Genomic DNA, 144,179 nt, shown 5'->3' on the forward strand with positions numbered 1-144,179 from the left:
TGTGTGAGAGAGAGAGAGAGAGAGAGAGAGAGAGTGAGCATCAATGCCACTACAGATAGAGAATGAGAGGGGGGGCCTGTTGTAACCGTGTGAGAGGGGAGATGCATGTGTCATCGTGGGCTGCTTCTGCATGCCACTTGATGGGGGGGGGGGGAGAGAGAGAGAGAGAGAGAGAGAGAGAGAGAGAGAGAGGAGAGAGAGAGAGAGAGAGAGTTTGGAGTTTTGGCCACCCCTGCAATCCTCTCTTGATGGCCATGTTGTCAATGCAAGAAATCCCACCTGAGAGAGAGAGAGAGAGAGAGAGAGAGAGAAGGTTCGCTTTGTTGGTTTTTGCGCATGTGTTTGTGTGTGTGTGTGTGTGTGAGGAGAGAGAGAGAGAGAGAGAGAGAGAGAGAGAGAGAGAGAGAGAGAGAGAGAGAGAGAGAGAGAGAGAGAGAGAGAGAGAGAAAGACTTTCAGCGTTGGTAACTTGGTATCTGCGCATGAGAATGAGAGAGAGAGAGAGAGAGAGAGAGAGAGAGACAAGAGAGACGACTTCCAATTGTTTTTACAAACATGCAAAATTCCTTTCCTCGATTTTGTGAATTAATATGGTCATGTTCATTGAGAGTGAAATGCCAAGCTTATGTCTCTCTGAAGATTTTACATTCACAATGTTGCTTATGTACTCTCTTTGTTGTAGCATAGTTGATAAGCTCTTTGGGTATTCTTGGTTATTGTTAAACAATTTTCCTCCATATGGCTTCCTCTTAGGCGGTATGCTTGCTCTGTAGCCATTAGCGTACGAGGGTGTGTGTGTGTGTGTGTGTGTGTGTGTGTGTGTGAGTGAGAGTGAGAGAGAGAGAGAGAGAGAGAGAGAGAGAGAGAGAGAGGGTGGGGTGGGGGGGGGGGGCCGCAAGCAGCACCACCAATGCATGGCTGGCTTGCAAGGGGTCGTCGAATCATGTGTTGTGCTCTAAACATACTCTTTTCAATATCTTCACAAAGAGCTTGGGCAGCATGTTGATGGGCGTCAGTCCGCAAGCTACACAGTAGGCGTGCCTGTAGTGGAAGCTAAGCACCCATTCAGTGGTGGTCCGCATCGAATGACACTATCCATCTACCTAGAGTGGTGACACGAGTAGATGGGTGCCTTCTCTTCGTCCACATCTGTTAGCAGCAAGCTAACACGAATACCATTTTTCGAAGCTCCCATGTAAAAACACTTATTATTTTTTATAAATCGGGAATATTGTAACTCCTATTTTTCAGGTAAACCTTGTAATAGCTGAGCTGGGGCTACAAGCTTCCAGATTGTATCAACCTATCATTGCCTATCTTTAGTTAGAGCTCCCAGATTATTAGTTTTGACCACCAAAAACCTTGGCTAAGGTATAAAAGCTCATTTTTGTATTAAGTTTCGGATAATGAAATACACAGTGTGAGCTAACGGTGCTCACTTCTCTCCTTCTCGCGCTTCCTACTCCCTCCTCGGTTGTCACATTGCAGTCGTGTTTATTGCATTGCAACCGCCGCAGGTAAGATCTCTACGCATTGACGTAAACACATCATAGTATTTCGTAGCTTTTGGCGTCGCCGACTCGCGGCCTAATTTCATCATAAGTAGGAATTTACACTTCAAAATCAAAAACTAAGCATAGGCGGGTATTGGGACATCATTGTTAAGCATTTAAGTGCATTCTGGGTCGAAAATGACTAGGTCAAAAATCCACTGCTGTTAATAATCGTGATTTTGGCACTTTACCTAAAGTATGGTTTGAGACCATAAGCATGTGTGCTTAGGTTTTATAAACATGTCTTAGAAGTTTCGTTACATTTGGATGTCATTTGATGTTGTAACGGATGTGATTTGTTTGCTGATGAGCGATTGGCTTTTGGTGATTTCAGTCACTTGAGTGTAGCTTGAGTTAGATGCGAGTTATTAGTTGTTTTCCAAGAGATTGACAACCTCTCGTAGCCTCTATGCGCTAGTTGAGTCAGCTTTGTTCCATGGATTGACAATTTAATCGTGGTTCTTGCTAAATTTGCAATAAGATAGGATAGTGAGGTTAGACACCCGTCCCACATTTGGCGCCGCTGCCGGGGATCGAAGAGACCTAAACTAAATAAAAACACGAGCGTCTTGTGAAGTTATTCTTTAACTTCCTCTAGGATCTCCTAGAGTAAAAACTTTCTTTTTAGAACCGCATAGCTTAAAATTGTTGTCTTTTGTTGTGTAGAGGTAGCTTGGAAGTAATCGTACTTGTCGAGTGCCTTTAGATTGTAGGATTGTAGAGCTAGATTAGGATTTTGAGAATGGTTGATAGATGAGACAAGTCTTAAGATCAATGCTCAGAAAACAATTAAAAACAAGAAAATGAGTGTTTGTGGACACTTTCCTCAACCCCATTGCATGGGAACCTAGGAGTAGGGTAAGTAGGATCCGAGGTGGATTTCAGGACATTGCATTCTCCGAAAGAATCATTGTGAGTTGTTATTTGAAGTGCAGAATTTCAAGTCTACGGTTAGAAATAGCACGAAAAGACTCCAAACCACTCAATCCGACTGGAGGGTATGCTTAAAAGTTGTTTGAACCAGTGGATAAGCTCAAGGACAAATTAAAGTAAAAATTTCAAGAGTTTACAAAAACTCAGATTAATTACTTTTTCTTGACATTTTAGGCCAAATTAGGTTTTGACTTGATTCATAGGCTTAAAACAACTCATGAAAAGATTGTCCATGAAAAAAGTGCAAAAAATTGTTCATTTTGGACATAAAGTAAATAATCACGATTATTTACTTTCAACTCAAATTTGACTAAGGTTGATACCAGTGACTCATTACGTGTGTATAAATGACTTTTGTAAAGGCACAAAAGATTTGGACCACCAAACTGGCAAAAAACTAGGTAAAAACTAAAGTTTGTACTGACTTGCTGAAACTTGAGTGTAAATTGAGGAAAATTTGTCCAAACTCAATGAAATTTTATTTATAGGCTTATATTGATGTGATAGACATGTGTACATGCTCACTTGACCAAAAAGATGCAAAAAATTATCAGTTGTAAATAATCATAATTATTTACATTTGTCCCAATTTTCAACTTTTTTGACCAAGTTAGCATACCACTAGTTTTACCATGTTGTAATAAGCCCACAAACCAAATTTGGTAAGATATGAATCATTGGATTGAAATTTGTGACCAAATTTGCAAAGTCGGTTTGCGGACACAAAACTGATGACCATTTGACCAAAAATAGTCCAAACTTGATGAAACTTGGCTAGAGACCTTAAGTTGAAGTGCTTAACAGATCTGTGTCAAAATTGGGGCAAAAAACTTGCAAAAATTAGCAAGAGTAAATAATCACGATTATTTATATCTGCTTCAAAAATTGACAATCTTGCATATTTGGGCATACCACAAGGTCAAGCATATCAAGTAGACCACACAAATCTATTTTGGTGAAATTTGGATCACAAAAGTGAGACTTAAGCCAGATTCTTGAAAATCGACTCTGTTGACACGAAACAGTTGATAAACTTGAATAAATTTGTCCAAACTTGTTGAAACTTGTCCAGGGACCTTAACAAGTTGTAAACTTGGCAAATCAAGCCAAAAGGGGCAAAAAACTGACAAAAGTAAATAATCATGATTATTTACTACTGCTACACAGAGCCACCCATTTTGACTTTTGAGCTTTTACAATGTTAGACCAACATAATACAAGGCCACCGGGAAAGTTTGGGTTCAATCGGATCCAAATTGGTACATGTTCACTCAATTTTCGAGTTACAGAGTAGTCCTTTGATTTTTGCCAAAGTCGAGTTTGGAAATTGCAATTGTTGACTCAATCAGCTCGATTTGCAGTGATTTACATAGACCAATCATAATAGCTAGCAAAAACTATACTATCTTTATAGAAGAATAGCTAATTTGATCAAATTTGTACAGGAATCAGGTTGAAGATGAGGAATCAGTAGCTCAGACAAAAAGTGCAATCTAGTCAAGTGGAAGACATTGACAATAAGTCAATCCAAAGGTAAGTACTCTATCCAGGGCTTCATAAGTCTTTATGAACCTTAGATCTGGTCGTGTACTAGGAAATCAGAGCATACTTGGAGAAACCTCCAATAGACTATCCACTGAAGAAAGCATGAATCAAGGCAATTCCTTGCACACGATTCTTGGAGAAGTCTCAGAAACTTTTTCAGATTCAACATTTGAAATGTCTTCCTATTCGACTCACTCAAAAACCGGAATGACAATGCGCTATAAGCATATACTCTCATTTTATAAAACTGATCGCCATGGAGCTCAGGTTTACCTAGATCCTAACGAAGAGTATGCTATTCGCATTGATGACCATGGTATTGAGTTCGAAGAGGAGATCAAGGCAAATAAACAAGGAAAAATGTACATGGATCGAAACCGAACTCAATATTTACAAGTCGAAGACCCTGACATGATAGACAAATGGGGGTTAGAAGTAAACACCATAATTCTAGATGTGGCTACAAAAGAAGGACCACCAACTTTAGAATTCGAGGGATACGATCAAGTTAACTTGAAGCCTATTGTTGGGAGGATAGGAATGTCAAAGATCTTCTGTGGACTTCCCATGCCAAATCAGGACAACTAACGCTCATGAAGATCATCTATATCTTCAAGATCAAAGATAAGGGATCAACAGACCTACCAACTTAGCTCTTTAGGGATTGTTATAACAACAACTTTGTTATGATGACTCCTGAGGAGGTAGAACAAACCAACTACCAGGGGTATTCCATAAGGGATTGGATATTGGGACAAGGACCATAAACAATTCCAAGAGATGAACACAGTGAGAGATCATCTGAGAGTAATGATAAGAAACCAAAAACCACCTCATCACGAAGAAAATCGGGTGACACTAAGGCCAGTCCAGGGCTACATGAGTCACTATTTCTAACAGATTAGTTTGAAGGACTTGGAACAGGACCAACTGCCAGGAGACTGGGAGTTGAACCAAATAGACGCGTCAGACTAGCTGATTTTCGAAAATGGGTCAGAAAATACAGTGGATCTGGGGATCCATACAACCACTTACAAGCTTTAAGCAAGCGCTAACTGCGGAACGTATATTTGATTTCCATACTCAATTCGAGGGGTTTGGAATGAGATTAGAAGGAAAAGCATTGACATGGTTCCAAATACTTGAATACATTAGCTCAAGGATTTGTAGCTGCTTATTCCAAAACGAGGATTAAACACAATACGATAGCTCAAATCTACAGCTTTAAATAGAAACATGGTGAGTCTGTTAGGGATTCTATGACTCGAATGAAACAATACATTGCCAGATGCCCAGGGTTTTGGAGATACCTGCAGAAGAACAACTAGTATCATTGTTTCTAGAGGGACTGCTAAACAAAGAACTTCATGCTATACTGTGTAGCAAGAAGCATACAACCTTAGAAGAGTGTGTGTCAAATGCTATTGACTTAGGAGAAAATTGTGATATTTTCAACGAAGAAGATGTCCCTAAGGATAACCAAAGTGAGAAAACAGCATCCACTAAACCAGCTCAAGTGGGAACAGCTGGTGCAGCACCACTTTCAGCCATAGAAGACATGCTCAAAAGGATGAACGACATGATGAATAACATGCAAAAAGCACCTATGAGGGGACCAGGACAAGGGATACCTCAACAAGGACAACCAATTAGACCGCAAAAATGGTGTGCAATCGAGGGTAAATGGACCAACCATTCGACCAATTAGTGCTACTAACGACCAAAGTATGATGGGAATGTTTAGTACGTGTCCATGAGGCCACAAGGACAACCCATGTACAGATACCAGCATAATATGGTACCAACTCAAAGACCACCTATGGGTATGAAAAGACCTCAACCCGTGTTGGGTCAACAACCTCCATATCCAGGACATAATGCAGTGCCTGCAAAGTACATGCGCCCTAAGGGAGTCATAGATGAACAAGCACTAGTGCTTGTTTCACCCTATGTTGAGCCTAGTCCATCTACAGTAATGGTAGAAGGAGATTGGTATAATTCACATCCACCACCAATGAAAGAACCTATGACTTATGCTCCACCAGAGCTTGCACCAATGTATGTAGCTAATCAAGGTGTTAGACCTCCTATGGTAAGACCCATGGTTAAGCCAAGAACGGGAAACTATCATAACTGTGGTGCAGATGATCATTGGAAAAATGAATGCCCAGAGCCTGACAAAAACCTCAAACTAGTTGAAGCTTATTGCATACAATGTTGCAAAAAGGGAGGACACTTCCCGGAAGATTGTCCAAAAAATCCTTTAAACAAGGGTAAAACAGTAGTAAACGTAATCCAAGTGATACCTAGTAGCTCATCTGAGAGTGAACCGATTGTTCCAATCAAGGTAATCACTAGAGCACAGGTTAAGAAAAAGAAACATAACTCCTCTGATGATTCGGAGAATACAAAAATTGCCTCTCAAAAGACCAAAAGAAGCAAAAGCAAAAGATATGAGATGAGAAGGCTGAAATTGAGGAGAAAGCAAAGAAGTTATTCCAAGACAAGGTGAAAGAAATTGGAAGCGAAATCAAAGAAACAACCGTAAAATCTAGAGGATCAATTTTGGTTGATAAAATTTTTGAGCCTATTAATGCACCCTTGGAAGCCTACCAAGCGAGACTTAAAGCAGGCCAAAACATGGAAAACAAATGAAAAAACTATCCTTCTCCAGACATGGAAGCAGCTAAGCTTGAAGCTTATCAAAATTTGGTAAGAATCACGCAAGAAATGCTGGAAAAACAAAAACCCAGCCTTGAAAGTATGGCAAAACCTGAGGAGCTTGTGGTAAGAGACACTAAAGAAAAATCCAAAGTGGTGGTAGAACCCCACCTTGAAACAGAAGAGCCAGAGCTTATAGTGCCGGACAATGAAGATACCATAAACAGAATTCCATTCGTAGAAGAAGAGTGGCTAGGACGCTTATAGGAAAAGTTGGAGAGATCAATGATGGGAGCCTAACTCTAAAGTCAACTCCTATAGAGGAAGTTTGGTTAGACAATCTACCTTCTGAAATGGACATGGATGTACAATCCTTGTATGGGGATTGTGGATCTGAAGCTTCAGGAATGTTGAAACCATTGACTTTGAAAACATTACCCTCTTACTTGGGAGATAACGAAGATGAATCCATTGTGTGTGGAACCACTCAATTAAAAAGAGAAGAACAGACCCTAGAAGTAGACAACATTCATTTAATCATGTCTATAGCCATCCAATGCGCTCTTACTTTGGGAGAACTGTTAAAACTCAGACCATATTTATGAAATGATCTATAGAAACCCCAGAAAAGGTAGGGATAACGGGGCTAATCTCAACAAATTTGGAAAAATTGAAATACGAAATGGACAACAAAGAGATTCGATCTATTCCAATGAACAAAGTCGGAGAATATTACGAAGGAGAAGAAAGAAATACCACCTTCCAGTAAAATATAATGACATTGAAACCATGGCAATACTGGATAGTGGGGCAGGCATAGCCATAGCCACAAAAGCAGTATGGGAATCCTGGGGACAGCCAGCCATTAGACAAACTCGAATGAAATTGCAATTGGCTAATAGACACATTGAAAGACCATTAGGGCTACTTGAAAAAGTGAGAGTCAATTCCTGTGGGACTTTGGAAAAAAACTCAATTACAAAATCATATTGGGAAGACCTTTCATGCGACAGGTACAGCTTATCCAAGGTTGGAAAAACTATTATTTGTACTTGAAGCAAGTGGGATCCATAACAAGGGTTAATCTAAAAGATCACACTTATAGAGATGTCATGAAAACGCCCATACAAGAGTTTGATTTAGTCTCCTCGGCTGAAACTAAGCTTCCATCGTGGTTGAACAAAGATACTCCTATTTGGATGTGCGGAGCTTTAGAAAATGGGAGTTTAAAATGAGAAGAATGTGTTATAGAAAGGGATTTCACAGACGAAGCCTATGTACCTGAATCCTTTCCAAAGCATATATTTTTGAGCCATTTGAGTGGACTCAAATTTTAGCGACAATGGATGTATGTGTGAATACGTCTATGCCTACTCAATTTTTCAATGAGGATGACAAGACATAATTCCCATCCAAATGATCTCAACCCTCTACATTGAAGATGAAATTGAGGAACCCAAGGACTTGATGAAATCTCAACAAATCTTTTCAGACCTCTACTACGATGCAACAGATGAGTTAGAGGAACACTCAGCTACCTCAGAAGATTCGAGGTCGGAAAAAGAACATGTGATAGCCAAGCTACTCATGAAAGGAGGGGAGAAATTTTTTTTTGACTTTCCTAACCAAAAACCAAGAAGTTTTTTAGCGCATTTTGTTATTCTCTTTGATTTTTTCAATAAACAAGTCAAAAATTAATAATAAATAGCAAAGGAGCTCAGATGGAAAAACTGAAGACACGGTGGTGATCAAAAAGTCAAGGCAGATAAACACAAAAAATTTCAATCAAATTGAAAGATGAAAGCGGGAAGCCTAAATTAGGCAGCCATACCTACTTTTATAGAATTTTTGCAGAATGAGCTACAGGAATCCGATTGGGAAAATTATTTAGTCTAACATAGATTTCATGGCCTAGTAGGACTAACGAGGGAATCTGGGGAAAAATGGTTCGAGTAGTCCGGGTATAGATATCCAAGGCAGGCTAAAACCACCTCATTTTCACTTGTTGCCTTTGGAGAGAGAGAGCTTTTCGACCTCTTTCCTGCGTCTTTTCTAGAGCCCACAGTCGTCTGTTATCAGTGTCATCTCACACGAGACCTGAGGGCTAAGTTCTTTACTCATCAATGATCCATTTCGTACGGCCGGTAGCTAGTCTAAACCCCTAGGAAAAACCCTAGAATCCGAGCAGTGCACGAAGACCTACAACCAAAAATCGACCATAGCGTCCTGTCAACACAACCAAACCGGATGAGATTTGAAGTGTAGCATGCCCCAACATAATAGAGCACTTCTATACCAACAATTGACCATTCGGCAAGGGTCGGGGGGGGGTCCCAAGTAGAAAAGCTAGGTTTTTGGAAGATGCCAGAATTGCATTCTGACTCCACAGACAGCTTGCAAACGAGGTCTATACACAATGTATATGATTGGTTTCATAAAATCCTCAAGCAAAGCTTTCAAAAAGCAAAAAACAGCACGAAGACTTACGACCAAAAATCGACCATAGCGGCCTGTCAGCTCAACCAAACCGGATGAGATTTGAACTGTAGCATGCCCCAACATAATAGAACACTTCTATACCAACAGTTGACCATTCGGAAGGGTCGAGGGGGTCCAAGTAGAAAAGCTAAGTTTTTGGCAGATGGCAGAATTGCATTCTGACTCCACAAACAACTTGCATACAAGGTCTATACACAATGTATATGATTGGTTTCATAAAATCCTCAAGCAAAGCTCTCGAAAAGCAAAACACGGCTCGAAGGCTACAAAGCATCAAATTCGACATACGAGGCCAAATTGACTCCAAATAGGCCAAAATTGGATGAGTTGCTTCACGACTATAATGCGGACAAGTCCATAGCCTCAAAAATGACTAACCAACTCTACAGGCCATGTAGTCACAAAAATCAAAGATTTCAGAGTCAACAAAGCACATAGTGATGCTGGCAAGATCAAACTTCACCAAATTCAATTTAGGACTTGTTTTAGGTGTATAGAATGTGTTTATGTCAAAATTTACAAGTTTTGCAAGAAAATGTTGACTAATGTAAATAATTGCGATTATGTACTTTTGCACTATTTTGGCTTGGAAATTGTATTATCACCTCACCTATCACTTGTACACACCTATTACATGCCAAATTTCAAGTACGAGCCAAAATGATCAACTATAACTTGGAAAATTACCAAAAAACGCAAAGAAGCCCTTGCAAGCCAATTTATGAGTTATGAGCCACATTTTTTGATCCAAATCACCCAATATCACATACACAGGGTCTATACCATGCCTAGAACCAAGTTGTATCAAAAAATGTTTATTTTGGTAGAAAAGTTAATAATTGAGATTATTTGCTTTTTGGCCAAGATGAAGGAAATTTGCAACTTTGCCATCATAGATCCAAAGTACATGATGTCCTAAGCCCACTAGCAAGTTTGAACAAATTTGGAGCTCAAAATCTCAAAATTCCTTTACATCTACTGTTTCAGAGACCTAAAGCCTAAATTTTGGCACCATTTTCACCCTGTGCATCCAAATGAGCCCATATTTCACTCAGAGTATGTATTTGGTATATACTTCAAGCCTATAATACCAAATTTGCAAAAAGTTGAAAAAATTACTCAGTTGTAAATAATCACGATTATTTACTTTTGTTGCAAATTTTTGTTTTGACTTCATAATTTTGATCATTACATGTTTTTATGCATCTATGCATGTTCAAAAATTGATTTGAAGCAAATTGGACCAAATTTGTTGGCATTTCAGACTGAAGAACATTTCAGAGAAACTCTACCAAATTTTCTAACTTTGACACTCTATTTACTCAACAAGAGCCATGCAAGCCGCAGAGAGGGCTAAGAAGAAGCTCTCGCAAAAGGAGAAGCTGCAAGAGCTACCACCATATCAACTAGATCGCGATTCAGTCAAGAATGCCAAAGCGACCTACCTGTCAAAGGAACAACTTGAAGAGCATAACACCACAGTGTTCACAGGAAGATTTAAGAGCGAGGAAGGACATCAGGTAGAGCTGCAACTTCTACCCAAAGAAGTGTATGATGTCGCCGCAAAGCCCGAGACCAAAAGAAGCCAACCGAAGGGTGCGACTCAGAGATTTCTATGAACAAGAGCCGTGTAGAGTGGACTTCTGAAAAGCTTATGAGATTTTCTCCATGATAAAAAAAGATGGAACCGATCGAATCTCTGACAAGCAACAAAGTTGAAGTGGTGATAACCAAAGAGATAGTGGCAGAAGCACTCAAATTGCCAACAGAGGGAATGACAATGAGGGCAAGGGATAGAAAGACGGCAGGAACATTCACCAAGGAAATCATTGCTGCTACAGTTGCCGACCTTATCCAAAAACAGGTGGAAGAGCCCGCAAGGTTGTACCACCAGCACTTCCACTTCCTTGCCAAAAGGCCACCAAGGTATACGACACCTAATCATGCAGTTGCCAAAACCTTTATACAAGTTCTCTAATCAGCAACCAGGCAACCAATTGACTATGCACAGTATGTTTTGTCCACATTGAAAGGGACAAAGAAAGAGGAAAAAATCACATACCTGGGAGCACCAGAGGTTCTAACCAAGATTGCCTAACATGCTATCGGCATGGCCGACAACTTGCCACCTGCCCTATCAGAACACTTGGATAGTGTCAGCACACCCTTCCCCTCGAGCTACAAGATTTGCCAAGAGAACATACAAGTCAGATGAAGAGTCTACTGAGAGCTCGCCAGAACGGCATAGTAGTGAAAGCTTAGATAATTAGGAAAAAGGAGCACAATGAGAAGAAATGAAGAGAAAAGTCGTGGCAGCACACCAGGAGGAACCTGTACAAAAACAAGCCGAATTTGAAAGAGAAAAGCACTCTTAGGAACGCAGCCGCCAAGCACAAGGTAAGGACCCGGCAAAATGGGTACCCATTGAGCGTAAAGGTGCAAGAACAAAACATCATACCAGGAAACAAGCAAAAGATCCCACAGAATTACTGGAAAAGATGTATCAAGAAGCAGAAGCTTTAAAGCTGAAAGAAGCCCAAGAAGCGAAACAGAAAGCTAAAGAGGCGGTGGAGCAACAAAAGCAAGTGGAGGAAGCAACGGAACAAGGAGAATCACAACATGATCAAGGTGATGTGTCTCCTCGAATTTCTTCATTTGTTTCAAAATAGCATGATCACCCCATGACGAGCCCACCACCTTCACTAGCAAGTAAAGCCACAGAACCTGAACACACAAAAGAGATAGAGCCTAGATAAAGAGAATCAGTTGGCTCTACACAACAGGCAGTTGAATCTACACAAGAGCAACAAAAAGAGCAAGACAAAGAGCTAGAAAGGACAACGAGTCCTGAACAAGAGGACACCACAAAGTTTGAGCACACAAGAGAGCATGAGTCTGAGGAAACACCTTTTACCTCAACACAGCAAGAAAAGGCCGAGGCATCCATCAAGCCTCAAGATGACAAAGCGGGAGATGATCATCCATAGCCTCAAGAACAACAACAACCAGCCGCCATGACGCAGCCAAAAGATACAGAAGTGACTGCAGAAACATCTAAGCAGCTAGCTAGAAACAAAGAGTGGCAATCAAACGATGAAGTGATCCTGCAAGTCAACGAGTATGCCAAGCAAATGGAGGACATGACGGAAAGACTCCACTCAGTAGCACAAAGGCCAAAGAACTAGAGATGGTGATTGACACACTCCAAGGGGAGTTAGACGATAGATTAAATTCCATCACCGATCTACAAAGGCAAGTGCAGGAGTTGAAAACAGAAGCTGAACAACTTCAGCTAGCATGGGATAAACAGTGGAAAGAAATGGAGGAGCTCGGTGACTTGTTTACAAAGTTGTCAGATACATGCAAAGCAAAAGATGAACGGCTGACAGAAGTTACAAACAAACTTCTAACTACAACCCTGTCAGTTCAGAAAATGCAAGTACAGTTAGATGTAGCGAACGCCTCCCTACAATACTCAGAGCAAAGAATAAATAATCAGGCAATTTTCTTGTGGCAAATACGAGAAAACCCAGTCGTAGCCTCGATCAAAGGAACAGACGAGGTCTACAAAGCATTAGAGAAAACGAACAAGGACCTCGAGCTCGAGCTTAAACTGGAGCAGTCTTAGCGCAGAGACCTAGCTTTAATGCGGGTGCAAAGAGAAGATGAGCTGCTGAAAGAAATAGTTGAACTTAAAAGATTCAACCAACTGTTGCGAGAGGGACGGGCAGAAACACAAGAAGACGCAAGAACTTCCGAGCAACCACAAATGGAGATCCCCTCATTTACTTTTGATGAGATGGAGACACAGCCAGTAGAAGAGCTAAGTGGCGAGGAGGAATTTCAAGTACACATAACCAAAACGGATATAGTGCCAATGGTCTAGCTCTCAAAGGCTGAGGAAGATGCACTGAAAGAGAAGATTACACAAGAGGTAGATGAGCAGTGGAAGGCAACAATGGATTGGGAGTTGAGAGTTCTTCACTCCGTCAACGTTACACAACTCACTCCCAATCAAATCAATGCGCAATGGCACCAACAATCCCTACCCTACCCTTTGATAAAGGTGGAATTGATCCAAGTAAAAGAGAGGCTGTACAAAGACATGCAGGTAGATAGTGCAGATCAAGACCACCCAAAGTGGAGGCTCAGTTGGTTTAATAAAAATCCAAGGTATTTTATTCTGTTTACAAGAGCACCTGCGGTCTTACAAAAGGATCCTACTTTCTGTCCTGTACCAAGAGTAAGGACCTGGCAAGCACAGGAGGCATTAACAAAGAAGCGGCCAACTTGACTGAACTACCCCCAATTGCCTGCTCCAGAAAAGGGACCATCAACTGAAGAGTACATGGTGAAAACCCTAACGGGTGCCATGTCCTTCTTCAAAAGTCTACCAAATTTATCGTGTGCAATGCTATATAAAATTTGCCGGATGCTGCTCACCTGCATCGAGGTTTTCCATGAGCCATAGTAAGCAGGCGCCCCTTGGATGTCATTCCTCGAGGGTAATAAAGGTTTATGCTACGATCTCAGTGGCCAACCTTTCGAAGAATTCCTCTATGGCTTCTACGCCAGATGTATGTTTTTACCTTCTCACAATATGATGGCGTTTGAGGAAGCGTTCTACACAGGGTTCTTCACTTGGCCAACAAAGATATTTGGGCCAGTGATCAGCAACCTGACATCACTATTTGTCGGCTACTCAGCAATGGAGTTGAAAAACAGAGTAACTATGCAGTTCTTACAAGTGCCAGATAAATAGAGGAAGATCAGATACCAAAAGGCACTAAATACGCTTAAAGACTGCCTCGTCAGCCATCAACCCGAAGACTACTTCAGCCCATGAAGTTGTGTCAAGGGACAACACAGGCAAGGAGGGGGGGAATGTTAGCAGCAAGCTAACACGAATACCATTTTTCGGAGCTCCCATGTAAAAACACTTATTATTTTTTATAAATCGGGAATATTGTAACTCCTATTTTTTGGGTAAACCTTGTAATAGTTGAGCCGGGGCTACAAGCTTCCAGATTGTATCAACTTGTCATCACCTATCTTTAGTTAGAGCTCCCAGATTATTAGTTTTGACCACCAAAAACCTTGGCTAAGGTATAAAAGCCAATTTTTGTAAGTTTTTATTGAGTTTTGAATACTGAAATACACAGCGTGAGCTAACAACACTCAATTCTCTCCTTCTCATGCTTCCTACTCCCTCCCCGGTTGTCACATTGTAGTCGCATTTGTTGCATTGCAACCGCGGGTAAGAGCTCTACGCATTGACATAAACACATCACAGTATGGCGTCGCTGACCCACGACCTACTAATTTCATCATAAGTAGGAATAAAAAACTAAGCATAGGCGGGGTATTAGGGCATCATTGCTAAGCATTTAGGTGCATTCTGGGTCAAAAACGACTAGGTCAAAAATCCACTGCTTTTAATAATCGTGATTTTGGCACTTGGCTTAAAGTGGGGTTTGAGACCATAAGCATATGTGCTTAGAACTTATAAACATACCCTAGAAGTTTCATTACATTTGGATGTCAGTTGATGTTGTAACGGATGTGATTTGTTTGCCAATGAGCGATTGGCTTTTGGTGATTTCAGTCACTTGAGTGTAGCTTGAGTTAGATGCAAGTTGTTAGTTGTTTTCCGAGAGATTGACAACCTCTCGTAGCCTCTATGCACTAGTCGAGTCAGCTTTGTCTCATGGATTGACAATTTAATCGTGGTTCTTGCTAAATCTGCAAATAAGATAGGATAGTGAGGTTAGACACCCGTCCCACAACATCAGTTGGCCAACATAGGCTTTGTTGGATAGGCGACAAACTCGACCAATTGCTGGGAGATGATGCTGGAAAGGCAGACACATGGCCATCGATAGAAAGAGGACTGAAGAGTCATGTGCAGGTGCGAGAAGGGCATGTAGCTGATTTTGCAGGGGACTTGGGGCTACCACCAAGGCTGCTACAAGTTGAACCGTCCAACAATTTGGGCGACGGATCAATGCACCTTCTTCAACGAAAGGCCTGGCCATGGGAGAGAGGTGGCAGGGTCTCCCAAACACCATATCTCATCATCAGTAGCAACAATATGCTCTCCTTGCAATCCATTACCACGAGGCCGGACACGCCTCTCTTCTTGCTCAACAAATTTCTTAAGTAAGCAGAGCTCCTGATGATGTTCTTAGTGCTGACGTTGTAAGGCTTGCTGCTCTACCCTACGTAGAAAACCACATCGTCACTCACACGTACATGATGATTTGCCCTACTCTCATTAGTACGCAAAGGCTTGCATGGAAAATGGTGTGCAATGCTACGAGCTGTCAGAGCGTGGAAACCAAGCTACATGGAAAAGTGGCGGATTGTGGGTCTCGGCCATGCACGTGGATGAGGGGTGCTACACAGAATGGGGTGGCATTGAGGGGTGCTCCCCACACCACACAGACGGTGTGCAGTGATGCGGGTTGTCATGGTGAGGCACACAAGCTATGTGGCAATGTGAGGAGGAAGCGCAAGGGCGAGGCTGCCTGCAAAGTAGGTGATGGTGGGTATACACAAAAGCCAAGGTAGTTAAGGAATGAAGGTAGCAAACCTGCTATAAATGGAGACAATGCAACAGATTATTGGCAGCTATGGTGGCAACATTGAGCTCAAAGAGAGAGAGAGAGAGAGAGAGAGAGAGAGAGAGAGAGAGAGAGAGATTCCTTTTAGTGTGTGCACTTGTGTCTAGCCTTCAAACTTGCTACAAATGGAGACAACGCAGTAGGGCATTGGCGGCTATGGCAACATTGAGCCAACACCTTTGACCAACATCCAACCATCAACATCCAGTGCACCTCAAAGGTGAAATATTGTTGCAAGGGCTAGCACGGTGACATCTGGCTTGGATGAGAGGAGGATGTAGCTTTCCGCCATGATCAGACACCATACCTTTGTCCCCTATACCACCACATATCTACGACACCTACACGATCTAAGCCATTGTACTACTGCTTTGCCAACCACCTTGCATGGTTCTTCTCTCAAATGCTTTGATGTGGGCCAGGATCTTGGAAGACGGGGAGGGGGGTGGGGTGGAGGCAAGTGAGGGAAAGAGGGGCCATGCCGCCGCCAGAGGCGGCACCGTTTTACTAGTCCTTCTAACCCATATACCAACTTCAAAGGTGTCATCCATGTGGATACGTTATAAACGGTCCTATAGGCCCACAATACCGAGTCTGATTTTTTATCCCAATCTTGTCGATTTTCAAGGGGAATCTTGTTTATGTACTTCAAGCAATTTTTACTTATGGATGAATATGTATCTTGTTGTACTATGGGCACCATCCATTTTAATTAACGCGGGAGCATATGTGCAAGGAATTCAATGCATTTCATGCAATGCATGGGATAGAAACCAATGTTCAATGTCGTATACCCATTAGCAAAATGGTGTTTTTGAAAGGAAAACCAGGTCACTTATGATGATGACATGAGGTATGGCCAAAAGCCAAGCTTTGCCACATGCTTTTGTGCTTGAGTCTGAATATGCTAAATAGGTGACCTTGCTAAAGCATTGCAATGTATCACTCCGTATGAGGTTTGGCATGGCAAAAGGCCATCTGTTGGTCAATTGAATATGTTTGGTTGCTTGACTTAAATGCTTTGGTTCCTGAGCAACACCACTAAAAACTGGATCATAAGGTTGTGAAATGTATTGCTCTTGGTTATAGTCTAGAAATCAAAGGTTATAGGTTGTCACATTTACAAACAAAGCATATGGTGATCAAGATGTTGTTTTTGTGGAAGATATTGCTCAGTCTCATCAACATTTATCAAAGAGGATATATATAACTCACAAAATGTTTGCGATGTGTTATTGCCTTTCTTTAATGGTGGCAGCACATGTGGAAGTCCCAATGAGACATTTTGTGCAGCTTATGCAATTTCAAATGATGTTATAGATCATCCATTTTTAGATGCAGAGATACAAGATGCAGTTGTTGAGGGTTGGGTTGAAAATGACCATGTTAGAGGTATGCCAATATGGTTGGTGCATATTTTATGGTGATTGTATGAGGAAGCGTATGTAGCATAGCCTCATGGCCTTGTTTAAAAAGGGCAAGAAAACAAGGTGTGCTGGCTTAAGAAGGCTTTGTATGGTTTAAAGCTATCTTCATATGCTTGGTGTAAAAAGATTCATGCTTACTTAGTTACACATGAATTTTAGAAAATCCCAACATAGAGAAATTTGTATGTCAAGCATGTGAAAGATGTATTTTTAATCTTCATTAGATTTAGCTTGCTTTATGCATAAAATCACCTACATAGGCTACATTTTTAGGAGCATAGCCAAGCATCATTTCCACATATATCATCAACATGAGATGACACAATACTGAGGGCTAGATCTCATAAATCTACCCCCCCCCCCCCCCCCCCCCCAAAGTATTTTCATTACTCATGCTCTTGAAGCTCTTTACAACAAAGAGAAGCTTCAGTATACATAGGATCGTGAAGGCTAAGACCTCCATGACCCGAGCAACTTAGTAGCTTCCTTGATCATCATTTGTCATTCTTGTCCTCTTCAAAGCATCAATGAATTCTTAATATAAGTATATAGGAGAGTAAGGGTGGATAATCCATGCTAGTAGCATTATTGAATGACTAAGAATGCTCATCACATGTTAGATGATCAATATACACAAGAGCACACAAAATCCCCCAAATACAAGGTGGGATACACAAAATCCTCCCCTACAACACAAAGGGGTGAGAAACACATGGCTAAAGTGCTCACCAAAAATAGAGGAAGTAATGAAAATTTAAGTAAGTACTTTGGGTTTTTCTCTAGTCTAGGTTGCCTTGCCCCGCCAATGGCGCCAAAATGTCGATCGACTGCCAAGCCTCACCATATCAATGCTAGTAAAGCAAGAACCACATACATAAAAATTATCAATTTGTGGGACGTAGCTGCCGTGACTAGTACATGGAGGCTACAAGAGATAGATAATCTCTCAAAAAACCTAAGTCTAAGATGTTCCTACCTATCTCAGTCTCAAATGCGTGTCAGACATCAAGAGCCACTTTCCTTACCGCAAGCTACCATAGCTACGAGTCTCCAAAAACAACATAACTTTATGCCTAGCATAAGCAAAGTACCCTTAATGCTCTTATGTACTCAAATGTCATTTTTGACACTCAGACAAAATCGCACCTATGATAAACGGCCTATTTTAAGTCAGTCAGTTTTGGCGGTCGAAGCACTCTATAGCTTCCTCTAGACGTTCTCTACCTATTCCTAAGGTCAAAAACCAATTTTAGCGCGTGTATGATTCATAGGAAGCAAAATCAGCTTCTAGACAGCACAACCAAAATCACACTTTCATCTCGCGAGAAACTTTCGTTAATGGAAGAGCTTTCACATGCAAACGTGTTGGTATGCTCAGAATAGCAATGCAACACCGTACGCGAGAGACACAAAGAATCAAAGAAACAGTCGACTCACATTGAGCTTCTGCAGCAAATGCTTACTTTTGTTATTCAAAAACTTAGGTTGGCTTTTATACCTTAGCCAAGGTTCAAAGAATGGATTCCTAGCTATTTGGGCTCAATACAAAGCTTAAAAATTGCATATGATTACAAACTTGGAGACCCTCAACCCCTTTAGACTCATTGGCAAACAATAATATTACAATGGCTTTGGACTATGCGGGAATTTTCAAGAATACAGAGGGGTTTTATACAATTGATTGGCTTTAAAAAATGAGTGACATCCCTTTTGCTGCTCTTTCTCTGGCTCTTGTATTGATAAAGAGGTAGGAAGTGAAATCAAAGAGGAGTTAAAATTATCTAATATCCTAAACAAGTTTGTAGATGTGTTTACAGATGATATTCCTAGGGACCTCCCAAAAGAGGACAAGGTGTTCATACCATAGAATTTCTACTTGGTAGTTCACCTCCAAATAAGCCTCTTAATTGAACCTCACAGGATCAACCAAGAGGAGATTTTGAGGCAAGTGAATGAGCTTGTGGAAAAAGGGATGGTAAGACCTAGCTCATCTCCATTTTGTTCACCAATTTACTAGTACAAAAGAAAGATAGTACTTCTAGGATGTGTCTGGACCATCGTGTACTTAATAAGATAACCATAAAAATAGACAAGCTACAAGGGTCTACCTACTTTAGTAAAATAGATCTCAAAAGTAATCATCATCGGATAAAGATTGTGCCTAAGGATATCTATAAGACGGCCTTTCAAACAAGATTTGGCCTATATGAATGCCTAGTACTCCCTTTTGGGCTTACTAATGCACCAACCACCTTTCATCAAATGATGAAGAGGCTCTTTAGACCTCATCAAAGCTCCATGGGGGATTTATTTGATGGAATTATCATCTACTCCAAGTCTATTGAGGAACACAAGCAGCATCTTTGGGTAATATTTCAAGTTTCAAGAGATAATAATCTTTATATTAATTTTATTAAAAAAATGTTTTTTTCTTAAAAGAGATTCAAAATTTAGGTTGTATTCTCTCTGAGGCAAGCATCCAAATGGACCTTGAAAAAATGGAAGTAATAAAAGGATGGCAGATACCCGCAAATCTATATGAGCTGAGAAGATTTATAGGAATGTGTGTATACTATAGACTCTTTGTAATGGAAAAGGAATATGAACATTGAGAATAGCGGAATTAAGAGAACTATAGTGAGCATTTTTATGACACTACTTTGAGAACATAGAGGGTGAACTTAATTAGCAGTAGCAACATAGCCATTATACTTAATTAACTTAGCATGAACAATACTTTTGCAAGAGAGAATTAGAGAATTTGACAACATTTGAGGGCCAGATTATGTGGAGTCGGTCCCCCCTCCAAAAGGCTTTTGTATTATAGTTTCTCCCATAAAGAGAGACTTGATACAATACAAGCTTTGTGTTCCTTGAGACCTTGATGGTGCAATGAAGATAGAGAGCTTCATGCAACACAATTATGCTCGTAACTTAGCTAAATGAAAGCATTAACTTGTCCCCGGCCTCAGTCCCAAGACCTCAAACACTTTCAAAGGTGGAGAGAGCTAGCAAGGAATGAGGGTAGGGAAAAGGAAGAAGAAACTTTCTTACAAGAAAAAAATAGTTCTTAACTTATCATCACTCTTGTTGCATAACATAGTAATTATGATGAAGAAGATGGCAAGCTTAAGCATTGAGTCATGGCAAGAGCGTTGGACCCATATCCAAGAGTGTTGGTGTAGGCGCTCAACTTCTCAACAAGCTTGGAGAAGGAGATGGAGTTCTTACACTTTCACCAAGTGAGAATGAGAGCATGTGAGTGTCTGTGTGAGAGAGTATACCCCCCAAGCACACCCCCAACTTGCTTTGGTTGACCCCTCCTTGTAGCTCATCCTTGCATTTGATTGGACCCCTAAAAGCCTAGCCAATCACATGCATATTGCATATCAAGAAACCATAGTAGCATATGGACAAGTGTCCTCCTTTCCCCTTTGAGAGAGGCTTGAAAAATGCTTTAAACAATTGATAAATAAACTAAATTCTCATCGGACCCCTTTAGAGGTAAATCAATAGGGATTGGCACCTTATGAGGGCAACATGGGGAGGAACTTGACATGTGTCCTTGTTGGCTGTTTAGACTTGGCTTGCATTTAGTGAGTGTGTGTGTGGTCTCTCTCATACCCCTACCTGTAGGGCTCGCCCCCTTGTGTAGGAATGTGTTTGACTTTTTGGAACACCTCAAGCCCCTCAAGCACCATAGTCATAAAGCACCTTAATCACCTAGTCATCAAGCACCTAAAGAACCTTAGTCAACAACCACGACAAGCACCTCAAGCACCTTAGTGAGCAGGCACGACAAGCACCTGAAGCTTGGGTCGGGTTCCCACCTCAAGCACAGCCCTAGCTTGCCTAAGGTCCTAGGTCTAAGGACTTTTAACACTACCATTTGGAAGTATTTAATGAACCTAACCCTAAGTTATTTCAAGCTCCATTATCTACTAGCATTGCTCTTTGACAGGAAATCTCTCATTTAGACCCCTTGACTTTGGCCCCGTGTCGAGATAGACCCATAAGCACATATCTATAGTCTAACTCTTGTTCCTGTTTATTCTTCCACATTAAATGATTATTTTAATATGAGAAAATCATTTGGGTTAGTTAGATATTAGATTTTATGACATTACCTCTCTCTTGAAATCATAATCGTCCTCAGCTAGAGGTAGAGGAGACAAAGCCTTAGTCATTAGTCTATGTTTCTCAGCGGATAGAGGATCCCTTTTTACCCTATGACATTATTCCAAGATGGATGACTAATCCATTTGGGTCTTGGGAGGCTTAGTTGTGGCAAGCATGTCTGCTCTTGATTCCATTTCATTCTTCCAAATTAAAGTGACAAATTCTACTTGGTGTTTGAGAGACGTCGACATCACAAACATGATTCTAAGCATGCATACTACTTGAATTTGTGCACAATAAAAAGAGAATTAGTTTTATAAGACAAAAACATTGATCATTTAAAAGGAACTTGTACATTTGCTTACTATAATGTAGCATTGTAAGCATTGACGAGGTTCATACTATCTTAAGTTGTATTCCTTGCATCCATCTAGCATCTTCAAAAGGATAATTTTTGAACTTAATAAGATATTGTCAGATAATCTTACCATGTTGTAGTACCTTGTCCTCATGCCAAAGGATAGCTTCGGGTTGTCGTATCTCTTCTTGATCTTTGATCTCTAGTGGGTCTTCAATAATTGGTTCTCGTGGTGGCTCTCCTTTGTAGGGCTTAAGTAGGCTCACATAACAAGCATTGTGTATGAGCCAATGGTTGGGAAACTTGAGTTGATAAGCCATGTTATTGATTGGCTTCAAGATTTGAAAAGGACCATAGTATCTTTTTTCTAGTTTAGCATAATACTTTTAATGGCGCGTAGGATTTTTGTCCGTTGTTTGCCTCAATTGAGCCTTGGGAAACTTGAGTAAGACCCAATCATTTTCTTTGAATGTTAAGACCCTTTTGTGCTTATCAGCAGTAGCTTTTTGTCTTTGTTGAGAGATGGATATATCCGCCTTAATCTTTTGGAAAGATTCTTGTAGGTCATGGCTATACTCATCCACAGCAAAGATCTTCCCATGTACTTTAAGTAGCAAGGGACTTTTGGGTCTTCCCTCTAGCATCTCAAAAGGTGCCGTTCTCGTCGTAGTATGTGTTAGGTAAAGACAGTGTGCCTCACCGTGCTTTGCCCGTGTCTCTCGGCCATTGTCCGATCGCCCACATTTATCTCCTTATTCTTTATACATACAAAGAATAAGGAGCTTTCCCTCATTCTCACATTGTGCTCATACGGTGAGATTTGGGAGCTCCACCCCACATCCTATGTACTCTCTCTCTCTCTCTCTCTCTCTCTCTCTCTCTCTCTCTCTCTCTCTCTCTCTCTCTCTGTGTGTGTGTGTGTGTGTGTGTGTGTGTGTGTATGTGTGTGTGTGTGTGTGTGTGTGTGTGTGTGTGTGTGTGTGTGTGTGTGTGTGTGTGTGTGTGCACACACCGCATTTGCGCACTCACAATTGGTATTAGAGCAGGTAGAGAAGTCACACAGGTACTAGATTTACAGGTGTTTGCAATGATTTATGCAAAGTGTGGAGATTGGTGCATGCATTTGGAGTGCGGTTTGATGTGCTTTGGTTGCTCATGGTTTTGAGCGTGCAGTCACTTTGGTTACTAGTTTTGTAGCCGTTTTGCTAACAAAACTCTGGCGACATTTTCCCAGCAATTTCATGTCCATCATTGGTGCGACAGAGATTGCGATTGCTTGTAGTAGTCAGGATTTGCGTGCAATGTTTTCCCTTTTGGGTGGTGCATTGCGAGTGTGTTTCGCTCTACATTTTTGGTCTTGAGCTGTGAGTGCTTGGCCATTTGGAGCTTCCAGTTTTGACTCCCAGCCTACAGGTTGACTCTAGTACTCCCACAGGTGTTGCCATTTGCAGTTGAGGACATCTTCTGCAGTGTTTTGTCTTGCATACCGGTTTCAACACAACATGTGTCTTGAGCTTTTGCTTTGTGTATGCTTTTGTGGGATAGTGGTTGGAGTTTACTTGCCATAGTTTGTGATCGAGCTTAGCTCTCACATTGACAAATTTTGTCAATTTGGACATAGTTTGGTGTTCTTGATCCACTCTCGCAAGAGTGAGGATTTGCGTATGCTTGTGTGGCTACAATACAGGCTAGTCACAGTTTTTTGCAGATATTTGCAGGTAGTTTCTCTTGTGGGACGTGTTTTGAGCTAGTTTTCTCTCTACTTGCATATATGGTTATGCGCTTTATGCTCAGTTGAGCAGTTTTTGTCCCAGTTTATGCCTGCAAAGTTGGCAGATTGTGGAGTTGTTTTATGCATATGTGAGCATCACTTTTGATGCGATTGATCATGCTTTTGAGCATTCTGTAGTGTTCGAGCTACCTCCCACTTTTTTTGCCATAGTTTTGGCATGGATATGGAGACGCTTCACGTTAGAGGCGGTTCTTGCTCACCATCGCGATTGACATGTTGGCATTGCGGCCACGATGGGCATATTAGGCATCGTTACTTTAGGCGTATGAGACAACGGAAGAGACATATGCATGGTGCTACTATGAGGACAGATGCTAGAGAGTATGCATCTGACGGGCATGTCACTTTTGAGTCTAGCTTGCCTTCAGACTACTTTGTGTCTTGGGATAGCACATTGTCTATGCGTTTTCTACTAGACTAGCATGTAGTTTTTCATGTGACGCCATGTCGTGAATTATTTTGCTCTTTCTCTAGTGGAAGACTTGGTTGTTTGTTGTTTGTTGATGGTTCAGCATATGACACAGAGGGTGTTGGAGATGTATGCATGTCTTTACCTAGTGGTGCATTACTTACGCTACAAGATGTACATTATGTACCAAGACTCAACCATAGTCTCATTTTAGTGCGTCAGTTGTAGAGTAGTGGATATTGTGTACTGCTTGGAGAGCGATCATTTCAGATGCATAGGGGACCACTGGTGATAGCCAGAGGTGCTAGGAGTGGTCTGGTATACCCTTTGCATATTTCTGACACACAACGCGGTGTAGTCCCTGTGTATTTGCAGCCATGTTTGGAGCGAGAGACAAGGTGTGTCTCTTTTGCAGATGTGCTGCATGGAGAGCAGGTTGTGCATTTTTCTTGTGGTGACGTTCACGTAAACAGTGGTATCTCTAGGGATGCACAGCTTTTTTAGTCATCATTTGAGGTGACATCAGTTGAGACAGAGATCGATGCATTGTCCTATGATGCGTCTGATACGTTTGAGGGTGACAGTGTCATTCAGACAGCTGTGTGTAATTGCAGTGGTACTGATTTTTTGGTTTTGCAGTCATTCTCGACAGATATGCCTTTGACAGACAATGCTGACATGTTGATGCATAGTTAGTTGGTTCTTGATGAGGATGCATATGGCACTGAGGTTGCTGACATGGATAGGTTGGCACACATAGTGCATGTTTTGTCAGCTTTCAGGTCTCTCATGTCTGAACTTTTGGTGTTGAGACCTGATCTTGCTTATGCGATTGGTGCATTTGCAGTAGGAGTTGTCAATCATGTGATGACTGACATTGGCATTGTGCATTGTGGAGCCATGCAGGTCATCATTCGATACCTGCATTAGGAGTGTCATCGTAGCTCTAGCCCTAGTGGTAGGTTACAGAGTGAGCCAGTGGGCATAGGTTGAGAGCCGTCTTCTCTCACCTCCTGTATATACTAGTTGTAGGCTAGTCTTCTCGCCACTTATCGGCACACAGCCTTTAGTGGAAGAATGAAAGGTAAAGGCAGTGTGTCTCATCGTGCTTTGCCCATCTCTACCGTCCATTGTTCAACCGCCCACATTTATCTCCTTATTCTTTATACATACAAAGAATAAGGAGCTCTCACTCATTCTCACATTGTGCTCATACGTTGAGATTTGAGAGCTCCACCCCACATCCTGTGTACTCTCTCTCTCTCTCTCTCTCTCTCTCTCTCTCTCTCTCTCTCTCTCTCTCTCTCTCTCTCTCTCTCGCACACACACCGCATTCGCACACTCACAGTATGGACAATATTATTGTATGTATACTCTACAAGGGGTAAGTACTTCTCCCATTGTGAACGTTGATCTATTTCTGTAGCATAGGTCTTTAGTAGATCGAGAATTGTAAGATTGGCTTATCTCACTTTGGCCATCCGTTTGTGGGTGATAGGTTGAAGAGAAATTCAATCTTGAACCTAGATTTTCCAAGAGACCTTTCCGAAATCTACTGGTAATTCTACGATCTCTATTTGACACGATGGATGTTGGCAATCCATGGTGTTTGGAAATCTGAGTTATGAAGAGGGTCGCCATTTGGTGTGCCTTGATAGTCTTTTTGACAGGAATAAAGTGTGCTTGCTTGCTAAACTTGTCGACTATTGTCCATATTCTTGCATTCCTATAGATAGACTTGGGTAATCCAAAGATAAAATCCATGGATATACTCTCCCATGGAAAATTAGGGATTAACTGGAGTAATCCAGGTTGTTTCCCTCTATCATACTTTGTCTTTTGGCATATCACACATTTGGATACATACTCTTGTATGTCCACTTTCATGGTAGGCCAATAGAAGAATGTTTCTACTCCTCGAAGAGTAGGTTGAATCCCTCGATGCCCCGCATATGGAGGAGAATGGGGTTCATACATAAAGTTCTCACAAAAAGGGAGTGAGTAACCCATAGCCTGTTGCCATGGAGAAATAACCATCTTGCAAGGTAATTGGTTCCTCTTTCTTCCCTAAGGCAAGTGCTAACATTATGTCTTTAAAAGCAGGGTCAGTAGCATACTCGTCTTCTATCATGGAAGATACATCATTGTGAGTTGCTATAGACACCGCATTTACCTTCGATCGTCGTGATAATGCATCAACCACTAGACTATGCTTACGAGCAATGTTAGCAATATGAAAATTAATTTGCAAAAGAAAATTTGCCCACCTCATTTGTTTGTCAAAGAGCTTGGTTTGTCACGAAGTACTTGAGACTTTGGTGGTCCGTTTACAAAATAAATGGAGTCACCAATCGATAGTGCTTCCATGTGTCTAGGTCATGTAGAACAACTAAAAGCTCTTTTTCATATATGCCCAAGACCCGTTCATTGGTATTGAGCTTTCGGCTCTCATATGCTATGGCATGCCCTTCTTGAAGCAAGAGTGCTCCAAGGCAATCACCACAAGCATCACATTGGACCTCAAATGGCTTTGAGAGATCCAAAAGCATAAGCACTTGTTGGGAGGTAAGCTCTCTTTGAGCTTGTCAAAAGCATTTTTTTCTTTAGCAGTCCATGAGTACTTAACATTCTTCTTTGTTAAGTCATGTAATGGTCCTGCTATTTGAGAGAATTTTGTTATGAAGCGTCTATAGTATGCACACATACCAATAAAGCTTCATAGCTCATGTAGATTCCTTGGATTAGGCCATGCCTTTATTACCTCCAACTTAGATGGACCCATACGGATACCATCTTGAGAGATAATATGACCTGAGTATTGAATCTCTTGAAGGAAAAAATCATTCGATTGATAAAAAGCTTGTTCTCCCTCAAAGCTTGAAAAATTTCCTGGAAATGTTGCTTGTGCTCCTTCAAGGACTTGGAGTAGATGATGATATCATCAAAGAACACTTCAGTGAATTTGCGGTAGGGTCTAAAGATTTTCTCCATTAAACGATTGAACACAGCTTGAGCATTTTGCAAACCAAAAGGCATGACAAGATATTCATAAAGACCAAACATTGTACAGAACGCGGTCTTTACGATATCTTCATTCACTATCCTTATTTGATAATAGCCACTTTTAAGGTCAATCCTATTGAAGTAAGTTGAACCTTGTAGATTATCAAATAGATCTTCTACTCGCGGTACGAGGAATCCGTTTTTTATATTTATACACTTTAGTGCTCGATAGTCCACAACATGTGGTATGTACCATCTATCTTTTGCACTAAAAGGACTAGAGAATAAAAGGGAGAGGAGCTAGGCCTCACCATCCCTTTGTCTACCAGCTCATGCACTTGCCTCATAATATCCTCTTGTTGATCTTGAGAAAATCTATAAGGATGTTTATTTAGGCGGTGAGCTCCCGGGTAGAAGCTCTATCATATGGTCATCATCCCCTCATTTTGGAGGTACCTCCATAGGATGTTTTCAATAAATACATCTTGGAATCTATTTAGAAAATTAGACAAGTCTTATTCTTCTTAATTTCTACCACTTTGTTTTGTTAAAGCATTAGCATCATTTAGAGACCCTTTGACAAAAATCATTTATGAGGAAATTGAGCTTTTTATTGACTTATCAAAATCATGTGAATTTACAAGTGGTATAGTATGACCGAACTCATTAGCATCTATATACATTCTCTTTTCCCTATAGGTGAAGTAAATTCTTCTTTCAGGGCATGTTGGCAGCCATGCGGTTGAATCATAGTGCCCCTAGGATAGCATCCTCATGTTGGAGAGGAGAGATGAAAAAATCTTCTTTTTTTATGTAACTTTGGACATGAAGCCTCAACTTCCCAATCAAGGGAGTAACGGAGGCTTGCTGTCGCTTGAAATCTCCATCGACAGTTACAATATCTCCCATCACAAAAGCTTGAATGGCCAAGTCCATTGATATGAGATTGTGAGTAGAGCCAGGGTCAAACAGTATGAAGGTATCATGCTCCCTTACCTTTCCCTAAGCATAGGAGAGAGGTGATCCTTTGCAATGAGCATCCTCTTTTAGAGCTTTGACCGTGGAAGCTCTAGGAGTCTTATTGCGGGAATTTCTTTTGGGGCAAGAACGATAGCCATGTCCTTGCTCCCCACACTTAAAGCATTTGTGGTCCTTAAAAAAATCTTCTAGCTCTTTAGGAGAGATTTTATTTTACCTTTGTAAAGTCCCTTCTACTTGAACCGATTGTTGTTGTTGTTGTTGTTGAAATTTCCGGAAGAGTTTTGGGTATTGTTCTTCCCCTTTGCATCATTTTGATCTTTGTTTTCCATGGGCTTGTCATTCCTTTTAGCCCCTTGTTGGAAATTGATGCACGAACCAACCACAGTGTGGTGGATTACTTTTGTGATAGTAGCAAGCCGTTGCGAGTTGACATACTCAGCCATTTCTTCAGGTAATCTTGCACAAAATTATTACTTTTGCTCAGCGAAGTCTTATTTTTTGAAAGACAGTAGCCTTGAGATGTAAATCCCAAAACCTGTCAACATATTTATGAACAAAGTCATTCAAGAGTAACTTCAAACTCCGCCATTCGGTAAGTACTTTTTTCCTTTGCATCGCTTGCAAGAAATTGCTTCATGATGGAAGCTCGTAGATTTTCCATGTCTTTTGGGGCTTCACCGTTGCCACAAAGGCTAGCCCACCATTGACGAGCAAATTTTTGGAAGTGCCTAGCTACATGGTGTAGCTTGGAGGACTCCGTGAAGCCCTCATCTCCAAAGGCCGCATCAAATTGTTGGATGAAGGCCAATACTTTGTCAGTAGCACCAAAGGTTCCATCATAGGTGAGATACTCTTTACTCCCTCTTTGAACTTCTTAAGTTTTTGGGACCTTCTTCAAGCAGGGTAGGATTTGCGATGTCCTCTCCTCTTGTATTCTCTAGGAATAACCGCCACTTTCTTCGAAAGAGGAGGAAGGTGAAGAAGAAGGAGAAGAGGGTGACCTATTTCTTTCCTTTTTCTTCCTTTGTTTCCTCTATTCCATTTTGAAAGTGACGAGGAGAAGGACTATAGGATGATCTTTTCCTCTTGGGAGGAGTTGGGGATTGTGAAGATTGTCGTCTTTGTGGAGCCACATCTTCAGAGGAGTTCGGAGATTCACTTCTTTCTCGTTCATTGGATTCCTCCTCCTCTCTTATCAGAGAGTCTCTTCTTTTGGGAGTCTAAAAAAGAGGCTTCCTAAGATCTCTCTCTTCTTAGAGAGGAAGGGAAATCCCATAAGCACAAAGTTGTTGGGTAACTTCGGCTTCCAAAGGAGGGTTGCCCATAGCTTGTTGCAACCTAGTAACAAGAAGGTAATTAACAAACATAGGGGCATCATCATTAGCACCTTCATGTGCAAAATCAAAGTTGTCAATATTCATTCTACTCTCTTGATTATTGTCAGCTATGATAATTAAAATTATGTATAAATTACTTTGTCCTTTGGTACCCTCAAAAACCTTAGTCGCTACTCTTCTTTACCATTGAAAATTAGCTCTCAAGCAGCCACACCCATGGTTTAGATACTTTTGATTGCAAAGACTAGTGGAGAGGGTCTAACATTGCTCGGTTGATCATGGGTCCTCTTGAATTTGCTAGTAGCTCAATAATGGTTAAGCAAAAGGAAAGCCCCGAGAGACTCTATTATTAATACTATAGTTTCCAATGGTGTACCTCAAATTAAGTCCTTTTCAACCAAGATAATAGATCCCTATCCCACTTACCCTATTGCAATGAACAGATCCAACCTTTCATGGACAACTTAAGGACCTCTCTTATTAAGCAAGAAAAGAGAAACCAATAGCTCTGATACCAATGTAATGGAAAAGGAATATGAACATTGAGAATAGCGGAATTAAGAGAACTATAGTGAGCATTCTTATGAGACTACTTTGAGAACATAGCGGGTGAACTTGATTAGCGGTAGCAACATAGCCATTATACTTAATTAAATTGACATGAACAATACTTTTGCAAGAGAGATAATTAGAGAACTTGACAATAGTTGATGACCAGATTTATGTGGATCCGGTCCCCCCTCCAAAAGGCTTTTGTATTATAATTTCTCCCATAAAGAGAGACTTGATACAATACAAGCTTTGTGTTCCTTGAGACCTTGATGATGCAATGAAGATAGTTATTCCTGTAACTTAGCTAAATGAAAGCATTAACTTTTCCCCGGCCTCAGTTCCAAGACCTCAAACACCTTCGAAGGTGGAGAGAGCTAGCAGGAAATGAGGGTTGGAAAAAGGAAGAAGAAACATTCTTACAAGAAAGAAATAGTTCCTTCCTTATCATCACTCTTGTTGCATAGCATAATAGCATAGTAATTATGATGAAGAAGATAGCAAGCTTAAGCATTGAAGCATGGCAAGAGTGTTGGACCCATAGCCACAAGTGTTGGTGTAGGCTCTCAAATTCTCAACAAGCTTGGAGAAGGAGATGGAGTTCTTGCACTTTCACCTAGTGAGAATGAGAGCATGTGCGTGTGTGTGAGAGAGAGTATACCCCCCAAGCACACCCCTTGCTTGCTTTGGTTGACCCCTCCTTGTAGCTCATCCTTGCATTTGATTGGACCCCTGCAAGCCTAGCCAATCACATGCATAGTGCATATCAAGCAACCATGGTAGCATATGGACAAGTGGGAGAGGCTTGAAAAATTCTTTAAACAATTGATTAAATAAACTAAATTCTCATTGGACCCCTTTAGAGGTCAACTAATAGGTATTTGGCACCTTATAAGGGCAACATGGGGAGGAACTTGACATGTGTCCTTGTTGGCTCTTTAGACTTGGCTTGCATTTAGTGAGTGTGTGCGTGGTCTCTCTCATGCCCTTACTTGTAGGGCTCACCCCCCTTGTGTAGGAATGTGTTTGACTTTTTGGGACACCTCAAGCCCCTCAAGCACCATATCCATGAAGCACCTCAAGCATCTTAGTCATCAAGCACCTCAAGCACCTTAGTCAACAAGGAGGACAAGCACCTCAAGCTTGGGCCAGGTTCCCACCTCAAGCACAGCCCTAGCTTGCCTAAGGTCCTAGGTATAAGGACTTTTAATAGTACCCTTTGGAGGTTTTTAATGAAGCTAACCCTAAGTTTTTTCAAGCTTCATTAGCTAGCATTGCTCTTTGACAGACCATCTCTCATTTGGACCCCTTGAGTTTTGGCCCGTGTCAAGATAGATCCATAAGCACATGTCTATATTCTAACTCTTGTTCGTGTTTATTCTTCCACATTAAATGATCAATTTAATATGAGAAAATCATTTGGGTTAGTTAGATATTAGATTTTATGAAACTCTTCGTAGAAAAATTGTCATTCATAGTAGAACCATTGTATGATTTAACAAAAAAGAATGTTAAATTTGTATGGACTTTGAAAGAGAATGAAACTTTTGAAAATCTTCAAGCAAAGCTTATCTCTCAACCTGTATTAATATTATCGGACCTCTTAAAACCTTTTCAAGTCTAATGTGATTCTTGTGGACATTGCCTTGGGGATGTTTCTTGAAGAAGGGATGCCATAGCATATAAAAGTAGGAGATTAGATGACCAAAAAAAGAATCTAGGCATATATAAAAAATAGCTACTAGCTATCTTACACACCTTAGATGAACATTATCTCCTAGGCACTCCATTAATTTTGCGCATAGATACTGCTCATGTAGTTGGTAAGCACAACCAAGTGGCCGATGTTCTTTCACATAGACCAAAGCTCAACGTTGTATCAATAGCTAATCACAATGATATATCTTCTATGATAAGACAAGTATGCTATAAATCTAGACTCAAAGATATAATGTCAGCTATTTGAACTAGGGAAGAAAGAGAAACCACCCAATGTGCAAGATGGTTATCTTCTCTATGGCAATTAATTATGTGTTACAGATAGTTTGCATGAAAAATTTATGAATCTCATGCTCCCCCTTATGTGGGGCATAGAGGGATTCAAGCTACTCTCAAGGGAGTACAAATGTACTTTTATTGGCCAACAATGAAGACAAATATACAAGATTTGTTGCCACTTGCATTGCATGTCAGAAGAAAAAGCATCATAGAGGGCATCAATCTGGCTTGCTTCGATCATTACACATACCTAATTCCCCATGAGAGAGTATATCCATGGATTTCATCTTTATATTACCAAGGTCTATTCATGGAAATACTGGAATATAGATGGCTAAGTAAACATGTATATTTTATACGGGTCAAAAAGTCTATTGAAGTACACCATATGGAAACCCTCTTCATATTATAGATCTTCAAGTATCATGGATTACCGACATTCATAGTATCCAATAATGACCAGTAATTTTTGGGAAGGTCTCTTTAAGAATATCGATACTAAGTTGAATTTCTCTTTGCATAAAATAGCATTGTCTATACTTCTATAGAAAAACACCCTTCAAAGTTATTGACCTTCAAAGATAACGATTGGATATCACTTCAGTTTTCCAAAGCACTCCTAAGCAATACTACATGCAAAGGGAAATAGGGATGCCCAATAGGTCATTATAAATATTAGGCTAAGCTAGCAAGAAGCTATTATGGTCCATCTCAAATCCTTAAACAAATCAATGAATTGGCTTATAACTAAAGTTACTTAACACTTGGCTCATTCATAACTCCTTTCATGTGAGACTTTTAAGACCTTATTAAGAACGAGTTACCTAAAGACCCAATAATTGAAGATCCACCCAACTTCGAAGGTCAAGAAGAAATCTTGTAGCTTGAGAGTATCCTACAACCTGAAGATAAGGTTTTATGAAGTGGTAAGACTATTCAGAGGATATTTTTTGGCGAGCTTTTTTGGGAAGTGCTTTTTTGGAATCGAACAAGCAGAGTCTGAAAATTTTTCTCTCCTTATTTTCTTAGCACCTCTTCCCTTAGCACTTTGTAACATCTTCCTCTCTCTCTCTCTCTCTCTCTCTCTCTCTCACACACACACACACACACACACACACACACACACACTTTCTCTACCCCCACTCTATCTATGCACTCTCTCTCTACACACATTCTCGCTCCCTCCCTCCCTCCCTCCTCTCTCTCTCTCTCTCTCTCTCTCTCTCTCTCTCTCTCTCTCTCTCTCTCTCTCTCTCTCTCTCTCTCTCTCTCTACACACACCCTCTCCCTATCTCTCACTAGGAGACCTGAAGGGGATCAAACCATCTAAAAATCACTTAACAACTATCAAGAGGTTATGAGAAACCTGTGTGCCAAGTTTCAAGTAATTTTGGCACGGGGGTACATGGATCGCGATCCATGACCCCTCACAGAAAGTCCCCATATTGATATCAAAGTTAGTACTAGTCCTTGTGAGCACGGTGGTGTTTTCAAAATTCAATTTCAAGTTGGATTGTTAAAATTGCACAAGTGAATTTTGTACAGGTTCTGTGGATCAGAGTTGCAGTGAGTTGCCTTTGGTTGGAGGATTGAATTCACAATAAAAGGTAGCATGTCAAGGTTTTGCAAGTCGATGTATTTGCGGTCATGCAAATTTTATCAAAGTATAAACCCTAGTAATAGAGACCAATCAAGTCATATTTTAAATGAGGGTAGTATCAATCAAGGGACTATACCCACCTTAGAGACAATCTAGGAGGAGAGTCTTTCTGATACCTCTTCCGAGAGATCATACACCTACATCGGCTGAGGGATCCAAAAGTGTGAGTTTTAAAGAAGAAACCAAAATGAGAGCGAGACCATTGCAACTTGCACCAAACCAAAAACTTTTGCACTTGCAATATCAGTTTGAGAATGAGCAAGGTGCGCAAATCTATAAAGATGGTATGGATCGTGGCTACGTTAAAATTGAAGAGAGGCCTAGTGATCTTAAGCTTGCAGTGCCTATAGATTATCGTGGCGACCGATATTTTGATGAAGAGGAAAACATGTATATCATTGTGCTTAATAATTTTATTGTGGACAAGTGGGGATTAATAGGCACCAAAGAAAAAGTTGACGCAGAGCCTGAAGAGAAGCCGCCAAAGCTGGATATTCCAAATGCCAAGCTTAGACGACTAAATGTGGCTACACGTGTCAACACCGACAACACGCATGTGGGCTTATATAAGTATGATAACGGAGAGCAAATGATCTACCATAGATGCGAGGAGCCCAATGTGAGGGAGTTAACTAAGCAAAAATACTTTACAGATTTACATTTGAGGTTGAGAGAGATACGCAAAAATTCATGTTAGACAAGTATGGTCGGAAATATTTGGCAGTGAGCCGTAATGAGCTTAAGGGATATATGTACTTTGGGGGCCCATTCCAATCAATACTATGTTACCCCTAGCGTACTCTGCCCTATAGTCTCAAAAACCACAAAATCGGAAACCACGAGAGCGAGTCCTTTGAAATCTCATGTGGAAGACTCATTTAGTTGATTGCATCTTTTTGTACCAAGACTGGTGGGATTCCTGGACTCTTTAGTTCCTATGTCTACACATCAAGATAGTGACATTGCCGACACGGTTTTCAATAGTTTCATTGCCTACACATCAAGGTAGTGACATTGCCAACATGCTTTTCAGCACGAGGGTGTTGGATATAAGAACTGAAAGCCGAGATGTGAGATCCGAAGGAAGAGTGACAGCTTGAACCCTTCTAGAGCACCTATGAGTGGATACAAGAAGACAAGGGATATAATGGTGGGAGAACCTAGAATAATGAGGATGGTTGCAGAAACTCAAAAAATGTGACTCTCTCAAGTGGCTAAGTGCATGCCAAAGAAGTACAGTGGATCGAGAGATCCATACGCTCATGTTTCCATCTTTAAGCAAGTCTTGAGAGCAAAGCAAGTGGTGGATTCCTACACATAATATGAGGGATTTGGATTGACATTGGAGGGAACGGCGTTGACTTGGTTTCAGCCACTAAACAATAGAGATTCCCTAAATATTGATCAGCTCTTATGAGAATTTGCGGAGGAATTCTCTAAGAGAGGAATCAAGCACAACACAATTTCTCATATCTATGTTTTCAGACAGAAAGAAAATGAAAAGGTGAAGGAAGGTTCACTTTGTTTCAAGCAATACATCAAAAGATGTTCAGTGCAAGAGTTACCACAAGATGACTGCTTATCAGTTCTCTTTAATGAGGGATTGAAAAATAAAACTCTCAAAAAGGATTTGCATTTAAAAGCATGCACAACAATTGAACAAGTCACTAGGGAAGCCTTGTACCTAGTTGACAATTGCAAAACATACAGTGAGCTAACCGAGGACGTGAAGACCAAAACTAGCAGCCTCTTCTACCACCAGTGAGTCTACTGCAAAACAAGTGTTCCTGCTTCAATCACATAAAATATGGACTAGTTAGTGGAAGAAGTGATCCGTAGAATGAATCAGACCTACAAGCCAAATCCTAATATGAGACTACAACAACCACAAGAAGTCTATACTCCATGAATGTTAAATTGGTGTGCCATAGAGAAAAAATACACGAACCATGACACAAGTGAGTGCTTCCATAACCAAAATTATGTGAGGAAAAGGCAGTATGGACCGTCGACAATATAGTAATTTCTACGCCTCCAAGCAAGACTCTGTTGGATTGACCACCATGTCATCCACACTTTGCCCAAGTTTGGTGCCCTTTGATCAAGGTTGCGGATCGCGAACATAACGGGCATCATTACATGGTATGCATCCATTACACTCCTCCACCAAGCAGTCTTGTTTACATCGCCGCGTAGACATGTAATTTTATCTTTCACTTTTTCTTTCTACTCAAGCTGCCAATGTATCAATCACAACACATTTATTGCGGAGAAGTGATTCCAATGTATAAAAGTGCATGTAGAACCGAGTTTTAGTAGGAAGTTTCAACATCACTGACATGCACATTCTATACAAATCGAGCACTCTTTGTTGTTTCAAGATAAATTTCACAACCTGACGCGCTATGTTATTTTGACGAACCATGTGGTTTCTTCTCTAGTGTACCAATCCTTAAGCACCAAGTTTAAGATGTGCGTATTACAACCATTGGCAAAAATGTGTGGAAAGCACTTCTTTATTAATTTACTGGCGTTTTTACAATTTTTTGCGTTGTCCATGACTACTTGAACGACATGTTCAACACCAATTTCTTTAATTACATTAATCAAGACCTCAAAAATGTATTTGTCATTTTTAATTGCACCAAAACTATCAATTGCCTTTATAAACGTTTCTCCCCTGGGACAAACCAGCATTACATTGATCAGCAGTCTTCTTTGAACATTTGACCAGCAATCCCTCACAATCGTGCATCCTCAAAGCAAAATATTCCCAAGTATTATTTTGCCAACACGCTCTTTGACTTCAATGTAACATTTGTCTAAGAAAACATTTTGTATCTTAGATAAGAAGGAGCTGAATATCCCGAGCCAAACTCACCAATTTTCTTCCAAGCAGCCTTCCAATAATTGCTACCTACCATGACCAAAGCACTTCCAGTAAAGAATATTGCTTTGGCGAGTGCAGTTTGTGCTTCTTCTAGAGACTGCACTCGAAATCTTTGATGTAATGATTTTTGACGCATTTGACCAAGTCCACCTTCATTGTGACGCTTAAAAGGAACATTGCCTGGAATTTCCCCCCCCCTATGCAGGTTGTTCTCCAAGGTTAGTTGGCGTCATTATAGGATCTGTAGAGTTAATATTTGGCTCTAAGAACTCTTGACTCGCAGTCACAGAGCTATATATCTGTTGTCTCTTGCCACCCTTTTTGGCGAGCTCTTCTCTCAAACGCTTTGCAATTGTAGGTGCCTGAGAATGTTCACATTTCTTGCAACTCGTTTTAATGCTACCAAAAAAATGGTCCCCAATATGTGGTGCACCGCCTGATTTTTTTGTTCGACAAAATTTACAGTGCCACACAAATAAATCTTCAATATAATCTCTCAATTGAGGACTACTTGTACCCAGTGAAGGATTGTAGCCCCCCCATGCAACCAATTCAATATATAAAATCTATTTTAACCCAATTAAGGATTATAGCTCTTATATTGTGGAGTGACAATATATATCAACTTAGATCTATGATGGTGAAAAATGCAAGACTTCAAGGATCTCTATATGCCCAGTACACTAGTACAGGACATCCGGCCCTTGATTATCGACTCGTCATTTACATATGCTCATCTTCGAAAACCAATTACAACCCTCATTTGGACCAATGGCTTCTTTGCAATGAGCATGACTCTCCAAGTTTTCAATTGTTTTGGTTTCGTACCTTTATGTCGGTAAAAGAATTACAAAATTTTAGAAGTGGTTATTGAATTAAGAATCACGTTCGGCCCAAAAAAAGGACCTATGAGTCTGTAATCTTGGGTCAATTCACAAGGAGATGACTATACTAGGCACTCGGATACACTCCCCAAGGATTTGCCTAGCTAAAGGACCGCGGTTAGCACACTGTTCACTATATATAATCACTCCCACCGGGAAATTACATATACCCTGTAGGCCATCCGGGAAAATAAAAAAGCCCGGCAGGCCCCTTAGAGAAAATCAAAAAGCCAGGAGGGCGAACCGGCTCTATGAGTTTCTGTAGGTCATAATCAAAGTCACGTTAATAATTAATGTGATCATGTGATTTTCTTGTATAAATACTAGAGTTATTGATGTAATCACACGATCGTGATTACATTAATGAAATCCCTCATCCAAACTGTAGCAAACTAGGGGATAGTAACTCGAGGGGATCATCCCCAAAGATGTAAGTATAGTACGTGAGTTCAAAATAAGGGATCTTTTACTAGGTAAATTTTTTACAACCTTTCAAGATTACATTTACAAAAGGAGGGTTTTATTACATTTTGGGAGAAAATCTATACGTTTCTTAAGAAAATGGGGTTGTTTTATTACCTTAGATCATGTAAGTATATGGGATTTTGTAATACCCTTTGAAGGCACATGATATAGGTGATTTCTTGTAAGTGCCTCCCTCCCCCCCCCCCCCCCCCCCCCCACCCCCCCACCCCCGCCTTTTCTAGAGGATAGTAACTTGTGTGCCATGATCGGAAAAATAAAAATTGCATCCATCAAAACGAGCTCCAAAGTATCCACATCAAGTTTGAATTTGGTCGACTCATTTATTGGAGACTTAGTGGGAAAAACACTTTTGACAGCGGCAAACCCTTAAGAGATGTGGGATCCTCTTCTACCATTCATGGTATTGAATATGCAAAAACATGTATGATACCTAGATGCTTTTAGTGATAAAGGTGAATATGTTTACATTACTCACGACAATGATTGTAAATGTTGAAGTTGGTAGTGGCAATACCAAACTAGGTTTTCCTTTCAAAATGAGAATGCAAGAGAACAAGGTGCCATCACTAGTGATTCTGATATCATAGATGGGACATTGAAGAAAAGAAGCTATATGCATAAGGGTTCAAAAGATGGCAAACAAGATTCTTGCATTTTTTACATCACAAAAATCCATAGGGTTACAACTACTGATTGTCGTAAGCAGAGATGTTGTTAGACCAATCTGATTCCAAGTAGATCTAGGTCAAAGTTCTTAGGATGAAGCCACTCTAGTATGCACATATATAATAGATTGTATGAGCATGGGCTACAAACATGATCAAGATGATTATATTAGTTTCCATTTGTTGGAATAAGCATGGTATTTAATGCATGGCACATGGAAATGAATATTTTACAGGCTTAGGAAGAAATTCATAGATTGTGCAAGGAATGTGAGTGATGCAAACACTAGAATAGTTAGGAAGGTTATGATAGATGTGAAGATGGAAAAATCATGAATACCAAGTTTTATTCATAACAATGTAAATCAAATGTCACACACCAAGCATGGGACTCATAATACTCAATGGGTGCTATTGTTAATGTACAAACATGTGGATATTTTGTGTGAAGTGAAGAACACATTGGGCACATTGAAATTCAAGACGCAATCACAGCCAACCTTCTTAAGGCTATGGAACATCTTCTTCAAGATAAACTCTTTATCAACATCTAGCAAGTTCTATAAATGCAAGAGGAAGGCCCACATGTTGCACAACAAATGAGTTGTAGAAACTTATACTATGCTCGAAGGAGCTCGTAAAAGATGCACCCGAATAAGTTTTCGTGCATTATACATGACAAAATCTGTTGGAATTAGGGTTGCATAGAAACACACAGAGCTTGGAGAAGACGAAGGAAGCTCAAGTCACACAATAGAGAGTGTGTAACTTAGTGTGCAATGGAAAGATAGATAGCCCTAGAGTGATGGGCGTACATACAATGCACGGGGGAAAAAACCTCCTAAAGAGGGAAAAAATGCCCCGGCGGTCCTAGTGTGTTCACACACATCACTACCACATGTATATGGTAACAAATCCCCCCTGGAGTGATGTGGTGAACGAGAGCTGGCACATGAGTAAAGGGAAGTGCCATGCCCTGAGGACAGGATCAGTCCACAAAGGGGAGTAAGCCCAAAGCTTTGCGGAAAGCTTCAAGCTTCTCACGAGACAATGCCTTTGTGAAAAGATCTGCAAGGTTGTCCTGTGTTGGCACATAAGCCAAGCTGATCTCTCCTGTTGAGAGCCTCTCCCTGACATAGTGGTAATGCACCTCAATGTGCTTTGTGCGAGCATGAAAAACTGGGTTCCTCGCAACTGCCAATGCGCTCTGAGTGTCAGTGTAGATAGTGTTGGCAGTGTTCTGTCCAACACCCAAATCAGCCATAAGGCGTCTAAGCCATACACACTCAACCGTAGCTGTGAAGACTGCCCTGTACTCGAAGTGGCCACAGTAGGTTGCTTCTTGCTCAACCATGATATACATGAACTGCCAAGCATGAAACAAAAACCACTTGTGGACACTCGCGTGTCAAAACAACCAGCCCAATCTGAGTCCGAAAAAGCATGTAAGTCTGGCGGCAATGATCCCCCCTTGGGATAAAACAAGCCAAGATGTAAAGTGCCACTAAGGTAGCGGAAAATCCTCTTGACAGCCTGCCAATGCTTAGACCCTGGGCTATGCATAAATCTGCTGACCCGTGAGACTGCAAACTGAATATCCGGCCTCGTGTTGCATACATAAATGAGGCAGCCAACAGCAGTTTGGTAAAGAGTGACATCAGCAGGATCGCCAGCATCATGTAGACTCAACTTCAAACCTGTTTCCATGGGAGTGGCATATAGGTTTGCATTCCTCAAGTCCAAACTTACATAGCAATGTCTCTATGTAACTTTTCTGACACAAGGCAATACCACCATCACACTGCTTAAACTGTATACCCAAGTAATGATGCAACATCCCTAAATCTTTCATCTTGAAAGTAGCATTCAAATCAGCCTTAAATTCAGCAATATGTCTCTCATTTGGTCCAGTGATCAGCAAATCATCAACATAAAGAACCACAATGAGAAGTACATCACCCTCACGCTTTACATACAATGTGCTTTCTGTTGGATTGTTACGAAAGCCTTGTTTGACCAAATGAGTGTCAGCTTTCTCATACCAAGCACGAGGAGATTGCTTCAACCCATACAAAGCCTTGCTACATTTGCACACTTTGTCCTCTTGTCCTTTTATGACAAAACCACGAGGCTCCGTTACATAAACTTCCTCAAATATGTCACCATTCAAGAAAGCAGTAACAATGTCTAATTGATGTACATCCCAACCAAAATGAGCTTCCAATGCACATAGAAAACGCACAGTAGTCATACGACAAGTGGGAGCAAAAGTCTCTTCATAATCTATGCCTTTTTGCTGTGCATAACCCTTTGCAACAAGTCGAGCCTTATGGCAATCAATCTCACCATCCGGCTTGCGTTTCAACTTGTAAACCCACTTCGTACCAATGGCCTTTTTGCCAGGAGGCAAATCACATAAAGTCCATGTGTCATTCTCTATAAGTGCATCATATTCTGATTGCATGGCAGCCATCCAATTTTCTGAATTCTGTGCTTCATCAAAAGATAGAGGCTCCTCAACATCATGTAAACTAGACACAGCCAAAGCATACCAATCTGATGCATAAGATGCATGGCGAGAGCCTGAACGAGTACGACTAGACAAAGGTGCATCCAATTTACTGTCACGCAAAGTGTGCACCAGCCATTTTGGCATACCTCTAGCCTGCTCATTTTCAGCCCTTTCCTCATCAAGTACATCATGTACATCTGCATCAGTAATAGGCTGATCTAGAACATTTTCAGAAACCCCCATAGGCTGTACATTTGCCTCATTGGAACTTACATTCGTATTTCCACCACTGAAAAGAGGCAACAAAGTGTCATAAATGTCTTGTGAGCTTACATTACTGTCTCTGGTACATGACAGAAAGGGCTGAACAGAATCTTCCACAAACACTACATCCCATGAAACCAGAATACATTTTGTTTGCGGATGATACAACCTGTAACCTTTGCTTTCAGCACTATAACCAACAAAAATACATTTGACAGCCTTATCATCCAATTTTCTGTGCTGCACTTGTGGCACTAAAGCATATGCCAAACAGCCAAAAACACGCATGTGCTCAATAGAAGGCTTTCTATCATGCCATGCTTCATATGGAGTAATAGACTGCAAAGCTTTCGTAGGACACCTGTTAAGTACATAAGTGGCACACATGATGGCCTCAAGCCAAAAAGAATGCGGTAAAGCTTGACTTTTGACCATACATCGTGCCATTTCCGTCAGTGACCTGTTTTTCCTCTCAGCAACACCATTTTGCTGAGGCGTATAAGGCACTGTACATTGGTGTCTTATCCCATGACTAGCCAGAAATGCATTAAATTCATGAGACATATACTCCCCCCCTCGATTGGAACGGAGGGTGCCCATAGTACATTTCGAGACATTCTCAGCCATAGCCAGAAATTTTTTGAAGCACATAAAAACTTCGGACTTCGCTTTAAGCGGAAATACCCATGCATGCCTGGAGTAATCATCATTAAAGTCACGAAGTACAGGTAATTGCCCAAGGACGGAGTTTGCATGGGCCCACAAACATCACTATGTACAAGCTGCAACCTGCATGTGGCCCAAACTGAACCATCCTTTAGAAACTTAGAACGCTCCATCTTACCCAAAATACAGCCTTCACAAACATGTTTGACAGGTGCTTCAAGAGGTGGCAAAGAAGCAACCATGTCAGATTTCTGCAAACGCAGCAAACTGGCAAAATTCAGATGACCAAAACGTGCATGCCAAAGTTTTGCATCTGAAATAGCCCTTGAATCTGCAACAGCATTTGCAAAATTTTGTCCACACTTGTCATACAAAGTGAGCTTATACAGCCCACGGCACAAAAGGCCAGATGCAACAATTTCATCACCAAAACTGAGATCATGAACTGTACATCTGTCATCCACAAATTTGACTACAAGTCCAAGTCTAGCAAGTGCGGATACAGACAAGAGATTTTTCTTGATCCCAGGTACATAAATTGCATCAACAAGTGTGAAGGAACTGCCATTAGCAGCAGTGAGCACAATCTTTCCAACTCCCTGAACTGGATAAGAGGCGTTGTTGGCACAAGTGACTGAATTCCCATGAGGGACTGACTCGAGAGAGGTAAACAATTCACGATGTGAGGTAATGTGCTTTGTAGCACCATTGTCAAAATACCACACATGTGAATCTGCAACAACTGACAAGCATGCATCATGGACAGCAGGATTGTAAGTGCACTCTACGCTAAAAGCCCATTCTGCTTCAACATCAGCAACACAGTCTCCTTTCACAGAAGACTCAACAATGGCTGCATTTGTAGTGGAACCAGCATTTGCAGTGGAACCACCCTCTTTCTTCTTAGCCTCTTTGGCCTTCAACTTAGGACACGACTTGATCAAGTGATCATTGGCTTTACAATAATGGCAACGCATCTTCTTTTTGCCCTTATCACCAGAATTTCCAGACGAAGTGCTGCCAGCAGAAGCATTAGGAACATAAGTTTTTCCACTCGCAGCAGAACCATAAGACATGGCCGCATTCTTGTTACCACCCTTTCTTTGAGAAGCAATAAAAGCCTGTTCAACTGCACGTTGTCTAGTCCTGTGTTTTCTGGAAAGTGACTCTTGCAACAGCAATGTGCATAATGCATCAAACTTGACAACTTCAGGATTTCCTTGGGTCATCAGTCTCCAAGTACTAGCAAAAGTCTGGTAGGAATCTGGTAAGGCATCAAGAACAGTCTACACAAGGGAACTGTCTGAAATGACTTCACCTGCAGAAATAAGATACTCATTGATATCCTTGACACTAGCAAGGAAAGTGTCCATATCATCTTCCTCATGCATAATCTTCGACTCCAGCTCTTTACGCAGCAAAGAATTTTTAGCCTCATTGCGGCTTGCATAAAGACCTGCTAAAATATCCCAAGCATGTTTTGCACATTTTGCTGAACGGATGAGAGGAACAATTGTGTGCTTCACAGAAAACACAATCAATGCATGAGCCTGTGCATCCTTAACATCCCAACGAGCTTGTTCTACCGTAGGCAAAACAACTCTAACAGCTGCAATCCTTGCAGCAAGACCTGCAACATCCTCAACATCGCCTACATCCTCAGAACCAGGATGTACATCAATGCCCTGCACAATGTCCCAGACACCCTTTGACACAAGAACATGTTGCATCATATAAGCCCACATAGGGTAGCTGTCCCCATCCAACCTGTCCTCAGCAACAAACATCTTGAACACATCTGTGTTGTTGTTGTCAGCCATGGTAAATGTTGCACCTGATGTGAAAACTGCCCGAAAATAGGAGAAACGGAGCGGGAACAACCTGTGCTATATAGCACAAACCGTAGAAGACTATAAGGCACCTGTTATGCAGAAAACGGCACTGACAAAAATTCTACACAAAATGATGAAATAGCCTCTACAGTACTGCCTGTAGTGGAAACGGAGGCCGAAATGAGCCCAAATCAAAATTCTGAGCAGACCAAGCTCTTCGAGCGTTCCCAAAATATTTGTCGACCTGCGAACGCTTGCCAAATCTCACTGAAATCGGAGAAAGTGAGCAGGCATGTGCTGGAGCAGCTGGCGACTAAGCCCGGGAGGACGTGACCTGCTTTGATACCAATTGTTGGAATTAGGGTTGCAGAGAAACACACAGAGCTTGGAGAAGAAGAAGGAAGCTCAAGGCACACAATAGAGAGTGTGTAACTTAGTGTGCAATGGAAAGATAGATAGCCCTAGAGTGATGGGCGTATATACAATGCACGGGGGAAAAAACCTCCTAAAGAGGGAAAAAATGCCCCGGCGGTCCTAGTGTGTTCACACACATCAATACCACATGTATATGGTAACAAAATGGACCAAATTAAGATTGTCACACCACAAATTAAACCAGTTCCCAAATCTCTCAACAATGAAGCCATATACTATAATGGTGCTTAGAGGTACATATAAGCATCAATAAGCATGATATATTTTCCACTTACACTAGTGAGGTGCACAATATTACCAACTTTCTTAGTAGTTGGAAAGAAGCATTGTTGACACTTATGATAGAATTCTTGCAAGGAATTGTCTCAAGAGAAGTAAAAAAATTGTAATCAAATGTAATGTGCTTGGTTGCACCACTGTCAAAGTACCACACATGATCCATAAACTCTACAATACATTCACCATGTACATATGGATCATATTGACATTGTGCTCTAAAATCCCATTGTGCATCATACACAAAATTTGTCAAATCTACATTTAAAGAAGCATCTACATTGGTTGCATTTGCCTCCTTCTTGTGAGCCTCTTTTGCCTTTAGCTTGGGCATTGTTTAATGAAGTGATCCTTTGTTTGACAATAATGGATTTTGAACTTCTTCATGGATTTATCACCAGAGTTATCAAGGCACGAGGAAGAGGGTCCTTCAGATAAGGGCAAGAGGCAAGAATATTTTGTATCATTTCCAGATGACTAGAAATAAATAGAATGTGTTTGTTTTATGCATTGAAGTTAAATTGATTATGTAACAGTGTCTTGCAATGTACTTTTTTTGTTGCAACCATCATTCACATTATGAAAAGTTGAAATCATTCACATTATGAAAAGTTGAAATGATAGAGTATCAATGTCTTGCCACATTTTTAATTTTGTTGCAACCATCATTTACAATATGAAAAGCTAAAATTACATCGATTCTTCTAGATACATTAAGTTTGGTGTTTGGATCTTGCTATGACTGAGAGTTATAGCTTGCAATGGTGTTGTCCAAACCCTTCCCACACACTGTTTTTGTATCCGCCAATCCGCATGTTGTCTAGTCGTAGATGATAACTCCCATATCTCCTTTCTTCGTCGTTTTTTGGCTAATCTCACCGCATGGCCAATCTGACTTTGTTTGACTTGTTCCTTGTGATGTGACATGTGCATTAGTTTTCAATACGTCCATTGGTGTAGCTCCTCTAAGCTATTTGCTTTGTCCGCACCACCTCCATGTCGAGTGTGACTGAAATAACCAGTAAGAGCTTGGTAGTGGGTTTTTTCCATGCCCTATGTAGACCAAACACCCAAGCTGCCATATTGCCTTGCAAACCAAGGCATGTGATTACAGATAATGTGATGCACAGAAAGCATGCAGACATTATAAGAATGAGTATTTGCAATTCAAAAGATTATCATGTCATCAAACCAATTACAGTACCATGTAGTGAGTAATATGTTGATTTGTCCACACACTTATGAATGTCTTATGGAAGGTCTCCACAGCTTCTTGGAATTTTGTATAGTCGCCATCAGTCCATGAGTTCAATTTGTAGAACTTGAATATTGCGTCCAAGGTTTTCCATACCTTTGCTTTACGAGTCCTTGCTGCACCATTGTCTGCATGGTCAACTACAAAATTGTGAAGATTTTTCCACCTGTTGTATTGTAATGCTTGTCTTTCTTGTGCACTTTGGCTTTTGCATTGTCGTCGAGTTGTGGGCACTGAAAGGAAGAGTCGGGCTTTTACACCACCAATGGACAACTTCTTTGGACCATCCCGGTCATTTTTTGATCTCTTCTCATCCTGCTCTATCTTAACATGTTCTCCATGCAAACCCATTTCTAAGAAGGCCGTCTCTAAGGCCGAGATTTCTCTTTGCTTTGCAGAGAGAGGTCGAGTGGTCCAGGCAAAACAGATGTAGAGAAACACTAGTTTTTCTATTATTCTACAAAGTGCATGCTTTGTGCATATATGTAGATAGTGGGATATCCAAAATGGGTCGAAAGTTAGGGTCGCCCAGATGCCTATCCAGAGCTCTTCTCCAAAATGGTTTGTCAAGGATGTGAACCCCTCCCATGCAATACAAGCAAGGGCTTTTGCTTGTTGCTCCTTTGGAAACGTTGTACATGCATTTCAAGGTTTTTAGTTCTCCAGCCATGTGCCACTCTACATTGTAGGATCCCATGCCCTCTACATCCAATTTCTTTCCATTTGTCTGTTTGCTTATTGTTTCTGGTATGTTTGTTTGATGAAAAACCCAATTTATATATCAAAGTTCTCAGTGGGCACCCGAAAGGATAATTTTGAACTTTTTATAATGCACATTCGAAAGCATTCAACTAAAACATAACGATAAATTCTTAAACATAACTTCTACGCACCTTGAACGTCACAAGAAGGAAAATGTTGTGCTCAGATTGCACACTAAATTTTCGAGCATCATCTAGTTTTATGCTTGCATTTAAAGCTCTATTCATAAGTGTGATTGTGACTCGCTCAACCTTTGTCTCATTTAAAAGCTCGCACTTATCTAGCTTGATGACAAACTTCAGGACGCTGTTGCACTCTTCAGGAGTAACATTGAACAATTGCACAATGTATGACTGCAGCGCGATCATATCATAAAAAATGTTGTTACAATTGTCATAGACCATTTCTTCTCCTTTTGGCGATCTGTATGTCGATTCAATGTGGAAAGGACTTCCTAGCTATTGAAGCACCTCCTTGGACTTCCCGTCTTGTCTTTTGAATAGAGAAAGGGTTTGGAAGTAGAATGTGCTTGATGCGAAACTTTTTGACTTGTCTTTGCACAAACCTGAGTAAGAGGAGTTAGGAATCAAAACCCTTTTCTAGTGGAACAACACTGCAAATGATGCTACATACTTGAAAATGGAAGTATATCCCTTATTGGATATACCAGCTTCATCCAAAATTGATTGAACATCCCGTGCAAAGAGTTGGTTCTCCTGTAAAAGGCTGTCAAGCTGTTTAGCAACAATCTTACCATAACGCTTATCATCTAAGAGGCCAGTGTTTTTGCGATTCAATATGAGCCCGTAATGGACCGAGGAGGTGGTTGTGTTGCGCTCCACTTCCTTGTCAGGGTGAAGCAAAGATCTGTGCAAGCATGTTAGTGGTGAGAGATGTGAGAGTTTATGAAAGAAGGATAGATGCACTCACTTGATGGCTTGCACTCTTTTTTTGATTCCTCCCGAGCCAACTTTCAAGTCCTCGATGTCTCTTAGTTTTCTTTCTCTTTGGCAAAGACCTAGCGATATTTTTTTCCCTCTTAGTTGTTGTGTAAGCTCCTTGATGGTCTCCTTGTTGCCTTCAACCTGTTGAGCACATTGCACGACTTCTTGGTGTAAGCGGACATTCTCACTGTATACAATATCTCTCTCTTGTTGCAGAACGTCATTTCTTGCAGTCAACTGCTCAGTGTAGCCATACAAGCCATGGTAGCCATCTCCAACATAGTTCACTAAGGATGTGATATCCTTAAAAGGTGGAGTGGCGTTTGTGATGGGATGTTTTGGATACATTCTGTCGTCCAGCCAAAGGTCCATATTTTTCATGCCCTGTGATCTTAGGTTCTCCTTTGAAGCTTCAGAAAGAGTTTGTTGTTTGTTTTTCTTGCAGAGGGGTTTATACTCTCGTGAGAGCTCTATGTGCATGTGATACACATCTCTCCTATTCCTTGTATAAGTTTTTCGTGGAGAAGCTAGAGTAAGGTCTTTGAGTGAGCTCAACGGAGCGAGCTTTTTTTTTTTGAGTGCCGCCCTTCCTACCTTTCCTTCTTTCTCTTGCTGCCCATGTTCTTCCTCCTCTTCCCTTCCTCCTCCTCCAAAATCCTTCCTCTCCATCCACTCCTCTAACCACCTTCCCTTCCTCCAGCTCCTCCTCTAGAAACCACCATCCCTTCCCTAAAGTCCTCTTATCTCCTACTCCCTTCTTCCTCTCTCTTTTCTTAGTCACTCTATAACCCCTCTCTCTCTCTCTCTCTCTCTCTCTCTCTCTCTCTCTCTCTCTCTCTCACACACACACACACACACACACACACACACAGAGGCACACACACATTAGGACGAGAGGGAAGGTGGCAAGGGTAGACTCTCTCTCTCTCTCTCTCTCTCTCTCTCTCTCTCTCTCTCTCTCTCTCTCTCTCTCACACACACACACACACACACACACACACTAGGATGAGAGGGAAGGGTGGAAGGGTAGAGAGAGAGAGAGAGAGAGAGAGAGAGAGAGAGGGTGGAGAGAGCTATTTTTTTTAAAAAAAGCACTAGCAGTATCTCTAGTGCCTCCCTTTTTTTGTAAAAGAGAGAGAGAGGGGGAGAGAAAGAGAGAGTGATAGCGGGAGGGGAAGAGAGAGGGGGGGTGATTGCGAGGGAGAGAGAGATAAAGAGAAGAGGGGTGGCAGGTGGAGAGAGAGTAGGAGATTAGGAGAGAGAAAGAGAGGGAGCGCGGGGGGGGGTTTGTACAGCGTGAGCCCGTCTTTATAAAAAAAAAAAAACAATACACTTCACCTCTCTCCCTCACAATTTTGTCGCCCCCTTTTCTCTTTCGTTCTCTCTCTCTCTCTCTCTCTCTCTCTCTCACACACACACACACACACACACACACACACACACACACACTTCATCTTCCTTTTTTCTTTCTTTGCCTCCTACCACACTATCCCTTGAGTCCTCCAATCCCAATGAGAAATGAAATGAAATGCTATGTTAACTGTCTTCAAAAGGCCAAAATGACCCATGCGACCAAATACATTCTTGGTGGACCTAATACAATGTGTGGGTACAAAATAAAATGAGAGAGAAGGGGGAGAGAGAGAGAGAGAGAGAGAGAGAGAGAGAGAGAAGGGGGGAGAGGGGTCCGCAAGGGAAGGGAAGGGTTGGGAGGGCGGGGGGGGGGGATTGTGAGAGGGGGAGAGTGGAGTGTAGTATCTTTTTTTTTTAAGGGAAAGAAAGGGAGTGCAAGGGGTGCTTAGGCCCAAAAAAAAAAAAGAAGTCATCCAAAGCAATAGCGATATCACTATTGCTTTGAATGACTTTTTCTTTTTCTTTTTTTGCCGCGATATGCTTTGAATGACTTTTTCTTTTTCTTTTTTTGCCGCGATATCGCTTTGGATGATCTTTTTTTAACTTTTTTTTTACCTAAGCACCCCTTGCACTCTTTTTTTTTTTTTTTTCGGCCTAAGCACACCTTGCACTCCCTTTCTTTCCCTTTAAAAAAAAGAAAGAAAAGATACTACACTCCACTCTCCCCCTCTCAGAATCTCTCCTCCCCCCTCTCTCTCTCTCTCTCTCTCACTTTATCTCTCTCTCACTTTCACTGCAAGTTCGAGAATTTGAATACTTCTAGAGTGCTCAACTTTTGGTCACATGCAAACTTACTTCCTTCACATTTTCAGCCATGACCTAGACCTACACACTTTCCTCTCCCAGCCATAGTGTGGGCTCTCCATTGCGACTCTCATCACCACAATTTTGGACCATCAAGAATCACTCATCAGCGACACAAATACTACATCACATGTAACTTTGGTCTCATCTGTCATATTTGACGTCCGAGGACAATAATAAAATCTATCTATCTACCTCTCCCTCCTCTCTCTCTCTCTCCCTCTCTCTCTCCCCCCTCCCCCCTCTTTCTCTCTCAATTTCCTTTGTACCCATGCATTGTATTAGATTCACCAAGACTGTATCAGTTTGGTCTCATAGGTCATTTTTGCCTTATGAAAATTCTTAATATAGCATTTCATTCCAATTTAGTTAATATAACAATTCATTCCATTTCGTTTCATTTCTCTCTAGGGTTGGAGGGACTCGAGGGGTGGTGTGGTGGGAGTAAAGAGAGAGAAAGGGAATAGGGGGGGGGAGAGAGAGAGAGAGAGAGAGAGAGAGAGAGAGAGAGAGAGAGAGAGAGAGAGGAAGGAATAGGGAGAGCAGGATAGGAGGGGATATATATATAGAGAGAGAGAGAGAGAGAGAGAGAGAGAAAGAGAGAGGGGGGGGGGGGGGGGGGGGGGGGGGGGGGGGGGGGGGGGGGGGGGGGGGGGGGGGGGGGGGGGGGGGGGAAGGATCGAGCTAGGAAGAGGGAGGGGCGGATGTAGAGCAAGAGGTGGAGACCAGATAGAGGAAAGAGGTGGGCTGGAGAGAGAGAGAGAGAGAGAGAGAGAGAGAGAACAGGGGGCAAGAGAGGGAATGGGTTGGAGGGATCATGAGAGGGAGAGAAGGGGAGCGGTGAGAGGGTCTGATTCATAAAAAAACCAAAGGCACTAGCAAAATCGCTAATGTTTTAGGTTTTTTTTAGAGAGACAGAGAGAAAGAGAGGAGAATTTTAACTTTATAGAAAAGTAGAGAGAGAGAGAGAGGAGGTCCTTGGCTATTCCACTGGAGGGAGGGGTGGCAATGGGCGGTGGTAGGAGTAGGGGCGGCACATGGTGGTAGTAAGTTAGCACCACTAACCACCAGCGGTGGGCTAAGATGGTGGGTTGGTGATGGTTGTTAAGGGGCGGCAATGGGAGGTAGTGATGGTGGGAACTTTTTAAAAAAAAAGCTCGCTCCAAAGCTCGCTTCGTTGAGCTCACTCCTTAACCGTCCCCGAGAAGCTACAAGGGTTGACTAAGACATGACTGATCGAAACTGTGTGCAGAAGGAGGTGGGGGCAATAGAAGAATCGCAATTTGAATATCACGCTCGCGTGAGAGAACGCGGGAGGGAAAGGGGGGGAACAAGGAGGCAAGGAAATAGAGCTTAGTTTCTAAAAATGCAAAAGATTGAGATATTCGTCATTGAATTCAGTAGCCGCCGCGCACAGTGAAGTGTTATCATGACTGGAATACTTTTTGGGTTTTTTAATAAAATGTATCTTGCATGAATAAGATAGCCATATTTTAGAAAACATGTATGAAAAAGGGTTAAAATGAATTTTCTATTATCTCTCTCTGCGTTGACATGGCATTTCTTACAAGCCCCCCCCCTAAAATGGATGATAAAACGGTTGAGATGGGCTAAGATTTGTTATTCTTCAATTGTGGGTAGTCTCATGTATGCAATGGTGGCTACAAAGCCTAGACGTTGCATTCACAATGAGAGTGGTGAGTTGTTACATTGCTAACCCTCGTAGGAAACATTGGCATGCATTGAAGTATATCCTAAGATACTTGAAACGTACATCAAGTAGGAGCTTATGTTTTGGAAGCAATGATGCATCCAACGTTGGATACATAGATGTGGATTATGGAGGGAATGTAGACAACATGAGGTCTACATGTGGCTATGTTTTTATATTTTCTAAAGGAGCTATCTCTTGGAGATTGTGTCTTCAAGATTGCACATCCTGTCATAAAATCTAATTCCTAGCATTACCCAAATGATTTTCTCATGTTAAATTGATCATTTAATATGGAGAAATGAAAGGGAAACAAGAGCTAGAATATAGATATGTGTTTTTAGGCCAAGCTCAACATGGGGCCAAAAGGAGATGGTTCCTTCTCAGCAAGGGCTCACAAGGAGATGGTCTACTGAAGAACAATGTTGCATAATGGAGCTTGGAAGATCTTAGGGATAGCTTCATTAAAATACCTCCAAAGGTTAGTGTTAAAGTACTTAGACCTTAGGTTAAGCTAGGCATATGCTTGAGGTGCTTCATGATTAAAGTGCATGAGATGCTTGCTAGCTAAGGTGCATGCTTAAGCTAGGCATGTGCTTGACAGGTCAAATCCAATCCCTACAAGTAGGGGTGAGCCCTTGAGGCTAGGAGAATGAGAGAAAGAGAGAGAGAGAGAGACAGAGAGAGAGAGAGAGAGAGAGAAAGAGAGAGCCCATACTCTTTCAAATCCCATGCTTGTGACTAAGGTGCTTGAGGTGCTTAAGCATGTTGGGGGCCAAGGTGCTTGAGGGCTTGAAAGTCAAACCAATGCCTACAAAGGGGGGGGCGAGCCATGAAAGTAGGGGGTGGGGTTGAGTGACTACTCGCTCACCCAAAGGGCACCCCTTGCTGAAAGAGGCAAAAGCGACACATGTCAAGCCCCTAGCTAGGTTGCCCCCATAGTGTGCCTAAAGCCTATTGGATGGCCTTGAGAGGGGTCCAATGAGAATTCAACTTAATTAATTAATTGTTTAAGCTTTATTCAAGCCCTATCTCTCTCAAAGGGAAAAGGAGGACACTGTCCAAAGCTACCTCTATTGCTAGTTATAACCAGGGCTTGTGATTGGCTAGGCTTGAGAGAGCCAATGAGCTACTAGACGGGGTCGACCCAAGCAAGAACTGGGCTTTACAAGATATACACCTCCCACTCTCTCTCTCTCTCTCTCTCTCTCTCTCTCTCATTGTGTGACGTGCTCAGCGCAAGAGCTTCATCTCCTTCTCCAAGCTTGTTGAGAAGTTGAGAGCCTACACCAACACTCTTGGCTATAAAATTCAAATCCAACCAAGAGCCATGATTCAATGATTAAGCTTGCCATCTTCTTCTTCATCATTACTATGCTGCTATGCTATGCTAAGCTACAAGAGTGATTATAAATAAGAAACTATTTCTTTCTCCTAGGAATACTTCTTCTTCTTATTTCCTACCCTCATTCCTTGCTATCTCTCTCCACCTTTGAAGGTGTTTGAGGTCTTGGGATTGAAACATGGGATAGTTAATGCTTTCATAAAATTTTGGGCATAATTGTGATGGATGAAGCTTGACATCTTCATTGCATCACCTAGGTCTAAAGGAACACAAAGCTTGTGTTGTACCAAGTCTCTCTTTATGGGAGAATCTATAATACAAAAGCCTTTTGGAGGGGGCATCGGCTCCAAGTAAATCCGGTCCTCTATTGTTGTCAATTTCTCTAATTTTCACTCTCTTTTACAAGTATTGTTCATGCCAAGCTAACTAGGAATGAATGGTTATGTTGCTATCTCTAATCAAGTGCTCTTCTTATGTTCATAATGGATTCTTTTAAAGAAATGCTCATTACAATTCGCTAAATTTTTCTACTCTCAATGTTACAAGTCCAATTTCTTTACATTGGTATCAGACCTATTGGTTTCTCTTTTCTTTCTTAAGAAGAGAGGTCCTTAAGTTGTCAATGAAAGGTTGGACCTGTTCCTTGCAAGAGGGTAAGTGGGACAAGGATCTGTTAACTTGGTTATAAAGGACTTAGTTTGAGGTAAACACCATTGGGAACTATAGTGTTAATAATGGAGTCTTTTGGGGCTTGCCTTTGGCTTAGCCATTATCGAGCTACTAGCAAGCTCAATAGGAACCGTAATCAATCGAGCAATGTTAGACCCTCTCTACTACTCTTTGCAATCAACAGTCTCTCAACTACGGGTGTGGTTTCTTGAGAGTGGGTCTTTGATAGTGAAGAATGGTAGCAACTAAACTTTTGAGATTGCCAAAAGAATAAAGTAGCACATACCTAAGTTTAGTTAGCATGGATGACAATAATAAAGAGATGGTATCAAACCTATTGGTTTCTCTTTTCTTTCTTAAGAAGAGAGGTCGTTAAGTTGTCAATGAAAGGGTGGACCTATTCCTTGCAAGAGGGTAAGTGGGACAAGGATCTGTTAACTTGGTTGAAAAGGACTTAGTTTGAGGTACACCATTGGGAACTATAGTGTTAATAATGGAGTCTTTTGGGGCTTGCCTTTGGCTTAGCCATTATCGAGCTACTAGCAAGCTCAATAGGAACCGTAATCAATCGAGCAATGTTAGACCCTCTCTACTACTCTTTGCAATCAACAGTCTCTCAACTACGGGTGTGGTTTCTTGAGAGTGGGTCTTTGATAGTGAAGAATGGTAGCAACTAAACTTTTGAGATTGCCAAAAGAATAAAGTAGCACATACCTAAGTTTAGTTAGCATGGATGACAATAATAAAGAGATGAGAATGAATATTGATGACTTTGATTTTTCACATGAAGATGCTAGTGATGATGCCCCAATGTTTGTGAACTATCTTGTTACTAGGTTGCAACAAGCTATGGGCAACCCTGTCTTGCAAGCCGAAGTTACTCAACAACTTCGTGCTTATGGGATTTCCCTACCTCTCCAAGAAAAGTGAGAGCTTAGGAAGCCTTTTGTTGAGACTTCCAAAAGAAGACTCTCCGATAAGACAAGAGGAGGAATCCAATGAACGAGAAAGAAATGAATCTTTGAATTCCTTTGAAGATGTGGCTCCACAAAGACGGTGGTCTCGACGATCCCCAACTCCTCCCAAGAGGAAAAGATCATCCTATAGTCCTTCTCCTTGTCACTCTGAAAGGGAAGAGAGGAAACAAAGTAAGAAAAAGGCGAGAAAGAGGTCACCCTCTATCTTCCTCCTCTTTCGATAAAAGCAGCGGCTATTCTCCTTGAGAATACAAGAGGAGAGGATATTAAAAATCCTATCTTTCTTGGAAAAGGTCCCACAAGCTTAAGAAGTTCAAAGAGGGGGGAAAGAGTATCTCTTTTCTAACCTGTGATGACACCTTTGGTGCTACTGACAAAGTATTGGTCTTCATCTAGCAAATTGATGCGGCCTTTGGAGATGAGGGCTTCACTAAATCCTCCAAGCTACGTCTTGTAGCTATGCACTTTCAAAAATCTGCTCGTCAATGGTGGGCTAGCCTTCGTGGCAACGACGAAGCTCCAAAGGCATGGAAAACTCTACGAGTTTCGATGATGAAGAAATTCCTTGCAAGCGATGTCAAAGATAAAGTGCTCACCGAATGGTGGAGTTTAAAGTTACTTTCCAACGAGTCTATCCACAAATATGTAGACAAGTTTAGGGATTTACATCTCAAAGCTACAGTCTTTCAAAAGATAGACTTTGCCGATCAAAAGCAACAATTTTGTGTGGGATTACATGAAGAAATGACCGAGTATGTCAACTCCCAACAGTTCTATCACCGAAGTCATCCACCACACTACAGTTGCATGTCATATCAATTTTCAACAAGGGGCTAAAAGGAATGCCAAGCCCATGTAAAAGAAAGATCAAAATGATGCAAAGGGGAAGAACAATGCTCAAAGTTATTCCCAAGGCAATTCCAACAACAACAACAACAAGATCAAGGAGAAATGAGTTTACAAAGGTAAAAAAAAACTCTCTCCTAAAGAGCTAGAGGCTTTTCGCAAAGATCACAAATGCTTTAAGTGTGGGGAGAAAGGACATGGCTATCGTTCTTGCCCCAAAGGAAAGCCCGCAATGAGACTCCTAGAGCTTCCACGGTTGAAGCTCCAAAAGAGGATGCTCATTGCAAAGGATCATCCCTTTCCTATGCTTCGGGAAAGGTGAGGGAGCATGATGCCTTCATCCTTTTTGACCCTGGCTCTACTTACAACTTCATATCAAGGGAGTTGGCCACTAAACTGGGCGTTCAAGCTTTCGAGATGGGAGATACTATAACTGCCGATGGGGCTTTCAAGGGACAAAAAGACTCCATTACTCCCTTGATTGGGAAGTTGAGGCTTCATGTCCAAAGCTACGTCGACAAAGAAGACTTTTTCATCTCTCCTCATGAGGATGTTATCCTAGGGGCACCATGGTTAAATTGCATGACTGCCAACATGAAGTTCCCTGAAAGGAGAATTTATTTCACCCACAAGGAAAAGAGCATGTATATAGATACTAATGAGTCCGGTCATACTATACCACTTGTAAATTCACCTGCTTTTGATAAGTCAATGAAAAGCTCGGTTTCCTCGTACATGATTTTTGTCAAAGAGTCTCTAAATGATGCTAATGTTTTAACAAAACAAAGTGGTAGGAGTCAAGAGGAATTAGGATTGTCTAATTTTCTAAATACATTCCAAGATGTATATATCAATGACATCCCTAGGGAGTTACCTCCAAAACTAGGGGATGATGACCATCGAATAGAGATTCTATCTGGAAGATCACCGCCTAACAAGCCTCCTTATCGAGTTTCTCAAGCTCAACAAGAGGAGATCATGAGGCAAATGCAAGAGCTGGTAGACAAAGGGATGGTGAGGCCTAGCTCCTCCTCTTTTTCTCACCAGTTCTGTTAGTGCAAAAGAAAGACGACACCTACCACATGTGTGTCGACTATAGGGCACTAAACCATATCACTATCAAGAACAGATTTCCCGTGCTGCAGGTCAAAGATCTGTTTGTTGATAAGCTACAAGGCTCTACCTACTTCAGTAGGATTGACCTTAAAAGTGGCTATCATCAAATAAGGACAGTGAATGAAGATATCGTAAAGACCACGTTTCGTACAATGTTTGGTCTTTATGAATATCTAAGTCATGCCTTTTGGCTTGACTAATGCACTGGCCACATTCAATCATTCAATGGAATTTTTTTTTAGACCCCACTGCAAATTTACTGAAGTGTTCTTTGATGATGTCATCATCTACTCCAAGTCCTTGGAGGAGCACAAGCAACATCTCTATGTAATTTTTCAAGCTTTGAGGGAGAACAAGCTTTTTATCAATCAAAAGAAGAGTGAATTTTTCCTTCAAGAGATTCGATACTTAGGTCATATTATCTCTCAAGATGGTATCGGTTTGGAGGTAATTAAAGCATGGACTAATCCAAGGAATCTTCATGAGCTATGAATCTTTATTAGTATGTGTGCATACTATAGACTCTTCATAGCAAAATTCTCTCAAATAGCAGGACCATTACATGACTTAACAAAGAAGAACGTTAAGTACTCATGGACTGCTAAAGAGAAAAATGCTTTTGACAAGCTCAAAGAGAAGCTTACCTCCCAACCAGTGCTTATGCTTCCGGATCTCTCAAAGCCATTTGAGGTCCAATGTGATGCTTGTGGTGATTGCCTTGGAGCAGTCTTGCTTCAAGAAGGGCATGCCATAGCATATGAGAGCCGAAGGCTCAATGCCGATGAACGGGTCTTGTACATATATGAAAAAGAGCTTTTAGCTGCTCTACATGCCCTAGACACATGGAAGCACTATCTATTGGGGACTCCATTTATTTTGTGAATGGACTACCAAAGTCTTAAGTACTTCATGACACAAATGAAGCTTTCCGACAAGCAAATGAGGTGGACAAATTTTCTTTCACAATTTATTTTTCATATTGCTCACATTGCTGGTAAGCATAAGCAAGTGGCGGATGCACTATCATGAGACGACCAAGAGTCAATGCGGTGTCTATAGCAACTCACAATGAATACGGGAATATGGACAATAGTCGTCACGTTTAGAAGGAAGCACACTTTATTCCTATCAAAAAGACTATTAAGGCACACCAAATGGCAACCCTCTTCATATCTCAAATTTTCAAACACCATGGATTGCCCACATTTATCTTGTCGGATAGAGATCCTAGAATGAATTGTAATTTTTGGAAGGGTCTCTTTGAAACTCTAGGTACAAGATTGAATTTCTCTTCGGCCTATCACCCACAAACGGATGGCGAAAGTAAGATATTCAATCTTACGATTCTCAATCTACTAAAGACTTATGTTACAGAAGTAGATCAACGCTCACAATGGGAGAAGTACTTACCCCTTGTAGAGTATGTGTACAATAATATTGTCCATACTACTACGGGAAAGGCATCTTTTGAGATAATAGAGGGAAGACCAAAAAGTCCCTTACTACTTAAAGTACATGGGAAGATCTTTGTTGTCGATGAGTATAGCCGCGACCTACAAGAATCTTTCCAAAAGATTACGGAGGCTATATCCATCTCTCAATAAAGGCAAAAATCTACTGCTAATAAGCACAGAAGGGCCTTAACATTCAAAGAAAATGATTGGGTCTTACTCAAGTTTCCCAAGGCTCGATTGAGGCAAACAACGTGCAAATATCCTACAGGCCATTAAAAGTATTATGCTAAACTAGCAAAAAGATACTATGGTCCCTTTCAAATCTTGAAGCAAATCAATGACATGGCTTATCAACTCAAGTTGCCCAACCATTGGCTCATACACAATGCTAGTTAAGCCCTACAAAGGAGAGCCACCAAGAGAACAAATTATTCAAGACCCCCAGAGATCAAAGATCAAGAAGAGGTGCTACAACCCGAAGCTATCCTTCAGCATGAGGATAAGGTGCTACGACATGGTAAGATTATCCGACGATGTCTATTAAGTTCAAAAATTATCCTTTTGAAGATGCTAGATGGATGCAAGGAACACAACTTAAGGATAGTGTGAACCTTGTCAATGCTTACAATGCTACATTAGGGTAAGCAAATGTAAAATGATTTCAAATGAACAATGTTTTTGTCTTATAAGACTAATTCTCTTTTTATTGTGCACAAATTTAAGTAGTATGCATGCTTAGACTCATGTTTGTGTTGACGACGTCTCTCAAACACCAAGTAGAAATTATCACTCTACTTTTTGGAACTATGATATGAACTTAAGAGCAAACATGCTTGCCAGGCAGCTACGTCTCCCAAGCACCAAATGGACTAGTCATTCATTCTGGAATGATGTCGTAGGGTAAAAAGGGATCATCTACCCGCTATGAAAAATGGACTAATGACCAAGACTTTATCTTCTCTACCTCATAGTCGAGGACGACTATGGTTTCAAGGGAGAGGTAATGTCATAAAATCTAATATCTAGCTTTACCCAAATGATTTTCTCATGTTAAACTGATCATTTAATATGGAGAAATAAAAGGGAAACAAGAGCTAGAATATAGATATGTGTTTTTAGGCCAAGCTCAACACGAGGCCAAAAGGAGATGGTTCCATCTCAGCAAGGGCTCACAAGGAGATGGTCTATTGAAGAACAATGTTTGCATAATGGAGCTTGGAAGAACTTAGGGTTAGCTTCATTAAATACCTCCAAAGGTTAGTGTTAAAAGTCCTTAAACCTTAGGTTAAGCTAGGCCTATGCTTGAGGAGCTTGATGATTAAAGTGCATGAGATGCTTTCTAGCTAAGGTGCATGCTAAAGCTAGGCATGTGCTTGATAGGTCAAATCCAATCCCTACAAGTAGGGGTCGAGCCCTTGAGGCTAGAGAGAGAGAGAGGGAGAGAGGGAGAGAGAGAGCCCATACTCTTTCTAATCCCATGCTTGTGACTAAGGTGCTTGAGGTGCTTAAGCATGTTGGGGGTCAAGGTGCTTGAGGGCTTGAAAGTCAAACCAGCGCCTATAAAGGAGCGGGCGAGCCATGAAAGTAGGGGGTGGGGTTGAGTGACTACTCCCTCACCCAAAGGGCACCTCTTGCTGAAAGAGGCAAAAGCGACACATGTCAAGCCCCTAGCTAGGTTGCCCCCATAGTGTGCCTAAAGCCTATTGGATGGCCTTGAGAGGGGTCCAATGAGAATTTAACTTAATTAATTGATTGTTTAAGCTTTATTCAAGCCCTCTCTCTCTCAAAGGGAAAAGGAGGACACTTGTCCAAAGGCTACCTCTATTGCTAGTTATAACCAGGGCTTGTGATTGGCTAGGCTTGAGAGAGCCAATGAGCTTCCTTCATGAGCTACAAGAGGGGGTTGACCCAATCAAGAAGAGGGCTTGCTTACAAGATATACCCCCCCCCCCCCCCCCCCCCCCCCCCCCCCCCCCACACACACACACACACACACACACACACACACACACACACACACACACATTGTGTGACGTGCTAAGTGCATGAACTTCATCTCCTTCTCCAAGCTTGTTGAGAAGTTGAGAGCCTACACCAACACTCTTGGCTATGGAATGCAAATCCAACCAAGAGCCATGCTTCAATGATTAAGCTTGCCATCTTCTTCTTCATCATTACTATGCTGCTATGCTATGCTAAGCTACAAGAATGATGATAAGTAAGGAACTATTTCTTTCTCCTAAGAATACTTCTTCTTCTTCTTTCCTACCCTCATTCCCTACTAGCTCTCTCCACCTTTGAAGGTGTTTGAGGTCTTGGGGCTGAGGCCGGGGTTAGTTAATGCTTTCACAAAGTTTACGGGCATAAGTGTGATGCATGAAGCTTGACATCTTCATTGCATCACCTAGGTCTAAAGGAACACAAAGCTTGTATTATACCAAGTCTCTCTTTATGGGAGAACTATAATACAAAAGCCTTTTGGAGGGGGCATCGGCTCCAAGTAAATCCGGTCCTCTATTGTTGTCAATTTCTCTAACTCTCACTCTCTTTTTCAAGTATTGTTCATGCCAAGCTAACTAGGAATGAATGGTTATGTTGCTATCTCTAATCAAGTGCTCTTCTTATGTTCATAATGAATTCTCTTAAAGAAATGCTCATTACAATTCTCTAATTTTTGCTACTTAGAATGTTACAAGTCCAATTCCATTACACATCCTTTTCCACTACAGAGGCTCAATGTTGCATTGTTGGAGTCTGGCAACGAGGCTCATGGTTGGCATGTTTAGGGGATCTTGACTAGGGTCAATAGAGTCTAATGTTGCACTATGATAGTCAGAGTTCCATTGCTTTGGCAAAGAATTCAGTGTTTCATTTCCAAACCAAACACATAGAGGTGAGGTATCACTTCATACGGGATGTGTTGGCAAATAAGTGGAATGGTCTTGTCAAAGTCCATATAGATGAAAACCTCTTGGATGCTTTTACGAGAGCTTAGACACGGAGTGGTTCACATGTTGTGTAGAGTTAATGGGTGTGGGATGAAGCCATTGTTGTGCTTCATAGATGTACATGTTTTATACATAATTTGTTTTAGTCCACTTAGGTCACATTGACTATAAAGTGGGAGGTTGTTAGGGTAAGGCCAAGTGGCCGACCGAACAAGCCACTTACTCATCTCTAACCCCTATTTATTTTATCCAAAAAGAATAAGGGAGCACATTGCTGTATTGAACCCCACCCACTCTCTATGTCATGTCTCCTTCTTCTCCATAGCATGCATTCTGTGCATGCTTCTCATTCCCACACTCTTCACACACACACACACAGGGAGAAGGAGAAGGAGAATAAGAAAAGAGAAGTCTTAACATCATAGAAACAATACTAAGAGACCTCAAAGATCTATCCGTAAACATGTGCAAACCACAAGCTTTATTCTTTCTAGAGATGAACAAGACTTTGTCATTATGCTTGGGACAAGAAATATGTAAGTGTTGTTGGGGCGAATGTTATAAAAATCTAGGCCTCAAAGATCAATTCGAAGAGTCTTAACATATGCGATCCTTAAAGTTTGTGGCTATTGAGTAAATCTTTGAACAAAAGGACCTTCAACTTATATCTTTTAAAAGGACTCATGGGAACTCTGGATGCTCATCTCCACCCAACCATAGTCCTTGATAGGCCACCTAGCCCTTGCTTAGGAGACCCTTGACATTGCATGACCGGTACCTTGCTAGGGCCGTGCACTCTTGGTCCTACCCGGTCCTGACAATTACTCCCCCCTGGAGAAGCATTTTCATCCTCAAAAACAATGTCCACACAAAAACACCAATGTTTTCCCACTTGAGCTATACCATGACATCACTTGAACGGTTGAGTGGGAGGTTTAGTGAAATGCAGATTGCACGTCATCGGAGCCAACGAATTCCTTCCGTGCCAATTTGAGCGGAGATCTTCTGAGTGAATGAAGCATGGGGAGGTGCATAATTTGTTCATTGGGAATGGCCACTACACCCCCAAATAAAAGGTAATGGAAAATAGAATGAACGTCTCTTATGTACGCACTGCAAGCAAAACAATCCGATGGATTGCGAACGAATGGACAATCCATTGCATATACACATTTGTGTGATGTGCACAATTTCCACACTCAACATCCCCCAATCCCTCAACGAATGTTCCATGTGTGAACTTGCCTAGTCGACGAGCCCAATTCCAGAATCCCACCTGTCAACGCCAATCGGTGGAGCCATATCTTTCTCATGTGCACAGCCTTTCGATGCAAGAAAGCCGTCATGATGCCTCCTTTTATGTTAACGTAATGTAGATTCAAACAGGGTTTTGAAATGGTTTGAATGTAACGAACTTTCCTGTGTGTGGGTGGACTTGTTGAAGGTGGTCCAGCAAAATTCCAGGATCATCAAAGCAAGGGAGAGCGGTTGATCCATCGCTCTTCGACTTCCCACTACAATTTCACTTACGAATCTCTCACAGAAAAGGAGGTCATCAAAGCTTCCACGCAGAAGAGCGATGGCGACGGAAGAATTGGAAACACCAAGCACAGCAATTTTGATCCTACGTACCCTCAAAGGCACGAATCTGCTTTTCCTTGGAAAACGATTTATTCAGTTGCTGAACGACTGGTCTGTTGCCTTCTAGTGTTCGCCCTCGGGAGAGAAAGGGAGAGAGAAAGACAGTTGGTAATGTATGCACGTGATCGCCATTGCTGCTGAGAGCCTCCGTGAACACAGAATTAAGCAATCGTGTGCATTTGTGCAAGCAAATGCGATGGGAAATGGATAGGAGACGCTACAGACTGGGTTGGCTTTGAAAAAGCAAGTGTTTTGAGGAAGAAGCGCAGGCGGGTATCCAGGTGGTCCTGGCAACGTGCAGGCCATTTTCTCAGGGCCCTCTCGTGTTCAAGTTGTTGAGACACGGAGCATCTTCGCGCGCTCCCCCTCTCTCTTGTTGTTGTGCATTTGGGAAGCCACTGTGTCCTTCTTCTCTGCCTGCTTCCTCGCGTTTTTGTCCACTTACTGCCTTTGCCGGCCCAATCCATCCCACCCTGAGGCACGTCCCTCTTCCTCCACCCCGCTCACATATTCTCTCTCTCTTTTTTTTAATCTCTCTCTCTCTCTCTCTCTCTCACACACACACACACACACACACACACACACACACACACACACACAATTCCATCAATCGTGCACACGCCTCCCCCATTTCCTCCCCTCATTGTGCCCTGCTCATTGCATCGCCTTCTTTATCCTCAGCCCAACGTCTTTCAATCTCGTGCTTCTCCTTCACGGCAGCACCATCAACACGTTTCCATTCCATTGGAGCGATCTTTCTGCCATCGCCCTTTTGTCGTCATCATCATCGACCCGCTTTACATTCTATCAATCACCAGTCGCTTTACTTCATTCAAACGGTCATTTCGCGTAAAGCATTCAAAAGTTCAAGAGCAGGGGATTGAATTTAGCAAACCGCTGTGCGACACTAATACACTATATATACAGACAAGGAAACACACGGTCAAAGCAGTCGATTGTGCAGGTTTGGGTTCTCTATAGCCAGCGACAGGCAACATTGTTTGTGGAAGCAGGCAGAGAAAAGTTTGGAATGTACTGAGAGAGCAGACAAATGGCACTCTCCCCTTACAGAAGCAGCGTGCCTGCTGGTTCTCTTCGCTCATCAACAGTTGTGCGTTTAGAGCGGCCGCTTTCCATGGGATCAGCAACAAAGCAAGCGGCAGCAGCTGCTGCAGCTGTTGTCACTCCTCCCTCGAGGTCCAAATCCACATCTTCAATGTCTCCCCAGGCTAGGCGCTCCTCTTCAGCAGCACGCTCCGGCAAGGATGACTCAGGAGGTTTGCTCCATGTTCTCCCTTTTTTGTCTGCTGCATTCAAGCATCTTATTGTAGATCGTGACTTGAATTGGCATACTTGTTAACATGTTTTTTTCTGCCCACCCTTTTACTGTGGCTGGAAGGAGTTACCCACAGAAAGAGGAATGGCAATTTTGATACATTATTGTGCACGGGTTACCATGGATTGAGAGCTTGCTTCCCATTTGTGCATGATGTTAAGCATTCTCCGCGCTTCGTGATAGAGCTCAATTCAGTGTGTGGGTTTAGTGTCAGGGAGAGTCAGGGTGGCTGTTAGACTTCGTCCTAGGAACTCAGATGAATTGATAGCTGATGCGGATTTTGGTGATTACGTCGAGTTGATGCCAGAGGTACTTTGATGCACATGCCACATTGCCTGCTTTTGATCCTTCATACTGGATTGTATAACAAGTGGCGCTACATTTCTCTGATTCACAGCTGAAACGATTGAAGCTGCGGAAAAATAACTGGGATAGCGAAACTTTCCAGTTTGATGAGGTGTTGACAGAGACTGCATCTCAGAAGCGTGTGTATGAAGTGGTGGCAAAGCCTGTTGTTGAGGTCTCAACTTTAATTGCTTGTCTCTATGTTCCACACAATTTTGAGGCTCTTCATTGATGCCTCATTTTTCGGATTCCATCCACAGAGTGTACTGGAAGGTTACAATGGGACCGTGATGGCTTACGGACAAACAGGTACTGGCAAGACATTCACGCTTGGTAGACTTGGTGAAGAAGACACGGCTGATAGGGGAATCATGGTCCGTGCTATGGAGGACATCTTGGCTGATACTTCTGCAGATCAAGATGCTGTCACAGTTTCTTACCTTCAGGTAATCTTGCAATAGTCAAATACCTTGTGAAATTATTTCTATCCTATACAGCTTCTGGAAATCATCGTTGTGTGTGATGTTAAATAGTGTTTGTCTTCTAGTGCTTTTAGAGGAGTCTACAAAAAAGACCTTGACTTTTGGAGAGACTGTTGATTCCTGGAAATAGATTGATTTTTTTGTTTTCAAGACCTGGATGTCTTTAGACTATTGAGCACTGACCAGTTCTTGTTTATTTGCTTTAACAATAGACTGCATCTGAATTAACGCACCACATTTTTTGGTGCATGCAACAGCTTTACATGGAGACGGTGCAGGATCTACTTGCTCCTGAGAAAGACAATATATCGATTGTGGAAGATCCGAAGACTGGTGATGTTTCATTACCTGGAGTGACTCTTTGTGAAGTTAGGGACCAGAGGAGCTTTCTGGAGCTTTTGCAGATTGGGGAAGCTAATCGTTTTGCAGCAAACACCAAGCTCAACACCGAGTCATCACGCAGTCATGCAATCTTGCTGGTAAGACACTATCAAGTTTTTGACAGGTAAAGAAAATGAAGGGGCTAGTGTGATGCTTATCTTGCTGCTTTTTATGCAAGGTTGTTGAATAGGCAAGTCTATCTTTGGACTGCCTATGTATATCAACCTGTGCATTGTTTACAAATTCAAGCATACAGGATTTGTTGACGTGTGAGAGAGAATGGGTTGTTGGCAACGTTGAGCCACATGATGCATCTGTACTTTGCATGCATGTGCATGAGTGTAAGTAAGGAGGGGGGGCATCATGCAATTCCTACAACCCTATGCGAAGGCATTGCCATTATCAGACAAACATTGCTTTATAGGAAGATAACGTTCTGCACTATGGATATTTTTGGTGCAGGTAAATGTGAAAAAGACCGTTAAAGCGAAACAAGACAGAGAACTTGTTGTTTTGAACGAAAATGTTTCAAACATCCAGCTATCAAAAGGACACCGAATACCCACGATTCGCAGAAGTAAATTGCTTATCGTGGACCTGGCAGGCTCAGAACGAGTTGATAAATCTGGTTTGTCTCTGCCTTGAAAGGCTAGCTTTATTTTGTATGTATGCCTTGCCATTCATGGAGTCACTTTCATGGCTTTGCTTTGGTTCAAGCATGTAAGGCATCGCACGTAATTTTGTGTAACTTTGGCAGGTAGCGAAGGCCATACCTTAGAAGAGGCCAAGTACATCAATCTGTCGTTAACAGCTCTTGGGAAATGCATTAATGCACTTGCTGAGAACAGCCCTCATGTACCTATTAGGGACTCAAAGCTGACAAGGCTTCTTCGAGATTCATTTGGAGGTAGAGGCTTTCTCTTGTATCTTCTGAATGGTTCGCATTGCTGACATATTGTACTGCTGAATGTTATCATGTGAATTGTTTCTTTCACAATGTCTATAGGAACTGCAAGGACATCCCTCATTATAACAATTGGCCCCTCACCTCAGCATCGAGGAGAAACGACCAGCACCATTTTGTTTGGCCAAAGGGTAGGCATTAATGCTGCATCAATCAATTTCTTTGTCATGTCAAATGCGTAGATGAATGAATCTTTCTGGTGATGTTTCTAGGCCATGAAAGTTGAGAATATGGTAAAGCTGAGAGAAGAATTTGACTACAAGAGTCTGTGTAGAAAGCTTGAGACCGATCTTGACAGACTGGTTGCAGAGAATGAGCGGCAGAGTCAGGCAGTTTTTGATGCTGAAGAGGAAATGGAAGCAAAAATCCAGGAAGCTCAACGCTCTGTTACAGAAGCAGAGAAGAAATTGGCAACAACACTAGAGGTTTTCACTGAATTTCCCTCTGACTCTTCTTCTTGCTTTTTCTAGATAATTATAAAACTTCAGCAGACACACTCCTTTGAAATGAATGATGCTGAGACCTGACACAACTAACACATTTACTTCTGAGCCTTTAAAATCAAAACAAGTGACTATGAAACCAACATTTTAACTGTAGAGCTTGTCAAGACTTGCAGTTTTTTTGCGGAGAATTTTGGAAATGTTTTTCAATGTTGTTTTCAAGTTTGTCGAAGAATAGTGGAGCTGAACATGAGCAGAACCTGGTGAGCTATTTGTAAGGAATTAGCTGTTACATTAATGGATTTGATCATCTTCAGAGACAAACAGGATAGTTTCTGTGTTCATTTTAATTTTGATGCTTGCTTTTCTGGGGATATTACACTGTTATCTGCTAACTTAAAGTCAAAACTAAATGATCATCTCAAGGAGATGGAAAGTGGGGATTCTAGTTGAAGCATTGTTGGGTTACTTGTCTGAAATTCCTGTATGTGCCTTCCATCATCTTGCTAGATTTAAAAAAAGTTTTTGTCCGAAACAGACTTGCACTGCATAGAGTGGGAGAGTTTCTTCATAATTCACTCACTAGAGCTCATGGAAAACAGGAAATGGCAGCAGAAAGGTTTCGTTTCCAGAAAGAGCATGCAGAAACTGTTCACAAACTAGAGCAAGAGCGATCTCTTCGAGAAAAGCTGGAGAAGGAGCTCAAAGAGAACACTCAGACTTTGCATGTTCAAAAAGAGGTTACTTTTTCTCTTTTATGTTTGTTGTTTCGAAGCGTCTATTCTAAAGAGGTCCAACTGGTGTGTATTTTGGATTTTGGTGTCAACTAATCTTTCAGCTTTACATGCTGAGTCCTGCAAGGCACCATTTGGAGAATTGCAAATGGGTTTTTGCACTTTTTGTATCAGTCTTTTTTTTGCTTAGTGCCCATCTTGTGTCTTTCTTGCAGAAGCAGATGCAGAGTGAAAGAGCAAGGCATCAGAAAGAGCTTGACGACCGCAAGCAGAGACATCAACAAGAGGTGATGGAGCTGACCAAACGATTGGAAGTAGAGCGCTCTCAAAGAGATGTCCTTGAGCGAAAACTGCAAGAAGTAGAGCACTTGGTTAAGCAGAAAGGAAAGAGTGAGGTATGTTTCCTGTAGTTATAGTTTGAGTTGAATATACTAGCACATATGCAGATCATCTTAACAGCTTATTATCGATATTAGCTGGGCGGTCAAGAACAGATACTGCTACTTACGAGCCAATGCAAGGAGCAGTCCCACATGAGGGAGAAGGCAGAGAAGGAACTTCAAGATTTGCGAAGTAAGACAGCTCTTACGACTAAAGAGCTCAAAGAAGAGGTACGCAGCCCACGAGCCCAGTCGTTGCTTTCAAAAGCTGCTAGGAAGTTTGAATGATGGCAAATAGTTCAACTTTTATATGAGGGATCTTTTAAAACCAAAGGAGAGGAAAAGATCAATGGAGGCAGACACGTGCAGGTTACATGCAGAGGCTGATTACTTAATTTGTTGCAGAAAATGTCCTTAGTTTGTCCTTTGTATTTGTATCTAGAGAATGATTTTTCTAATAACCTTATATAAGTGACATTCTTATATCCTTTGAAGCTTTAGAAACTAGCTGCTGAAATACCGAACTCTGTATGGATGTACATTTGTGCCCATGGGGCTCTGAAAAAGAGTTTGCCAGAGCTAAAGGGGTCCATTAACATTGAACTGGGTGTGGTTGAACATTGGAGGATCTCTCAGCCGACCGCTTATGGACGTGCATTGATGGAACCACGTGACCATAGCAACCTCTTTATATATCTGCACTTAGGGCTTGAGCATAAAGAGTCATAACTTCTCAAGGCTTGGAAAGAGTGCATATGCCATAAGTTTGCAGTATGCTCGATAAACTGTGGCTATAGATCAAGATGTTTTGAGAAATACAATAATGATGTTTTTGAGAGGTGTCAATAGGGCGTCCATCCCTTGTGGTGTTGGAGGAGCATTATAACACCAAGGTAAGACTAGAAACTCATGATTTATCAATTTTTGTATTGAATCATATCTTAGGAACATGAATTCAAAACATAGTTACGGGAAACTGGGAAACAGGAACAAGAACAGAAACGGGGGCGTCCATCCCTTGTGGTGTTGGAGGAGCATTATAACACCAAGGTAAGACTAGAGACTCATGATTATCAATTTTGTATTGAATCATATCTTAGGAACATGAATTCAAAAGATAGTTACGGGAAACTGGGAAACAGGAACAAGAACGGAAACGGAAACGGAAATGGCAAAAATTTGGAGTTTCGGGGAGTTTCCAGTAACTAAAAGGAGTGAGGGGAGCAAAAATAGAAACAGGAATGGGAACAGGAACGGAAACAGGGAAATTGAAAAAAATATGGAGGTTTGGGATTTTTGGGTAACGATGATTCAAAATGATCATAGAAATAGCTTATCTTCAAAAATACAACTCTCCATGGAGTCCATATCGGATTGCCCATCCAGATCTATTCTTTGATTGTGCTCAAGCCTTCACATTCAATGCACAATCGCATGCTGCCGTCTTTCTTTCAAGAAAGTAAACTAGGTGCTCTCTATGATGAGGCAGCACAAACCCTCAATCAAGATATTCTTTGAGCTATGCCACTTTAAGGACATGACTTACGCTTTGCAAGGGTGGTAAGCCGGGAGGTAGATAATTTGGAAATACGTCCTTGAAATCAGCCTTGATGTGCCAGACAGTTGTAGAGTTGTCAGATTCACAAATTCTGATAGATGTGCAGAAAACGCTTTTATAAAATGCAATTATTGGGGCATCAGGTTTGAACCATGGACATGGAATCCACATCCTCACGCTACTACACCCCCCCCCCCCCCCCCCTGCCCGCCCTACCACCCCAACACATAAATGCAGTGTTTTGAATCAGAAAGCAAAAGTATAGAGGCATAGGTAGCAGCTGTCAACAATACCAGATACAAAAACCAACCGGGTTTGTTCATTTACAGACTTTGTATTCTTAAACATTGCAATTGCATTTGTTTGCAACAACGAGAGAGAAGGAAGTGTTGTTGAACAAAAAGATGTATGTGGCTTAGACACAGCTGGAATAGAACTAGAAATACTTTACACTTGAATACTCTCAGCCTGTATCCTACTGTATCCTACTGATTTGGTACAAATCCTTCCTATTAGTACAGATCTCTTGTGAGCTCACATAAAAAGGAAGTCCATATCATTGCTTTCCTCTCCACGTTTGTCGTGTCTAGCAGACACCGATTCCTTGCCCTATGCATGCCAAACATTCCCTGCCATAAGCAAAGTCCAAGAGACCTTGCACTAGAAGTTCATCTCCTTTTGCAACTGCACCAACTTGGAATATATATTGACCAATCTATTGCCCAAGTTTCTGTCATCAAATAAACCACTATCACAAAGATCTACCTGTATTCTACTATATTGGTACAAACCCTTCCTCTTGACACAGGCTTATTGTGAGATCATAAAAGAAACTCATTTAAATTCAAGACCATAGCACATGTAGCTGACACGGAAGAGGAGGAGTTCCCCTTCAAAGAGTGTTGGCCCCGAAGGAGGAGTTCTGGTATTTCTTTATTATATCTATTGACAATAGTTTGTACAACTGGTTAGTGTACAACTGGCCCCGAAGGAGGAGTTCTGGTATTTCTTTATTATATCTATTGACAATAGTTTGTACAACTGGTTAGTGAAGCCACTCATCATAATGTCACAAAGTGATGACGTGGCATGACCCAATGAACCAGAAGAGGAGAGGAAGAACCAAACCAAAACTGGACCAGAAAAGTAGCTGGGATTCATGCCGTGATTTCCGACTCGAATCATGGGTGCTGGCGTGGTCAGAGGATGCAGGACCCACTTTTGGGTGCAATTATGAAAAGCTTTGACTATCTGCTTTTGTGCATCAGTTTTTGATGGTAGCTGACTTTTGGTGCTTTTGCACTTTTAAAAATAATTGTGATTTGAAAAGTGGCATTTGGAGGATTTCTTTTGGACCTGTGCATATAAAAGAGAGACCAGGGGTTCCATTAGAGCAGATCGGCCTGGTGGACAATGTTTGCTGTACATACTTACGGATTGTTCCCTACCGAACGGAACGTACTGTACGGATCCGTATGTGTACACAAGGGAATGGCCATTTTGGGGTCTATGTTCTCGTTCCCGCTCCCATTTCCTGTTCTGACCCTCGTTCTTTGTGATAGTTGTGAGTATATTGTCGCAAGGGATGGAAATTCAAGCAATTCCTGTTCCCCGTTCTTGTTCCCATTTTCCGTTCATTTGTGACTATGGTATGGAACGATCTGTACATACTGAACTTTTTTAATAAAAAAACGGGCTGCCGGTTTAGGGGCTGAAATTAGTGGACAGAGAGTTCCTCTTGGCTGTTTGGATAATTAGCTTTCAAGACACAATGGCCAAGGGAGTTTTGCCACATTAGCCTACCCATTGTGCTTGCTAAGGTAAAGAAATCTTTAAAAATGTCCTGCCATGCGACACAAGATGATGATAGCAATAGTGACGATCGTGGAACTCTGCCACTATGTGTGTCTCTAAATGTAACATGTGTTACGTCTCTGAAGATGTTGGTTGTAAATATCTTAAAAATTCTCATTACATTAGGTATTTTTGCCAATGGTACGTATTTTACGTGTCTAAAGTTTTTTCCACCACGTACATTACGTACACATCAACCTTGCTGGTGGACTCGGACTGTGAAGACTTAGAGGGAGATCGAGTTCCATGCTCTTCGAGTTTGTACACTTCGACTTCGGTCTAATGAAATGACGAAATACCATGTGGGGCGCATAGTTGAGGGGCTGGTGTTTCTGGGAGAGGAACTCTACCACTCCGTGTCTCGTCTCTACTTTGAACATCGTGATTTGCGGCGCGAAGCACAGGTGCTGATGTGGCGGTCTCACTAATGTACAAACAAGGCTAGTGGTGAGAGACCTGCTTTTGGGCACGAGTTATGAAATTGTTTGTTTGCTTTTGTGCATGAGTTTTTTATGGCAATTGACTTTTGGTGCTTTTGCACTTTTCAAATAACTGTGATTTTAAAAGTTGGTGTCGGGGATTGCTTTTGGTCTCATGACTAATAAAAGAGAGGCCAAGGGTGCCAGTAGAGAAGATCAGCTTGATCGGCTTGGTGGATTGCGACTCTGCAATGACTTAGAGGGAGAGTGTGGCTCTTTGAGTTTGTACACTCTAACTTCAGTCTAATGGAATAAAGAAACACCGTGTGGGGCGCCGAGTTGAGGGGTCAATGCTTCTGGGTAAGGAACTCCACCATTCCATGTCTCTTATCTACTTTGTGATGTTCCTTCTCTCTCTTAAGTTCAAGTGTTTGCAGTTTCGGTCTAGTTTGGTATTTTTGCAGTGATTCACCGCCTCATCAGTGGCTAGCCAGCTACAAATAATCTGAACTCAATTGGCACCATGGCTGTTAATTTACAAGCTCGATCCAAGGGCTCAAAAGTATTAAAAAGCTATGTGCTTTTTACAACTTGGCTTAAAAAGGCACTGTAATCAATTTTCCACGGGTGGACTATTGAGAAAAGATTGCGTAGAGATTCTACAACACAACAACCCATATGACGTTCCACATGAGCATATACGTGTAGCAGCGTATCTGTGAAATGTTCCAGACCCAAAACGTTTCATGCGTTTCACCCCGAAACGTTTCACCCAAGAGAGGAGCCTGGGTGAAACATATGACTGAAACGCCAATTTTGAGTATATATGGTGTTACATATATACAATGTACGTAATAGGTGTGCATAGTGCAATACACATTTGCACACGCTTATGCCAAATCTAGACTCTTGAGAGAGAACGATATCGTCATATATGATAATGTGAACAATATCAATGACATTAACTCTAGTTTCTAAGATATCAGATAGTTGCATAATTTAAAGTGGAACAGACGGAAAGTGATTAACAAAACAATGGACTGAATAGTGAACACATAGAATGACGAGAACATATGTCAAATCTCCATGTAAATCTCTCTCTCTCTCTCTCTCTCTCATGGATGGTATCAAACACGCTATGTTGTTTTAGCTTGGTCTCATGGGTTAATTTGGCCGTGTGAAGACGTGAATATATCATTATATCATATCATTTTAATTTATTTTATTTCCCCTTCCTTTTGGTACTCCCCCCCCCCCCCCTTCCCCTTTTTCTTTATCGTCTTTATCACTCCCCCTCCCTTGCCATACCGTCCCACGCTCCCCCACTCGCTCAACTACCGCGCCCGTCGCTAGGGGGGGTGCACACGTTTAGTGACTCCTTGGCGGACGGCGATCAAACATGAGAAAGATGAACGATAAAGCCGACCCTCTAGAGGATGCCATTCAAAAGTGCAAAGAGGAAATGACGGAGATCATTACCAAGATGAACCGCAATCTCTGGGGCACAATAAACATGCTCGAAGGACGCGTGCTGATCCAAGAGAGCAAGATAAGCACGCTGGAAGACCGAGTGACGACCCAAGAGGAAGAGATCGCGTCACTCAAGAAAGATCTCGCCGAAGCACGATCAAGAAACACACTAGAAGAGGGCGAATTGCAACCCTCAGTAATCGAAGAAATCAACACGATCAAGGAGCAAGTACGGGTCATCAAAGAGGGAGAAGAGCAGCACAAAGAAATGACGACTTCTTGGGTGGATGTTCTTACCAAAACTCAACAGAAGGCGGACGAAGCCGAGAAATGGATCAAGGTGGCCAAGAAAGGAAAAGGCAAGGAGATAACGCCCACGTCCACACCCAACAACATCATTAATCAGACACTAGAGGAGGAGCAGAGGAGAAGGGTGCGTGCTTTACATGTGAGAATTTGCGGTCTCAAAGACAAAGGCAATGTGGATGAAGAAGTAAAAGAACTCACAGCCTTGATGGGGATTCATGAGCCGACGCACACAAGGGCATGGAGAGTGGGCAACATAAAGAAAAATGGAAGTAGTGAGAAACCTCAAAAGAAAGAGCACTCATCCTCCGTTTTCCCTCCATGGAAGCAAAGAAGTCATTCTTGAAGAAAAGACCAACTCTTAAAGAGACTGGCATCTTTCTCGAGGATGATCTCACTCTCTCGCAGATCGCTCATATGCAGGAAGTAATGCCGGAGATTAGAGCGGCAAGGGGAAAAGGCAAGATCGCTTTTTACCGAGACGGAAAAGTGGTAATACTAGAGCGACGCTCCACATGACGGTGCGAGACTTATGGGACCACACTCAAAGTAGCTGCCTGGAACTGCAATGGATCTATGCGTCTTGATGTGGGTGCTTTTGAGGATAGCTTTACTGGAAGAGACATCATCTTTTACTCTGAGACACACCAGGCCCCTGGGCAATCCATGCCTCACATCAGTGGATACAGGTGGGAGACAGCCTAGCCTTCAGACAGGGGACACGCTCAGAGCACAGAGGGCGGGGCTCGGGGGGAGTGGTAGTGTTATTTAGAGAGGATCTGCAGCCACTGATACATATAGCCCGCAGAGACGAGCAAGCTAGGTACATATGGGTGAGACTGAAAGCAGAGACAGACAGATACCTCTATCTAGCTATTTGCTACTTTCCCCCGAGTACATCAGTTTATGCATCACCCAGAGGACAGTCCCCTTTCTCTATTTTGGATGATGACATATGGGAGTTCTCTAGGGACGGTGACATTATCATCCTAGGGGACTTCAATGCCAGGACTACCCATCACGAGGCAGTGTTTTATGATACTTCAAAGGAGATGCTAAGAGAGCTAGATGTTGTAGAGACGGGCCTTTCCAGACTATCACACGATGTGGATTTTACTGAGTATGGGCGACACTTGATAGACATGGGCATTGCACATGGATTGGCCATCTTGAATGGCCTACAGAGATTTCTTGTGCGGGAGGTTTTACATGCTTCCCACACAGACATGGAGCCAGCACAGTGGACTATGTCCTGGCACAGCCGAATCTCATCTCTAGTATCCAGGATCTCACAGTTGGGCCCAGACCGGTCGGGGTGGCAGTGGATCATGCTTTGGTGTCGATGACCATCTCCTTCCAGTTCAGTGTAGCACACAGGCCACGAGTAGCAGCCCCTACTCGCTACACATTCACACGGGAGACGGACTCTGTATACATGCACTGAGGACCCGGGGCGACCTCCGGAGGAGCTAACTACTATACTGACACAGACATTACATGAGGCAGCAGCAGAAGCATACCCACACACCCAGCCTGAGCAGAGCTGCCGATCAGGGAGCATGCCTCAGAACAGCTGGTACGATGAGGAATGCTACCAAACTAGAGCCAAACTTCAGAGGGAGGTGCTGCTGGGGGACGTCACTCACAGATAGTCACAGATTGACTTTCGACGCGTCACTCACAGACAGTCACAGATTGACTTTCGACGCCTGGTGCGGCGGAAGAAGAGGGCTTTTTTGGCTCGACTCGAGCAGGATCTATATCAGTTATTCTTGAGTCAGGACTCGCGTGAGGCGTGGCGGCTCTTTCATGAGCAGTCCCCCCCCCCCCCCCCCCCCCCCGCTATTTCCTCCACAGAGACCTGGGTCCAGTACGCATCATCTTTGTACACAGTACCTGGACAGCCACCCCTCCCCAACCCCCCCGATCCATGCCCACACGCATGTGTCTTTTTCACCGCTGAGATGGTGAAGAAAGCTATTGACAGGATGAAGACTGGGAGAGCATATGATCATGATGGCTCAGTCGCTGAACATTTCATGCATGCCAAAGACCTACTAGCAGAACTTCTAGCAGTTATGTTTAATCGTGCCATGTGTGAGGGCCTACCGGACACGTGGAGCCTATCTACGATCGTACCTATCTTCAAATCAGGAGACCCCATGGAGCCTGGGAATTATCGCACTATTATGATTGGGCACACACTGGCTCGGTTGTATGCATCCATTCTTGAGCAACAGCTGAGTAGATGGGCAGAGAGGGAAGGAATACGTGCAACTGGGCAGGCAGGATTCAGGAGAGGCTTCTCTACTCTCGACCCTATCCTAACACTCAGGGCCATCATCGAGGAAGGCAGATCTCATGGGAGACGGATCTATTGTAGCTTTGTGGACTTCCGCAAAGCTTTCGACACGGTGCCCAAAGCTAGGCTGATGCGCAGATTAAAGGAAATGGGAGTACCCACAGAACTTATTTGGGGGATCACGGCATTGTACAGATCAGTAGTAGGGCATGTACGCACCCCGGAGGGACTTTCTACACCGGTTCACTCCACTATTGGGGTGAAGCAGGGCTGCCCGCTCTCTCCTACTCTTTTCGGTATGTATGTGGATGAGGTTTTTGACTACATTGACAGCGATGGGGATAAAGGTGCTCAGTTGGCAGGGACATGGATTCCACTTTTGTTATATGCTGATGACATAGTGTTGATCTCCGAATCCCCGGAGGGAATGCAACGTCAATTGGATGCTTTGCATATGTTTGCCCACAAAAGTGGTTTGTCTGTCAACCTGGGTAAAACCAAGGTTATGGTGTTTAATACCACCCCACAGTGGATCAGGAGGTCAGCACCTACATTCACATACGGCCAGGAGACTGTGGAGTACACAGACGCCTACACTTACCTTGGAGTGGTTTTTAGTGGACCTGCATTCTCACTCAGAAGAGCAGCAGAGACCCGACTTACTAGAGCCCACGCAGCATTGGGTAGATTGGAGAGGATGTGTTCGCAGGTTTAGTTTTAGGAGCCCTGGACGAAGCTCTGGCTCTTTGACACCTTGGTGGCTTCAGCATTGCTCTATGGAACCGAGATATGGGGACCTTCACTGGATCACCACGGGAGGCCGGGTCGCTCAGACGGATGGGGGAACATGGAGAAACCTCTCGTCTCTATGATCTCGCGGCTCATTAGAGCCAAGGCATCAGTACCACGGGCCATTATCTGAGCAGAGCTAGCGGCCCCCCCACTTGTGGTGGAGGCGCTCACCGGATCAGTCTCCTTCATAAACCGCACATGGGAACTTCCTAGAGACAGATATGCTCGCATAGCACTTGAATCCTCTTGACAGCTAGCCATACAAGGAGATACAACATGCTGGTATGGGGAGATGACATCATGGTTTCAGGCACATGGGTTCAGCATAGACAGGCTGCCACCATTCCATTACTCATTGGATGCACCATCTCTCACTCTTACATAGTCAGAGATCACCAAGCTCATCCGCCAAGAACTGACCCAGCTAGACACCAGGAGGACATGGATACAACCAACACAGGAATTGGGCACGAAGATGGCTTTCTACAGAGACCACCTTCTCCAGCTTACAGAAGATGGTTTTGTGGCGAGACCGAGATACATGGATACCCACTTGTCTCATGGGATACGATGTGCTATTGGCCAGTTACGCACATCTTCTCACCAATTGCGGATTGAGACTGGGAGATACAGCGGAGTACCAACAGAGGACAGGACATGCCCCTTGTGTAACATGGAACATGAGACAGAGCTACACTATACATGCTGCTGCCCCGTCTACTACGAGATACGAGGCCGCTTCCATTGCTTGTTCAGAGAGGGTTTTGGACCACTCTCAAGAGTCATGGGATACGAAGATCAGAGATGTCTGGGTTTGTTCTTGCTCGAGCTGCGCAGACACAGAGATAGCCTGATGAATGGCGAGGCTAGCCAGTCTCAAAGACGGATCACAGACTTCTTCAGAGCAGACACGGGACAGCCGCAAGAGCCACTCCCACAGCAGAGCTCCCCCTCGTCTCACGCCAGAGGCACACTGATTGACCGAGCGATTGAACTGGGGAAATCCAGGTGCCCGCGACTGCGAAGAACTACACAGCATTGACAGAGGCTACGACAGAAAATTCGGAGCACGCTGGCCAGGCATGCAAGACGTCCGGTCAGACTACTAACCATGGAGGAAATTGATGAGATTCTCCAACGACCTATGCTAGATCTCTTGTGATTCAGCTATCCCAACAAGCCGCCCCTTTTTTTTGCTTAGTTTTTGCTTGGCTCACATCGACCAACTTAGGACCCCATAGTATATATCTTTGCTTTGTACTATTGTTAGGTTATTTTGTTACTTTGACTTTGTATCAGATCCACCACTTTGTAACTTTCGGGTCTCATAGGTCATTATGGCCTTTTGAAGACGTTAATATAACATTTCATTTCATTTCATTTCTCTCTCTCTCTCTCTCTCTCTCTCTCTCTCTCTCTCTCTCTCTCTCTCTCTCTCTCTCTCGTCGAATGCCCGATCAGACTACTGACCATGGAGGAGATTGATGAGATCCGCCAACGACCGTTGTTGGATCTCCTGCGATTTAGCTCTTTTTGAGGATACACCCACATTGTGTTATCTTAGCCCCCCCATTCACTTCACCCCCTACTCATATCCTGCACAAGCCCAACTAGCTGCTTATCTCACATCTAGCAGCCTAGGATTCTATAGTATTTTATTTGTTAATCAGACTTTGTACATATCCACCACATTGTAACTTTCTGGTCTCATAGGTCACTTTGGCCTTTTGAAGACGTTAATATAACATTTCATTTCATTTCTCACTCAGGAGTTGGAGCATGCAAACTTGGCTTATATGGAGCGAGACTTATATCAGATGTTCTTGAGTAGGGACTCAGGAGAGACATGGCGACTCTTTCATGAGCACTCCCCTCCCCCAATGATTCCTTCACCTGATGTGTGGGGCCAATATGCGACATCGTTATATACGGTTCCTGGACAAGAATCCCTTCTAGACCCTACAGAGCCATGCCTAGCTACGAGCACCTTCTTTACCACTGGGATGGTACAGAGGGCCATTGACAGGATGAGGACTGGGTGGGCATATGATCATGACGGTCTAGTAGCAGAGCACTTTATACATGCTAGGGATATGTTGATGGAGGTTCTTGCAGTGTTGTTCAATCGTGCCATGTGTGAGGGGTTACGACTTACCTGAGACTTGGAGGTTGTCTACGATTGTGCCTATCTTCAAGGAAGGTGGTGATCCTACAAAGCCTGTGAACTACCGCACTATTATGGTTGGACACACATTGGCACGGTTGTATGCATCCATTCTTGAGCAGCACTTGAGTAATTGGGCAGAGGATGAGGGTGTACGAGAAAAGTGTCAGGCCGGTTTCAGGAGGGGTTTCTCCACTCTTGATCATATTTTGACACTCAGTTTCATCATTGAGGAGGGCAGGTCACATGGGAGACGGATTTATTGTAGCTTTGTGGTCATTTTTGTTTCAGTTCTTTTTGATTCCAGACATGGTATTAGATTCACTATGTTGTAACAGCTTGGTCTCATAGGTCATTTTGGCCTTTTGAAGACGTTAATATATCATTTCATTTCTCTCTCTCTCTCTCTCTCTCTCTCTCTCTCTCTCTCTCTCTCTCTCTCTCTCTCTCTCTCTCTCTCTCTCTCTCTCTCTCTCTCTCACACACACACACACACACACACACACACACACACACATATTTTTTTTGGTGGTAAATCAATTTGATTTATCTACCTCTGGGAAACCTCAAAGAGAGGAAAACCCACCAAAAAGATCAAGTACTAGAGAAGGAACACAAAAGTGTTCGGCTGTACAAAATAGTTAGGAAAGCTGATGTATCTCTGCAGGGATACCACCAACTTCCAAGGCAAACCATAAAGACTGCCGAAGGGATAGCTTGAAGAAAGGCAAGGGATCTGCATGAATGCGATAGAACATATAGCCATTATGCTGTCGCCACAGGCTCCAGTAAGCCCAAAACCTGACCCACATGAAGAAGATTGCGAAGCGCTGCAACGCCTATGAGAAGATACCAAATGCCCAAAACTGTTTATGGAAGACTGTCGTGGGAAAACGGAGCGGCATACACGCCAATACCCGACGAAAGAAATCTCGAGTAATACAACAATCCCACAACAGGTGACAAACATCCTCTTCCGCAGATGAGCAACGGACATAGGATGAAGGGCGGATATGATGCGTCCTAAGAAAAGTTCCCACAGGGAGCACACCAAGCAAACAACGCTCCTTCATAGGCAACTGGCTTTCCTATAATGCAGAGAGAAGCTTTCTCCACCAAATATCGGATTTATGCATGTGCCAAAGAGCGTTGCAATGCTCAACAAGCTAGGGTTGAGGCAGAAGAAGAGCATAGACCCGGCCGGCAGAAATATCTTGAAAGGGCATTTCTTGAAGATTCCAGTCAGACATGCGATCACCATCAGCCAAAGGTGAAATGGGTAAAGAGCCGACCAACATTTGCTGCAATTCTCTCAAGAACTGGCGATAATGCATGCCCAATCCAAAACGGCGAGCGGCAAATGGAAACTCCAAAGTGAAACCGGTTGCATCCACCACATCCTCAACCACTTGAATGCCACGGCAAGAGAGGAAGTACACCTGGTGAGGCGAGCAGTCGACCCAAGTAAGAGAGAAGGCCCGGCTCCAATGAAGACTCTTCAGGCGAAGTGAATTTCCTTCCCTCCGAGCATTCCACAATAGATGAATCGTAACTTCTTTCCAGGCAGACAGCAAGGTGGAAGCAAGCGGGCAACCTGGAATATGCCCATCCATCTTACCAGATCTCACGGATCTCATAGTACACAGGGCAGTGACATAGTGACATATGTAGTGCAGCTCTGAGAGAGAGAGAGAGAGAGAAATGAAATGAAATGAAATGTTATATTAACGTCTTCAAAAGGCCAAAATGACCTATGAGACCAATCAGTTACAAAATAGTGAATCTAATACCATGTCTGGGTACAAAAGAACTAGAAAAGAACTAGAAGTGGAACAAAATACTACTACTACTACTACAATCTAAAACTACGTGGGTGTAGCAGCTGATACAATAGCAGCCAGTAAACTGGATGTAACAGTGTGTGAAACAAAGATGGAAGAAATGGTGAGGATCCATCCTCATCTGCACTCTGAATGTCGAGAGAGTATGGCTCGAATCTTCTGTTGTAGTCTCCTCATCTGCACTCTGAATGTCGAGAGAGTATGGCTCGAATCTTCTGCTCGAGAGAGAGAGAGAGAGAGAGAGAGAGAGAGAGAGAGAGAGAGAGAGAGAGAGAGAGAGAGAGAGAGAGAGAGAGAGAGAGAGATGTGAAATGAAATGATAACGTCTACAAAAGGCCAAAGTGACAATGAGGTGAATCTAGTATAATGTCTGAGTACAACTAAAAAAGGGAGGGGGGGGGGGGGGGGGGGCAAGAGGAAACCCCTCATCGATCGGTGGTGAATCTCGTCAATACTCTCCATAGTCAGTACCCTGACTAGGCGTCTCGCATGTCGAGCTAGGGTGATCTAGATCCTTTGCTACAGCCTCCTCCGATACTGTGAAGCCGCCCGTGATTGTGGTCGTTTGGATCTACCTTGCTCAATGCCCGATTGATCAACGCACCTTTGGTGTAAGTGTGAGTTGAGCTCTACTGTGGTGAGCACTCCTCTGGCTACTCATTGTCTGGTGTAAAGAAATCTGTGATCCGCCTCTGAGACTAGCTCTTCCCTGATGCCCTCAGTAAGCTCTCCCTGTGTTTGCGCAACTCGAGTAAAAACAGACCTACGCATCTCTGGTGTGGGTATCTCATGACTCTAGAAAGTGGTCCAAAACCCTCTCTGTACAAGTAGTGAAAGCGGCCACGGATCTCATAGTACACAGGGCAGTGACATAGTGACATATGTAGTGCAGCTCTGAGAGAGAGAGAGAGAGAGAGAGAGAGAGAGAGAGAGAGAGAGAGAGAGAGAGAGAGAGAGAGAGAGAGAGAGAGAGAGAGAGATATGAAATGTTATATTAACATCTTCAAAAGGCCAAAGTGACCTATGAGACCAGAAAGTTACAATGTAGTGGATCTGATACAAAGTCAGAATAACAAAAATGACAAATGACAAAATAAATACTATGGAATTCTAAACAGATAGGTGTGAGCTAAGCAGCTAGGTGGGATAGCTAAATCACAAAAGATCCAGCATTGGTTACTGGCAGATCTCATCAATCTCCTCCATGGTCAATAGCCTGACCGGGCGTCGTGCATGTTGGGCCAAAGTGATCCGAATCCTCTAATGCAACCTTCGTCGATGCTCTGTAGTCCTCCGTAGTCGTGGGCGCTCTGTCGCTCGGTCGATCAATGTGCCTCTGATGTGAGGCGACGAGCTCTCCTGTTGTAGTAGCTCCTGCAGGTGCCCAGTGTCTTCTCTAAAGAAGTTTGTGATCCGTCTCTGAGACTGGCTAGCCTCTCCCCTCATCAGGCTCTCTCTGTGTCTGCGCAGCTCGAGCAAAAACAGACCCAAGCCTCTCTGATCCTTGTACCGCATGACTCTGGAGAGTGGTCTCGTAGTAGACGGGGCAGTGACGTGTAGTGCAACTCTGTCTCGGCTCCTTGTCACACAGGAGGCATGTCCTGACCTCTGCCGGTACCCCCCCATATCTCCCAGTCTCGATCCGCAACTGGTGTGAAGATGTGTGTATCTGGCCAATAGCACATCGTATCCCATGAGACAAGTGGGTGTCCATGTATCTGGGCCTCGTCACAAAACCGTTCTCTGTAAGCTGGAGAAGATGCTCTCTGTAGAAAGCCATCTTCGTGTCCAACTCCTGTCCTGGCTGTGTTGCTAAATTGGCTTTATCCGATAGAAAAATAATTCTAAATGAATTATTGGATTTATAAGTGAGAGGGTTTTCTCGCTTGGAACACCAAGAAACTAATTCTAAATGAATTATTGGAATTTTAAGTGAGAGGGTTTTTCTCACTGGAGACATCCGAGTACAGAGTATTCCTAGTGCATCATTCAAAGTAACGATGGGAGCACTGTGAACGGGAATATCTGTAAGGCCACCAAGAACGGGTACTTCTGATGCGTCACATCGGATGGGTGACAGGGAGCATCGGGAAGAAGTATCCGACCATCCGGGAACGGACATCTCTGATGCGTCATAGGATGGGTGACATAGAGCATCGTGAAGGGGATTGTACCGTAAGTTCGGTAGGAAAGGACTAGGTGATGGGTATTCTTGATGCGTCACAAGGTGGGTGACGGGTGCATCAGAAAGGGGATATCCATAGTCGAGAGGAAATCAGAACTGGAAAGAGGAATACGCGTAAAGACGCAAGCACAAGAATAAAGATGGGTTCTGAGAAGCTTTTCTTAAAAAGCGGAATATTTTAACGAGTTTTTCGGGAAGAGCAAACGCTTTCCCGCGAGGAATCTATGTTTGCATTGCATTCGTGCATGCGATTGCATCTAGGGACGCCTGGGAAGTGCTGTGAAAGCATTGATTTTAACTCATAAGGTTTTATTGAGTTTTTGGGTAGGTTCAGACCAATTTTAAAAATATGCCGACCGTCCACTTAATAAGTGGGCAGCCACTTAAAAAATAAAGCAACAAAACCAGCCAGCGAATTCTCTCTCCCTATTTCGGGTAGAACAGGGGGGAAAAAAAAATTAAAAAAAAAATAATAATAAAAATAAAAAAAAATATATATATATATTAAAAAAAAAAAAGCCGCGATCTGTCCGCGAGTAGCTATTCGTGCCGTGGTGAAGGAGCTATAAAAGCACCAGATGCCCTCACTGAAGGGGAGTTGCCAGCGCCAGCAAGAGAAGACTCTGCTGCCAGAAGACGCAAGAGATCGCGAGACTACGAAGCACGGAAGTCGTTTTTCCCGCGCAAGAGCGACAGGTATCTATTGTGGATTCGCCATACGAATTGTTGTCGTGTGTTTACGTGTGTGTTTGCAGGTACTTCATCGCGAAGGAGAAGCGAGAAGGCTTCGGCCTACGCTTGGGAATTCCGGGAACGAAATTCGGAAATTGTCTGCGGAGTCTCAACTCCGAGTACAGACGGAAAAAGGATTGAGAGCTTGTCTCTCGGATTTCCCTTACGGGAAGGAACGACCATCGAGTCAGAGATTTAGAACGGAGGGGTTTTCTCCGGTTCTTGTGCTTGTAAAAAGATTCTCCCTAATAAAGAATACTCTTTAAGGGGGGGGACCAACCCATCTTCTGGTCCCCAGTATTGTGTCGATCTTCTCACTCTCTTATCTCTCTATTTACTTCTCTCTATATATCCTTTGGCTTCAGTATTAAGTGATAAATTCTATTTATCTGAGTATATTTTATATTGTTATGCGCTCCCGTTTGTGACAGTGGTGTCAGAGCATGGTCTCCTCTCTTTCTCTGTAAAGGAGGACGACTCTAGGAAGATACGGGAAGAAGCCATGACAAGCCAAGAGAGAAGTAAGCAGGCGGAACCCTGCGTCCTGCAAGGAAAAGCACGCAGAGTTGGGAATTTTTTTTTCTCTCTGCAAGAAGTCGACACAAGACTTGGGATTCTTTGAGAAGGCGACAACAGCACGATGCTCAAGAACCTAGAGAATCCAAGGAGCGGAATGCTCAAGAACCTTCAGAATCTAGAAAATATCCATGAACATCAAACCATAAACATAGCCAAGAAATCCCGTCATTTCGGGAAGGATATGAAGAAGGTCTCTAGACCTAAGAACACTCCAGTGACCAGTCAAGTTTGATACTTTTGACGGAAGGGAAGATGCCGTGAAAGCTACTGCTCTCATTCGATAGTTTGAAGTTGCCTTTGTAAACGGCAATTTCTAAGAAGCATCGAAGGTGAGGCATGTGACCAAACACCTCAAGGGGATTGCAAGTAATTGGTGGTATACCAAAGCTCTGCAAAGAACTTACAACAAGACTTGGATTCAATTCAAGGCTGAATTTTCGGACAAATTTTTTTTCCTCTACACTTTGAGGAAGGCATCTAAGAAGATTGGGATCGGTTTGCCCAATCGAAATACGAGCGAGTCCAAGCAAGTAGTGGTTCACTCCTGCCAAGGTAGCTCCACTCTTGACGCTCTCTGAGGAAGGAAAGATGAAGAAATTCAACGAAGGACTTTTGCCCGAATTTTGTAGACGCATCTGCAAGATGCTTTGCAGCAGATGGTGGAGTCAGCAATAAAAGCTGAAAGTGTACACCTTAGTGTACATAGAATACAATCCCCGCAGTGGGATGAGAACCATTGAACACAGAAAAAAAATGAATTTCTGTTACCTCTCCTCGAAGGATACATTGCTATCCGGAGAGAGTTTGGAGCAAGGGAATTCAATCTAACTCTTGAGTTTTTGAATAGAAGACCCTCAAACTTAAAGTGAGAGGACAGGTCTTTAATCAAAGTTAAATCTTTGAGAAACTCATCAACTGTGTATTGCTTTTATGCACGAGATATGCACGTGTCTAACCAGGACAATCACTCTCGAGTGTTTATGAAAGTAAGGTTGAGTCAGAACATTGTTTTATACTGTCACAAATATACGGAAGCGTAAACTGACGTTTAATTGCACTTCAAATACTCAAGAGAATTAGAGGGAGCGAGAAAACTTGACACTTCATTGGGGACCAGAAGATGGGCTGGTCCCCCCCCATAAAGAGAATATCTTTATTACTAAGGGAGAATCTTTACAAGCACAGGAACGGGGCATACGCCCGTCCTCTATTCTTTCTTCTGTTTTGTTCTGACTATTGACTGAGAAAGTGTTTCCACTTTCTTACTGCTTAGGGGATTTCCCCTCTTCTGCGAGACTGGTTGGAAGCTCTCGAAAAGAGAGTCTATCTTCCGAAACAGCTCATCGGAAGCTCTCACAGAGGAGAGTCCATCTTCCGTTATGTGTTGCCTTCATGCTCATTCCTTCATGCATCGAACACAAAAGAGAAACAAGCAAAATGCACACGCACATGCTTGTTGTAATTTTCTGCACATAACCTGAAATTCTTACTTGTGCGCACCCCTACGCTGAAACAAAGGTCTTCTTCGCGATGGAATCGTGCCAAACTTGATGTAGACTTAGGATAAGGAGAGAGAAGAGAATTTCTATGGCCGATCTGCTGAAAACAGCCCTAATCGAGGTGATTAGGGGCTGAAAACCTTTCAGCAGCCGCACTCTGCTAAGAGAGCGTCTACGGCCACTTCTCGCGATGAAACTTCACCAGAAGGTGTCTCTGACTGTGAGATCCCTTGTTCTTGACAATGGGAGCACAAGGCTACCACATATGTCGCAAGGGGCTGCTCTCAAGCTTCAATGGAGGGCTCCACCGCGTAGAGCACGCTCACATTAGGGGGGGTAGGTGCACTGCCAGCCCTGAAAATGGGGGAGGGGGCCTCCTAAATAGCCATCAGGGAGAGGGGGCGCTAGGAAGAGAGAGAGGGTGAGAGTGAGAGTGAGAGAGAGTTAGTTTGCATTAGTAAGTGTGCCAGGCACACTTACCACACTTACTTTAAAAACTTAAAAACCATTCAACTTTTGACTTTAAAAACTTCTAGCTCATTAATTAAAAATGTGCAACTAACTAACAATTGCTACCACTGATTCTTTTATGAGAACACCAAAGGTCTGCCGGCGCAATGCCGCACGGGCACTGCACCGCCTTTACCTGTTCATACTTGTCCGGCCGCCCGCCCGGGCACGGACCGTTAAATTTAATTTCACGAAATTTACCCTAAGGCTTTATTAGCTTTATTAGCCTTAGGGTCACTGTTCTAAGGACCCCATCTCATTCATGTGCTTGTACTGACGCGCGTATTTTTCCTGAGCCTAAAATCTGAGGCTACTGCTTACCCCTTTCTGAAGACCCGATTTCCCAATCACTAGGGCTTCAGGGTAATTTCTGCTAAGGTCCCTCTGAGGTGTTCTAGCCCGCATTTAGGCTCACCTGAGGCCTTAGAACTGCTAGGTCTATTCTGGTGTGCACACAACTAATTAGATAATTCTTTTCTCGTAAATAAATTAATTATTTACAAAGTCTGACTTAGTTACATCCCTCTTGGTTCTAAACAGTTGACCTCAACTGTAGAGCGTCAACATAACTGTGCAAGATGTCAGGGTAGTCCTTGAGATCGGACTCAGTCATCCACTTTGCATCTAAAGGAGTGTAATTCTTGAACTTGACTAAATACTTTCGATGTAGACTCCCCAACTTGAGTTGTCTCTCCGAGTGGTGTATTTTCTGTTCAGGTTGAAGGATTTCCTCAGTCTCTTCGACTTCTGGAGGATCTTCTTGTACAGGCGCCACTGGAGAAGGTCCAACATATGGTCGGAGGAGACTGACATGAAAAGCATTATGGATTCGCCAATTATAAGGTAAATTCAATCTGAAAGTCACATCATTGACTTCATCTGTAATTTTGAAAGGGCCGTAAAATCTATGGGAAAGTTTGACAACTTTCCCTTTGCCGACCCGCTTTTTCAATCTAGCTTTCTCAAACCGAAGCAGGACATATTGTCCTTTTTCAAGATTGAGATTCCTTCTGTGCTTGTCTGCTTTTCTCTTCTGTTGCTCTTGAGTTCGAAGAATCGCTTGCTTTACTTGTTGATGGGCAATATCAATATTGCGCACAAATTCATCTGCGGCGAAGATGTTTTCTTTGGTCACCATAATAGGAAGTAAGAGTGGCTTCCCATAAATAATTTCGAAAGGGGCTTTACCAGTTGAGGAATGTATGGTATTATTATACGCAAACTCAACTATTGGTAAGTACTGTTCCCATTCGGATTGTCGTTCCGAAACATAGCACTTGAGGAGATCTAAAACAGTGGCATTAGCGATTTCGCTTTGACCATCTGTTTGAGGGTGATAAGCTGATGAAAAATCAAGCTTAGTTCCCAAGTTTTCAAACAATGCCTGCCAAAATAGACTAGTCATGCGGGGATCTCTATCGTTGACAATAGTCTTTGGCAATCCATGGTGTTTAAAAATCTGAGCTAGAAATATTCTAGCCATGTGATCAGCTTTGATCGTCTTCTTTACTGGAAGAAAATGGGCTTGCTTACTGAATCTGTCTACTATAGTCCAGATTGCATCATTTCCATTCTTGGATCGAGGGAGATCCGTAATAAAATCCATGGCAATATTTTCCCATGGCGTGTTAGGCATAGGGAGCGGCTGAAGCTTGCCATAAACTTTATGTCTGTCATACTTCACTTTTTGGCATACTAAACACTCACGTACATGTTTTTCAATGTCCGCACGGAGTGTTGGCCAAAAGAAATACCTTTCGAGGGCACTAGTGGTGGAAGCAATTCCCCGATGTCCGGCATAAGGAGAATTATGTGCTTCATCCATCACCTTTTGTCGTAAGGGCTGAGCTATGCATATTGCTTGTTGACGATAGAGTGTATTATCCCTGATAGAATAAGGTGGCTTTGAGTGACCAGCTTGAAGATCTGCCCAAATTGTGGCGAAGTTTGGATCTTGAGGATACATCTCGCTGAGAGATTCTAGTTCCTCATGATAAATTGTTGTTAGTGCATTGATCTTTGGACGCCTGGAGAGAGCATCTGCAACTGCATTCTTTGTTCCAGAAGTGTGTAAAATCTAAAAATGAAACATTGAAAGAAAGTTGGCCCATCTCATCTGCTTTTCTGATAACTTTCTCTGTGTGAGAAAGTAGCGAAGACTTTGATGATCTGTCTTGATAATAAAATCAGCTCCTAATAGATAGTGTTTCCAAATGGAAAGAGCATGAATTACTACCATTAGCTCTTTTTCGTATATGGAGGCATGCAACTCTGCATCTTTAAGGCGCCGACTTTCATAGGCTATCGCGTGACCCTCTTGGTTCAAAACTGCTCCTACACAATCTCCAGATGCATCGCAGTATACCTCGAAAGGTTTGCGAAGATCAGGGACGGTAAGAACGGGTCCGTGACTGAGTAGATACTTAAGCTTTTCGAAAGCTTGTTTTTGTCCAGACTCCCAATGGAATGGAATCCGCTTCTTTGTCAAGTCATGGAGGGGACCTGCTATCGCGGAAAAAGCTCGAATGAAACGCCGATAATAAGAACAGAGGCCGAGGAAACTTCGTACATCATGTACTGTAGTTGGCGTAGGCCATTCTACAACTGCTTGAATCTTTTCAGGGTCCATTCTCACCTGGTTGTGAGATACTATATGGCCCAAATAGTGGATTTCTTTTAGAAAGAACTCACTCTTCTTAGCATTCACAAATAATTTGTGTTTGCGTAATTCTTCAAACACTAAGGCGAGATGCTTATAGTGTTCGTCTTCCGTCTCTGAGAAGATTAAGACGTCATCAAAGAAAACGCCTGTAAAACTTCTATATGAGTGGAAGATTCTATCCATCATTCTGTTGAATGTAGCTGGTGCATTAGTGAGTCCAAAAGGCATCACTAAGAATTCATACAACCCGAAGGTTGTTCTAAATGAAGTCTTATGCACATCCTGAGGAGCTATGCGGATTTGATGATAACCGCTCTTCAAGTCTATACGACTAAAGACATTGGCTCCTTGTAACTTATCAAGAATGTCATCAATCCGAGGGATTGGAAATCGATTCTTGATTGTGATCTTGTTTAGAGATCTATAGTCTATGCACATGCGGAATGTGCCATCCTTTTTCTGTACTAGCAAAACAGGTGAACAATATGGAGAAGTACTAGGCCTTATTAAGCCCTTCTCCAAAAGTTCGTTAACCTGCTTGAGAATTTCCTCTTGCTGCATGAGACTAACTCGATAAGGGGGCTGATTTGGAGGAGAACTCCCTGGAATCAAATCAATGGTATGATCCTCAGGTCGCGAAGGTGGGAGTTCATTTGGAAGTTCATCTGCAAAACAATCTTTATATCTTTCTATTAACTTAAGTCTTTTTTGCTCTAAAGAGGAAGAAAGTTGTGAAATAGACACATCTCTCTCTCTTGCAAAAATCAAGTACGCTGAAACACACTTTTTCATTTCTTTCTTGATGGCAATGTGGTTGGCGATAAGAATACGCCAATCACCTGCATCTGCAAGTACAAGATACTCCTTTCCTTTATGAGCAAAAGATAAGGTTTTCTGAACATAGTCAGGAATGGGATGCATCTTGTAGTGCCAAGGCATTCCCAAGATAACATCGCATCCTTCAAGTGAAGCTAGTAAGAAAGACTCTTGATCCTTGTAGTCGTCGACCTTTAGATTCAACTTCCCTATGATTGGAGTAGAGTTTGAGTTCTGCCCTTTGAAAGCTGATTGCGCTTGAATAGAGACTCCAAAACGATTGGGCTGCAAGTTCAGGTCGTCAGCTAGCTGGGTAGAGATGAAGTTGTCTGTACTACCAGGGTCAAACAAAATAAGAGCCCGCTGGTTGTTGATACTACCCCATGCTTTGAGAAGAGCTCTTTCTTTTCCATCCTTGGTTGTATTTCCCTGTACATCTGGGACTGCATTGGAAGAGGGTGGTTGTGGAGGTTTGGTTGGACAGTCACCCTTCATATGACCAACTTGTCCGCACTTGAAGCATCTTCCTTCACTAATGTAGGTTCGCAACTCAGCAGGAGAGAGATATCTCCCTTTCTTGGGCTGATTTGGCTTTGCTTCTGCTTCGGAGGCGGTTCTTTTCTTCTTTTGAGAAGAAGTAGAAGAGGTAGGTTGCTCATGGAGAGCCTTCTGCTTGGCATGGTAAGTGCTTTGCTCCATCTTCCTTGGAGTACCCTTGTCATGTATTCCATCAGCTATGCGAGCTGATTCCATAAGTATCTGCAAGTTACCTCGAGGGTAAAGCTTCATAGCCTTTTGCAAGGCTTCATGCAAACCTGCTTCAAACTTGCGCATCTTCTCCGAATCGTCAATCTTCTTGAATGGAGTGACTTTCAAGAGAACGTCCCAAAACCTATCCACATAGCGTGGAACAGTTTCGTTCTCTGACTGTGAAAGTCGATCCCATTCTTTCTTTACCTCTTCCTCATAGTCTGGAGGAAGGAACTGTGCGTAGAACTCCCTCTTGAAAGCGGTCCAATCTTGGGGTTTGCGATCTTCCAGGATAAGGGTTAACCACCAATTGCTGGCGGTGCCTTTCAGGTACAAACTAACATGGCGAAGCTTGGATCTTTCTTTAAAATTCCCTTCAGCAAATGCAACTTCAAATTGGCGGATGAAAGCCAAAGCTTTGTCATTATCACGCCGTCCATTGTAGGTGTCGAATTTCACATCTTTATCTCCCGACTTGAATGTTTTCTGCCTGTGGTGCTTCTTCTTATGGTGCTCCTTCTTTCGATGCTTAGACTCTTTGGGGACAGGAGTCCTTTCCCTTGAATGTACTTCTTGCTGCGACGGATCATCGAGAAACATGTCTTTCGGAGAAACTATGTCTTCCAGATCCTTCATGAAAGAGAACTGAGGGGAATCAGGGGGATCCTGCTCTTGAACTTTTGGATTAAACCGCACATGACGTTCTGGAGATTTCTTCTGCCTCTCGTGCATGCGGGAAGTTCCAATCAAAGAATCTTTTCTTGGTTGTGGCGCCTTTGGGTTCTGCGGAATTTCTCCCGACCCCATCGGCATTTTCTCCTTCCCTTTTTCAAGAGTATGGAGAATCTTTTGGACTTCTGGATGGGAGAGAGCTTTCTGCAACTCTTCCACCTGCTGTTGAAGGAGAGAGAACTCTATCTCGTGTCCTCCCATTTCTGCAGTCTGCCAAGAGTCGTCAATCCCTTTAGGAAGAGAGAGAGGACCTTGCTCTGATACCACTGTCACAAAAATATGGAAGCGTAAACTGACGTTTAATTGCACTTCAAATACTCAAGAGAATTAGAGGGAGCGAGAAAACTTGACACTTCATTGGGGACCAGAAGATGGGCTGGTCCCCCCCCATAAAGAGAATATCTTTATTACTAAGGGAGAATCTTTACAAGCACAGGAACGGGGCATACGCCCGTCCTCTATTCTTTCTTCTGTTTTGTTCTGACTACTGACTGAGAAAGTGTTTCCACTTTCTTACTGCTTAGGGGATTTCCCCTCTTCTGCGAGACTGGTTGGAAGCTCTCGTAAAGAGAGTCTATCTTCCGAAACAGCTCATCGGAAGCTCTCACAGAGGAGAGTCCATCTTCCGTTATGTGTTGACTTCATGCTCATTCCTTCATGCATCGAACACAAAAGAGAAACAAGCAAAATGCACACGCACATGCTTGCTGTAATTTTCTGCACATAACCTGAAATTCTTACCTGTGCGCACCCCTACGCCGAAACAGAGGTCTTCTTCACGATGGAATCGCACCAAACTTGATGTAGACTTAGGATAAGGAGAGAGAAGAGAATTTCTATGGTTGATCTGCTGAAAACAGCCCTAATCGAGGTGATTAGGGGCTGAAAACAGAGAATTTCAGCAGCCGCACTCTGCTAAGAGAGCGTCTACGGCCACTTCTCGCGATGAAACTTCACCAGAAGGTGTCTCTGACTGTGAGATCCCTTGTTCTTGACAATGGGAGCACAAGGCTACCACATATGTCGCAAGGGGCTGCTCTCAAGCTTCAATGGAGGGCTCCACCGCGTAGAGCACGCTCACATTAGGGGGGGTAGGTGCACTGCCAGCCCTGAAAATGGGGGAGGGGGCCTCCTAAATAGCCATCAGGGAGAGGGGGCGCTAGGAAGAGAGAGAGGGTGAGCGTGAGAGTGAGAGAGAGTTAGTTTGCATTGGTAAGTGTGCCAGGCACACTTACCACACTTACTTTAAAAACTTAAAAACCATTCAACTTTTGACTTTAAAAACTTCTAGCTCATTAATTAAAAATGTGCAACTAACTAACAACTGCTACCACTGATTCTTTTATGAGAACACCAAAGGTCTGCCGGCGCAATGCCGCACGGGCACTGCACCGCCTTTACCTGTTCATACTTGTCCGGCCGCCCGCCGGGGCACGGACCGTTAAATTTAATTTCACGAAATTTACCCTAAGGCTTTATTAGCTTTATTAGCCTTAGGGTCACTGTTCTAAGGACCCCATCTCATTCATGTGCTTGTACTGACGCGCGTATTTTTCCTGAGCCTAAAATCTGAGGCTACTGCTTACCCCTTTCTGAAGACCCGATTTCCCAATCACTAGGGCTTCAGGGTAATTTCTGCTAAGGTCCCTCTGAGGTGTTCTAGCCCGCATTTAGGCTCACCTGAGGCCTTAGAACTGCTAGGTCTATTCTGGTGTGCACACAACTAATTAGATAATTCTTTTCTCGTAAATAAATTAATTATTTACAAAGTCTGACTTAGTTACATATACGATGAACTGCTTTGCTTAACCATCCGAACGGTCCATGATAGATCTGGTATCTGGTAGTTCTCCAACAAATTACCTGCTATTGCGGGTAGGAAATTATGAAGGAACTATTCTGAGCTTTCAAGCAAAGAAAAGCTTTCATCAAGCTTGAGTACTCTTTAAGCCCACATTCCCTACCCGGTAAGGGAAGATATGGTAGTGCTTTTTGCACAAGTGAAGGAATACTCTCTTCACGAGGGAAGGAACAAGCGACGACTACGGCCTGTGCTCGAGGAATCCAAGGATTGAAATCCTAGATTATTTGACGAGCGGGTTTTGCTCTAAGATCGAGCCAAGGGATCGTCAAGTTGAGCGTCTTCGCTCTAAGGATCTTACGAAGGGAAGGTAAATTCCCAGGCTCACTGAAACTTATGTACACCTTTGGGTACATGGATAACACACGAAGATGCAGACCTATGCCAAGGAACTGGACGAGAGTTTGTTATACTCTCTTGAGTGCCTTTTTCTGCGCAAGGATACTCCGACACGAGAATCTCTATTTGAGATGTGTTCGGTAGAAGGAATTTGAGTTTCTCTACGGAGAAGAGGTTTTCTGATGGTCGTTGATCATTGAGTACGCTATGTGCTTTTACCATTACAGTAGCAACTTTTGGTTGCGGTATATGTTTCTCCATGAGCAGGTCAAGTAGCATTTACACGCTGCTGGAATAAATTCGAACTTTTCTGTTCGTAAGAATATAATTCGCCAACCGCTTCAAAATGGTAAGAATTGCATATGGGAGAACATCCCTGAGAATCAAAGAGGGTTCGCTCTATTGTGAACTAGGTTTGAACGTACGTTCAGAAAATGCTATGGCTAGAATCCTATCTGCCTGAGATTTTGCAAGGCGTCATTGATGCTTGCAAGGAGGAAAAGATTGGAAGGAAGTGCGCCGTGCACAAGGAATCTTCGGATTGGAACCGTCCGCCTACGTTGAGCGACGGCCCGAAACAAGAACCTTCTTTAAGGTGATCACACACTTTGTTTGTGAAGGAAGACATCAAGATTAATACTCTTATGATTTGGGCATTCCCTATGTGGGAGGACACAAGAGGTTTAATATCCTCAGGACTAATAGTGCAAGGTTATGCGCAAGGACATAGACCTAAATTTATTTTTAGGAGGATGATTCTTCTCGGGATTGAGAAGGTGGAATTGAGTTAACAGATTCTCGGAAAGACGCGAATGACGAGTTCTTACATGGCTCGTAAGTTTAATGAATGGTGAAGGATATCCTCGAGTTACTAGAGGAAGGACATGAACTGATAAGGTAAGTAATGAATTATTGAATTTTTGTTTAATTTAATTTCTAAGTTCTCTTTTGAGAAAGGACTGGCTCAACTCACCATTGAGCAAGATTTGAAATTTTTCGGTTTCTCCCCGGCAGTTCAGTTAGACCTCTACAGTTGAGGACAGCTGTTTATAGGTGAGAGGGATGTTGCTAAATTGGCTTTATCTGATAGAAAAATAATTCTAAATGAATTATTGGATTTATAAGTGAGAGGGTTTTATCGCTTGGAACACCAAGAAACTAATTCTAAATGAATTATTGGAATTTTAAGTGAGAGGGTTTTTCTCACTAGAGACATCCGAGTACATAGTATTCCTAGTGCGTCATTCAAAGTAACGATGGGAGCACTGTGAACGGGAATATCTGTAAGGCCACCAAGAACGGGTACTTCTGATGCGTCACATCGGATGGGTGACAGGGAGCATCGGGAAGAAGTATCCGACCATCTGGGAACGGACATCTCTGATGCGTCATAGGATGGGTGACATAGAGCATCGTGAAGGGGATTGTACCGTAAGTTCGGTAGGAAAGGACTAGGTGATGGGTATTCTTGATGCGTCACAAGGTGGGTGACGTGTGCATCAGAAAGGGGATATCCATAGTCGAGAGGAAATCCGAACTGGAAAGAGGAATACGCGTAAAGACGCAAGCACAAGAATAAAGATGGGTTCTGAGAAGCTTTTCTTAAAAAGCGGAATATTTTAACGAGTTTTTCGGGAAGAGCAGACGCTTTCCCGCGAGGAATCTATGTTTGCATTGCATTCGTGCATGTGATTGTATCTAGGGACGCCTAGGAAGTGCTGTGAAAGCATTGATTTTAACTTATAAGGTTTTATTGAGTTTTTGGGCAGGTTCATACCAATTTTAAAAATATGCCGACCGTCCACTTAATAAGTGGACAGCCACTTAGAAAATAAAGCAACAAAACCAGCCAGCGAATTCTCTCTCCCTATTTTGGGTAGAACAGGAAAAAAAAAAAAAAACGAAAAAAAATATTTTAAAAAAAAAAAACGGCTGCGATCTCTCTGCGAGCAGCTATTCGTGCCGTGGTGAAGGAGCTATAAAAGCACCACATGCTCTCACTGAAGGGGAGTTGGCGCTCGCCAGCGCCAGCAAGAGAAGACTCTGTCGCCAGAAGACGTGAGAGATCGCGAGACTACGAAGCACGGAAGTCGTTTTTCCTGCGCAAGAGCGACAGGTTTCTATTGTGGATTCGCCATACGAATTGTTGTCGTGTGTTTGCGTGTGTGTTTGCAGGTACTTCATCGCGAAGGAGAAGCGAGAAGGCTTCGGTCTACGCTTGGGATTTCGGGAACGGAATTCGGAAATTGTCTGCGGAGTCTCAACTCCGAGTACAGACGGAAATTGGATTGAGAGCTTGTCTCTCGGATTTCCCTTACGGGAAGGAACGACCATCGAGTCAGAGATTTAGAACGGAGGGGTTTTCTCCGGTTCTTGTGCTTGTAAAAAGATTCTCCCTAATAAAGAATACTCTTTAAGGGGGGGGACCAGCCCATCTTCTGGTCCCCAGTACTGTGTCGATCTTCTCACTCTCTTATCTCTCTATTTATTTCTCTCTATATATCCTTTGGCTTCAGTATTAAGTGATAAATTCTATTTATCCGAGTATATTTTATATTGTTATGCGCTCCCGTTTGTGACAGCTGTATCCATGTCCTCATGGTGTCTAGCTGAGTCAGGTCCTGGCAGATGAGCATGGTGATCTCGGACCGTGTAAGAGTCAGAGAGGGTGCATCCAGCAAGTACTGGAAGGGGGGCAATCTGTCTATGCTGAACCCATGAGCCTGAAACCATGATGTCATCTCCCCATACCAGCATGCTGTATCTCCCTGCATGGCTAACTATCGAGAGGACTCAAGTGCAAGGCTGGCATATCTGTCTCTGGGAAGTCCCCACATGCGGTGGATGAAGGAGACAGATCTGGTGAGCGCCTTCACCACTAGTATGAAGGCAACTAGCTCTGCCCAGATAATGGCACGTGGTACTGAAGTCTTGGCTCTAATGAGCCGTGAGATCATAGAGACTAGTGGCTTCTCCATGTCCCCCCATCCATCAGTGTGACATGTCCTCCCGTGATGGTCCAATGAAGGTCCCTAAATCTCAGATCCATAGAGAAATGCAGAAGCCACCATAGTGTCAAAGAGCCAGAGCTTTGTCCGAGGCTCCTGAAATTGAACATGTGAACACATCCTCTCCAATCTACCGAATGCTGCGTGGGCTCTGGTCAGTCTAGTCTCTGCTGCTCTCCTCAATGGAAATGTTGGTCCACTGAAAACCACTGCAAGGTAAGTGTAAGCATCTGTATACTCCACTCTCTCCTGGCCGTATGTGAATGCGGGCATTGACCTCCCGATCCACTGTGGGGTGGTATTAAATACCATGACCTTGGTTTTACCAAGGTTGACAGACAAACCACTTTCATGGGCGAACCTATGCAAAGCATCCAAGTGACGTTGCATCCCCTCCGGAGAGTCGGAGATCAACACAGCATATAACAGTAGTGGAATCCATGTCCCTGCCAGTTGTGCACCTCTATCACCATCTCTCTCAATGTAGTCAGAAACCTCATCCACATACATACCAAATAGAGTAGGAGAGAGCGGGCAACCCCGCTTCACCCCAATAGTGGAGTGAACCGCTGTAGATAGGCCCTTTGAGGTGCGTACATGCCCCACTACTGACCTGTATAATGCCATGACCCCCCAAATGAGCTCTGTGGGTACTCCCATCTCCTGTAATCAAGTCCACAAAGCTACAGTAGATCCGTCTCCGACGTGATCTGCCCTCCTCAATGATGGCTCTGAGTATCAAGATATGGTCAAGAGTAGAAAAACCTCTCCTGAACCCTGCCTGCCCGGCTGCGCGTATCCTCTCTCTCTCTCTCTCTCTCTCTCTCTCTCTCTCTCTCTCTCTCTCTCTCTCTCTCTCTCTGTGCCCATCTGCTCAACTGCTACTCAAGAATGGATGCGTACAACCGTGCCAATGTGTGTCCGATCATAATAGTGCGATAATTCTGAGGCTCCATAGGGTCTCCTGACTTGAAGATAGGTACAATAGTAGATAGGCTCCAAGTATCAGGCAAGCCCTCACACATGGCACAGTTAAACATAACTGCTAGAAGCTCTGCTAGTAAATCTTTGGCATGCATGAAGTGCTCAGCCACTAAGCCATCATGATCATATGCTCTCCTAGTCCTCATTCTGTCAATGGCCTTCCTCACCATCTCAGCGGTGAAAAAAGCACATGTGTGGGGACATGGATCGGGGGGGTCGGGAAGGGGCGGCTGTCCAAGAACTGTGTACAGGGATGACGCGTACTGGCCCCAAGCCTCTGTGGAGGTAATGGCAGGGAGGGGGGGAGTGCTCATGAAAAAGCCGCCATGCCTACGTGAGTCCTGACTCAAGAATAGCTGGTATAGGTCTTGCTCTAGGCAAGCCAAAAATGCCCTCTTCTTTCGCCGCACTAGGCGCCGGAAGTCAATTTGTGACTATCTGTGAGTGATGTCCCTCAAAAGCACCTCCCTCTGAAGTTTAGCTCTAGTCTCACGGCATTCCTCATCATACCAACTGTTCTGGGGCATGCTCCCAGAACGGCGTCTTTGCTCAGGCTGGGTGTGTAGGTATGCCTCTGTTGTTGCATCATGTAATGTCTGTCAATATAGTAGTAAGCTCCTCTAGAGGTCACCCTGGCTCTTCTGTACACAGGCGTCTGTAGATCCCATCTATGTATACACAGTCTGTCTCCCGCCTGAAAGTGTAGCGAGTAGGGGCTGTTGCCTGTGGTCTATGTGCTACACTGAACTGGAAAGAGATGGTCAGCAACACAAGAGCACGATCCACTGCCACACCAACAGGTCTAGGTCCAAACGTGAGATCCTGGATAGTAGAGATGAGACTCGGCTGTGCCATGACATAATCCATTGTGCTGGCTCCATGTCTATGTGGAAAGCATGTAAAACCCCCCGCATCAAGAAATCTCTGTAGGCTATTCAAGATGACCAATCCATGTGCAGTCCCCATGTCTATCAAGTATCGTCCGTACTCAGTATGTTCCCCATCCTGTGATAGTCTGGATAGGCCCGTCTCTGCAACATCCATCTCTCTCAGCATCTCCTCTGAAGTATCATAAAAAAATGTCTGATGATGGGCAGTCCTAGCATTAAAATCCCCTAAAATGATGATGTCACCATCTCTAGAGAACTCCCAGATGTCATCATCCAAAATAGAAATGGGGGACTGTCCTTTGGGTGGTGCATACAGTGACGTACTCGGGGGAAAGTAGCAAATAGTAATGTAAAGATATCTGTCTATCTCTGCTCTCAGTCTCACCCACATGTACCTAGCTTGCTCATCCCTGCGAGCTATATGTATCAATGGTTGCAACTCCTGCCTGAATAACATTGCCACTCCTCCTGAGCCCCGCCCTCTGTGCTCTGATCGCGCCTCCTATCTACAGGTGGTCTCCCATCTGTTCCCACTAATGTGAGGCATAGTTTGTCCAGGGGCCTGATGTGTCTCCGAGTAGAAGATGGTGTCTGAGAGAGAGAGAGAGAGAGAGAGAGAGAGAGAGAGAGAGAGAGAGAGAGAGAGAGAGAGAGAGAGAGAGAGAAATGAAATGAAATGTAATATTAACGTCTTGAAAAGGCCAAAATGACCTATGAGACCAAAAGGTTACATGTGGTGAACAGTGTGACATGAAACGTTTCTGGGTTTTGAGGTTCCTGAAACGTTTCGTTTCGGAGCTCAAAGAAAGCGAAACACAGGTTGAGAGAGAGAAATGAAATGAAATGTAATATTAACGTCTTGAAAAGGCCAAAATGACCTATGAGACCAAAAGGTTACATGTGGTGAACAGTGTGACATGAAACGTTTCGGGGTTTTGAGGTTTCTGAAACGTTTCGTTTCGGAGCTCAAAGAAAGCGAAACACAGGTTTTGTTTTACATATATATACCTATAATTATACATTAAATATACATACAAATTCACTTGTCAAGACATGTGAATACCAAAATCTAGATGTGAGACTGAGTCATGAGTGAACTTGAATCATGAGACAGAAGGTACATGGCTTAAAAAATCCCCAAACGGGTGGTTTGAAGTAACTGGTCAAAGGGGGCCAAAAAAAAAATCAACTCGTTTTGCTCGTTTAATCGAAACGTTGTGACCGTTTCGGGGTTTCGGAGGACTGAAACGGGTTTTTATGTCACTATGAATCTAATACCAAGTCTGGGTACGAAAAGTACGAAGAACCTAAAAGAAAATAGTGGGTAGGGTGGGGTGGAAGCTGATACAAAAAGGGGGGGGGGGGGGCTGATACAATGGAGCTCTCTGACAGTAAAGACATCAGTATCCAAAAGGCTGTAGAGGTTCAAAGTCCTCCATGGTAAGCACTCTGCCAGGGAAAATACTTGTAAACTAGTCTTTTTGAGTCCAAGAAACTCTTTTCTTACTATGTGAAAACAAATAAGAAAGTATTGAAAATAAGCAATCGAAGATATGTTGATTTCTTTTGCAAAAACCCTAATGTCATGCTGAAAGCCCTAAGTTTTAGAGGTGGTCAAACTGGAAATCCGTTCGCATCAATGTGTAGAGCTCTTTGAGAGCATCAAACACAAAAAAAATGGTTAAAAGCTTGCTTTTCATGCTTTTTAGAGCAGAAATAACCACATTTAGCCATGGAAACGATTTGGAGACGATTTTCAATGTCTGCACACTTCTCCCTGCACTTTCATGTCTGTCAAACCATTGGTCAACGCTAGTAGAAAGTAGTCAAAACTTGTACACTAAAAATCTAGTATTCTTCATAGAAATTGCTTGATTCTTTTGCTCCTTTCTCTCATTAGCGGCACATGGAGATCCTTCGTGATCTTTTTCATCCACTTGTGTCTCTTTATATCTTCTTTGTTATTTGCAAGATGATGGTTCTGCTTCTTCATCTTTTAAGTCTAGCAGATATAGGATCAGTTTGCTTGCGTGAAAAGAAAATTACTGAGCTTTGATACCACTGTAACCAGCCGCTGCTACGTACCAACTGAGAAGATAACTCAAACATAACTGGAACAAGATTGGAAGCTTGGTACACTTGAATACACTAGGCAACACGGAAGGGACGGAGTTTCCCTTTTGAGAGTGTTCTCTCCCAAATAGGCACCCCTGGCAGTATTTCTTTATTGTATTAACCAGCAACAGGTTGTAAAAATGTTGAGTTAGACCACTCATAATAATCTGATTTTCAACTGGCACCTTGGTCATTAATCCATACGCTCCAAGGACTCAAAAGTCGTAAAAAAGTACTTTTGGCGCAAAAAGCAGCTCTAACCAATAATCCATGTGGGAATTGCTTAGAAAGCTTGCTCTGAGATCAGCATCCCTACAGTCAGAGTATTATGCAGTGCCATTCCCATTACGAAATCCAGGAATCCGTTCATCTGCACACACTAGTATCCGTGGTATCTGGTCTCTGTCTTTGCTCTGCTCCCTGGTTCTGCTCTATTGCTCTTCTCTCCTGCTGCTTCTGAAGGGTGGTCATGCCACATCACTGGATTGTGACATACAATAGAGAGTGATGCTCATGGTATATATACTGTGTATCTTGCTTGTCCCAAAAAAGTGGAATCCCTGAAATTACATTTGCCATTTTAAGACATATATACTTGTGATGTCATTTACATGGACTGAAGAAAAGTCGTAAGGTTTCTTTCAACTTTGACTTTTTGGTTTGGCAATCTCTAATCTGATGGCCCGTCTAGCCATAGGCAAAGCATGCATTCTTCTTCATTGCTTCAATTGGCTTTATTCTGTTGTACACCATGCGGATAGTGTCAAGGGAAGGTCTCGATTGTAACTTGGACAGCTGTGGTGGATAGTAAGGTATTTTCTTTAGAGAATCCTCCTTGGATTGGTGGTCAGAGGTCTTCTTGTCATAATTTGCTTGATCGATCAAATCAAACGTGCATGCTTTTGCTGCTTCATTCTCAATCGTGGTTGGTCTTTAACTTTTTCAATGCCAACTGATTATTCTCGTGCTATTTGAGCACATCTATATGCACGACATGTGGAGTGCCGACCTGTTTTCTTAATAGGCATGGATTTCATAAATTCATCGATTGGCTTAACATATCCGTGTAAGCCTTCAACATAATGATGTTTACAGAGTCGCAAAGCCCTTGAATTTTGTTCAAAAAACGACAAATGTAGCAGAGTTCTCTGTCATATCATGCCTCTTAGTGAGATCACATTGCTTCATAAGTCAAAGGAATCGTTAGGGATCTCCATTTATTTTTCTTTTTGTGAAGATCGAAGTAGGTGATCCGTTGTTGTTAATTGCTAGTTCAATTGCATGAAGAGCTAGAGTGATAGGAAGTCGTTTGCTACATGCAGAAATGCCTGTGCATGAGTAGATGCAAGAGAGAGGTGTTGTGCAAGAGCAAACTCAGGCCCACATGAGGCTGGGGTCAACAAGATGTTAACAAGATGTACAGTGCCTGATTCACTTTGGGACCCAAGATGCATAGGTGCCCTTTGCCCTTGCTCCATGTGAATGCCCCAACGTGCCAATTAGATTTGAGGGGGCACCCATATTTACGGGCCCAAGAAACTGACCTCACTAACATGACCTGCCATTGCAAGTTATACAATGTGGGGTCAATGGGCCTTGAAGCAATTTTGTTCACTGATTGTGCTTGTGGGAATTTTCCTGGAAGCCATTCCACGAAGTAGTCCTTGTTTGTGACATCATTTTAAACATTGCATTGCATTGTGCATAGTTTTTATGTGCTTAATGTTACCTTATTAGTCATTCTTAAAGCAAGGTTCTGATGAAAGCCTTTTGGATTGATTGACGAGTTCTTGACTGTAGCATTTTGGCATCTCTCACAGAGTCATATGATCGAGGCTGCCTTTGTGTCTCTGGTTTTGTATGAAAATACCTGTGTGACTGCAGAGTTTTACAAAGTCAGCTGCCTGATCGTAGAGAAGGGACATTGCTTTCTGATTGTGCGTTCACCTTGGTGGATTTGGTTATGTTTTTACTGCTGTTAAAGAATCTTGTTTTTCTTTGGCTGTTTTGCATTGTAATTGTGGTGACATGCGTTTTTAGAAAGTGCAAGCAACTGTCTTTCAGCATACAGATTGTGCATATAGACCATGCTGATAGAACATGTATAGCTGGCTGTTATATGTTGGTCTCATGCGATAATGTTTGCTTGGGCCCCTGTTTGGAATAAGAAATACATGCAAAAGTGGTTTCCAGCTTTAAAGTGGGAATGTAAGAGATTTAGGTTATTTTCCATGCTTTACAGAATGCCAATTTAAGAGATGATGTGAAGTCCTTGAGTCATGATCTTGAAGAACAGCTAAAACACAAAAAGACTCTGGAACATGAAGTCAAAACCTTGAAACAGCAGCTTCTTCAATTAAGCTTTGAGGCTGATGAGGTGATTTTCCTCCTGTCATGCTATTCATACTACACAATCTTAACCTGAAACTTAACCATTTATTTACTGGTTCTTTTAGACAAGGAAAAGCCTTGATAGGGAACCTGCAAGAACATCCATTGGGTCAGATTCACCACTAATGAATTCGCATAAACCCATTCATATGCGTGAAAGTCTCAATGGTCAGCGGGCCACTATTGCAAAACTGTTTGAACAAGGTACCATCCAACATCTTGCAGTGTGTGTTGGAAAACGTCCATATCTGGAACTTGTTAGACGGAGCTTTGAAAAGCTGAAGAACACATGTTTCTTTGCAGTTGGGTTGCAGAAGATCTTATCTCTTCTGGATTCTGAGGACATGGATGTTCGTGTCCATGCTGTCAAAGTGGTAGCTAATCTGGCAGCTGAAGGTGTGTTTTGGTTTTGCCGTGATATTTTGTTTCTAATGGAATATAAACAAGTCACAAAATGAAGTTCATGGGTCTTCTCAAACGAAAACATTTTTTTTCTCAGTCTTTTGTTGCTAACAGATAAATGTAAATTTTAATCTGATCAGAAGCTAATCAAGAAAAGATAGTCGAAGCTGGAGGTCTGGAGTCTCTGCTTGCTCTCCTTCAAAGCTCAGAGGATGAGACCATTCGGCGTGTTGCTGCTGGTGCTGTTGCAAACCTTGCCATGAATGGTAATGCAAATTACAATTACTAAGTGGTATTATGTGTTTCTCAACATGATCCCCTAGCTTGAATGGACCTCATGGTAGTCCTTTAGAAAGTCTTATTTGTCAATTGAGGCAGGCAACTACCACTTTGTAATATCAGTTCTGCTAGTGCTCAATGTATGTGACACGATTAACCTGTTTCAATGTAAGAAAGATCCTGAAAGAAACAATGATTCATACCTCTTACCAGGTTCATAGCTTTTGGTCGATAGTGCATAATTCTAACTACATTTAGTGCACCATCAAATTGTTTCTTACTTGTACCCGAACTTACAGATAACTAGAGGCCTTTCATTTTCTTTTTCACAAGGAGAGAACACAAACCATAGGATATGGCGTTCCAGCTGCTTTGCCAAATTTTGGAGGTAGCATGGTGGCTCTTAGTGATTGCATCAGTTTACACTGTCCAACAGCAACTACTGGTATTGTCTTCTATATTTCAGAAGGGGAACAATGGTTATGCAACAAAATTGGCCAACAAGTTAATGTCTAGTTTTCTTATCAAGGATGAGGTTGATGGCTTCCCCCTAATTTTAAACATGGTGTTGTTCTATTTTTGTTATGTGTAGTCTAGCATTATTCTATACTTCTTGTTTGGGAAGGTCTAATTTACTCAGCTTCATTACTGTTTGCAGAGACCAATCAGGAGCTGATAATGGTGCAAGGTGGAATACGATTGCTTGCTAGGACTGCGAACGAGGCAGAAGATCCACAAACCCTTCGGATGGTTGCTGGTGCAATTGCTAACCTCTGTGGAAACGGTACAAGGGTCTTCCATACACTAACTTCGATGGAATTAAAAGCATTTTCTCCAAGAGGAATGATTTAATGGAACTAGCTAACTTGTATTCATCATATTCTTGGTATAATGCAGATAAGCTGCAAGGCAAATTAAGAGAAGAAGGTGGCATCAAGGCTTTGCTTGGGATGGTACGATCTAGGCATCCGGATGTACTCGCACAAATAGCGAGAGGTTTGGCAAATTTTGCAAAGTGTGAATCTCGAGGAGTGGCACAAGGTAACCATCAGTCTCTTTGCTCCTGTTCCTGTGTAGTAGATTTATCTTTGATACCAACATGGACTGTTTGTATGACTAGAGATTGCTTCTCTTTTTGAATCACTCTTAGGGCATAGGAAAGAAAGATCACTACTAATAGATGATGGAGCTTTACCCTGGATAGTAAGTAATGCCAGCAGTGAGGCGTCACCAATCCGCCGACACATAGAGCTTGCTCTTTGCCATCTTGCCCAGCATGGTAAGGGTCTGCTTGCTTGTCAACCGCATCTCATAGTTCGTATCAAAGTTGTTAGTGATAAGTTTGATCCTTCTTGCACAAGTAGATGAGTAATCTTTTTCATACAGCAGTTTGGTAGTGCTAATGGCCTTGGTACTTGCAGAAGTGAATGCCAAAGACTTGGTCGCTGCCGGCGCACTTTGGGAGCTTGTCCGCATCTCCAAAGAGTGTTCTCGTGAGGACATCAGGAGCCTTGCAAAGAGAACACTAGGTGCAAGCCCCGTATTCCAATCAGAACTGCGGAAGATGCATCTAGCCCATGATTAGAGAAGAGCCTTTATGAGGCCATTTGCAAAACTGCGCGTGCTTCAACCTTGTACATTGACCAATTGATACGCCTCTTGTGCGCCCGGATGGTGAGTGGGAGCATCTCTTACAAACAAAATGATGCAATCCACCATAGCCTACTTGCCCCGGGCCAAGAAAGTGGTGCATTGCCACCATGCAGGCTCTTGATTGACACATGAGCTTGCATTAGATTACATACAAAGTTAAGTGTATATTATCAAGGTGTGTTTTTGAGGTGGCACACCAACTCAGTCAAGATTTTGTAATGAGCTGTTCAATATTCTTACGTCCCATATTGCGGGTATGGCGACGTACAGTTTTGTAGCATCACATCCATAAATTACCAAGTTTTGCCTTGCAGCAAATCCTCTACTGTTCTCCTTTCTCTGGCATTGCAAGATGAGAGCACATTTCGACCAAACTTGAACGTTTTTCGGTATAAAGAAACATATATTATGTAATTCAAGATGCAGTGTGAGAGAGGAGAAAATGCAAGAAGCGATGATTTTACCATGAGAGAAATGCTTACCTTTATGAGAGGAAAGAAAGGAGTGGATAATTGGCTTTGCATTCTGTAGATTTATTTTATTTGTCCTCAGTCAATTAAACCCCAAAGACAAGTATATCAATTTTCGATAGCAGTGTGTGTGTATGTGTGTGTGTGTGTGTTGGGGGGGTGTTAGTAGAATAAACACTTCATGTCAGACCATAATGGAGAGTGAAATAACTTTAAAGAGACTGTACAAGAGCTTTTGGTCAATGATGTGGAGTGAGAAAGTTAGCAGTAAGAATTTGTGTTCATTTCGAGAGCTATAAGATCAATTGCAAAAACTTATAAAAACCCCATCTAATTGAAATTTCAAGTCCTTAAGAAAAAAGAGGCAATACTTGAGTTTTTTTAGTACAAGAAAATTCCCCAGTTAATGATAGAAGTTTAAAGAAACATAACATGCCTCTAGTTGAAAGTGCCAATCAATACAAGCTTATTTAAAACAGGATTATTCTCAACAAAAGAAAAAGACCCTATTTTCATAACTTTAGGTCTAAAAGTTATAGCACACAAGTATCAAATGCTATATATAGTTGGTATTTGCTTTTCTGAAAGGGAATCAAGTTGGTTGGAAATTATAGTTAATTTATGATTTTAAAAAGTAGTTCAATAGGATAAAAGGGTGTGATTTTGAGCTTTCCTAAGGAAGATTTATAGCAACGGTATGTTGCAAACAGAAATTTATTTGTTAAGCTTATATTGGATGAAAAGAGGCTAGGGGTGATTTTAATTTAATACATCTTTTGAATCCATGCTACCTTCTCTTTCTAATCCACACATTTTATGTCAAGATTGATGAATCAAGCTTCTTCAAGTTTCTCATTTGGAAGTTGATAGATTGTCTAGTTAGTTTTAAGAGTTGCCTAACAAATTGATGCAATCAAAACTTCAAAATTGATGTAATCACCCCACTGTTTGGTTTGTATGGCCTTCTTCTTTGACTATTGGTGCATTCGTACCATGGTTTTTGGGTCAAATTGAGGGCTCGCTTTACGATGCTACTTGCATAGGGGGTAGTATCTTAAAGCCCACGCAAAATCTTGAAAATAGAAGTTTGCAACTTATGCTAGTAGCCTATATACAGCGATTACTGCATGGCATCAAGCATCGTTTGCCGACTTGAGGTGGCTATTTTTCAATGCCACTTGGCTAAACAGTTCAGTGTATACTGTTGTAGAATCTATAGCACTTTCAGAAGAATCTCTAAGAAGAAATGCTCGCAAAATTGAAGAACAACAATATGAAAAGCTTGATCTTGCAACAATCAGATTAGAGATCAAGGTCTTTTAAAGCTTTAGCAAGCTAGTCGATCGCTTATCCTTTTATTTCCCCACCATATGCCAAAACACCAAGTTGACTACACCTTGCATGAAACATTTCTAACCCTCAAATGAGAAGAGTTTTATTTGTTATCTGAACGAATCTAACCATGAATGATTAGGATATATGGGTCTCACCTTGCAAGAAGAATTGAGGCGAAAGGTTTAAAAATGATGGAAGAACAAGAGCCACAATGATTTCAAAGCTCAACCATCGGCTTCCAATTTGAAGGGGAAAATGCCCATCAAAGAGCAGAAAGTTCAAGGCAATGTAGTTGCAACTACAAGATAATGCAACAAAATCATTTTCTCTAAAAGCCCACTATAACAACCATCACACTGTGTGTGTGTGTGTGTGTGTGTGTGTGTGTGTGTGTGTGTGTGTGTGTGTGTGTGTGTGTGTGTGTGTGTGTGTGTGTGTGTGTGTGTGTGTGTGTGCGCGCTTGTTGTAGCATACTACGTAATACGTGCATAGTTGTCCGTGTAGTTGAGAGCATTTGATTGAGGAGAGGAGTGTTGGCTCTTAGTGGTTGTTCTTATCCATTGCCTTTAGTGTTCTCTTTCTCCATATCCATATATTCTAACTCTCTCTAAATGTTGAGAGATGCCTCCATGAATGACTTGGGTCAATATGACTCCTGAATTGACAATCCGAGGGGACTATGTTGATTTGTGACATCCATTTGCTATGATAATTTTTGCACATAGTTTTGGTGCCGATGCCATTGCCATTGGTGGGGAGCACATTAACTAAGTTGATGGAGTTCTTTGTAGATCAACAAAGAGCATATGGTTAAAATTTCCCCTAATTTTAGATTAATCAAGTATAGGTGCAACAATTAGGGGCTCTAATAAGGCAAGAAATTCTTAATTTTGTTTTGTTTTGTTGAGATTAATCCCAATTTTTTTTGTAATTTAATGCTAGATTTAATCGATTGTTCATTTACATACACTACTTACTTACTAATTTTGATTAACATGTGCACTTTTGTGTAGCAATGTGTGTGTCAAATGCTTATGCATGCATATAATTATGATATTTGAGGCGCACGAAAGCCTTGGTTTTTATTCCAATCGTTGGGCCATGGAATGCAAAATTGATGTGGCATAGATCAAAGGGCTTTGATGTGCATGCAACTTCTCACACAATTCACCATATAATTACCTTAGTGAATCCATTTTTTTTCTCATTTTGCGTATAGCACCATTGTGATGTTGAATTTCAATAGAAAGGTTCAACACATAACCATCATGGCATAGGAGCTTACACAATACTATACCCAATTAGGTTTGCTAATTTCACAATTTTATGCTTAAGTTTTGAAGGTGTGTGCTCTCGATTAATTGTTGCGCAACATTGTTAGCGGATTTGGCTAAACACATAGCTGGACACCACATTTGTACTCTATTATTTTTTCAAACTAATGTAGTGATACTCTGTGTAAATCTTGATTCTAGAGTAGCAGGTCAATTTCATGAGTTGTAACTCTGTCATGACAATTGTAAAAGTCCATGTGAGTTAGCCACTGGCCATTTAGAAAGCCCTAGGTATAAATGTCAATAACCTTAATGTGAAAGTAGGGCTTATCTTCGGAAGAAGAAAGGAGATCTGAAAACGTAGGCTCAAGCTACAAAGCTGCTCCAACTTGTAATCAACTTTTCTAATGATTGGGTAATCCGTTTTCAATTTCGAAACTTACATTGTGTTCCTCTCTCTTTACTCTTTCAATTAAGTGTAAACATTGTCAGTTTTGTTGAGGTTTGTGACTACACGTTAGTAAGTCTAACCATTAGATTTGAGTGCTTAAATTACTATTTTTAGTCCTTTTGACCATAGGAGAGTATTCCTACACCATAGGGTGACCTTTCTGGACTAATCTATTGCAATTTTTAGGACCTTTTTTTAATGATGGATCGTGATTTTGGTACCTTGTCAATAGACTTGGTAGGATAGTGCCCCTATGTTTCGTAGACCTCCTCCTAAAGTTTTGTTGCATTTTGAGTCTGTTCGGGTAACGAAATGACTTGATGACCTAGAGCGGTGAGAAAGGACATAGGCAGATTTCCATGATCACTGAGTGTTGGTTTGCTTGTTGAGTTGGTGTGCTTGCTTCTTAAGGCTCACTTCTTGAGATTGAAAACCTCAAAGAGTCTCCATGCCCCATCCCAGTTACTTCCCTGAGTATTGACATTATGTTAGTGCCAGATAGCTATGCTACACACGTCTGCTTTAGAGCTAAATTTATGTTTTAGACCTAAATTTTTTTAGGTTTCTTAATTCCAAACTTTTAAAGTACCCCAAAACTAGTTTCCAAAGATCAAAGGACCCCAAAGACCTAACTTCTGAGAGACTTGATCAGGGGCAAAAAGGATAAGTTGCACTAAGCCAAAGTTCAAGGACTATCGTGAGAGTTTTGAGTGAGCCTTTATTATGACAAATTATCCATCACCAAGGTTTTTTACTCCACTCAGAGACATGAAAAACACAAGAAACACTGCAATGCTGACAACAATGGGATTGGGAGAATACCTAGAGGAGAGGCATCCTCTAATAAACAAACCAAATGTGAGATTCATCAAAACCAATGAATCCATGAGAGTACCTATGGATTACGCTCATGAGGGATTATATAGACTCACAAACAGGGATCCATATATATTCTACAAGTGTGTGGAACCCAATGCTAGGAAGTTGACTATTCATAATAACCTCTATGCGTTTACATATACTGATGCCCACAAAGTGCAAGTTTTGATGGTAGATAAGTATGGAAGAGAGTACAAACTGGTCGATCCAATTGACCTAGAGAGATATACGTACAAGGATACTCCGATCTCTACTTACTTTCAGCCAAAAACAAAGACAAAGGACGATTCGGAGAGGATTCCACCGGGATTTTCTCCATGACAAGAGGAGAGCATGAGAGACGTCTTTCCAAGAGACCACGAATTGGTTAGAGTGGTGATTGAACCACAACGATTAAAACCATATCAAGTGGCTCAATGTGTCAAAACAAAGTATAATGGGTCAAGGGATCCATATGCTCATGTCTCACACTGTAAACAGGTGTTGATAGCTAACCAGATTGCAGATTCTCATACTCAGTATGAGGGATTCCGGTTGATATTGGAAGGAACGGCCTTGATTGGGTTCCAACCATTGAACAAAGATGATTTTCCCAACATAGCACAACTTACAAGAGTTTGTAGAAAAGAGTTCAAAAAAAGGGGAACCAAACACAACACAGTGTCCCAGCTATACACTTCCAAACAAAAAAAGAATAAAAAAGTGAAGGAAAGTTGTGCTTTGCTTCAAACAGTATATGGACAGATGTCCTGTGAGAGAGCTACCGCAAGATGAGAGATTGTCAATTCTCTTCATTGAGGGCTTAAAGAACGAGACTCTAAAAAAGAACCTACATTTGAAAGGATGCACGACGTTTGAGCAAGTCATTAAAGAAGCTCTTTGTCTAGTTGACCATTGTAAGGCCTACGAAGAGGTGACGGACGACATAGAAAGCATGATTGGTAGTGCCTCTTCTTTGAAGAGCGAACCCACAACAAAGCAAGATGTTCAACCTCCTATGGTGCAGAGCTTTGACCTAGTGGTTGAAGAGGTGATTAGAAGGATAAACGAAGTCTACATACAAAACTTGAATGTACAACATCCTCAATTGAGGAGATATAATACTTGTGGAGGGGATCACCTCACTCCATGGTGTAGCACTCAATCAAAGTCGCAACGTATGCTAGGGCAGCAACCACCTCTTTTGAACGATGGTAGAGTAGTAGTCAACTACACTCAGCCAACGCATGTGCCACAACTCACGAGAAATCAGTACTCCATGAGTGCAAATACGCTCATGTTCATAGCCAATCAGGAGTATGGGTTGAAGAACATTCTTACAAGGCAAGAACAACCATTGGTTGGATCACCAGCTATGAAACAAAAAGTCCATGCTATGAATGTGGAGGTGACCATTGGGCACGAGGTTGTCCAAGTTTGGGTCAATGAATAAATTTCTTTGTATTCTGTGACAGTTGTGAGAGAGACCATCTACTCCAACACTATGCTAAGAATCTCGATAATAAGGGGAAAGCAACAATGAACATTGTAGGAGTGATGCCTTCTTCAAGTGGATCCGAGGTAGAACCCACAATTCCTTAAAAGGTGATGACTCGAGCTCAAGCTCAAGACGTTACAAAAAACAAACCAGTTGAGGAAGCCACATTGCCACCTCAAACCGAAATAAAAAATTTATAGGTGAGATCTAGAAGAAAATCATGGAAAGCCAAACGAAACAAAATAAAAGCGAAGAGATTGAAGGAGAAAATAGCTTTAGAAACAACACTGAATGAAACAAAAGAATAGCTTAAACATGAGCAAGAAATTAAGAAAGACGCAAAGGGAGCGAAAGAGTCCAAGACTGACTCAAGTGGTTCAGTCTCGGTCGAGAAAGTGAATGAGCACTTAGACACAATTTTGAAGGCCTAAGAAGGTAGGCTAAATCCCAATCAAACCCAAGAGCATAGATGGCTGATGTATCCCCATCCAGGGTATGAAAAAGGGAGGTTGCAAATGTGTAAGGATCTCATCCAGACGGCCCAAGCTCTTATGAAACCACATGTTCCAGATGCTCCAAAAAGGGAGGTGCTAATCCATAAAAGAATCGAAGAAATCGAGAACCAAAGTGTTGTAAACAGAGACTCAAAAAAGTTAGAATTTGAGGCACCCTTTATTACAAGGGAAGTACCCAATACCACAGATAGGGTGTGCCACAAGGAGTGATGCCAATTTTGGAGGTAGAAGAACCGTGGCCACAATCCTTATGGAAATCAATCAAAAACCAAAAAGATGGTAGTGCTACTTTACAGTGAGCACCTATCCCTCAGATAAACATGGATCACGATTTTTTCCATGGGGATATACGATCTCTATATGGGGATGCCGGGTCTATAGCATCCGAAGAAAGTAAACCACACTCTCTACAGACTTTGCCATCTTTCATAGGAGAACTCGAAACAGAATTTGAGGTTAGAGTGGTACCTTCTCAGTGGAAATCCACAAAAAAAATGATGGATACCAAGAGCTTGCACAAATTGATGTCTTCCCCTATACAATGCACACTTTCTCTCTCAAAGTTGCTAAAAATTAGGCCGCATCTATGGAGCCAAATGGGTAAACACCTGGAAAAGATGGGCTTGAAAATCCCTTCACATGACCAACTTGCAGATAAAAACATGGTGAAACTTTGCCTAAGAAACCACAAGTAAAACCAGTACCAGTAAATAAGATGGGAGACTACTGCCAGAAAGAAGAAGGAAACACGACCTTACCACTTGAGTGAAGGAGTACGAGCGGAAGTGCGAGAAGAAGAGCACGACGATATGGTGAACTCGCTCTACTGTAATGTGTAGAGCATAGTGAGTTCTTATTAGGTTTTTACAAAAGAATATGTGTACATACCTGGCGGCCCGCCCACTTACCTGGGCGACCACATTGGGATTTATACCCCAACAACCTCCCACTTAAAGTCCAATGTGGTACTTTAAGTGTGAGAGAAGCTACTATACAAGCTAATATACAAGAGATGTAGAGAAGTGATGTACTACCCTACACCTAACTACTTGCGAAAATGCGCAAAGCTCTCTGAGGGAAGTCCTTTTGTAAGTAGATCAGCAGGATTTTCTGTGGTGTGAACTTTGACAAGCTGAAGTTGCTTATCCTCGAGCATTTCCCTGATGAAATGATACTTCACATCCACATGCTTTGTCTTTGAGTGATAAACTGGATTGCGAGCCAATTGTATAGCACTTTGACTATCACAATATAACACAGGCATCTCTTCTTTGATTCCCAAATCTGTTACTAGTCGATTAAGCCAAATTGATTCTTTGCATGCCTCTGATGCTGCAACATATTCAGTCTCTGTAGTAGACTGAGTAGCACAATCTTGTAATCTAGAACGCCATGATACTGCTCCACCAGCCAATGTAAAGACATACCCTGACGTAGACCTTCGGTTGTCTAAGTCACCTGCATAATCTGAGTCTGTAAAACCCTTTACACTTAGCTCCTGACTCCCATAGCATATACGCATACTCTTTGTAGCTTTCAGGTATCTCAATATTCCTTTCACTGCCTCCCAATGTTTCTTGCCTGGGTTTGACATGTATCGACTTACTACTCCCACTGCAAATGCAATGTCTGGGCGAGTAGCAATCATTGCATACATAAAACTACCCACTACAGACGCATATGGAATCTTATCCATTTCAGCTTGTTCTTCCTCAGACACAGGACAATCTTGTTTGCTAAGTTTCACATATGGTGGCAATGGAACACTCAATGCCTTTCCCTTCTCCATATTGAAACGTTGCAAAACCTTGTCAATATACTTTGTTTGAGATAACCAAATCAACTTCTTTGATCTGTCTCTCTCAATGCGCATACCAAGTATATGACTTGCCTCACCCATGTCTTTCATGTCAAACGATTTTGCCATCTTTGACTTCAAAGCTGAAATTTCTTCCAAGTGCTTGCCAGCAATCAACATGTCATCCACATACAAAATAAGGATCAGCCAACTACCATCCTTAGCCTTCTTTGTATATAGACAGTGATCGAACTCACTACGTTTGTAGCCTTGAGAAAGCCTTAACTTGTGGAATTTATGGTACCATGCCCTTGGTGATTGTTTTAAGCCATAAAGACTCTTTAACAACTGGCATACCCAATCTTCCTTGCCTTTCTCAACAAACCCTTCTGGCTGCTGCATGTAAATTTCCACATCTAAATCACCATGCAAGAACGCTGTCTTGACATCCATTTGGTGCAACACCAAATCTAATATGGCAACCAATGCAAGAAAGCATCTCAATGTAGTCATCTTGACCACCGGAGAGAAGACTTCATCAAAGTCAATGCCTTGTTCTTGCTTAAAGCCCTTGGCAACAAGCCTTGCTTTGTACTTTGGCTAACTATCATGAGCGGTGATCTTATACCTGTAAACCCATTTACAAGGTAGAGCCTTTTTGCCCTATGGTAATTTAACTAGCTTCCATGTCTTGTTTTTATGCAGAGCTGTCATCTCTGACTGCATGGCCAATTGCCAATTCCCGGAGTCGTTCATTTGCACTGCTTCCTTGTAACATGAAGGCTCATTGCAACCAGTCAACATGACATAGTTCATAGATGGAACAAACCTGTCAGGAGGTTGCGTGACACATCCAGATCTACGCACAATAGGTGGCTCAGGCTCAGCCACAACTTGTGGTTCCACTCTATCCTGTCCTTGCTCCTCTTGAGCCCTGACATTTTGTCTTGCACGTGCAGGTCCATCTTCTTGGAAGACAACTCTTATAATCTCCTCAACCCTCTCTGGTTTAGAATGATATTTGGATTCATTAAAGTGAACATCATTGCTGCGGACAACCTTTCTAGATTCGGGATCCCAAAGTCTGTACCCCATCTCACCAGAATTACCATAGCCTAGAAAGATGCACTTTCTACTCTTTGGCTCAAGTTTGTTCCTAAATTCCTTTGGAACGTGAGTATATGCCTCACAGCCAAAGACTCTGAGATGCTTGTATGAGGGCATTTTGCCTAACCATACCATCTCTGGCACTGAATCCTTCTGCAAAACCTTGCTAGGAGATCTATTTACAAGATGAACAGCTGTTGATACAGCTTCAGCCCAAAACCCATTTGGCAGTTGTGCATTAGACAACATACTTCTGACCTTCTCTTGTATGGTCCTATTCATCCTCTCAGCAACACCATTTTGAGGAGGATTGTAAGGAGCAGTAAGTTCACGTTTTATACCTTTTGACTCACAAAAGTCCTGAAAGGCCTTTGAAACATACTCTCCACCATTGTCAGTGCGTAAGCATTTAAGCTTCTTGCCACTCTGATTCTCCACAAGTGTCACAAACGTTTTGAAAACACTAAACGCTTCATCCTTGTGCTTGAGAAAGTAAACCCATACTTTCCTCGAGTAATCATCTATAAATGTCATAAAGTAAGAAGCTCCCCCTAGAGATAGGTTAGGCATAGGTCCACACAAATCACTATGAACAAGTGCCAACTGTGTATCTCTTCTACTGCTTCTATGCTTATGTGGTTGTTGTGTTTGCTTACCATACAGACAATGTTCACAGAATTCAAAATCATTAAATGAAAATCCAGGCAAATAACCAGAACGAGACAAGATTTCCATTCCCTTCTTGGACATATGTCCTAACTGGCTATGCAACAAAGAAACGTTCGGCTGCTCGGTTACATTGATTACATTTTTAGAGACATTTGATACATAAATCATGTAAAGTCCTCCATACTTTACTCCATGTGCTACTGTCATAGAACCCTTGGATATCTTCCACATGTTTTGTCCAAAAGTGGTGACGTAGCCAGCATCATCAAGTAAACCTGTGTTGATCAAGCTCTTTGTAATTGCGGGAACATGTCTCACATTCTTCAGCGTGAAAGAAGAGCCATTCTGAAACTTCAATTGAACATCTCCAACACCTAAGATCTCACATGTCTACCCATTTCCTAGCCGAACATGATCTTTAGTGTCACATAAGAGGTAAACCACTCCTTGTTTGGAGACACATGAAGTGATGCCCCTGAGTCTATAATCCAGTCACTCAGTGCATTTCCATCAGATGTTGTAAGAAGAGCTGAGTCCATTGTATTCTTCAAGAAGTAGATGTCTCCTGACACTAGACTATCATCCTCTGCAACAGTGTTTGTCACATTTATTTCTTGAATCTTCACTGAGGACTTGTTCTTCTCACCATGGTCTTCAGCTTTCTCTTTGCCTTTTTCTGCTTTCCATTCTCTGCAGTCTCTTTTCATGTGACCCTTCTTGCCACAATGGTAGCATTCTATGTCACTCTTGCCTTTAGCACTGCGGGACTTGCTACGAGACTGATTCCTCTTTCCCCCTTTGTACTTTTCTTTGGTCCTTCCCCTGACAACTAAGGCTGTTCCTTTGCCTTTGTCCATTGTCTTACTATTGGTTTCTTCAGTAAGCAGACTTCCTTCTACACCTGCTATGTTCAAACCATCTGGAGGTGCAGAATTACTCAAAGCTGTGCGAAAAGTGTCCCAACTTTCCGGCAATGTGATCAACAGGAACATAGCTCTAACAGGTTCATCAAACTTGACACCTTGAGCTGACAACTGACTATAGAATGTGTTGAATTCATTCAAATGATTGGACATAGGTGTCCCTTCTTTCATCTTCAAGTCAACAAGCTTCTTAAGCCAGCATACATGTGAAGCTGCACTCTGCTTCTCATAAAGATCACTCAGCTTTAACCATGCTTGATAAGCCGACACCTCGTCTGCTACATTGAAGTAAACACTTTCTGCCAAAGTCAGCATAATGGTAGAAAGTGCCAATTCATCCATTTCGCTCCATTCATCTTCGTCCATATCTTCTGGTTTTATCCCCTTGAGCTTTATAGGTTTTATCTGCTTCTTTTGTACCAACACGTGCCAAATCTGCTTCTTCCACAATGGGAAATTGGTTCCATCCAGCTTCTTGATATTGTAAAGAGCAGTGTCCTGTGATCCAGCCATAGCTATGCTTCACAGTGGTTTACTTTCCTGGGAAAAATTCGGCAGAGTTTCCCCTGTAAACTGACTCTGAACCAATATCAACCTGTCAAATGAACCAAGAAAGCTTCAGATTCTGCATGATTTTTGGCAGAGTCTCCTTTGTAAAATGGCTCTGGTGTACTCAAAAAACAGACCAAAAACAGCTCAAAAAACACTATCTCTCTGACACTGTAAGCTGCGGGTAAACCTGTCCTGCACCTGTACTGTCTCTCACTGTCCTGTCATTGTCGTGTAAGCATAGACTGCGACAATGCCTCAACGGCAGTAAAGAAAAGATGCAATCCCAACTGTCTAACTCACAGTCAATACATCCTAGTTGCCTATCTAAGGGTGCTCGAGGGATCGCTCCAAGACCTGTATCACCGAAAGGATCTCAACATTCGAGAATCCCCCAGCTCAATAAAACCTCACTCGACCCTCAACAAAGGCTGCAGTAAATCTGACAGTACATAGACTTCCCACAAAGTCATACATCCACAAATTTCCCACTATATGCTGTAACCGCTGCGGCGGTTGTTTGCTGCGTGACTCACAGCCAGCAAACCATCAACAGACATACATCATCTCTGACAATACATCCCATGTGGAAGTACCTGCAATGTCAGGATGAAATTTGGAATATCAAGCAGCAAACACAAGCTACCTGATGAACTAGTGGATGTCGCCTACAGTCTGTGTGTAGATGCGCCCGTGTCGTATGTGACACGCCTCCAAGAACTGTGATCCGTCCTTCGATGTGTAGACAGCCACAAATCAACACTCTGGGAGTGTCGATATCCTCAGCACCTGCAGTCGTAGGCCGAAAACCCCAAATTTGCAGAGTCGGATCTGCACCCGTCGAGACCACGTAGTCGAAAATGGCCTGCGTAGACCTTTGTCGAAGCCGAACGATGGCCGAGATGACCTCAGAATGAAATTCTGACAACACCAAGCCTTCGGGCTTTCCCACGAGATTTGGGGCTGTGTCTTCGCCTGTCGAATTTCACTCCAATCTGAGTTGGTGACTCTAGCCTCCTGTAGTGCTACCCCGAGCCTCAATCTGAGCTCTGATACCAGTTGAAGGAGTACGATCGGAAGTGCGACGCGAGAGAGAGTGCGAGAAGAAGAGCACGACGATATGGTGAACTCGCTCTACTGTAATGTGTAGAGCATAGTGAGTTCTTATTAGGTTTTTACAAAAGAATATGTGTACATACCTTGCGGCCCGCCCACTTACCTGGGCGACCACATTGGGCTTTATACCCCAACATTGAGTACAAAGGAGTGAAGACGGTTGCAATATTAGATAGTGGGGCAGGAATTGCCGTTGCAACCAAGGGGATGTGGAAAAAATGGAAAAAGCCTGCTTTTAGGAAAACTCAAATAAACTGCAATTAGTGGAGGGATACATGGAGAGACCGATAGGAATGTTAGAACAAATCATTGTATCCTTGTTTGGCATTGAGTATGAGCACACCTTTTCCATAGTGAATTTTTGACAAGAGCAGCAACTTTGATATCATATTGGGCCCATTCATGCGTCAGCTCAAAATGGTACAAGACTGGGGCTATGTTTATATCTACTTGAGACACAAAGAGGTCACTACAAAAATTAGTGTCAAAGATCATAGTTATAGAGATGTAGAGTGAACCCCGCGGGAAGAATTACACTCCACAACTGAAAAGGAAACGAGGTACCTGCTTTGTTTTGCAAAGCAAAGCGTATATTTGGATGTGCGGGGCATCAGAATGCGGGAGTTTTAAAAAGAAAGGTTCCATCCTAGAGCGCTCAGACGACTATCACATAAAGAAACCATTCCCAAAGGATTTGTTTCAACCCTTTGGATGGGATCAAATACTGGCGACTCTTGATGTCTGCGTAAACAAGGTAACCATTACCAAATTTTGCGACAAAGATGCCTATGATATAAGACCTTTTCTAATGGTTTTGGCAGTCCAGGAAACTAAAAACCTCTCTAAAGCGGATGAATACCATGATTTGAGGAGCGACGATTTAGGGAACGATGCTGAAGACAAAATTTCAAGTGACTAAGACATAACTCCCTTATTTACAATAAAGATGTTGAAGCAGGCTAATGATGTTTGTGAGTATGAAAGAAGAAAACATCGTGGAACATGATACCAAAGTGCAAATAAAGGAATCTGAACAACCACGAGAATATGTCATTATTGACATACCTGAAGAATCGACAAAAGCTGTTTCAAAGAAGACGAATCCAGAAAAAGCGCAAAGGAAAGAAGATGAAGGAAAAGAGTTTCCAAGTTTGGCATCAAAAGTTCAACAAACTCAAGATCAAGAGAAGGATAAGGATGTGACAAAAGATTGAGTGTCTCCAGCTGTGATCAAATTCAAGATATGCGAAGAAACAAGACTTAAAATCACATGTTCAGTTGTGATACATTCAGAAGCAACAAAATCTAATGTCTTATGGAACATGGATAATGATGGAAAAACAACCAATCACCGAGCTAGAGGAGATGTGTATATTCAAAAATACTGATTTCTAGCTTTGGCATGGCAGAAGCCGTAATCAAGTTGAGTACTAGGGAGTACAAGGATACTTTCCACATAATTGACTCCCATCACATCAAGGAGAGTAGTCCTAACAGAAAGCTGGAGGAACATCTTATTTCGACAACAACCAAAAGCTTCAACAATGAGAAGGGTAAGAATCCATGAAGCTTCTCAAATCCATGTGGAGAAGAAAATCGCCAACCATCACAATAAAAGGTAAATCTAAAGCAAATACTAAAGAAGATCAACCTTGCAAAACAACTTTACCTTCAACGAGCCTCCATCAAACTTCCTGCGTAGCCTCTACATCAAGACCCACACCATCGAGAAAATCGAAGCAAAAAGTATATCAACCAAAGTTTCCATCAAATCAAAGCATTAGGAAGAAGCCAAAGAGAACCAACCAAGTGTTAGTATCCAAAGAGCACATCAAAGTCAAAGACCTAATTTGGATATATGAAGCACAAGTTCAACAACAACAACAAAAAGTGACATGGTGGGTAGCATTAAATGAGTCAATCACTGCTCAGGGCTACTTCCAAGGAAATGCTAATGTTTGGGCCAAAAGCCTAAACTAATAGCCTGGACCTACTCACCGTATGAAAAAAGTTCCACAAAAAGCAAGCCAAGATATCAATGGAACACAAACAACTCAAGCAGGAGAAAGAACAACCACCAAAATATGCAAAAGAAAAGATCAAAGAAATAAGCAATGCGACAAGTATGGGCATCGAAGTCAAAACTCGGTGAAGCTACCCAAGCTACACAATGTAAACAAGTGGACCAACAGATGATTCCACTGAAGCTACTCGAAGCACAAGGATTTGATGAAGGTAACACTCAAATATGTTACCAAAAGTTGGAAATCAATCTGAAACAACCAAGAGAAATCATGCAGCACAAGCTTCCGTTCAAAAGCAAGCAAAGTCAAATAACATCCAACAAAACCCAATTGCAACCAAGGCCGCTACAACCTCGAGATGGACACCTTGTCATTTTCTCCAAAATCAAGGCTTCTACAAAGGAAATCATCAAATATGGATATCGAAGCCTAGTGTCCATTGAGTCATTGAGCAAAAGGAGCAAATGTAAAAGACGGTCACACACAGACCGAAGACAAGGTGGGTTCCCAAATTGCTCGTGGAAACTTAAACACAAAGACCCACACATAGATACAACCACTTCTCATGGGAAAGAACACAAAGGCTACATCAGCCCCTACAAGAGCTAAAGGACTTGTTTCACAAAGCCGTGTCAACATATGACAAGCGAGTCAAGATGAGCCAAAATATGCCAACCTACTCGGCAAAATGGTGGCATCCAGAGACCAACACAATGGAAGAGGCCTAAATTTCTAGAACACATTAGATTGACCGAACAGATATCCACCTGGCTGGACACGTAGCCGGACACCACATTTGTACTCTATTATTTTTTTGAGCTAGTGTAGTGATACTCTGTGTAAATCTTGATTCCAGAGTAGCATGTCAATTCCCTGAGTTATAATTCTGTCATGAAAATTGAAAAAGTCCATGTGAGTCAACCATTATCCATTTAGAAAGCCCTAGGTATAAATATCAATAACCTTAATGTGAAAGGAGGGCTTACCTTTGATAGAAGAACTGTAATGGAAATGGCCTATGAACTTTGAGGATAGCGGAATTAAGAGAATTAGAGTGCAATTTTTTATGAGATTACTTTGAGAACATAGAGGGTATAGAGGGTGAACTTAATTGATGGTAGCAACATGAACATAGTACTTAATTAACTTGGAATGAACAATACTTTTGCAAGAGAGAGAGTATTAGAGAACATGACAATACTTGAGGACCGGATTTACTTGGAGCCGGTCCCCCCTCCAAAAGGCGTTTGTATTATAGATTCTCCCTTCAAGAGAGACTTGGTACAAGATAATCTTTGTGTTCCTTGTGACCTTGGTGATGCTATGAAGATGGAAAGCTTCATGCATCACGAGCATAACATAAACTTTGCAAAAAGCATGAACTATCCCAAGCGTCAATTACAAGGCCTCAAACACCTTCGAAGGTGGAGAGAGCTAGCGGGGAATGAGGGTAAGGAAGAGGAAGAAGAATCATTCATAGGAGAAACAAATAGTTTCTCACTTATCATCACTCTTGTTGCTTAGCATAGCATAATAGCATAGTAATGAAGATGAAGAATATGCGGCAAGCTTAAGCATTGAAGCATGGATCTTGGTTGGATTTGCATTCTATAGCCAAGATTGTTGGTGTAGGCTCTCTACTTCTCAACAAGCTTGGAGAAGGAGATCGAGCTCTTGCACTTTGCACTCCACACAATGAGAGAGAGTGTGTGTGGTTATGGGAGAGTATACCCCCTCTCATGCTTGGTCCAACCCCCCCCCCCCCCTCTCTCTCTTTTGTATTATTTAATTATATCATTTGGACATGTGTCCTCTTTTTTGTCTTTGAGAGAAAGAACTCAATTATTTAGTTTTATGCATCTAAATTCTCATTGGACCCCCTTAAATCCTATCCAATAGGATTCAAGCATATCATGAGGGCCACGTGGGGAAAATCTTAATATGTGTCTTTTATGCTTCTTGAGTCATTTGGTTTGAACTGAACACTTCAAGCACCTTGTCTTTTAAGCATGAAAACCGTTTATGCCTCTTGAGAGTTTATCTTTGAATTGAACACTTCAAGAACCTTAGTCATTTAAGCATAAAAATCACCTCAAGGTTTGGGCAAAGTTCCCACAAACACTTAGCAAGCCGACAAGCACCTCATGCTTGGATAGGATTCCCACCTCAAGGTTGCCTAAGGTCAAAGGACTTTTTAACACTAACTTTTGGAGGTCTTTAATGAAGCTAACCCTAAGGTATTTTAAGCTCCATCAGATGCACGTTTCTCTTTGATAGACTACCTCCTTTTGAACCCCTATTGAGATGTAACCATCTCTCCTCTTCGTCCCTTGCTGAGGTAAATCTAGAAGTACTTATTGCGCATTGCTCTTTGGTAGACCGTCTCCTTTTGGTCCCTTGTTGAGATAGGTCTAGAAGCACATATCTATATCCTAACTCTTGTTCCCCTTTTATCTTCCCATATTAAGTGATCAATTTAATATGAGAAAATCATTTGGTAAAGTTAGATATTATTATTTTGTGACATTACCTCTCTCTCTTGAAATCATGGTCATCCTCGACTATGAGGAAGAGAAGATAAAGCCTAGTCATTAGTCCATATTTCTTATCGGGTAGAGGATCCCATTTTACCCTACGACGTCATTCTAGAATGGATGACTAATCCATTTGGTGCTTTAGAGACTTAGCTACCGCAAGCATGTCTGCTCTTTAGTCCATATCATACTTCCAAAGTAGAGTGACAAGTTATACTTGGTGTTTGGGAGACGTCGTCACCAAAAACATGATCCTAAGCATGCATACTTCTTAAATTTTGTGCACAATAAAAGAAAGAGAATGAGTCTTATAAGACAAAAACATTGTTTATTTAAAATGCATTTTCATTTACTTACTCTAGTGTAGCATTGTAAGCATTGACAAGGTTCATATTATCCTTAAGCTAGGTTCCTTGCATCCATCTAGCATCTTTAAAAGGATAATTCTTAAACTTAACAAGATATCATTGGATAACATTACCGTTTCTTAGTACCTTGTCTTCCTGTCGAAGAATCAATGCGGGCGGCAACACCTCTTCTTGATCTTTGATCTTTGGTGGGTCCTCCATTATTGGTTCTTTTGGTGGCTCTCCTTTGTAAGGCTTGAGTAGGCTCACATGGTTAGCATTGTGAATGAGCCAATGGTTGGGCAAATTGAACTAATAAGCCATCTCATTGATTGGCTTACGAATTTTAAAAGAAAGGACCATAGTATCTTTTTGCTAGTTTAGCATAATACTTTTGGTGGCTCATATGATTCTTGCCCGTAGTATGCCTTAGATGAGCCTTGAGAAACTTTAGCAAGACCCAATCATTTTTCTTAAAGGCTAAGGCCTACTTCCTAGATTCTCAAAGAGACCCTTCTAGAAATTGTTGGTCATTCTAGGATCTTTGTCTGACACTATGGATGTTGGCAAGCCATGATACTTGAAAATTTGAGATCTAAAGAGGGTTGCCATTTGATGTGCCGTAATAGTCTTTTTGACAGGCATAGAGTGTGTTTTCTTGCTAAGCCTGTTGACTGAAACAATCCAAGTTGCTTCCCTCGATCAAATTTTAATTTTTGGTATACCACGCATTTTGAAACATACTCTTGTATGTTTAATTTTCATGGTAGACCAACAGAAATGCATTTCTACTCCTCAAAGAGTAGATTATGGAATCATTCTTTGCCCCACATAATGAGAAGCATGGGATTCATACACATAGCGTGTTGCCGTTTGGAAGATAACCATCCTTCAAGGTGAATGGTTCTTTTTTTTTCTTCCCTAATGCAAAGGCTGTAATTACCTACTTAAAGTCTTGGTCAATAGCATACTCATCTATCATAAAAGATAGATCATTTGAGTTGCTATAGACACCTCATTTACCCTTTGCCGTTGTGAAAGTGCATCAACCACACACTTAATTGTGCTTGTGAGCAATATGAAATTTAAATTGCGAAAGAAAGTTTGCCCATCTCATTTGTTTGTTGAAGAGCTTGGTTTGCATCATGAATTTCTTGAGGCTTTGTGATCCATTGGTAGGATGAATGGGGGACCTAAGAGATAGTGCTTCCATGTGTCTAGGGTATGTAGAACAGCTAAAAGATCTTTTTTGTATATGCCCAAGGCCCATTCATCGACATTGAGCCTTCGGCTCTCATATGCTATGGCATGCCCTTCTTGAAGCAAAACTGCTCCAAGGAAATCACTACAAGCATCACATTGGAATTCAAATGGCTTTGAGAAATCCGGATGCATGAGGACTGGTTGAGAGGTAATCTTCTCTTTGAGCTTGTCAAAAGCATTTTGTTCTTTAGCAGTCCATGAGTACTTAACGTTCGTCTTTGTTAAGTCATGCAATGGTGCTGCTATTTGAGAGAATTTTGCTCATGTAGATTCCTTGGATTAGGCCATGCTTTTATTACCTCCAACTTTGATGGATCCATACGGATACCATCTTGAGAAATAATGTGACCTAAATATTGAACCTCTTGTAGGAAAAATTCACTTTTCTTTTGATTAATGAAAAGCTTATTCTCTCTCACAACTTGAAAGATTACCTGGAGGTGTCGCTTGTACTCTTCAAGAGAATTTAAGTGGCATGAAGATTTTTGTCCATCGTGAGTTTGAATACGGCTGGAGCATTTGCCAGGCCAAAACTTGTAACTTATCAAATAGATCTTCTATCCATGGCACGAGAAATCTTCTTTTTTTAGTGATCCTATTAAGTGCTCTATAGTCAACACACATGTAATATGTGCCATCTTTCTTTTGCACTAAAAGTACCGATGAACAAAATGGAGAGGAGCTAGGCCTCACCATTCCTTTTTCCACCAATCCATGCACTTGCCTCATGATCTCCTCTTGTTGAGCTTGTGAAACTCAATAAGGAGGTTTATTAGGCGGTGAGCTCCCTCGTAGAAACTCTATTGCATGGTCATAATCCCCTCATTTTGGATGTAGCTCACTAGGGATGTCATCAATGAAAACATCTTGGAATCCATTTAGGAAATTAGACAACTCTAATTCCTCTTGATTCCCTTTATTGCTACTTGTGAAAACATTAGAATCATTTATAGATTCTCTAACAAAAATCATATACGCAAAAATAGAGCTTTTCATTGACTTATCAAAAGCAAGCGTATTTACCAGGGATATTCGCTGTAGATGAAGTAGATTTTCCTTTCAGGGAACTTCATGTTGGCAGCCATATGGTTGAACCATGGTGCCCCTAGGATAACATCCTCATGTTGGAGAGGAGAGATAAAAAGTTTGGACATGAAGCCTCAACTTCCCAATCAAGGGAGTAATGGAGGCTTGCTATCCCTTGAAAGCTCCATCGGCAGTTACATCATCTCCCATCTCGAAAGCTTGAATGCCCAACTTGGTGTCCAACTCCGTTGATATGAAGTTGTGAGTAGAGCCAGGGTCAAACAAGATGAAGGCATCATGCTCCCTCACTTTTCCGCAAGCATAGGAGAGTGATGAGCCTTTGCAATGAGTATCCTCTTTTGGAGCTTCAACCATGGAGGTACATTACTTTTGGGGCAAGAACGATAACCATGTCCTTGCTTCCCACACTCAAAGCATTTATGGTCTTTACGAAAGGCTTCTAATTCTTCGGGAGAGAGATTATTTTTACATGTGTAGGATCCTTTCCCCTTGGCCTTCTTGTTGTTGGTGTTGGTGCTGCCTTGGGAAGAGTTTTGAGCATTGCTCTTCCCTTTAGCTTCATTTTGATCCTTGCTTTCCATGGGCTTGAAATTTCCCCTTGTTGGAAATTGATTCTTGAAGCAACCATAGTATGGTGGATGGCTTCAGTGATCGTGCTAGGCCATTGTGAGTTGATATACTCGGCCATTTCTTCAGATAATACCGCACAAAATTGTTGCTTTTGTTCGGAGAAGTCTATCCTTTGAAAGATTGTAGCTTTCAGATGAAAACCCCAAAACTTTTCTACATATTTGTGGATAGACTTGTTGAAGAGCAGCTTCAAGCTCCGCCATTCGGTAAGCACTTTGTCCTTTGCATCGCTTGCAAGGAATTGCAAGCGATGGAAACTTGCTTCATGATGGAAACTTGTAGAGTTTTCCATGTCTTTGGGGCCTCGTCGTTGCCACAAAGGCTAGCCCACCATTGACGAGCAGATTTTTGGAAGTGCATAGCTACATGATGTAGCTTGGAGGATTCCGTGAAGCCCTCATCTCCAAAGGCTGCATCAAATTGTTGGATGAAGGCCAATACTTTTTCTGTGGCACCAAATGTGCCATCATAGGTGAGAAAAGAGATAGTCTTTCCTCCCTCTTTGAACTTCTTGAGCTTTTGTGATCTTCTCCATGTAGGGTATGATTTGTGATGTCCTCCCCTCTGTATTCTCTAGGAGAATAGCCATAGCTTTTGTCGGAAGAGGAGGAAGGTGAAGAAGAAGGAGAAGAGGGTGACCTCCTTCTTGCCTTTTTCTTCCTTTGTTTCCTCTCTTCCCTTTCAAAGTGACGAGGAGAAGGACTATGGGTTGACCGTTCCTCTTGGGAGGAGTTGGCGATAGTCTAGACCGCCGTCTTCATGGAGCCACATCTTTAGAGGAACTTAGGGATTCACTTCCTTCTCATTCTTTGGATTCCTCCTCTCTTATGGGAGAGAGTCTTCTTTTAAGAGTCTCATCAAGAGGCCTCCTAAACTCTCTCTTCTCTTGGAGAGGAAGGGAAATCCCATAAGCACGAAGTTGCTAGGTAACTTTGGCTTGCAAACTAGGGTTGCCCATAGCTTGATGCAACCTAGTAACAAGATAATTGATAAACATGGGGGCATCATCATTAGCACCTTCATGTGCAAAATCAAAGTTATCAATGTTCATTCTACTCTCTTGGTTATTGCCAGCCATGCTAATTATAGTTATGTGTTTACTTTGTGTATCCTTTGGTAATTTAAAACCTTAGTTACTACTCCTCTTAGCCTAATAAGCACTTAAGTATCTACACCCATGGCTCAAATTGGTTAATTATAGAGAGTAGTGGAGTGGGCCTAACATAGGAGAATTGCCGAGGGATAGCTCCTTTCGGACTTCTTATGGCTCAATAATGGTAAAGCCGTAGGCAAGTCTAAAAAGACCCCATTATTAAGACCAAAGCTCCCGAGGTGTGCACCATATCCCACATAGTGGGCTCAACAAAACCGATAATAGATCCCATTCCAACTCACCCTAATATAATTAACAAAATCAACCATTAATAGGCTACTTAAGGACCTCTCTTCTTAAGCAAGAAAAGAGAAACCAAATGCTCTGATACCAATGTAATGGAAATGGCCTATGAACTTTGAGAATAGCGGAATTAAGAGAATTAGAGTGAGCATTTTTGTGAGATTACTTTGAGAACATAGAGGGTGAACTTGATTGATGGTAGCAATATGAACATACTACTTAATTAACTTGGCATGAATAATAATTTTTCAAGAGAGAGAGAGTATTAGAGAACATGACAATAGTTGAGGACCGGATTTACTTGAAGCCAGTCCCCCTCCAAAAGGAAATTTGTATTATAGATTCTCCCATCAAGAAAGACTTGGTACAATACAATCTTTGTGTTCCTTGTAACCTTGGTGATGCTATGAAGATGGAAAGCTTCATGCATACGCACATAACATAAACTTTGCAAAAAGCATTAACTATCCCAAGCCTCAATCCCAAGGCCTCAAACACCTTCGAAGGTGGAGAGAGCTAGCGGGGAATGAGGGTAGGGAAGAGGAAGAAGAATCATTCATAGGAGAAATAAATAGTTCCTTACTTATCATCACTCTTCTTGCTTAGCATAGCATAATAGAATAGTAATGAAGATGAAGAAGATGGCAAGCTTAAGCATTGAAGCATGGCTCTTGGTTGGATTTGCATTCCATAGTCAAGATTGTTGGTGTAGGCTCTCAACTTCTCAACAAGCTTGGAGAAGGAGATGGAGCTCTTGCACTTTGCACTACACACAATGAGAGAGAGTGTGTGTGGTTGTGGGAGAGTATACCCCCTCTCATGCTTGGCCCACCCCCCCCCCCTCTCTCTCTCTCTCTCTCTCTCTCTCTCTCTCTCTCTCTCTCTCTCTCTCTCTCTTTTGTATTATTTAATTATATCATTTGGACATGTGTCCTCTTTTTTCTCTTTGAGAGAAAGAACTTAATTATTTATTTTTATGCATCTAAATTCTCATTGGAACCCTTAAAGCCTATCCAATAGGATTCGAGCATATCATGAGGGCCACATGGGGGAAATGTTAACATGTGTCTTTTATGCTTCTTAATTCATTTGGTTTGAATTGAACACTTCAAGCACTTAGTCTTTTAAGCATGGAAACCATTTATGCCTCTTGAGAATTTATCTTTGAATTAAACACTTCAAGAACCTTAGTCATTTAAGCATAAAAATCACCTCAAGCTTTGAGCAAGGTTCCCACAAACACTTAGCAAGCCGACAAGCACCTCATGATTGGGTAGGATTCCACCTCAAGGTCAGCCCTAGCTTGCCTAAGGTCAAAGGACTTTTTAACACTAACTTTTAATCCTAAGGTCTTTTAAGCTCCATTAGATGCAGGTTGCTCTTTGATAGACTGCCTCCTTTTGGACCCCTATTGAGATGTAACCATCTCTCCTCTTGGTCCCTTGCTGAGGTAAATCTAGAAGCACTTATTGCACATTGCTCTTTGGTAGACCATCTCCTTTTGGACTCCTATTGAGATGCAACCATTTCTCCTTTTGGTCCCCTGTTGAGATAGGTCTAGAAGCACATATCTATATCCTAACTCTTGTTCCTCTTTTATCTTCCCATATTAAGTGATCTATTTAATATGAGAAAATCATTTGATAAAGTTAGATAAAGTGATCTATATCCTAACTCTTGTTCCTCTTTTATCTTCCCATATTAAGTGATCTATTTAATATGAGAAAATCATTTGATAAAGTTAGATATTATATTTTATGACAAGAAAGGAGCTCTGAAAACGTACGCTCAAGTTATGAAGCTACTCCAACTTGTAATAAAACTTTTCTAATTATTGGGTAATCCATTTTCAATTCCAAAACTTGCATTGTGTTCCTCTCTCTTTCTCTTTCATAATAAGTGTAAGAATTGTCAGTTTTGTTGAGATTTGCGACTACGCGTTAGTGAGTCTAATAATCAAATTTAAGTGCTTAAATCACTGCTTTTAGTTGTTTTGACCATAGGAGAGTGTTCCTAGACCATAGGGCGACCTTTTTGGACTGATATGTTGTAGTTTCAGGACCTTTTTCATGATGGATCATGATTTTGTTACTTTATCGGATTGCGCCCATACTTGGTAGGATAGTCTCCCTAGGTATCGTAGACCTCCTCCTAGAGTTTTGTTGTATTTCGAGTCCATTAGAGTGCCGACATGGCGTGATGATCTAGAGTGGTGAGAAAGGACATAGGCAGATTTCCCTGATCATTGAGTGTTGGTTTGCTTGTTAAGGTTCACTTCTTGAGATTGACAACCTCAAAGAGTCTCCATGCCCCATATGAGTCACTTCCCTGAGTATTGACATTATGTTAGTGCCAAATAGCTATGCTACAAATGTTTGCTTTTGTGACAACTACTTTATGTATTTTCATCAATTGAAGACATTTGATTGGATTAAAGTATTTTGGCATCTGATGGATTTTTGGTGCCTGTTAATAGACCTTAAGCACATGGTTTATGAGTGTATGGGCATGATAATTGCACGTTTGAGCTTGCTAATCATGCCAATTTGTGAAAAAGTCAATCTTTTTTTGGACACTTGGACATTAAAAACAAGGTCAAGTTGATGCCAACTAGTGAAAAAGTGATCTAATCGAGGTCAAATCATGATTGCAAAGGTATACCATATTTCTGGTGATTGTTGGAGAATATCTGGGTAGTTTTTGGATCGTTTTGGACTGGAATATCTATTTGGGACAATTTTTGTAAAGCTATAAAAAAAAATTACACACGCCCCCAAAGATAAAAACATAAACACCAAACTAACAGTCCATGTGTAGAACATGCTCCATGCACTAATTGCAACTTTTATGCATTTGCACTTTGGCACCTATTCACCCTTTCATACAAGAATCCTGTCTTGCATGCACCACGCGCACACACACTTTTTTTTAGTATGCGAGGTTGCCTTATATAGGCTCACTGGTGAAAGTGGAAATAAAATCAAGAGGGATATGCACCATAAATATGAAGGGGTGAGCAACATGTGGGCTACAACATGTAGCTTGTGGCTATAAGGTGTATCATTCGTGCATGGAATTAGAAGCATGTGTTAGGGATTTCTAAGTAGGAGGCTGTATCCATGCACATAGGGGTGTATGCAATCATGCTTGGCTCTAGGGATTGTTTGTGCATTGAGTGTAAGCTAAAAAACTTACCACAACAAACTCCCCCGTAAGTTGAAGCTTATAAGAAATGCATGGATTCTTATCAAGGAGTCTAATATGGGTTACTTAGGGTAACTGCATATGGCTCATAAGATGAATATAATGCAAAAGGGTAGGTTTTACCACCAAAGTTTGGGTTTGGAACAGTGTCTAAACCCATTACAAATACATCCTCGTAAAAACCAGTGTTGACACCCCTTCGTCTTTTGCTTCTTCCACAACATATGCTTTGCCTTTGTAATCTCTAGGATTCTTTGGGTTCTCTTGTTTTGCAGATTTTGCTAAACGGATGTGAGGAACAATGGTGCGCTTCACACACAACGCAATCAATGCATGAGCCTGCGCATCCTTAACATCCCAACGAGCTTGTTCTGCCATAGGCAAAAGAACTCTAACAGCTGCAATCCTTGCAGCAAGACCTGCAACATCCTCAACATCGCCTACATCCTCAGAACTAGGACGTACATCAATGCCCTGCACAATGTTCCAGACACCCTTTGACACAAGAACATGTTGCATCATATAAGCCCACATAGGGTAGTTGTCCCCATCCAACCTGTCCTCAGCAGCAAACATCTTGAACACATCTGTGTTGTTTTTGTCAGCCATGGTAAATGCTGCACCTAATGTGAAACTGCCCGAAAATAGGAGAAACGGAGCGGGGATAACCTGTGCTCTCCAAGAAGTTGGCATTACGCCAAGATGATTGGAAGAAGTGGCATTGAAAGCATGGTTGCAAGCTTGTGATTGAAAATATAGCATATTTTCTCTTTTTGACTCTTATTCCAATAGAAGACGGAGAGCCCAAAACTCTGCAAAATAAAGCAATTGTGAATGTCCAAGTGTGGACGAAACACCTGAAGATTTCAGAGAGGAAATGGAGAGGCTTGAAAGGAAAGAGATTTTGGATGTTGCAAAGTTCAAGGAAAGGAACATCACCAAAGTGAGGAGCCAATCCATATTCCAGAGGAAGAGCTTGATCCCTTGGTGTGCACAGCAACCATGCCCACCTAAAAGATAAACAATAAGGAGTATTTTTTGCGAAAGGATATCCAAAACCTCTTTGATCTAAGAGAGGACTACTGCCTTGCTATTTTGGCAGAGTGGGCAGAGCATGATAAACGCTTTGTGGACTACAGTACACCATGCCCATTATCATTACTTGATACAAAATTTGAGAAGTTTATAGATCACTCCCATGCTGGAGAGCATGTGCTAAGTGTTGTTCAAAGCTATGCAGAGCAAGGGCTTCCCACATATGAGGAGTTCTAGCAAATTCAAAAAAGATTGAAGATTGAACACATGGGCACAGAGATCCCAAGAGAGAGCAAAGAGAATAAACCATGTTTTTTTATTGACCTGTGGAAAGAGGATATTTTTGAAGATGATGAAAACACTAAGGTAACATGGTAAAACTATATATAATTTTTGCAAGCACATGATTTAGGCCATTGAAATTTCAATGACACATCATTTCTACAACTGATTTGAGGGGTTTTTTTGCACAATCTGATATTGTATATCCTGACAAGTTTCTAGGGAGAGGGAAGGGCTCCCGGCCTTTGGATCTGAAGAGGGATCGAAGTTTGGGCCATTACATTGGGAAGCTGAGACAATAGCTATCAACCTTAGGAAGCTTTCCCAATCACCCACTCTCCCCATACTTACACTAGTGGCTCTCTCAAGGGTGGTAGGTTCACATCTAATAATAGTTAAAGTGGACAACCTCATATTCTTGAGAAGCAAGAAGCCATTAGAGTCTTTGGACTTGCTCCAGGATTTATGGGCTCAAGAAGTGCATACTTTGGCACTATGGCCAGTTATATCCCCGCCTCTTTTGGTGACTTGAAGCAATTGCAGGGTCATAAGAATCAAAAGTACTTGAAGTGGAGGGGGGAAAATGAAATTCCTGATGTTAGCTCAATCAGCCTTATATTATTCCCCATTTGTTTCCTTGCCTCTCTCTAGTGGAAAGCCATTATAAAAACCTTTCACTTACAGATGCTCTGTTGTATGCATCCTTAATTTTTTGTATACTCCTCTGTATAGTTGTAGCAATATCAAAATTATTTAATAATTTTTTATTTTGTATTGTGCCACACTTGTCTATAAAACCACTAGAATACTTGAAGCAAGCTATTAGATTTTTAAGCTCCTCCACCATGTCTAGTGTGTTTGAAAAACTTGGTTCTTGCCCGATAGTGGGACTTCTCCATACCTTGAGTAGACCAAACTGACAAGCTTCCATATTTATTTACAAACCAAGCAGTGTGATTGTAGATAATGTTTTGCACAAAAAAAAAATATAAATTCTTTAGCAACTTATGCAAGTATTGAAGTAAATTAGTAGTCAAAATTCATAATTATTACCTTGTAGTGTTTGAAGTGCTCTGAGCTCCAAGCACTTGTCATAGCTTTCTTGAATTTGTTCAACTCTTTCTTTAAGTTAGAGAGGTCATTCTTTCCCCAATGACTTTTATCACAATAAGAAAAGACTGCATCAAGGACTTCCCACACTTCTACCTACTCATTTCTTGCACTGCCATCAAATCCATGGTCCTTCACAGCATTGTGCAAAGCCTTCCATTGGTTGTACTCAACTTTAGATGAACCCCTACCCAACTTTCCATGAAGTCCCATAGAATGTTATGGCCTTCATCCCACCAATAGAAGCTTTCCTAGGGACATTATTTCCACCAGATAACCTTTTGGGGTGTGACTCAAACACAACATTCCCCCCATGAAGTCCAATATCAGACAATACCCTCTTAATAATTTTTATTGCAATTTCTTTGGTTGATAAAGGTTGTAGTTTCCATGCAAACGTTGTGTAAAGGTGCACAATCTTCTTAATGTTTCTACAAAGTGGATGTAGTATGCAGAGGTGGACATTTGAAAGGGGAATGTCTAAAACATCTTGAAAGTTTGGATCTTTAGAGTGTCTATCTGGGGCTTTGTTCCAGTTAGCAAGATTTAGCTCCTTTGTTGCACCCATGCAGTAGATACAAGGGCTTTTTGGCATTGGCACCCTTTGACACATTGTACATACACCCCCCCCCCCCCCCCCCCCCCCCCCCCCCCCCCCCCCCGCATTCCACCTTGTACCTACCAAAGCCCTCAACTTCTAGCTCCTCCCGAGCCTGTTTAGCTTTGATTATAGCAGGGATACTAGTCTGGTGGAATACCCAATTCAACACATTGAAATCTTCTCTACCAACCTCAAAAGCACACAACCACCAAATGTTCTTCTCCGACTGCACACTAAAATTTTTAGGGGTTTTTTTCCCTCTTTAATATGAAGGGCTCTATTCACGAGGGTTATTGATACTCTCTCAAGCTTTCTATCGATTCTTTTTTAAGAAGATCAATCAAAGGAGACTCTATTTGGGAATAATATTTGATAAATATTTTGTACCATCCAATGATTCTTAAGAACCTCTGAATCTCCTTGACTAACCTAGGAGTTTGCCGTTCAAGTAAATCCTTCACTTTTGCAAGATCTATTGACATTTCCATCCTTGGAGACAAAGAATCCAGAATAGTCTATCTTGGGTGTGAAGAAGCTACATTACTCCGTTTAGCATAAAGCTTGTGCTAATGTAAGAGTTTAGCACATTGTGCATATGCTTCTCATGCTCTTCTAGTGACTTGGAGTAGACAAGTATGTCATCAAAGACTAGAGGGACAAATTCATCCAAATAGGGACAAAATATACCTTGCATAAGACAATTAAAGGTTTTAGGGGCATTAGTTAACCCAAAAGGCATTACTATGAATTCATAGTAAACCGTGCATCTAACATGGTACCTTAGAGAAGAAGTTAAGCATAAACTAATTGTTTTGGTACCTCAAATGGTTCAGTTGCTTTGTTCAGCGCCATGGCACAATGGTTTGAAACTTTAAACTTCCAAGTTCAGTGTTGGCATATCCTACTTACCCACTTACTCAAAGAAGAACGAGGTGTAAAGCTAATGATTTACTCATACTAGATATCTTACTCAAGCAATGCTTTAACACAAAGGAAGCCCTTGCTATGCTCATATATTAAGCAGTTACTCTTAGAAAATATTAAAATGGAAACTACGTGAGCTAAAAACAATGAGCTCATCTTTAAGTATTGCTTCTCTTGCTCAAAGTATCTTACTTTGTTCTGCATCAAAGGTGTCCTAGATTGGGTTGGGCATGTGCACCATGCTACGAAGGTGTACTGCTTTTCAAACCTCACAAATTTCAAGGCATCTATCATCAATTTCAACTATAGTAAAGGTGTTATAAATGCATCATCGGGCCTATCTTAACTGCTCAAGTCACCATGCCTGCAAAAGGATTCTACCTTCAAGTGGGCCTAGGGTATAGGCCATTGGGTTTATTACATCCCAAGTCCCCAAGTCAAAAGACATTAAGGCCTAGTTCATTCTATGTTTAGGGTATAGCCTTAGCCTAACCTAGTTTGGTTTCCTTTGTGATCTAGTTAGGCTATGAGTTACTTAGGTCTCATCCAGGGAGTCTTAGCCAAGTAGTGGTAGTTAGCCCACTAACTTAATCAAATATTCAAGTTAGCCTAACTAGTAGAACTAACTTGACTAACAATTAGTTCTAAGTTTAATTTTAGGGCCATGTGCTCATACCATAGTGTATTTCTTCAAGAAAAACCAGATTCAAGCATTTATAGGCATGGAGTGTCTATCTCAGTGAATGTGCACAGAGAGAGAGAGAGAGAGAGAGAGAGAGAGAGAGAGAGAAGTATAGTTGCATTATTGCCAATTGTCTGAATGGCGCGTGGGGAAGTCTTTAAAAAACTTATAAGTGTGCCATCGCGCCATACAACCATATCCTGAAAATTTGGCAGTTAGCCCACTAATTTAATCAAATTTTCAAGTTAGCCTAACTAGCAGAACTAACTCAACAATTAGTTCTTTGTACAATTTTTGGGCCTTGTGCCCATACCATAGTGTCTTTCTTCAAGAAAAACCAAATTTAAGCATTCATAGGTATGGACTGTCTTTCTTACTGAATGTGTAGATAGATAGATAGAGAGAGAGAGAGAGAGAGAGAGAGAGAGAGAGAGAAGTATAGTTGCATCTTTGCCAATTGTCTGAATGGCGTGCGGGGGAGTCTTTAAGAAACTCAAAAGTATGCCATCATGCCATATAGCCACATCCAGAAAGCTTATGAAAGTTATGAAGGGGGGGGGGGGGGGGGGGGGGGGGGGGGGGAGAGAGAGAGAGAGAGAGAAGTAGAAGTAGAGAGTTTTAACGTCGTAGGAAACTATCCCAAGAGACGTTATAGATCTAGCCGACGGGGAGTTGAATTTAAGACCTGTTATTCAAGAGGGAAATGGCATAACCAATCTACCACACTTGGGTGATAGAAAGGTTATACCATTTTTCTCTTTTTATTACCACACACACACACACCCACCCACACACACCCAAGAAGTAGAGAGTTTAAACGTAGTAGGAAACTATCCCAAGAGACCTTATAGATCTAGCCGACGGGGAGTTGAAACTCAAGACCTATTATTCAAGAGGGAAATGGCATAACCAATCACTACACTTGGGTGATAGAAAGGTTATACCATTCTCCTCTTTTTATTAGCACACACACACACACACACACACCCGAGAAGTAGAGAGTTTTAACATCGTAGGAAACTATCCCAGAGACCTTATAGATCTAGCCGATAGGAGAGTTGAACTCAAGACTTGTTATTCAAGAGGGAAATGGCATAACCAATCTACCTCACTTACCATTTTCCTCTTTTTATTAGCACACACATACACACCCACCCACACACCCGAGGAAGTAGAGAGTTTTAACGTCGTAGGAAACTATCCCAAGAGACCTTATAGATCTAGCCGATGGGGAGTTGAACTCAAGACTTATTATTTGAGAGGGAAATGGCATAACCAATCTACCACAGTTGGTGATAGAAAGGTTATACCATTTTTCTCTTTTTATTAGCACACACACACACACACCCAACCACACACCTGAGAAGTAGAGAGTTTGAGAGAGAGAGAGAGAGAGAGAGAGAGAGAGGAAGAGAATGGAGAGGTTAGAAGTTATGAAAGTCTCCATTGTGAAGGTAGAGAGAGAGAGAGAGAGAGAGAGAGAGAGAGAGAGAGAGAGAGAGACCCACCCTGTCCTAGGGAGGGTCAACCACTTGGTGAGGGGGGGCCACCACCAAGAGGTGACCCACCCCTACACCAAGTTGCTAGAGGTTTAACAGTTGAATGCCTCTAGTCCAAAGTGCTATAGTGCTCCTCTGAAGAATTTCAATTACCTCATTGGCAGTTATGTCTGTCACAATAAATTTCGGTCCATCAAGTCGTCCCAGAGTAGAAGTTTTTGCAAGTTGTTTGCAATGATAGAAGGGATGCGTGGTGCTTTGTCTAATCCGACAATGAACCAATCCTCTTTCAAGTTAAAAAGCATTTGTGAAACATAGGGTGGGAGCCATTTACTCAACCAAGCTAGTGGAATCATCCCAATACACGTCTGAAAGTGTGAAAACAAATCATCCGTAGACCATTTGTTAAGGGTCAAACTATCCAATGTTAGGACATTGGTTATGTTAGCCAAGCAATCAACTAGTGCGGCAAAAGCCAAGTGTTGATTCAGTGGTTGGGTGGGGACATGGTTCAACCCACAACTGAGCAATTCTTTCACCTCCTTGTCAGAGACAATAGTCAAATCATTAGTGCATACATGCCATCCAAGATTATCAAAGTCTTTACAAAATTGCCTGAATTTAGAGCACTTACATTTAGGGGTAAACTCAGAAGTGAGGAGCTTAGTAGAGTAGACAAAGTTTTTCAGTGGTGGATCATGCTTCCATCCAATAGTGACGTCTTGCAACATACTATCACTTCCCAAGATAGATTTAAAACCATGTTTGAAGATAGAGTCATGTGAGGAATTTTCCAAAAATTTTGGGCTATTATTCAAGAGGAGTTGCCTCCGGTTCAGAGATCATTTTTATCACAAGAAGGGAGGTAGGTGAGATGGGCTGGGTTGAAAGGTCAAGTCTAACAGATATCAAGGCCATCTGAAGCCAGCAACTAAACATGGTAAATGAATTTGGAAGGGAGGCCATCCTTAAACCAACCTAAACAGAGTCATAATGGTTGTGTGGCATCTTCCCATCCAAGGATATCTAGATAAACTAGATATCTATGGAATAAGTAATGTACCCAGGTTTTGGTGTTCAAGTGCACTATGTGCCATTGTCCACCCATGTACATAGGAGTGAGACTTTCTTATATACATAGGTCAAAATAGCACATGAGACTTCATCAAAAATTGAAGAACCATAGACCACAACATCCATTTCAAGTAGACATATCTATTTAGTCATTCACACTAAAAGATACATCTGTCTATTGTGCATGCCACATCTTAGTTTCTCTGGGGTCCTATTAGAGAAAAGGGAAAAGTGTGTGTGAGAGAGAGAGAGAGTGTGTGTGTGTGAGAGAGAGAGAGAGAAGTATAGTTGCATCATTGTCAATTGTCCTAATGGCGTGCGGGCAAGTCTAAGAGAAACTCACAAATACGCGAGCGCGCCATATCGCCACATCCTAAAATTTAATAAAAGTTATGAAGGAGAGAGAAAGACAAAGAGAGAGAGAAAATGAAGAGGGTAGAGGTTATGAAACTCTTCATTGTGATGTTATACACACACACACACACACACAAAGAGAGAGAGAGAGAGAGAAGTATAGTTGCATCATTGTCAATTGCCTGAATGGCGCGCGGGGAAGTCTTAAAGAAAATTAAAGATACGCCATCACACCATACAACCATATCCTAAATGTTACTTATATACATAGGCTAAAGTAGTATATGAGTTCCCATCAGAAATTCAAGAACCATAGACCACAACAACTATTTCAAGTAGACATATCTATTTAGTCATTCACTCTAAAAGATACATCTGTCAAATGTGCAATCCAAATCTTAGTTTCTCTGGGGTCCTGCTAGACAAAAGGGAAAAACACGATAGCACATCCTTCCTTTAGCAAAGCCAGAGAGAGAGCACCCTTACCAACATCCACAATAAGAAAACAATCAATAGATTAGTTTCCAAACAGCATTACAAGTAACAGGGGTGACTCTAGTTGTCATCCATGTCACCCTAACTTATACTAAAAGAGGAGAATGTTGTAAAATCTGGAAGAATCTAGCAAGCATGAGTCTATTAATCTTTATGAGACGGGTTAATATCGCCGAATCTCCTTTGATAACTCCATTCATCCTAGCTAAACCATGCATCCAACATGGTACCTTAGAGAAGAAGTTAAGCATAAACAAATTGTTGTGGTACCTCAAATGGTCCAATCGCTTTGTTTAACGCCATGGTAGAGTGGTTTGAAACTTCAAACTTCCAAGTTAACCGTTGGTATATCCTACTTACCCACTTACTCATAGAAGAAGGACGTGTAAAGCTAATGATTTACTCTTACTAAATATCTTACTCAGCAATGCTCTAACATAAAGGTAGCCCTTACTATGCTCATATATTTAGCAGTTATACTCTTTAGGAACTATTGAAATGGAAACAAAGTGAGCTCAAAACAATGAGCTCACCTTTAAGTATTGCTTCTCTTGCTCACGTATCTTACTTTGTTCTGCATCAAAGCTGTTGTAGATCGGGCATGCGCACAATGCTACGCAGATGGACTGCTTTTCAAACCTCACAAATTTCAAGGCGTCTGTTATCAATTTGAACTATAGTAAAGGTCTTATAATTGCATCATCGGGCCTATCTTAACTGCCCAAGTCACCACGCCTTCAAAAGGATTCTACCTTCAAGTCGGCCCAGGGTTTAGGCCCTTGGGTTTATTACATCCCAAGTCCCCAAGTCAAAAGACATTAAGTCCTAGTTCATTCTATGTTTAGGATATAGCCTTAGCCTAACCTAGTTTGGTTTCCTTTGTGAACTAGTTAGGCTATGAGTTAATTAGGTCTCATCCAGGTAGTCTCGGCCAGGTAGTGGGTAGTTAGCCACTAACTTAATCAAACAGATCTTCTAGAGATATCCAAAAAGGTGACGAGTTTTGAAGAACAAACGGAGCTTCTAGAGATATCCAAAAAGGAGACACCGATAGAAGAAACAACTGAAGCATCACATCAACATGAAGCCGGCACTTCCAAGCAACTGGAGGACCTAGAGGACATAGACAAATATGCTAAATATATCCATGAAGCTATGGATATAATGAAAGACAAAGTCTATGCCTGACTCCAGCAGCTTCATCACTTTAAGCAACAGCTAACAACACATCTAGAAGTAGCAAAATCCTTCAATGAAACATGTGTTGAAGCCACTAACTTAATCAAATATTCAAGTTAGCCTAACTAGCATAACTAACTTGACTAACATTTAGATCTAAGTTCAATTTTAGGACCATGTGCTCATAACATAGTGTATTTCTTCAAGAAAAACCAGATTCAAGCATTTATAGGCATGGAGTGTCTATCTCAGTGAATGTGTAGAGAGAGAGAGAGAGAGAGAGAGAGAGAGAGAAACTCAAATAGAGAGAGCGAGAGAGAGAGAGAGAGAGAGAGAGAGTTTTGCATTATTGCCAATTGTTCGAATGGCGCACGAGGAAGTCTAAAAGAAACTTAGAAATGCGCCATTGCGCCATACAGCCATATCCTGAAAATTTGGTAGTTATCCCACTAACTGAATTAAATATTCAAGTTAGCCTACCTAGTAGAACTAACTTGACTAGCAATTAGTTCTCTATTCAATTGTTGGGCCATGTGCCCATACCATAGTGTCTTTCTTCTAGAAAAACCAGATTTAAGTATTCATAGGTATGGAGTGTCTTTCTTAGTGAATGTGTATAAAGAGAGAGAGAGAGAGAGAGAGAGAGAGAGAGAGAGAGAGAGAGAGAGAGACTCAATCAAGGAGAATTTTAGAGAGAGAGAGACTCAATCAGGGAGAAATTTAGACAGGGAGAGAAGTATAGTTGCATCTTCGCCAATTGTCCGAATGGCACATGGGGAAGTCTTAAAGAAACTGAAAAGTACGCCATTGCGCCACATAGCCACATCTAGAAAGTTTATGAAAGCTATGAAGGAAGGGAGGGGGGGGGGGGGGGGGGGGGGGGGAGGGAGGGAGAGAGAGAGAGAGAGAGAGAGAGAGAGAGAGAGAGAGAGAGAGAGAGAGAGAGAGAGAAATGGAGAGGTTAGAAGTTATGAAAGTCTGCATTGTGAAGGTAGAGAGAGATAGAGAGAGAGAGAGAGTTGAGGAATTTCCCTTCACATATTTCTCCTTGAAGCTCTTTTGGGTAGGCTTTGGTAGCTTGAAGGAACCTTTGCTTGATGGTGTTGAACTTCTTTGGTAGAATGATTTGAGGCCTTTGTAAGGTTATGGTTCTCTACTCTCTATAGAGAAATTGGCCCTCAACTGCTTGGAGCTCTCAGGTGAAAAACCTGGTCATGGGTACAGTTGTGGTGGACTTGATTGTAGGAATAAGGCACAATAAAACACCTTTGGCATCTAGATGCAAGTGCTAAAGGGGGTGTTTGAAGCCACGTGTGACCAACCGCCTGCTTTCATTAGTTGTGTAGTCCATGAATCGACACACGATGAAGTGTATTCATCCATCGTCCAACTATCAGCTATCGGCCTAGGAGTTTACAAGATGTAATTATGACTTTTTTAGATTTTATAAAGGTGGGAGATACAGTAGTTTGTCAAGTACTAACTATATGGCAGCCGTTTTTTGTTGGCATTTGGATTTCCTAGCAACTTCCATCCTAGGAATTTGCAATTTTAAATCTTTTGGCTTTGATTAAATGTTTTTCTCTCAAAAACTATTGGTCATTGACAATATTGTGTCTATCTGTTTGGTTTTTGTATTTGTTTTCTCAGTTTAGAACTCGCTCGGATTCGCTCTATTGGAGTTGGGGATTCCTCCACACACACATACACATGCGTGCGCAGGCACACACATACACATAGATGTGGAATAAAAATCTTCTTTTTCTTCACTAACTCAAGATAATAATTCCACAATCATAAAAGAGAAATTACAGTGATAAGAAGTCTACAATGCATAAAAGAGAAAATGCAACATTAGGGGAGAACTAGTACAACGGTCTAGTGTAAACCACTATTGAGTGAGCTAGATGGATAAGTGTGGCATGGTTGTAGTAGGTAGACCAAGTTGGTGGTCCAATTGTTGTATTACTGGAAAAGATATGTGTATCCACCAAGGTGCACTAGTGATAATGACTGTTTTGGTGATAGTCATACAGGAGTAGTACATGTTGAGCTTGACATCTCAACATAACCAAACATAAGAGGTTATAGTGGATCTTCACATAAAGGATCGTGAATATGCGACAAAGATGTTGGATGTAACTTCTATAATAATATAATTTTGACACTATTTATCTCCCAAGAAAGGAAAACTTAGTTGCGGATTCTCTCAGTCAAATTTTATTTTTTGAGTTTTATTTCTAAACCCAAAATCCCTATCATTGAAATGATCAAGAAAGCTGCATTATCATATCTAGAGTATCAAAGGCATTTCTCCCTTGTCAAGACTAGAGAATCAAAGAATATATATAATGAACATTGTCTCTTTTATAATGACAATATTATGTGTACCAAAGGATGCTAACTTAAGAAAGGCTATGTTGGAAGGCCCATGATAGCTCTACTTTAGGACACCCAAGGTATGCAAAGACCCTCAATGCCATTTGCAAAATCGGGCAAAAGGTAGATCTTCTATGCTATGTTCACCAATGTTTGACATGCCAAAGGATTAAAGCAAAGAGAATTACTCCTCGATAAATTTCAACCTTTTCCAAATTAAGTGGAAATGCATAAGTATGGACTTTGTCATTGGATTACCTATGGTTCAAGGAGGATATAACTCACTTATGGTGGTTGTTGACCTGCTCACTAAGGTTGCACATCTCATTTTAATTAAGACAATCTTTACCATGTCTGACATTGCACAAATGTTTATTAAGGAGAGTTTCACATTGTATGTATTCTTAGATGGATTGTGGAACATGAATACCTCTAATTTTAGGACCTCTCTTCAAGGTGATTGAAATGGATGAACTTTAGTACTACTTACCTTTTCAAATTTGTAATGTACCCAACAGTTTTTTTTTAAAAAAACTATTTCATTTACTTTGCAAATATTTAAGGTTTGCATTTTGTTAAGTCATATAGCGTTTTAACGGAACGATCGGATCAGAAATGGGACTCTAGAACTATTAATTATGACCTTTATTCACTTGGAAACAATAGGTTGATATGGAAAACTTAAGCCTCAAGTCTATTTCTAAAGATAAAAGTTGACCCTCAAGAAAGAAGGAGTACTTTTAGGAAAGGAAGAGTACTTTTAGGAAAGGAAGAGTATTTTTAGAAGAGAAGGAGTAGATAAAGTATTTTTCGAAAAGAACGAGTATTTTTAGAGATAAAAGGGCAGTGAGTCAAGATTAGTAAGAAAAGCCAAGCTTTTTCTAAAATAAGAGACTCAAAATCTCGTATAGGGATCCGTGTCCTAAAAAAAAAAGCTTTCTTTTTAGAGCCGCAGACGTGCACGAACTTATCTTTTTGCTTTTTGTTATTCTTAGCTTGTGCTTTTGGCTCTTGAGAGCCTATATAAAGGCCCCTCTTCCCTCACTTTTAGACACACACACACACAAAAGTTCTCAGAAGCGCTTCGAAGCTCTCTTGCCATAACACCGAAGTTACCTCTCTCCCTCAACCTCTCACCCTCGACCCATCTCCATCTCTACCACCATCGTGCTGTCCTCGGATTGTTGAGTTCTCTTCCTCTCTCTCTCTCCATCTTCTCGGCAAGCAAAGAATCCGTAACTCTACTTCTCAAGGCAAAGTTTTTCCTCTTCTCTTTCGTGATACGATGGCCCCAAAGAGAGTGACTTGAAGCTCCAAGGATGCTCATGTAGTTCCACCTCCAAGAAAGGTGTAAAGGAAGGTATCATCTACTCCAATTGTAGCTCAAGCGGATGTATTAGCTACAAAAGAACTTTATGCCGCACAACCTCCAATACGGGAGGTGATCAAACATGTCACTAATCTGGTAATACAACTTTATAATTTTGCATCCCTATTCATGTTGACTTAGGAAGTCAAGCATAAGGGATCTCTTAAACCATCCAAGAAACGTGATTCTATCACAAATAACAAACATTGTTTTCATAGATTAGTGAAAGAACTATTTGATAAATTGTCATTGTTTGTTAAATTGCTATTTCTTGATAAATTGTTATTGTTTGATAAGTTGTTACTGGTTGATATAAAGAGTTGGTTGATCATGTTTGAAGAATCATTTAAAGAGAAGAATTGTTGGAAGAATGTCTTTTGTTCCTCATGGGTTAGCGAGACGCCTCGCAGTTAGCGAAGATTAACCTGAGGTTATCGGCTCTCTTTTGTTCCTCGCGGGTTAGCGAGATGCCTCGTGGTTAGTGGGATGCCTAGCGGTTAGCAAGATGCCTCGCGGTTAGCGGAATGCCTCGCAGTTAGCGAGATGGGAAGGTTGTGCAATTCACGATTAGCGAATAAATCCTTTGCAAAGGTTCTATTGGTTAGACAAATAAAGTCCGCGAGTAGCGACAACTCATAAGAAATTGGAAAAGTTTTTTTTGTTGAAAGACAGGACTGTCTTCATTAGACCATGTTTGAATTATTTTGGTATTGTTTGAAGGGATGATTAAAAGAACCTACGTTCAAAATTGATTAAGAAACACTGTTTGTATATGTAAAACAATGTGGTAATAATTAGAAAACAAGAAGAACGGGTGAGTGTGGTGTGGAAAGTGGAACTAGTATCCGTTAGTATAGTCTACAGATGGGTGGACCCGATTAGTCGGGTACTTTTCACAAGATTATTAGTTAGTTAAGTCTCATATTACACATATGATTTATGAATGGCGGCCATGCCTCTTAAACATAGGGAAAAATGCGATGTTTATAGATCTTAAGTATGTCAATGAGATTTTATCTTTATGATATACGAAGTAGCTCCCATTGAAATCCCTTGATTATCAACCTGGCATGTGGCATATGACCCTTACCACCACGGTCACTATGGATAGAGGAATTCCTCTCTTCCGTTGCTCGTATCTCTGCTTCGTGGAAACGAAGTAGGGTGTCGTCAATGGAGCTTGAGAATAAGGGAAGGCCTTCTATCAAGTTGTCCCAATTTTCTTGGGGTTGGGGATCTCACAATTGGTATCAGAGCCTAGGTTAAAAATATTAATTGGCTACTTCAAGCTTCATTGTATGTATGGTTTTCTATACGCATTATCAGACTCACAGAGATATTATGATATGTCAGTTGATGTGTATCATAGTTGTGGTTGAAACTTCTATTGTATTTTCTCATTGAGAGATTTTTTAGATACCTATATGACATTTTGATGTCTTTATGAATAAAAAGATTGAGTTATTGTTATTCAAAAAAATTGTATGACTGTTTAAGTCATGTAAGTTATTTTTGGTGGATTGGAGAAGCCATGACTGGTTAAGTCACGTGATTGAGATAATCATGGCTGGTTAAGTCATGTCATTGAGTTTTGATGGACTGGATAAGTCATGACTGGTTAAGTCATGTGAGTGAGTTTTGATGGAATGGATAAGTCAAGATTGGTTAAGTCATGTGATTAAGTTTTAATGGATCGGATAAGAAATGATTGGTTAAGTCATACGATTGAGCTTTTAGTGGACTAAATAAGTCATTTGAGTCAGTTTTGATGGAATGGATAAGTCAATAT

The 144,179-nt window shown here is 41.8% G+C and overlaps 2 protein-coding genes across 4 annotated transcripts; both read left to right on the forward strand.

The window, feature by feature from the left end:
* Positions 1-61,914: 61,914 nt before the first annotated feature.
* On the forward strand, positions 61,915-104,717 carry LOC147445021 (kinesin-like protein KIN-UB). Of its 2 annotated transcripts, XM_086527509.1 has the most exons (20): positions 61,944-63,518; positions 63,786-63,886; positions 63,975-64,097; positions 64,183-64,368; positions 64,662-64,883; positions 65,248-65,413; positions 65,543-65,692; positions 65,792-65,880; positions 65,962-66,174; positions 66,795-66,932; positions 67,142-67,321; positions 67,403-67,537; positions 101,917-102,051; positions 102,131-102,269; positions 102,369-102,461; positions 102,608-102,733; positions 103,405-103,530; positions 103,644-103,787; positions 103,897-104,025; positions 104,168-104,717. In XM_086527509.1, the coding sequence occupies exons 1-20, from the start codon at positions 63,293-63,295 to the stop codon at positions 104,329-104,331; spliced, it is 2,985 nt and encodes a 994-aa protein (XP_086383635.1). In that variant the 5' UTR covers positions 61,944-63,292; the 3' UTR covers positions 104,332-104,717. The 2 variants fall into 2 exon arrangements, 1 of the variants encoding a protein (XP_086383635.1); XR_015190073.1 differs by lacking the exons at positions 103,644-103,787; positions 103,897-104,025; positions 104,168-104,717 and adding an exon at positions 103,080-103,191 and having other exon boundaries at positions 61,915-63,518.
* On the forward strand, positions 67,544-74,689 carry LOC147445022 (uncharacterized). 2 transcript variants are annotated; one of them, XM_086527510.1, is made up of 2 exons: positions 67,544-71,165; positions 71,327-74,689. In XM_086527510.1, exon 2 carries the CDS (start codon positions 72,537-72,539, stop codon positions 73,257-73,259), a length of 723 nt encoding a protein of 240 aa, XP_086383636.1. In that variant the 5' UTR covers positions 67,544-71,165; positions 71,327-72,536; the 3' UTR covers positions 73,260-74,689. The 2 variants fall into 2 exon arrangements, with proteins under 2 accessions (XP_086383636.1, XP_086383637.1); XM_086527511.1 differs by having other exon boundaries at positions 67,544-68,199; positions 68,294-74,689.
* Positions 104,718-144,179: the final 39,462 nt, after the last annotated feature.

The sequence above is a fragment of the Adiantum capillus-veneris genome, chromosome 13 (assembly GCF_014529385.1).
Source record: "Adiantum capillus-veneris isolate H3 chromosome 13, ASM1452938v2, whole genome shotgun sequence".
Lineage (NCBI taxonomy): Eukaryota > Viridiplantae > Streptophyta > Polypodiopsida > Polypodiales > Pteridaceae > Adiantum > Adiantum capillus-veneris.

Excerpts from the sequence above, each read along its gene's own strand:
- LOC147445021 (XM_086527509.1), top strand. The coding sequence starts at position 63,293 with ATGGCACTCTCCCCTTACAGAAGCAGCGTGCCTGCTGGTTCTCTTCGC. Across the intron at positions 64,884-65,247 it reads GCAGTCATGCAATCTTGCTG|GTAAATGTGAAAAAGACCGT; the intron begins GTAAGACACTAT and ends TTTTTGGTGCAG. Across the intron at positions 104,026-104,167 it reads TTGCCATCTTGCCCAGCATG|AAGTGAATGCCAAAGACTTG; the intron begins GTAAGGGTCTGC and ends TGGTACTTGCAG.
- LOC147445022 (XM_086527510.1), top strand. The coding sequence starts at position 72,537 with ATGAGAAAGATGAACGATAAAGCCGACCCTCTAGAGGATGCCATTCAA.